This window comes from Marmota monax, unplaced genomic scaffold (genome assembly GCF_021218885.2).
Source record: "Marmota monax isolate L192 unplaced genomic scaffold, Marmota_monax_Labrador192_F-V1.1 WCK01_AAM20220418_F8-fsc00086, whole genome shotgun sequence".
In the NCBI taxonomy this organism is placed as follows: Eukaryota; Metazoa; Chordata; class Mammalia; order Rodentia; family Sciuridae; genus Marmota; species Marmota monax.
This window is the reverse complement of record NW_026693086.1, coordinates 5834228-5943935: the sequence shown is the minus strand read 5'-3', so window position 1 is coordinate 5943935 and position 109708 is coordinate 5834228. Positions and strand designations below refer to the sequence as shown.

Here is a 109708-nt window from a genome sequence, read left to right as displayed (position 1 = left end):
GACCTTAGCCAATCACACTGGCCAAGGAGGGTGGAGGTCTCTGCTGATTGGTCAGGTTGCAGACATGTGACCTCCGCCTCCAAAGCGTCTTGGGAGCCGCTCACTCGGATTCCAGGTGGGGGTTGCCATGATTCCCTAGAGCAGGGTGCAGCGTGGAGCCTCTGCATCCTCTGCCCTGGGCAGTACCTGCCCATACCTCCTCCCGCACAGCACTGTCTTCTGTTCACAGAGGTATCCATGGCAACCCTCCTTTCCTTCCTCGCCCCATTACACTTCTGAAAGAATAGCAGGACTTCCTGTGTGGAAGTCGGATTTGGGATTTGCAGCCCACTTCCAGGCCTGCTCCTTGTGTGAGGTTGTAGTCAGTTATCAGTCAACAAACATTCACTGAACACCTACTATGTGCCAGGGTCTCCATAGGTGATGGATCCAGGGATTACCATAACTGATTACCATTCCTGTCCTCAAGGAACTGACATTGTAGTGGAGAGTCTCACAACCAAGTTGTCATTCAGGGATCTAATCATTGCTTCCTCACCATCAGTGTCTCCATCTTCTGCGTTTGGGACAGTGGTCCTCACTGGTCTTCAACTCCTGCTTTTGGATCTGCTAGTAGATTCCAATCATCATCTCCTGGGAAAGGGCACTACTTATATTTTTATTCATGGTCTATCGACTGCTTATCATTATAACATAGTCTATCAAATTCCCCTTTCTCTATACTTTGTTTTAAAAACTGAGATATGATTTACATACCATAAAATTCACCTCTTTAAAGTGTTTAATTTGGTGTTTTTTTGTATTGCCATAGAGTTGTGCAACCATCACCACTATAAAATTTCAAGACATTTTAACAGCCTCTCCACCAAGAAACCATATCCATTAACAGTCTTTGCTCATGTCCCATTTTCCTTTGGCCACTGGCCACTGTTAAAGTCCTGATTCTACAGATTAGCTTATGCTCAATATTTCACATAAATAGGTTAGTACAATATGTGGCCCTTTGTGTCTGACTTCTTTCACTTGTCGCCAAAGTCATTCATGTTGTATCATGTATCAGTACATTTCTTTTTTTAAAAAAAATATTTATTTTTTAGGTGTAGATGGACACAACACAATGCCTTTATTTATTTATTTTTTTATGTTGTGCTGAGGATTGAATCCAGGTCCCGCCCGTGCTAGGTGAGCACTCTGCCACTGAGCCACAATCCCAGCCCTCAGTACATTTCTTTTAATGGCAGAATCTTTCGTTGTATAGATATACCACATTTTATTTATTCATCAGTTGTAGGAATGTATGTTGTTCCACATGATGCTATGAAAATTCATGTACATGATTTTTTTTTTTTGTCCTGGAGATTGAACTCAGGGGCACTCGACCGTTGAGCTACATCCCCAGCCCTATTTTGTATTTTATTTCGAGACAGGGTCTCACTGAGTTGCTTAGTGCCTTCCTTTTGCTGAGGCTGGCTTTGAACTTGCAATCCTTTTGCCTCAGCCTCCCGAGCTGCTGGGCTTATAGACATGTGCCACCACACTTGATAGCAAATACAGGTTTATTTCCTTCTCTCCAAAGTGGATGCCTTGGTTGGGGATGTAGCTCAATAGCAAAGTGCTTACCCAACATGTGCAAGGACCTGGGTTCAATATTTACTATTGCATTTAAAAAAATAGCCTTCCATTTTGGACGCCTTTTATTTCTTTTTCTGGCCCAGGGGTTTCCATCTCCACATACATACACACAAACCTGATTGGGCTCATCACAGTTTCCCAGAGAAGTACACAGTTACATACATACACACACGAGTACTCACGCACCAGCAGGAGGGGGCTCTATAGCAAGAGCCACTATTAAAGGTATTTATTTCTCATTTGACCCATCTGTTCTTTGGTCCCTTTTTCCTCCTTTTTTTTGGGGGGGGTACTGGGGATTTGGGGACTTAACCTGGGATGCTCTGTTACTGAGCTACATCCTCACTTGTTTTTATTTTTTTGAGACAGGGTCTCACTGAGGCTGGTATTAAACTTGTGATCCTCCTGCCTCAGTCTCCCAAGTTGCTGGGATTACAGGCATGTGCCACAACACTACCTTTTTTCTGCCTTCTTTTGAAATCAAGTATTATTTTTCCTCCTTTTCCCCTCTTTACCTCCCCCCGCCACTTCTTTCTTTCTTTCTGAGGATGTGGGTACCGGTATTGAAACTGTCACAGGAAAGCAGAGAGCTAAAACTCCAAACCTTGGTTCTTATGTTCCGACAAAAAAGAAATTTAGTCAGACACCCAAATCCATAAAGAGAACTTTATTATAAGTGAAATTGAGATGAAAGTAAAGTGAAAGCAAAGTGAGGCTCAAGCGGAGAGCACTCTGAGAGAGAGAGAGAGAGAGAGAGAGAGAGAGAGAGAGAGAGAGAGAGAGGACATCTCTCAGCAGAGAATGACAAGGGTTACAATGCTGCCTCCAAATTTATTACTGTTTGAAGTTTACCAGGAGAACTGGGGTCCTCTTCCAGCAACCTTCACCAATCAGGTGCCCAACTCCTCCTCCTTCACGTCAGATGATGGAGTTTTTGACCTTAATTGGTCCTCTCCAGAACTGTCATTGTGGCCATCCTATTTAGGGGGGCTTCATCTACAAGTCAATCCTGTTAATGTGGACACTGGGGCCAGTAGCTGGTCAGAGGTTATCCTAGCGTGTCACCACTGAAGGAATCCTCCTTCCCAGACAATAGAAACACTTACAGCCACAATCCCGAGTTTCATACCAACCTCAATGGACCTTGTCAAGATTTAGTCACATTAGTTCTTTTCTCTTGACATATTTTCCAAGTTAACTCCTTTGTTTTCATTTATTTTCTACAAATTAATGACCATCTTTTGCTTTCTTGTCCATCTTGAAAGTGTTTAAAGAAAAACCCTATAGCAATTTAAAGAACACTTGTGGCCTTGGCATGCATTTCATTGCTCACTGCTAATTATTACCTGACAAACGAGGGGTGCTTTACCACAGAGCTGCACCCTCAGTCATCTTTATGTTTTATTTTGAAACAGGGTCTTGCTAAATTTCCCAGTCTGGTCTCAAACCTGCAATCCTCCTGCCTCAGCCTTCTGAGTTGCTGGGATTACAAGTACACACCACCATGTCTGGCATTATCTGATGGCCATTTGTATATCTTCTTTTGGAGAAACGTCTATTCAGGTCTTTTGCCCATTTTAAAATCAGGATATTTGTTTTTGAGTTTTTTGAGATTTTTAAAAATTATATATATATATATATATATATATATATATATATATATATATATATATATATATATGATAGTTGTCTTATTCATTTATTTATATGTGATGCTGAGAATTGGACTCAGTGCCTTACTCATGCTAAGCAAGCACTCAGCCACTGAGCCACAACCCCAGCCCTTGAGATTCTTATATATTTTGGATATTAACACTTCATCAGATGTGTTGTTTGTAAATAGTTTTTCCCAACCTGTATGTTGTCTCTGCATTGTTTCTTTTGCCTAATAATACTTTGATTTCCAAATATTGTAAATCTAACTTTGTAGAGCACCAGATATTGGCATAATCTTTAGGACTTGTTAGGCAGGCCCAGAGCAGTGTTCAGTCTGGGGTTAATTATTCCCTCCCCAGTGCTGTGTGAATTCTGAACGTTAGCAGCCTGGCTGGTGGGAAAATGCCCTGGCCCTGGCCTTGTGTGAGTCCTGGGCACTGTTCCCTCTAATCCTTTCAGATGGTTCTTTCCCTGGCCTTGGGTAGTTTCCTCACACACATGTGCTGATTAATTCTCTGCTGAGTACTTGAGGGAACCCTCTGAAGGTCTCTGGGTCTCTCTGCAACTCTCTCTTCCCCACTATTCATCTCCAGCTCCAGCTGCTGTGGTCTCTCGGACCCTCAGCTCCATTTCCTCAGCTCAGAAAGTCCTCTGGGCTCCACCTCACTTCTCCCTCCTTGCTCTGCCACTGGGAACTCTTTTGAGAGAGTAAGCTGGCCAATCTTAGAAGGGCAAACCTTGCATGTTTCCTTTCTCTCTGGGATTTCATTGCCTTCGTTATTGTTTGTCATTGTCTGATGCACAGTTTGTAACACTGTTGTCTTCCTGTATTTTGTCTGTCTTTGCTATGTCTTTGTAATGGTGATGGCGGTTGTTTCCCGTGGGGGCCCTGTTCCTCCATCTTGCCAGAAGTGGGAGTCCTCCAGCAGTGGTTGAAAAGCTCCTCAGGTGATTCCAACAAGCAGCCAAGGTGAGAGCCACCTTTTTCTCCATCAAATAGAGTCTTTGATTATTTCTTTTGCTCCATTTCCCCTGTACTCTCTTTCTGGAAATTATGTTATACATTGAATGAATTGATCTTCCATCGCTTAACTCTTTTTTCCCATTTCTTTATCATTTTGCTCTACATCCCTAGAGGTGTCTAAAAATATTTCCTCCTGGGTTCAATCCCACCAGTGTGCATGCATGCATGCATGTGCATATGTATGCATGTGCACACACACACACACACACACACACAGACTCACTTCTGGAAACTTCCAGGGTAGTTTATTCAATTTTGTTTAGAAGAAACCTCTATCTGGTGGTCCATGGGCCCCATGTACCTTTTGTGGACAGAGATTTACATATATATTCAAGAAATTGTCAACAATTTGGTCACTTTTAACTAAAAATCCAGGTTTATAGCTTTTCCTAGAAGTTCAGGGAATAGAAACAGACGGACTGAGCAAAGCTACCCCTAGAGTCAGGCAGGTGGTCTCTTTTTACCTGCAACCTCCCATCTACTTCCCTTACCTGTGCCATGTGCTTGGCCACTTTATATATGTATTCATGATCCTTGGGTTTTTTTTTTTTTTGTTCAGGGAAGAAATATTGACTCTATACACAGGGATGGCCATGGAGTGGTTACGAGATTGTCCTTTAATTAATCATCTCATTTTCTCTCCCACTTCCCACTCCTCTCTGCAAATCCAGTGCCTTCTATTTGGAGCCTCTCACCTCCCTTAGCCTTCTCCTGGGTAGGTTCTATTTGGTTTTGTTTGTTTGTTGTTGTTGTTGTTCTGTTTTTTGGCAATGCTAGGGATGAACCCAGGCCTGATACGTGCTAGGCAAGAACTCTACTAGCATTGAGCCACATCCCAAGCCCCTCCTGGGTAGGTTCTATGCAAAGGTTCTACTGCTCTAGTTTCTTTCTCAGTATGATACCATTTATTTTCTGTCTTCTAGAAATTCATGTTAATGTATGAGCTGCTGATGTCCCCTCCACTCTTAGCACTGTTTTAAATTTATATTAATACATTTGTTTTTGTTTTTATTTCTCTGCAGTATTGAGGTGTTCTTTACCATTTAGGTACATCCCCAGCCCCTTTTATTTTATTTTGACACAGTATCTTGCTAAATTGGTGAGGTTGCCCTTGAACTCGAAATCCTTTTGTCTCAGCCTCCTGAGTCACTGGGGTTATAGGCAAATGTCACCATGCCCAGTTATTTTAATATTTGCTTGAGATTTGGACTTCTGAGAATTTGGACTTCTAGAATTAATATAAAACTCTACAACATGAATGTAAGTTTTCCTATAAAGTATATCTTACTATTTTATGCTTTTGAATTTTCTCTCATTATCTACCACAGAATGTTCTTTTCCCAAATTAAAACTAGAAACTTTGTAGGGAACAGTCTGAGACAAGTGTTTAATAAAGTATTAGCATTGTTTCCAGAGAAATCCAATAACTGGAGGAGGAAAAAAAGGAAGTTACTCCTAAATCATTTGCTAATATCAATTTTTTAAAGAAGTATTTTGCTTTACTTTAAATGTCCACGTTTGTTTTTATTTTACTTTATTTATGTATTTATTTATTTTGAGATGGGGGTCTCACTGTGTTTCTAAGGCTGGTTCAAACTTCTGAGCTCAAGGGATCCTTCTGTCTCAGTATCTCAAGTGCTTGGATTATAGGTATGTGCTACTGAACCCAGCTTCACATTTTTTTGTTTGTTTGTTTGGTTGGTTTGGTTCTGGGGATTGAACCCAGGGCACCTAACCACTGAGTCACATCCCCAGCCATTTGTATTTTTCATTTTGAGATAGAGCCTCATTAAATTGCTTAGGTCCTCACTAAGTTGCTGAGGCTGGCCTCAAATTTGAAATCGTCCTGCCTCCTGAGTTGTTGGAATTACAGGCATGCACCACCATGCCCAGAATACATTTATTTTTATTTTCTGGGGATACCGGGGATTTAACTCAGGAGCACTTGACCACTGAGCCACATTCCCAATCCTATCTTGTATTTTATTTAGAGACAGGGTCTCATTGAGTTGCTTAGAGCCTTGCTTTTTGCTGAGGCTGGCTTTGAACTCATGATCCTCCTGTCTCAGCCTCCAGAGCTGCTGGGATTTCGGGCGTGTGCCACTGCACCCATATCATATGTTTTTAGTTTTTATTTTATTTCCTTTTTTTGATACTGGGGATTGAACTCAGGGGCATTTCACCACTGAGCCACATCCCCAGCCCTATTTTGTGTTTTATTTAGAGACAGGGTCTCATTGAGTTCCTAAGCACCTTGCCGTTGGTGAGGCTGGCTTTGAACTCAGGATCCTCCTGTCTCAGCCTCCCAAGACCCTGGGATTACAGGCTTGTGCCACATGCCCGGCATGTTTATTTTTATTGATAGAATATTTTAATTGTTTATTATATTATCAAAGTTTATTTTAGATTTTTCCATTCCAAGGTTGATTTATATAGCAAATGATTAGTTTTATTGAAAGAATTGGTATTTTTTTTTAATTAATAAAGTGATGTGCTTTGTGATATATGGCAAAATGAACCCTCTATCATCTATCATCAATCTATATCTCCTTATGGCAGATACCCTTCATGGTTCATTACCTACCCTATGTTCATCATTTCCACCTCCTACTCTTCTTTCTTGCTAACACAGTGCTAATTTTGTTTGGGGTGAGCTCAGCCCTAAGGGGTAAATCACTGTTGGCCTGGGTTCCCTGTGACAAACCCATCTTTTAATGACAGCTATGTGGTTTCCCAAACTCCCTTGTAAATGTTAATGCCCATGTGACATGGTTATGACCAATGGTAAAGGGTCTGCTGAGAGGTTTCTAGAAGGCCATTTAGGGTTGGAAGGGTGGCTCAGCAATGCTTTGAAGCCCCAACACTCTTTCCAACCCGTTAGTCCCCCAATGCTAGTGTATCGGCTCCCTATCCCTTAAGACTGGATTTAAATCACCAGTGCCCTGCTACTTTAAGCCTAGAATGTTCCTGATGATATAAGAGCCACATTAGACTTTAGAAATAGTGTCTGTTTTCTAATAGTGCTGCCTCTGAAGAAGGCCTCCCTAGAAAATGGTGGTTTGATTAAGACTTAAAGGTAGGAAATAACCAAGACAAAGTGGAGGGAGGGAGATGACTGTTGTAAGAGGGGAACAGGATATGCAAAGGGGACTAGAAGGAAAGAAAAAAGTTTAGTATGACAGGAGTTTAGAGAAGGCCAAGCCTGAGCAAGGCAGGCAAGGATGAGCAGAGGAGGCAGAGAGCTTGTATGAGTTTCCTTTTGCTGTGATAACAAATACTACCAACTTAGTGGCTTAAACCGGCACCTGCTATCTCACACATTGTGTGAGAAACTCACATACATCAGGCATCAGCTCTTTGTCTGCTCTGGGTTTCACAAGGTACAAATCAAGAGACAAGACCCTATCTCAAAATTTAAAAAAAAAAAAAAAACAACGAAAAAATTAAAAGGGCTAAGGATGTTGCTCAGTGGTAGAGTGCCCCGGTGTTTAATCCCTAGGACCTCAAATGAAACAAAAGATGGTGATTGGTTCCGTGAGACCTCAACCTCACAGTTGATGGGACGTCACTGCTGAGTTTGAAACAGAAAAGTGCTTAGTTTAGTCTTTCATTCTCAAGATTCCTATAATGGAGTTAAATATGCTAGAGTTAGTATAAGGGGAAAACCCATATTATATCTCCCTGGTGCACTGGGAGTCCTAGTAGAAACTCCTGGAGCTTTAGGACTTTCTAATCAGACACCTTGTATCTGAGCAGTTGATAAGTCTTTTCATGTTTGGCTGCTTTGTTGTTAAAAGAAAACTGTTCATGAAATTATGGGAGTCAGAAACCCTTTTTAGCAATTGGGATGGTAGTGATGGGGATCAAACTGAAGACCTCATACATGCTAAATGAAGGCTCTACCACTGAGCTACATCCTCAGCCCTTATTTACTTACTACTTACTGGTACTGAGTATTAAACCCAGAGGTGATTTACTACTGAGCTACAATCTCAGCCCTTTTTTTTTTTTTCGATACCAGGGATTGAACTCAGGGGCACTCAACCACTGAACCACATCCCCAGCCCTATTTTGTATTTTATTTAGAGACAGAGTCTCATTGAGTTGCTAGGCACCTCGCTGTTACTGAGGCTGGCTTTGAACTCCCCATCTTCCTGCCTCAGCCTCCCAAGCACTGGGATTACAGGCATGCGCCACTGTGCCTGGCTAAATCCCCTTTTAATAATCATACTTCCTGTTGATTCTGTTTTTATAGGAAACCCTGACTAATATAGAAATCATACTGTGTTGCTTTACAATCATCAGTTTAGGAAGACAGCATGTACAAGCTGGAGGTACAGACTTGGAGATCAGCAGGGTCTGAGACAGCAATTGAAGTCACGGGTGAGATTGCCACCCAGCAAGGAGAGCCAGGGAGTGTGACCACTGAGAGAAAGAAGGGATGTCAGGCTTCTGTGGAGTCATAGGAGCTGAGGGAAAAGAAAGTTCCAAGGAATCACCATGTCTAATGCTGCCTGCAAGAGGCTTACAAGTGTCCTTTGATTAAAATATACAGGCATGATTTTGGCAAAAGCAGTTTCTGTAGAGTTCTGGAAAAGCCGGCAAGAAAATTGAGACTGTTAGGTTAGATAATTCTTTCCAGAATTGGCTATGAAGGAGATGAGAAGTCATGCTATATGTGAAAGAGAGAATTCATTGTTGGTTGGCTGTGTGTGTGTGTGCGTGTGTGTGTGTGTGCGTGCGTGTGTGTGTTTAAGTACCAGTGATTGAACACAGGGGTGCTTAACTACCGATCCACATCCCCAGCCCTTTTTGTATCTTTTCTTTTTTATTTATTTTTATTTATTTATTAATATTTATTTTTTAGGTGTAGATGGACACAACACAATGCCTTTATTTTTATGTGTTGCTGAGAATTGAACCCGGGTCCTGCCCATGCTAGGCGAGTGCTCTACCGCTGAGCCACAATCCCTGCCCTTTTCTTTTTTATTTTGAGACAGGGCCTCACTAAGTTGCTGAGGATGGCTTTGGCCTTGCCATCCTCCTGCTTCAGCCCTCTGAGCCGCTGAGATTACAGGCATGCATCACTGTAGTACCCGAATCATGGTTGGCTGTGTTTTAAGGTGCAAGAGATATCTGTTGGCTTGCTTTTTGAGACAGGGTACTTACTCTGTTGTTCAGGTTGGCCTCCAGCTCCTGGGCTCAAGTGATCCTCCTGCTTCAGCCTCCTGAGTAGCTGGGACTATAGGCATGTACCACCACACCCAGCACCTGGTGAAAGAGATTTGAAATTCATTTATATGAGGAAATTGGTTTTGTGTGAGTGTGTGTGGGTTTATAATATTATAAATAGATTAACTTATACTTACCTGGCAGCAGAAACACCACGATGATGCAGGTGGTTTTCCCAGGGCACGGCTTCTCCATTGCAATAAATAGATTAACTTGCCAAGCATGTCTCCACCATGAAACATCCAGAAGCACTTTATAAAATTAAGCAAACATCCTTTAAGATGAACAGCTGAGCTAGGTGTGTTGTGCATGCCTTTAATCTGAACTTCTTGGGAGGCTGAGGCAGAAGGATCACAAGATCAAACCCCATCTGGGCAACTTAGGGAGACCCTGTCTCAGAAATAAAAAGGACTGGGGGGTGTACCTAAGTGGTAGAATGCCCCTGGACTCAATTCCCAGTACAGGGGGAAAAGAAAAGCACATCCAAGCCACAAGAAAGTAAGGGACCTCCCCAGAAGGAGCACATGAAGAGGAAATAGAAAACCATAGCTGTGGGAGGTGCTGGGTGGTTGAGGCTCTTGGCAAAAAAGAGGCTTGGGGAATTTTTTTTTCAGTACCAGTACTGGGGATGGAACCCAGGAGCAGTTTACTTATGAGCCACATCCTCAATCCTTTTTATTTTGAGATGGATGTCACTAAATTGCCAAAGCTGGCCTCAAACTTGGATCCTTCTGCCTCAGCCTCCAGAGGCTACTGAGTTCCACTTCCCTGGGGAATTAAAAACTGAGATCCTGTTGGAAAGTTTAGACCTTTAAAGGATGACATCTGACTCCCAGCCCAGGGAGCACAAAAGAGCTTGTCTGTCTCACCCTGAGATCTGACAACAATAAAAAGTGTCCCCTGATATTTTATAACCAACAGTTTGTCCTCACTTAGATTTGAGGTTTAAATTTACACCATCTTCATGGTTTGGGAAACCCAAATACATTTAATAAATATTGTGGTCCAGGATTGGTAATACCCCTGAATTACCTGAGGCAAAAATCAAACACAAAACTTCTCTAGAAAGACTAATCCTTGTTAGTCAGCTTTCTGTAAATATAACAAAATGACTGAGACAACTTATAAAGAGAAAAGGTATATTTTGGCTCATAATTTTATTTATTTATCGAGATGGAGTCTCACTATGTTGTCTTAAACTCATGGGCTCGAGTGATCCTCCTACCTCATCCTCCCAAGTAGCTGGGACTTCAAGCATAAGCCACCATACCTGGCAACAGTTCGGGAGGGTTCAGTCCATGACAGGTTGGTTCCTTTGCTTTGGACCTGTGGTGAGGCAGCATCTCGCAATAGGAGTACATGGTGGAAGAAAAACCAGAGAGCAGAGAGAGACTGGATGGGCCAGGGTCCCAAAATCTCCCTCAGGGGCCTGGCTCCAATGCCTCCCCCTAGGCCCTACCTTTTAGACAAGATTGGGTGCATTCAGGGTAGAATGGTCATAGACAAGGCCCTACCTTTTAAAGGTTTCACCTTCCAATAGTACTACCCTGAGGACCAAGCCATTAATACATGGGGCCTTTGGAAGACATTGAAGATCCAAAGTATAGCATCCTCAAACCTGGTCATGTGAATTCCTACTGATAAAACTCTGATGAAGCTCAGATCACACCTCAAATTACAAAATGTAAGAAAAAAATCTGTGGTAAATGAGACAAAGCAGACACAACATCCAACAGGATTCACCTTGGCCTAGAACCCCAGACATTAGAGTTATTGGGTAAAGGACTGTACAGTAAGTAAGATTTAAATGCTTAAAGATGTAAAAGAGTGAACCAACATGAGAAAGATGGTGTTAAATATGGTGTTAAAAATGAGAGAGGTTTAAAAGAAAGAGAAAGGAGAAAAGGTAAAACGAATGCACCTATTAATCCATCCACTTATTCATCCTCCTTCAATTGAGGTTTCTGTTATGTCTTGGAACCCCATGCTCTGGGTCTGGGAATGGGAAGATGATTCTGGGGATAGCAAGTTGGACTCGGCCTCAGGAAGATCGTGTGTACCTGTCCACGTGTTCTTCTGTCCACCAGCCACAACTCTGCTCACTCAGCTATCCATTCTCCCTCCATCCACCCTTCCATTGGCTTAGCCACCTTTCATTTTATAGCATCCTCCAGTGTCACAGCTAAAAAAAATTGCAATAGAACATCTTGTTTTATTGCCTGTCTCTTGTTGTACAGAGAAAGAACACGAGGCCCTAAAATAAAAACAATAACAACAACAAAAACACTTTTCTTAACTCTCTAAAGTGATGGGAAATAAAGTCAAACTGAAAGCCAGACACCTTACCCTGGTTTCCTGTCTAGTGCATGCTGTCTCTCCTGAGCACTGGCAGGGGAGCTCCTAAGTTCTGAACCCCAGTGTCTCTCTTTGTTTTTCCCTTAGTAGACTGTTTACTCCTCGTGAGCAGAGTCCCCACAAACCATCTTGTCAGCTGATGACCATGACCATGACAACTGATATAGTTACCCAGCTCATGAGTGACAAGATTTCCATCTTGTATCAGTTTTTCCTTTTCTTTCTCTTTCTTTCTTTCTTTTTTAAAAAATATTCTATTTTTTAGTTGTAGTTGGACACAATACCTTTATTTCACTTATTTGTTTTTTTATGTGGTGCTGAGGATAGAACCCAGGGTCTCGCATGCGTGAAGCAAGCGCTCTACTGCTGAGCCACAACCCCAGCCCCTTCCTTCCTTCCTTCCTTCCTTTTCTTTTTCTCTTTCTTTCTTTTCTTTTCTATCTTTTAACACAGGGACACTTAACCATTGGGCTACATCCTCAACCCTTTTTATTTTATTTTTTAAATTTTGAGACAGCGTATTATAAGTTGCTGAGGCTGGCTTTGAACTTGTGATCCTCCTGCCTCAGCCTCCTGAGTTGCTGGGATTACAGGTGTGCGCCACCACTCCTGGCCCTTGTGTCAGTTTTGACCTGATTTCTACCTTGCATCAGTTTCAAGTCTGTGTCCCATCTCACCCCTACCTTCATCCCCCAACCTGATACTACGAGTTCCTTGAGGGAAGGGGCAGGTCTCATTCCTACAACACCTGGCTCAGAAGAAGGTGTTCAAGATGCAGGTGGATGAGGACACCTGGGGACAGAGGCTGTGGCACAGGGTTCTTGGTCCCTCTGCCTGGGGGCTGCTTGTTGCTGGACTGCTCCTTCAACTTCTAGCATGCGAGGGACTAGAGGGGAGTCTCCAAGTGCTCCTCAGCAGCCTGAGCAGGAAGTACAGAGTGGTTCCCTGGGCATGGCTGCACTTGAGAGGCTCCTAGCCACAATACAGTTTTCCCTGCATGGCTGTGCCAGCCTGTGATCTCAGTTACTTGGGAGGCTGAGGCAGGAGGATCACAGTTTGAGGCCAGCCACAGCAACTTGGCAATACTTTGTCTCAAAATTAAAAATAAAAAGGAATGGGGATGTAGTTCAGCGCCCAGCACATTCCCAGTACCACCATAAATAAATAAATAACAACATAGGATCACTGTCAACTCCATCCACCTCAGCATTCCAGGAGAAGTTCTGTTTGGTGCTAGAATCTGACACTTTTCCCACTTGCTGATCCATTAGATACTTTTCTTTTAACAAAGAGCAGAGTTTGGGGTCAATGCCTCTAACAGGAAACAATGTCTACTTGGAACTTAATAACTTCATTTACATTGTATTTCATATTTGACCTTCTATTTATGGCAAGTGATACTGGTTTTCCATTTATAGAAGTGATACAAAAAGAGATTCCTTTAAAAGTAAATTTATTAAGAGCCAACTTAAAGAAAAATGTAAAGCCAATGACAGTGCAGGTTGATAAGCTAATGTAGCAAAAATCCTAATAATCCTTACAGAAATTTGAGAAATTGAAAAACCAGGGAATAGAAACTTGCCACCCATAGCTCCTCTCCTAGTAGGGAGGTCAGTTAGTAGACCCAGAGGCATTTGGGGTACCGTTTCTATGGGGTCAGTCATAGGTAAGTCTGTCTCTCTGGACTATGCAGAAAGCTGAGAGGGACGATGGCCAGAGATTGCATTTTGGAAAGTCTCCTTTCCAAGTTTGACCAGATTGGGTTCTTCTTGGCCCAGGTTTTCCTCACCCTGGAATAAGATCAGAGAGCTGAGATGTGTCAGCCATAGGCAGATGGGCAGAGAAGCCTGTTCTTTGACTTTAAGTCCCAACTCCAGGCAAGAGAAGGGCCCTTCAGCTTGGGTCAGCAAGTTCCTTTGCCATTTGAGAGTCAAAGTCATAGTTCATATGTAATAAAAGGCTCCTTTGCTTGATCTCGTCTTCTGCGTTTTCCTGAGGACCTCATAGCAGTTAGGGATAGAATGGCTCGGGAGGGATAAGATTTGTGGCTCCAGGAGGCTGGATTCCTGTCATCTGTTGCCAACACAACTGTCTCTTGACATCTCACATCCGGGCCACAAGTCACCATCCATGGGACCCCTTTGCTTTCATAGGGCATCTTAGGCACACACTGTTATTAGGTGGAAGTGGCTGGGTTGACACTATTTCCTGTCTGTTACCTTGAGTTCTTACTCTGGAAATCAGTCTTGGAGCTTTCTGTCAGCAGCACTTCCGGTCCTCTGAACCACAGCTCAGAGTATTAAGCAGAGGCACCTATGGGTTCCCTGGAGCACAGACTCTGTCCACACTCAGGCTGCCCACGTCCAGGCTCAGGAGAATTGAAATACAGACAGAAGGCCTGAGAGAATATCTTCTCTGGGGCAGCCTCAGGACCAGCCCTGAGGCTGAAGCCTGGGATCTCATGGTCCCTTGGATATGGGGCCTTTTGTAGGGGTCTCTGGGAGGCCAGTCACACAGGCTCTGGGGATTCAGAACCCGACACTGGTCCGGCCTTCCCGCCTCCAGAATGCTGAAATCTGCTCCAGGGTGACCCGAGGCTGGAGTCCCCAGTCAGGCTCAGGGCTCCCTGGCCTCTGCCTCCAGGCCTTAGGGCTCCCCAACTGCATGCTGACCTCTGACCTCAGCTCAGGCTCAGCCCAACTCACCAGGCCCGTGGCATGGGGCCTCTCTTCCTGGGACTGGGGCCCCCAGAAGGTGCTTTGGGCTGGGACCTCAGGTGGGGTCTGGAGAACCAAGGAACTGGGAGCAGAGTGGGGGGCTAAAGGGGCAAGTGGGGCGCTTGCTTGGGCCTCCAAAGTGCCCCCAGGGGTGGGAGGGTCTGGGGCCCTGCACGACAGCAGGGGGACTGCTGCTCCATACCAGTCCTCAGAGCGCTCTCTGGCAGTGCCTGTAGGCTCAATCCACAGCTCCCCTCCGGGGCGCCAGACCAGGGTGGGTGCGTGGTGGGTCCCAGGGTCTGCGCGGAGAGAGCGGCGGAACAGGCGTTCGGCCAACACGGCTGTAGTCAGGATGAAGAAGGCGGCGAGGGAGGCCAGGGCCAGCATGATGGGGATGCAGGGGCCACAGGGCAGCGGAGGCCACAAGGCTGTCTCGGATGCACTGGGTGCCTCCATGTGCTCAGATGGCTGCCCACGAGTTGCAGGCATCTGGAGACCCAGAGGTGAGAAGAGGGAGCAAGTAAGGCCACGTCAGCACAATCAAGAGGTGGACAGGGGCACAGTGTCCAGGAAACAACAACGGACAAGGCAAAGGGGACTCGGGATCCAGCTCGCAGACAGAGGGACAAAGGGAACCCAAAGGGGACAAGAACAAGCCGGGGGGCCAGAGGACAGGCAGACCTCCTCCTGCAGGCCCTCCAGTCCCTTTCTGGAAGCCCCATTTCCTCCCAGACAAAAGCTCAGGGCCACAAGGGCTTCTTTCCTAGGCCCCTCGGGTCCTCTGGCCTAGAGAGGAAGTAGTAGGAGAGGAAATGAGAGAACCTCCCTCCCTCCCGGCCCCTTCCCCTGCATGGGCACCCCCTCTCTGGCTGTCGCTGCTGCGGCCACCTCAGTGCTCCTTTACTGAGTCACCTCCCACCTTGAAGGTGGTCTCATCTCAGGGCTCCACCATATTTGCTGCTGTGCCAGGTCTCTGGTGACACCTCTGCACCTGTCCCAGCCTCTCCAGCTGCGCTCTCTGGGGCCTGTCCCTACCTCCCTTGTTTGTCTCTGCCTGCTTTTCTCTCGACCCCAGGTCCTCCCTCTGGGGGGGCCTCCTGCACCCCTCATCTCACCTCCTCGGGTCAGCCCTGGGCTCCTCTTCCTCTCTTCAGAGCCGCTCTGCCTTTCGCATGCCTCCGGTTGGTGCTCAGCGGTTGTTGAAAGGCCTGAAGGCACAGAGAGGGCTGGCCTCACATAAGGGCGGAAGGGAGGCCACCACCTGTTGCTGGGCAACTGTGACCCAACTCCTCCAGCCCCGGTGGAGTGTTGCCAAGGCAACCTGAGGGGATGTGGTCACTGCGGCAAGAAGGCGTTTCCTGGTAAGGTGGGGCGGGAGTGGGCAGTGGCTCTGTTGAACTCAGTGTCACCTCAGAGCCAGCCCCCAGCCCCCAGAACGTTCACGCAGAGGCCAGGAAATAGGATGTGGAGATTCTGGCCATTCTACTCCCAGAGCACCATGGTGTATCCTCTGTTGGCCCCTGGGAGGCTGCCCCATCCCTGTCCTGCCCACTGGCCTCTACAAAACTGCTCCTGCCATCTGGCCCCCTACCCCCCTCATGCCTGTCTAGCCCATCTGCCTTCCCACTTTTAATTAACACAACTCTCCTTGTTTTCAGACCATTTAACCTCAATTTTGGTTGGAAAATATCTGTGAGGTGGGACTTGAGTAGTAACAGTGTCAGGACTCTGGGAAAGATTGAGAGCATAAAAATAGGCGTAGGCCTGTGTCTCGGGCCCCAGCCTTCTGCCATCTCTGCTCCTTTCTCCTGGTGCTAATGGTCAGAGCAGACTGCAGCACAGTGTGATGGAGTATAATGGGAGTGTGGAGTCCAGGAATCTTCCAGAGATTTCTGACTCACTCATCAACAGATGACAAAAGGCCTAAAAAAGGGAGGTGACATACCCAAAGTCACACAAGCCACATGCTTTTGTGTGGGTGTGTGGGGTGGGGGTGGTAGGGCTGGTGAGCTGGAGGGGGAGCACAGTTATAAATACCTGGTCTGACAAGCTCCTTGCACACAACACGGCTCATTAGGCAGCCATATTTTGTTTTGCAAAGTCACAACCAATTAATATGAAAGGCTACAAGAACAAGTTGATGTGTTAGTGTCCTTGCAAAGAAGGTGCAAGGGCAGCCTGGTTCAAGACAGTTCTGTTGGTGGCTTTGAGGAAGGGGACAGGAAGAGAACAGGGCACTGTGGGGGTGGGGGGAGTGGTGGAAGTGGAGGATCCCAGGACTCTGAGCCTTAGGACACCTGCAGAAACCTGATGGGATTAGACTTTGATGAGATTACCAGCCTTAAAATAAAACTTAGACTTAACACCACTGACCTGTACACTTGACATAGTTAAGACAGTTAAGTTTTATGTTTATATTTTAATCTAAATAAGCAAATAAATAAAACATAGAAATTAAGTGTGCTCTCTTTTAATTAATCTTTCTAACAACAACAAAAACAAAAAAGACAAGGGCTAGGGAAGTAGCTCAGTGGCAGAGTGCATGAGGCCCTGGATTTGATCCTTAGGACAGCGGGGTTGGAGGGGGGTGGGGAGACAAGACTTTAGATAAGTAAACATTAAAAATCAGGATGATTAGACATGGCAGGATTTTTCTGCTACTATCAAACTGGCTATTCTTTTTTTTTTCCTTGTTATAGGGATTGAACCCAGAGATGCTTTACCACTGAGCTACATCGCCAACCTATTTTATTTTTCATTTTGAGACAGGATCTTGCTAATTTGCTGAGGCTAGCCTTGAACTTGTGATCTTCCTGTCTCAGCCTTCTCGGGTCACTGGGATTACAGGCAGGCACCACTGTGCCTGGAAGCTGTTTTGATTCTTATTTTTTGTTGTTTAAAAAAAAAAAAAAACAATTTAGCATACCTGTAAGCCCAGTGACTAGGGAGATGGAGGCAGGAGGATCATAAATTCAAGGTCAGCTCAGCAACTTGGCAAGACCCTCAGCAACTTACTAATACCCGTATCAATATAGAAAATATTTTTTAAAAAGGACTAGGGATGTAGCTCAGTGGTAAAGCACCTCTGGTTTCACCCCCAACTTTGCCTCCCCACAAACAAAGCTTAAGAAATTTTAACTGATTTCTCAAAAAATGAAAAACAGAATTATTTTATCCACCTCTATATATGTACCCCAAAGAACTGAGAGCAGAGATGTGAATAGTTATTTCTGGACTCATGCTCATAGCAGCATCATTCACAATAGCCTTAAAGGGGAAGCCACCCCAAATGTTCATTGGCTGTTGAATGGTCTATATATACAATGGAATATTATTCAGCTTTTAAAAGGAATTCTAACATATGCTACAACACAGATGAACCTGGAACATGTTATGCTAAGTAAAATAAACTGGTTACAAAAGGATATATACTGTAGAATTCCATTTTGCCTAGAATGGTCAAAAATCAGACAGAAATTAGGATGCTTGTGGGGAGTTAGTGTTTAATAGGTACAGACTTTCAGTATGAAAAGATGAAAGAGGGACTGTGGTTGTAGCACAGTGGGGGAGCACTTGCCTAGCACTTGTGAGGCACTGGGTTTTATCCTCAGCACCATATAAAAAATAAATGAATAAATAAAGTATTTTTTAAAAAGATGAAAAAGTTCTGGAGATGGATAATGGTGATAGTTGTACTGCACTGTCAATGTACTTAATTCCTCTAAACTGTACACTTAGGGTTAAAATGGGGCTGGGGGTTTGGCTCAGTGATAGAGGCTTGACTAGCATGTGCAAGGCCATGGGTTTCATCCCCAGCACTGCAAAAAAATTTGAAAAAGTGGTAAGTTTTATGCTATATTTACTTTACCACAATATTTTAAACTTATATTTTATATGAAAAAAAATATATATATTATAATTTATTTATTTAGGGATTGAACCCTGGGGGACTTTACCACCGAGCTACATCCCCAGCTCATTTATTTATTTATTTATTTAGAGACAGGATCTTGCTAATTTTCTTAGGGCCTCATTAAATTGCTGAGGCTGGACTCAAAACTCGCAATCCTCCTGCCTTGGCCTATTGAGTCGCTGGGATTATAGTCTTATGCCACAGTGCCTATCTAAACTAATATTATAGAAAATTAAACTGTGAAGAAGGAAATTATTCCCCACAGTCTACTCTCTTGCAATAACCTTTTCTTTTTTATAGGTTTGTGCAGGATGGAGAATCAGAATCCAGGTGTCCTGGCCTCAGGCTCCTCCCACTCTACTATGCAAGAATTTCTGAAAAAAGGAATCAGGATGTTACTCAAGGAGTATGTGCAATAGAGAAGTCTCTGCATCAGAGGCCTAGAAAATAGGCACTTGGGGGTAACTCTGGACAAGTGGCTGCTCCTGGGGCCAGGTGTTCAGGAAGGAGCACAGAAAAATTTCTTAATTGACTGCAGAGCTGGTTTGTGATTTTCCATGTGCTTGCTATTTACTGACTTACTGAAGGTTTAAGTAGGAAGAGGCTCATTGTACCCCAAAACAGTGAAGCTCCTTAGAGTTCTGTGCTTGGTGCTCTTCACTCCCAGGTCTATGTGGAGGTTTTAAAATGTGGTTTGCAAATTCTTTCTCCCTGTTTTCCCCCCCCACCCCCAGTACCAGGGATTGAACCTAGAGGTGGTACCACTGAGCTCCATCTCCAGCCCTTTTTATTTTTTATTTTGAGACAAGTTCTCGCCAAGTTGCCCTGGCTGGCCTCTAACTTGAGCTCCTCATGCCTTGGCGTCTTGAATTACTGGAATCACTGATGTGCACCACAACAAATTCTTTAACACTCCTATCAACAAAGGCTGAAATTGGACATGGTGGTACACACCTATAGTCCCAGCTGCTCAGGAGGCTGAGGCGGCAGGAGGATCTTTTAAGACTAGGAGTTTGGGGCCAGATCCCATCTCAATTTAAAAAAAAAAAAAAGTTGAGTTTTTAAGTTCTCTCTTCTTGAATATGGGCTGACCTTAGTGGCTGATTTCTTTTCTTTTCTTCTCTCTCTCTCTCTTTCAGATGAGGAAATTTTGATTTGCAGCTCATAGTCCATTGTTGGCTGACTTCATTGCTCTGGGATGGAAGTGAGGCAGATCATGATGGAAGTTGTGAAGGAGGAAATCAGCTCAGGATATGGAAACAAGGAAGCAGGGAGCCTTCATGCTGATATCCAATGGACAGGATGCAGCAGAAGTGACACGGCATGACTTCTGAGACTAATTAAAATTTTAAAAAAAGGATAGAGCTGCAACCTGGTACTCCCACTCCACTCACCCTTGGAACTCAGCCACCATGTTGTGAGGAAGCCCAAGACATATATAGGTGCCTTGGCTAAAGTCCCAGATAAGGTCCCAATCAATAACCAACATCCACTACCAAACACGTAAATGGGCAAGTCTTCAGATGACTCTAGCCCCAGGATTTGAGCCACCTCAGCTGATATCAAGCAAAGCAGAGATGAGCTACCTGCCTGGAGCCCTGCCCAAAACACAGACTGAGGAAAAGAAATATTGCTATCTTAGGGAATTATGTTTTGGGGTGGTTTGTGACATAGAAATAGAAAACTGGCACACTTGACTTCAAGGGTTCTCACCAGGTGGGTTAAGGGCAGTAGTCCTGTATCACATGTGAGATCTTCTCAAGGGTTCACACTTAATTCCAATGTCCCCCCACCCTGTCTTGCTAGATTCTTACACCACTTTAGGGTATGAATTGGGTAGGCTGGGGAGAAATATAACAGCAACAACAGTGGAGTTGCAACAGAAATTTTGTAGAAGATTAAAAAATGCCCTCTCCATAATTGAGGTCCACTAGATCTGCTCAGTCTAATACAGTGGCCATCAGACATATGTGGTTCTTTTTATTTATTTATTTTTTAGTTTTCAGTGGACACAACATCTTTGTTTGTATGTGGTGCTGAGGATCGAACTCAGGCCACACGCATGCCAGGCGAGCGCGCTACCGCTTGAGCCACATCCCAGCCCCCATATGTGGTTCTTTAAATTAAAATTTATTAAAATAAAATAAAAATTGAGTTTCCTGGTCTCATCACACACACATATGTGGGTTTGTTGTTGTTGTTGTTTTGTTTTTTTTTGGTACTGGGTATACTGAGTATTGAACCAAGGGCAGTTTACCACTTTATATCTCCAGTCCTTTTTATTTTTTATTCTGAGACAGGGTTTCACTTAGTTGCTGAATCTGGTCTCAGACTTGCTATCCTCCTGTCTCAGCCTCCTAAGTCACTGGAATTACAGTTGTGTATCATCATGCCCAGCTTCAATGTTTACATCTCAAATGTTTAACAGGTACATGCAGCTAGTGGCCACCATCTGAGACAGCATAGGTACAGAATGTTTCCATCATTACAGAAAGTTCTATCAGGCAGTGAGGTTGGGTAGAATCTCACTATCCTGTCAACTGTGGACGCACACACCTATAATCTCAGAGACTCAGGAGGCTAAGGTAGGAGGATTGTAAGTCTGATGCCAGTTTCAGCAACTTAATGAGGACCTCAGTAACTTAGCAGGATGCTGTCTCAAAATAAGAAGGAACTGGAGATGTTGTTCAGTGGTAAAGTGCCCTGGGTTCAATCTCCAATAAATAGCCACCCCCCACCAAAAAAAGACTCATCTAAAACATCATGCCTTTAGAAGTTTTCCATGACTTCTCTAAAGATGGAAAAGCTACAAAGTTCTCTCTGTGATGGGCAGAAAGGCTACGGCAGGGAAGCCTTCCAGGAATAAGTGATGTTTGACTATTCACCCAGGATCTCCTAAGGAATGACTCCACTCTGGGCTTGATTCCAAGAAAAATCATCAGGAACCACCAGGATGAATTGGCCAGGTTTTCCAAAAAAATGCAGCAATGCCAAGTTCACTAGCAGATACATCATACTGGAAGTGAAGCTTTTTTTTAATATATATATTTTAGTTTTAAGTGGACACAATATCTTCATTTTACATTTATGTGGTGCTGAGGATTGAACTCAGTGCCTCAAGCATGCTAGGCAAGCACTCTACCACTGAACCACAACCCCAGCCCCTGGAAGTGAAGCTTGATACCTAATTTTCAGGAAGAGGAGCCAACATGGGTTGGAGCATGTGTGCAGATGAGTGTGCTCCCATCTCTGTGTGTGCACATGCTTATGCTTGTGTGTGCCTGGGGTATCAGAATCCCTGATGATGCCAACTGATTGGAGCTACAATTGGGGGTAACAGTGGTTATGCTCTGGAAAGAAGACTGGCTACTTTCAGATATAGATCCCTGCCTTAAGGACGCCCTACTTGCTGGGAAAAGCATACACTGTCAATCCTACATTGAGTTGAAAACATTTTACTTACAAATCAAATTATAAATCTAAGGTGGGTACAGGGGCACAGGCCTGTAATCCCAGCAACTCAGGAGGAGGCCTACAAGTTCAAGGTCAGCCTCAACAACTTAGCAAGGCCTTAAGCAACTTAGTGAGACTCTATCTCAAAAAATAAAAAGAGTTGGGGATGTAGCTCAGGGGTAAATCACCCCTGGGTTCAATCCCTGGTGCCCCCCCCCCCCCATGCTAGGCACTAGGATTCAACAGTGAACAGTGAACAGTCAGAGATGGTTCTGTGGAGTTTGGTTGGGGGAGACAAACAAGGAACCAAGCAATCATAATCTAGTATATTGAGCCCTAGAAACAACTACAGCCCAGGCCCCTACTGGTCTCAGCATATCTTAATTATTTGCCACTTCGGTGTATGTAGAATTTTTAGGAAAGCTTCCTTGACAAATCTATCTGACGTAAGCAGACAGAGGAAGGGAGGAAGCAGGCTCTTCCAACAGAGCAGCCTCTCTGGGGGGAACAGGTGTTTTGCAAACTTGGGGATCACAATTCTGGTCTCTGTCCTCTCTAATCAGAAGGTCCAGATGATCACAGGTCCAGTGATGTAGTCTTCAGAGGAACAGAGATTTGGGGGGTTGGGACCCCTTGAGGTTTGGCTTGCATTCAGCCTGCAGGGCTGGCTGACTGACCCTAGTAACCTCCCTTGCTTTGGCTTGGATCCTGCCTTCCCAGTCTGGCCACCCCACACCTTCATAGTCCTCTGCAGATAGATGTAAGCTGAAAACTGAAGCTCATGAACCCTATCAGGAGACAATAGGACCCGAGACCTGCCCCCCAAGAAAGAAGCAATCAATTGAGCTGAGTATGTGTAGGTACACCCTACTCACATGGCCACACTCTGTGCCATTGTCCCACTTGGAGAGTCACTGAGGGCTGCTGCAGATTGAAACTTTCAGTGGCCAGCATCTAGCCCACCCTTCTGCTGCAGAACTGTCCATGAGGTGTTCCCAGGAGCAAGAAGGCCCAAGGGACTACTGCATCCTTCCCAGACTCCTATGCACAAAGGGCCTGACCATACTCAGGCTCTTAGCCTGATTTTGGTGGAGACAGATGCTCTCAAGAAAAACCCTTTACAACTCTGTTAGTCAGCTTTTCATCGCTGTGACCAAAACATCTGGTAAGAACAATTTACAGGAGGAAAGATTTATTTTGGTTCGTGGTTTCGAGGATTCGGTCCATGGTTGTCTGACTCCGCGGCAGAGAGGCATTATGGCAGAAGGGCAGAAGAAAGCTGCTCGGCTCATGGCAGCCAGGAAGTGGGTAAGAAGAGGCTGGGGTGCATCCTCAGTGACCTACTTCTTCCAATGTGTCCCCCGCCCCCTAGTAGTCCATTCAGATATCAATGGATTAATCTGACAATGAAGTCAGAGCCCTCATAATCTGATCATTACCTAAATGCCTCACCTCTGAATCTTGCTGCACAGGGGACGATGCTTTCACCACAGAAGCTTTTGGAGGACATTTCAGATCCAAACCATATCAACAACCTACCTGGTCATCACTGCCCCCATTTCTCAGGAAGTTTTACTCTCTCCATAGACAATAGTCACCTAAGATCCAACTGGGAAACCTATGTAACCTGGCTCTCAAGGACTCGTTCATCTGAATTCTGTTCATTCCGATGCCAAGCAGATATCAAGTGGATCCTGAAGACATACATTATGCCACTGCTGGACCTTCTATATGCAGCAGGACTGGGGTGGTCGAATTTTTTGTTATTGATTCTCTTGGGCAATAACTCGCCATAAAATTCACCCTTCAAAAGTGAATTTGGGCTTTTACAACTCGGGCTGGGGTTGTGACTCAGTGGTAGAGTGTTTGCCTAGCATGTGGGAGGCACTGGGTTTGATTCTCAGTGTCGCGACCCCTTGCCCGCAAGGAAGACGCAACTCAGGAATCTTCTTTCAGCAGTTTATTCAGGCCCTTGATATTTCTTCTTCTTTCTCTTGGATGCCCCTCCCAGCCTTAATAAAGCATCCCAAGCCCCAATGCAAAGCTGCCGCGTGGAGCTTTCTCACAGGGTGGTGAAAAATCATGTGCCAACTTTCCCAGATAAGAAGTTGTTTGTCACAGACCACAGTGGAGCCAGCGTCATCTTGTAATGGCGACCATAGTCTGCAGAAACAGCAGAAGCGGCTCACCACAGTTCCCCCTTTTCTGTTTTCTTAAAACAATACAGGCGAGAGTAGAGGTCCTATCCCACTGTGCAGAAGTGGCTGCATAGTATGACTTAGTCCTAAGGAGGCGCCTTCCCCAGATCTGAAGCCATATCAGCCGACGCCTTTTTTCGTGGGGCGGGGCGTGGACGCGTCTAACCCGCATGCAATAGGACATGCTCTCCTTGAGGTCCACGTCAAGGATCACTCAAGTGCAGTGCCTTGCCTCGCATCCTGTATCGTGACGATGGTGGACGAAGGGGGATAGCTGAGGCTGAACTGTGGCTGCTTATAAGGACAAACAAGTTGACAGCACCCTGAAAGAAAGGCACAGACTTCAAGGCGATAGAAAAGTACTAGTGTGGAAACCCATCTGCGTGCAATGGCAGTAAGACCGGCAGAGTGCAAGGGCTTTCCAACACTAAGAGAATAACAAGGAAAGTCATGTCGATCCCAGTGCAATGTTATAATAACTTGGGGTGTAACGACCATGACAAAGGTTTACTGCTTAAGATGCGCAAGCCAGACTTGAGGCGAGTTGCCATTTTCTAAAGCTGCAAGAGCTTGTATGATCATAGCCTTTTCTTGTGCATGGCGAGTTTTAAGGCGACAGAGAAGCCACAAACAGAGTACAACACTGAAGCAACACATTGCACCAAAAATGCCTACTCCCACCCACTCTTTGAAGAAGGAAAAAGCAGAAGATATCCAATCGGTGAATTGACCCAAAGTCACTGGTTCGACACGGGTACTGTTCAAGACAGCTATCTGGGTTAGTTGAGACTGGATCATGTTTTCTGCTTCCATGGACCAGGTTCCGGATGGATACTCCCCGATGATGTGGGAGGCATTTCTGGAATCATAAAATCTGACAGAGGTTATGCATAAATGTGCACGTTGATCAATACAACCCAAATGTACTAGATCAGACAATTCCTCAACTTGAGCTTGAAGTAGATCTATCCTTTGATTAGCAGCCAGAATCCCAGATAAAATGTGTTGATTAATTCTACTTTGAGATTCAAGTATGGTGGATGTTTGTTGAATAACCTGATTAATAGTGGCAGCAGTTTGTACCTGGCTGGCCATGGCTACTCCAGCTGTAACTGCTGCAGCAGCAGATACCGCCACAGCTGTCACTATGGCTGCCGTAATTCCAAAATCTCTACGGGCTCTAATCAGTTCAACAATAGGAAATGACTCTGGATCTGAAGTAACCGGGATCGGGACAAAGGTTGGAAATTTCATAACCATTGCCGTAGTCCAGGAGCCATTCCAACACTCAGACAAATAACAGGTAATATTAGAACAATTAAGCATCCCCTGTGATGTAACATTAGCCAAAAGAAACAGGAACGGAGATTGGAGACGGACTGCTGCGGAGGGTAATGTAGCATTAGATAATTGTGAATTATTTGCAGAAATTTTAATTAAGCCTCCTACCTCGCTCCGAGTCTTGGGTACTGCCAGAAACATTAAACAGCCAACTTTGGACTCCTAATATTTCCCTGGGGAAACACAAGCGCGGACTAGACTAGCCCAATCTGAGGGAGTCATGCAAAATCTAGTAAGTCCCTCCACCTGAGTGAGAGTGAAAGCGGCATCTATGCCATAAGTGCGGACAGATTCTGCCAAGGTTTTAATTATCTTAAAGTCTAAAGGCTCATGATATCTTCCCCTGTTATTGTCCTGAAATACAGGGTATGCAAGTCCCATATCTGTATTAACTATCCTCCAAACTTGTGCATGAAAAGATCTCCCGGAACCTTGGCTCCCCCCCACATACGGAGGTGGGGCAATCGGCACCATATCTTCTTCTAGATATTCTACCTCCTCCTCCTCAGAGTTTTGTTGACCAATGTTAACTCCCTTCCCCTTCTTACAGTAGGCCTGTGTGCCCTGTGTCTCCTTTTTCTTCTTTTTCATTTTTATCTTATGTAGTTGTTGTAACAATATATCAAGGTCCTCAGAACTCTCTGAGTCGCTTGTGTTCTCAGGCGTTTTTAATTCGGTCAAGTCTGGGTAGAGCCTTCTCCTATTTTTATCTTCAGGCTCTTTTGCCTTCTCACTACTGTTACTTTTAATACTCTCTGCCACTTCACTACATGATCCTTCAGATTTTTCCTCATGCAGTTGCTCGAGAATAGCTTGACCCTCACTCACAGCTTCCTGGCATTTACCATCTGTAAGGCAACCACGGACCATTTTCCAAAGGGGTATCACCCCACCCTCTAATATGCCCTGCTCAGAAGCAAAGTCAAGATCTTTGCCTAATTTATCCCAACTAGGCACAGTAAGGCTGCCCGAAAATGCAAACCACGGTGCAGCGATATCTATCTTCTGTAAAAATCTCTGTAAAGTACTATGTTTCACTTCCAGTCCCTTGGAACGTAACAGGCCATCTAGGGCCAGGAGAAGCGGACTTGAAGATGCGGCACCCATGACACAACAACAAAGGAAGCACAAAAAACAGAAAGCGAAAGTACACAGTGCAGCTGCAATAAAATGTAAGGCTCTCTCTTTCATTACAGAGGAGCTGCCCCGCTTTGGTCGCGGATCCCACTTACTAGGGACTAACCCCGCTTTGATCGCGGATCCCACTTATTGGGACTAACCCCGCTTTGGTCGCGGATCCCACTTACCTGGGACTAACCGGTGCACCACCCCTGACTGTTGAAAGTTCTGGTTCCCGGGTTTCGGCACCACTTGTCGCGACCCCTTGCCCGCAAGGAAGACGCAACTCAGGAATCTTCTTTCAGCAGTTTATTCAGGCCCTTGATATTTCTTCTTCTTTCTCTCGGATGCCCCTCCCAGCCTTAATAAAGCATCCCAAGCCCCAATGCAAAGCTGCCGCGTGGAGCTTTCTCACAGGGTGGTGAAAAATCATGTGCCAACTTTCCCAGATAAGAAGTTGTTTGTCACAGACCACAGTGGAGCCAGCGTCATCTTGTAATGGCGACCATAGTCTGCAGAAACAGCAGAAGCGGCTCACCACATCTCAGCACCAAGAAAGCACTCTACCACTGAGCCACAACCCCAGCCCAAACATAAGGTTTTTAAGGCTCATTTATACTGTAGTATATACTAGTGCTTCATTCCTTTTTCCCATTTTCATTTCTTTTTATAGCTGCGTAGTATTCTAGTGTATGGTACACTGCATTTTGTTTATCCATTAATCCTTTGGTTGACATGGGAGTTGTTTCTGCTTTTTGACCATCATACGTCATACTGTTATGAAAATTTCTGTGCTAGTGTTTGTGTGGACATATGTTTTCAATTTGTCTCAGGCACATACCTAAGAGTAGAATTTGTGAGTCACATACATGGCAACTCTATTTTTAACTTTTGAGGAACTGTGGGTGGCCAAATTTACAATGGCTAAGTTTACCCACTTCTTCCTTTCTACTCAGAATGCACCCTTCTACAGCAATGATAGCTTCCACCCATCCTCCTCCACATGTTTTAAAAAAACACCAGAAACCTGATGATTATTACTAGACATAATGTGGAGGCCACCAGTCTCATGTGAGATGAAAATTGACAGCAGGCATGGGGTGGGGGAGTGGAGAACAATCCTTCCGTGAGACTTTGTCTGGCTCTCTGCCTGTCACACTTATGCCACCTTCTTGGCTGAAACCAAAACACCTCTTTTTGTGCAATGTTACTGTGACTAGAGTCCTATCTTATCTTTCAAGCCACCTCTATCCATGCATAACCAACATCCATCTCACACTCCTTACTGAGCTTTATGTGCTTGAGCCTTGCCAAGTTCACTTGGTGACAAAAGCAAAAGTCAAGCACGGTAGGAGACAGATTCAAAGGGAGAGATTCATGATTTGTGGTTCAAATCACAATATGAACAAAACCCAAGGTCTCCAAACAGAATATTGTTGAAAAGTTGCTTTGTGGTGTCTACCTATAATCCATCCCAGCAGCTCAGAAGGCTGAGGCAAATGGATCTCAAGTTCAAAGCCAGCCTCAGCAACTTAGTGAGGCCCTAAACAACTTAGTGAGATCCTGTTTTGAAAGCTAAAAAGGGGACTGGGGGCTGGTTAAGCACCTCTGGGTTCAATCCCTAGTATGGGGTGGGGGGGGGTTGCTTTTCACTTCAGAAGTTTAGCTTCAGCAGACAAAGTAGCATGTGGCCAACCCTGAGCCTGCTTCCTTCCAGACAGAATTCAGTGGTGCTCCAGCCCTTATGTTCCAGGTAGGAAGAAGCCCTGAGAGCAGGCCCAAGTTAAATGCAAGCAAGCAGTAAGTAGACAGCCAGACTTCATACTTACATACTGAGGCTTACAGGGAGTATGTGGTCTGTCGGGGTTAACCAACTATCCCATCTTGCCTAGCACGATTCTAGTGTTAGCACCAAACTCTCTATAATCTTGGGCAAACTGAAAAAGTTGGTAAATGACATCCAAAGTCACACAACTAGCAAGTGCTGAAGTACACACTAAACCCAGATCTGACCATCTCCAAAGTCCTCCCTCTGCTGAATCAATCACTTATCAAGCTGCCAATCATATGAAACATTCAAATCTACAACAAGAGAGTCCAGGTGCTTCCTGTTGTTCTTCCCTTTGCTCTTTCCCTCTCTGCAGTTGAGACTAACTCAGCTAAGAGTCCCTCACTCAGAGTCATCTTGCTGCCAGCAAGGAATAGAGCTGAGCTCAGCAGAGTTTTGTCACCACTCAAGGCCTGCCAGATCTGTCATCTATTTGGCTGTCAAGATGCCAAACTTGAGAGCTGATAAAAACAATGAGAATGTGAAAGAAAGTATCTCCTCTTTGGGGGAAATCTGGGGTGGGAAGAGTCTGGGGTTTGCAGCCAGTTTGCCCTGGGATTACATCTGAGCCTCTCTGCTCTATAGTTGTGAGACTCTTGGGAACCTGCTTAATTTGGGTCAAACTTTCTATTTTTCACTAATCCTCATATTAAATTAGATCATTTACATAAACCACCTCACAAAATAGGCACTCAACACTTACTTTTCTTGCACCATAAATCCAGAATTGCTTGTCATCTCTGAAAGACCATAAAAGGTTCTGTGCCTCCACTCTAGGGCACCCACATTCTTACCATTCAGGCTTGTTCTACATTTGGCCATCAATTCCTGAGGCTCGGAGCCTCCCTTTCTTCCACTCCATCTGCTTATCTTATTGATAATTATTTTTCCTGGAGTCCACACCCGGGAATCCATTTCTGACTCCCCACCTTCCCCAAACTCTATAATACTTTTTTTTTCTTCCAGTAGAATGTTAGGCAAACATCCAAGCACTGAGCCACATCCCCAGCTCTATTTTGGATTTTATTTAGGGTCTCACTGAGTTGCTTAGGGCCATGCTAAGTTGCTGAGACTGGGTTTGAATTTGCGATTCTCCTGCCTCAGCCTCCTGAACCACTGGAATTACAGGTGTGCACCACCGCAGCAGCTGCTTTAGTCATTTATTGCAGTGCCTCCCAAACTTTCAAAACTGCCAAAAGTTCACTAGGATGCCTGTATAAAAGGCAGATATTTGGACTGACAACTCTGAGGAACTAGAGGAGGTGGAGAACTGGATATTGTGTCAAGGGTACTAGGTTCTGTTTCTGGAATGAGAAAGTTAAATTTATATTCAATATGGATGTCAAGACTGTAGAAAATCATAAAAATTTCGTACATAGTCAGTACAAATTCTGCTATCAAAGGTTGAAATCCTTTCACTCTGCTCTTCTGGCATTGGTGGCCACACTTGCCCGGCCACAGGTAGGGTTGTGTTCCCCACTCTATGCTTGACTGTATGTGGACGTGCCTCTATTGTACTCTCAGTGCGCTGTGAAGAAGTGTTTCTGTTGGCTCTGAGAGGGCAACGTGGACTCCATTTCCATGTTCCAAGTGCACTCAGTAAGTGCTTTGGATCACGTTAAGTTCAGGCTGTCTTTGCCTGTTTAATAGTGTCCTGTGGTTAGTGGAGCCTTTTGTCACTATTCTTTCATAAAAAGAGTGGATATGAAAAAGTGATGATACTAGAGAAAAGATGGAGATCTCATAAACTAGGTACAATAGGAACAGAGTTCAGAAGCACCGTGGATGCTGAAATCAAGTGACTTTGGTTTCTGCTGGACACACACAGGACTTTAGTTTGTCTGCAGTGTATTCATTTGGGAAGGGAAATAACAATGTCACAGCATATATATAGAATTCTAGAAATACAGCATTAAGTTTATAGCTAAAACATGAGGGGTAATTAGGAATTTTATGATTTTTCTTATTTCTAAGGATAGAAGCACTCCTTATAGCATAAGGCTAAAATATTGTTCATCTTGTGACTCAGGTCACATAGAAACACTTCCTTCACACTAGCTGGGCACCAGGTAGTGTTTTAGAGCTTCACTCATGTTTATCATTTAATTCTCTCAACAATGGCCAGGTGTGGTGATGCATGGCAGAAATCCCAGTGACTCTTGAGGCCGAGGCAGGAGGATGGAAAATTCAAGGCCAGCCTCAGCAAATTCATGAAGTCCTAAGCAACTTATAAAGACTTTGTCTCAAAATAACAACAACAACAACAACAAAAAATGAAAAAGGCTGGAGATGTAGATCAGTGGTAAAGTGCCCCTGGGTTCAATTCCCAATACCAAATAAATAAATAAATAAAATAAAACAACCAGAAAGAAAAATTATCACAGCAAAGCTAAAATGCTTGTCATTTTTTTTTTAAGATGAGAAAACAGAAGCCCAAAGAAGTAAAATAGGGCTGGGGATGTGGTTCAAGCAGTAGCGTGCTCGCCTAGCATGCGTGCGGCCCGGGTTCGATCCTTAGCACCACATACAAACAAAGATGTTGTGTCCGCCGAAAACTAATAAATAAATAAATAAATATCAAAAAAAAAAAAAAGAAGTAAAATAACTTGGCCAAGGCACATAGTTTCTGGATTCTGGATTCTAACACAGTCTGGCTCAGAGTCTGTGCCTTAACCAGAACACATACCGCTTCTGTCTTAAGGCATGTGCATAATATATCACACATTATAGCCATGACTGGCTGTGGTTTGGATATAGGTTGAGTGTGTCCCTCAAAGTTTCTTATGCTTGAAGCTTGGTGCCCAGGAGAGTAATGTTGTGAGGTGGTGGAACTTTAAGGAGGTGGGGCCTAGAGGAAGTTGATTAGGTCATTTGGGGCATACCCTTAGGAACCCCAGTTAGTTCCCATGAGAGTGGATTGTAAAAAGAGTGAGGCTCCCACCCCAGAAAAACCCACAAGAAACAAAAAGTTAACGCATCCCTTGAATGTCCCTGGCTTTCTATCTCACCATGTGACTGCTCTCTTCCTCTCACACATCTTCCTATCACGATGTGATATAGACAAGAGGCCCTTCACCAGATGCTGACGGATAGACTCTTAGCCTCTAAAATTGTGAGCTAAATAAACATCTTTTCTTTTCTTTTTTTTTTAATTTTTTATTGTGGGTTGTTCAAAACATTACAAATTTCTTGACATATCATATTCCACACTTTGATTCAAGTGGGTTATGAACTCCCACCTAAACATCTTTTCTTTACAAATTATCTAGCTTCAGGTATTTTGTTTCAGCAACAGAGAACAGAATAATACAGACTACTTAAATTTTGTGTGATATATAAAGGAAACCAAATCAGCTCATATTTTTAGATAAATTCTCCCTGACACAAAGCAAGAATAAGTACATCCTAGTGGAAGGACTTCACCTCAGTCCCGCTTTGACAGCAGCTTATTTAGCATAGTTGAGCACTAGATGTGGCTGATTCTAATTAGGATATTATATTGTCACATAATATAAGTGAACAAAGGGGAAATAAACTCAAAGGAAAAATAGGAATTTCAGTTATCAAGCAATTCAGTAAGAGATGACGAGACTGTGAAAGCAAAATCACAGAGATTTGCCAGGTACCGTGAGTGCATCCCAGCGGCCTGAGAGCCTGGAGCAAGAGGATCATCAGTTCAAAGCCTCAGCAACTTAGCAAGGCCCTAAGCAACTCAGTGAGACCCTGTCTCTAAATAAAATACAAAAAGGGCTGGGGATGTGGCTCAGTGGCTAAGTGCCTCTGGTTCAATCTCTGGTACAAAAAAAAAAAAAAGAATCACAGAGGTTTTCTTTTAAAAAAAGCTATCATACAAATTGCATCTCAATTTTAAAAAGGAAATTAAAGACAGGTTGGTTCACAAATAATTTTAACTTAAGTTGTCTACACTAACTTACGTAAAATTATTTTGCAGTTCTCTATTATTTGATCTCTATCATCTGAAGTCAAACTAGACCACAAAATATAGCTAGTGGTGGATGAGCAAGAGAACTTTTTCTGAGGTACTATGATTTGTGAACTCTAAAGGGAGAGAAGAAACATTTACTCAGGCCACACTTGTTCCAGGGGTTTGACAAAAATTGGTTGGTCTTATTACCTCCAGTTTACAGATGAAGAAACTGAAGTGTAGTAGGTTACACAGTGGGGAAGGGCCACAGCCGAACTCTAAATCCATGTCTTTTCATGAGACATTCTGTTCATGATATTTTTTTTTCAATACAGAGGATTGAATCCAGAGACACTCTACCACTGAACTATATCCCAGTCCTTTTTATTTTTTGAGACAGGGTCTTGCTAAATTGCTCAGGTTGAGCCAACTGTAGTGGCCCATGCCTGTAATCCTAGTGGTTCCAGAGGCTGAGGCAGGAGGATTTCGAGTTCAAAGCCAGCCTTAGCAATTTAGCAGGACTCTGTCTCAAAAAATAAATAAATAAATAAATAAATAAAATAGAGGGAGCAAGGGGCCTTGGGGTGTGGCCCAGTGGTTAAGTGTACCTGGGTTCAATCCTTGGTATAAATAAATAAATAGCTCAGTTTGGCCTCAAACGTGCAATCCTCCTTCCTCAGCCTCTCTAGTTTCTGAGAGCCAAGTGTGCACCACCACAGCTGGTTCTGTCGTGAATTCTTGTTACCACATTGTTATAGTTTTTTTTTTTTTAAGATTTATTTATTTATTTTTTAGTTGTAGTTGGATCCAATATCTTTATTTTATTTGTTTATTTTTATGTGGTGCTGAGGATCAAACCCAGGGCCTCGCAGGTACTAGGCAAGTGCTCTACGCCGAGCCACAACCCCAGTCCCTGTCATAGGTTTTTGACTTTAAAAATGATTAATGATTTATACTTATTTACCTGGCCTTAGTCTGGTCTCTGGAATCACTCTAGTACTGCTATAGCCACCAAGATGCCCTAGGGGTGTCATAACCCAACAGTTTTGAACAAAGAGTCTTTTTATTTAGAGAACTTGCATTTGAAACTTCCTTTCTTTTTTAAGGAGAGATTGAACCCAGTGATGCTCTATCACTGCGTTACATTCCCAGCCATTTTTATTTTTCATTTTTGAGAGAGGGTCTCACTAAATTACCAGCTCAATATTACAGTCCTCCTGCCTGAGCCTCCTGAGCTCCTGGGATTACGGGTATGCACCACTGTGCCCATCTGAATCTTACCCTTTAAGAGAGGTAGAATTAATTTTTCCATCTCATTTTACAAATGCAGAAATATAGGCTCCGGAGAATAAAGTGACTTTTCTAGGTTCACATAGCTAAGAAGATTGATGACTTCTATCCAGAATTGTGACTTTATGTCCAGTATTTTTCCCAATACAGAAGAAAGAATTAAAAATAAGAAACAAACCCTGCAAGAAGATAGACATAGTTGTGGGGAAGAGCCAAGGAGGAAATTTAGTAGACATCTCGGTGAAGCCTAGGTCAAAGATCTGTCTTGTTTATTCATTCGACAATCATTTATATGGTATGCCTATTCAGTTTCGGGTGTGATGCTAGGGGTGGGGTATTCAGAGGTACATCAGACTTGGTCCCTGCCTTAGAATGAGTTCTTAGGGTTTTCCATGTAAACAGATAAATTATAGTGCAGGGTAATTAGAGCCATGATAGAATGTAGGAAGCACAGCAGGAGGCCAGGGGAAGGAAGGGAGGGGGTTGGGAAGAGATGAGAGATGAGAGCTGAGGCCTTTGTGAGACAAGGTGGGTGCGGGGTGGTGGTGGGATCCTCTGAACAGACCTGAGGTGGGTAGAGGAAAGGCTTTTAGATATCTGGAGTGAAGATGAACAACTGCAGGCTACAGTGGGTACTAGGCTGTGGGGCTTAGAAGACAGGGTTTAGGGGCATTTGCAACTTGGTGAAGTCTCTTCTGTTAGACTTCAGTTTATTCATTGGTGCAGTCAAGGAGGAACAGAAAAGCAATGTTCAAACTTATTTTCGTAAAACAGGCACAATAGTGATCACTTGTAATCCCAGCAACTGGCGGGGCTGAAGTAGGAGGATTGCAAGTTAGAAGGCAGCCCCCAGCACCTTATTGAGATCCTGTGTCAAAATAAAAAATAAAAAGAGTTGGGGTTGTAGCTCAGTTGTAAGGCGCTCCTGGGTTCAATCCCCAGTACTCAAGGAAAAAAAGATATTTTTGTGGTGAGACCCCCTTGTTCCAGTGAAACCCTGCACAGAAGCCCAGTATGTAAATGAGGTAGAGAACTGGTGGGTTACTAGGGGCACTGAGCAACATCTCCAGTCCTTTTTAAAAGACAGGGTCTCACTAAATTGCTGAGGCTGATCTTGAATGTGCAATCCTCGGGCCAGCATCACAACAACACATTTTCTTTGTTTGTTTTTCTAAACAGGATACAGGGCTGGGGATATAGTTCAGCTGGCATGTGTGAGGTTCTAGACTTAATGCCTAGCAACACACACACACACACACACACACACAGAGAAAAGAACGAAAGAAAAGGAAAAATTTAAAAAGGATAAATATCTTCCTTTGTTCAGAAAATATTTTGAAACTTTTTATTTATCCTACTGGGGATCAAACCCAGGGCCTTTTGTACATTGAGCATGTGCTCTCCCACTGAGCTACATCCTGTCTCTTTAAATTTTTTTTTTTTTTTTGCAACAGAGTCTCACTAAGTGCCCAGGCTGGCCTTGAACTAAGGATGCTACTGCCTCAGCTTCCTGAGTAACTGGGATTACAGGCATGTACCATTGTGCTCCACCAGATATTTTGAAACATTCTTTATGGGGTTGTTAAATAAAATTTGCAGACGACTATTGATTTGGACTGAGCTCCTGTACGAGGCCCAATAAACTAAATCAAAATGTAGAAACTCATGCTGAAGTTCCACATCACCAAGCCAAAACTAAGTTGTTTATCTGACCTTCCAAGAAATCAGAATAGACAAATATAGCTGAACTCCCAAAAAGAGCAGTTTCAGTCTGTTACATAGAAAGTAACTTCAAAATAACCAACCCATTTTTTTGTTCTCTCTTTCTGCTTCCTCAGTCCTTTTCTGTCTATAAAACCAACTTCCTCTGCTTAGCTCATTGAAACACTCAATATTTTACAAATGAAGGACTACCTGATTTTAGAATTGCAAATAAAAGCCAATTTTTAAAAAATCCAGTTAAGATCTTTATACTAAATTTATTATAATTATGTCTTTTGACAGGAGGAAGAGGCAGATCCCCACCTTCACCAAGACACTGAGAAGGCAAAGTTGCTTCACCTGAGAGACTGAGTAGCTTTCTGGGCAATTTGAGAGGGGAGAAAAGAGAGATCCAGTGAAATGAGGGAATATTCACATATTCTTGCTGTGGCCCCCAATTTCCACTCTTACCCTTACCCAAGTCCATTTTGTATCTTATCAAAATACAGAGTAGCTGGGCAAGGGGGCACATGCCTAAAATCCCAGTGACTCCAAAGAAGATCTCAAGTTCAAGGCCAGCCTCAGCAACTTAGTGAAATTCTGTCTCAATATGAAAAAATCAAAAGGGCTGGGGATGTAGCTCAGTAGTATAGAACCCCTGCGTTCAATCCCACGTACCACCAAAATAAAAAACAAATCCAGAGAGCAATTCTAACATATAAATATGTTCATGTACTCCCCTGCTCAAAACCATTCCCTTCTGTAACTTTCCTCACTTTCAGAATGCCAGTCAAACTCTTGACCTTGGTCTCCCAGGCCCTGTACCATCTGCCCACTGGTGGCTAGCCATGTGTCATCTCCTGTTGGTTTCCCTTGACTACCACCAGCCACCCTGCCTTCCCTGCTGTTTCCAAATTCATCACACACACACTTGCCACTCAGAGCTTTGGAACTTGGTGTTCCCTCTGCCTGGCCCACTGTTCACCCAAATACCTATATTTCTCTCCACCACTTTAATCTGGTCTCTTCCAAATGTTAAACAAGAAACCTCCCAACTTCAAGAGCAGCTTCCCCATCTCCTTTCATGTTCTCACTCTATTTATGTCATAATCCTCACTGCTCCCTGACATATTAAGTAGAAACTTTTTTGTCAATTTATCCAATTCTTCTCCCTCTGGAGTGAAAGCTCTTTGAGGTAGACTGTTGGCTCTCTTGCTCATCTACATAGATCTACAGCATCTAATAGAAGGGTCTCCAAAACAGAGTTCAACATGTGTCGAGTGAATCTCTTTGCCAAAAATGCAGAGGAGACAAGAGAATACCAGTTATTAGTTGCCCTGTAGAAGCAGAAAGTTTTGAAGGGCTTTGGATTTTCATTGCCTGTAGGCCTGGGGGTGGATGAGGTTTAAGACAATTTCATCTAGATTTTAGGGGATGGGTAAGTCCTGGTTGGCACATATATTAAATTAAGGCCTATTTATTGATGAAGTAGAAGCCTGGTGCTCCTGACTTCTGGCTCTTCAGATACTGCATCAGAGTGAAGTAGGTAGAAAGAACAAGAAATAGGAGACACAAAGGAAGGATAAGGAAATAAGATTTTAATCTAGTAGTTCTGCATACTTATCCAGACCTATCATCCCCTAAGCCAGTCTTTCTTTCAGGAATGTCACTCCCAAATTTCTAGGGAATTTGTAAATCTACCTTTGCACTGTTAATGAACTCCCAATAAATAGATTAAGTGTGTGTGTGTGGGGGGGTTATAGTTTGAGAAACCTATTATTTAGGAGACTTTCCAGTGCTACCTATTGATTGGATAAGAAAGACCATGCCAGCCTAAGGATCCTGACACTGATCAGACCACCAGAAACCATCTTGAAATCACCAGACTTACATCATTCCTCCATTACCTTGCCCTACCCACCCCCCTACCAAGTTTCCTTTAAAAGAGCCAGGACGGGGAGGAACAGGGTGGGATCATGAACTGAAATTGAATTCCATGCATTTATGAGTTTGTTGGGATGAATCCAACTACTAAGTATAACTATAAAGCTCTAATAAAAATATTATGTAGGGGAGGGGGGATAGTAGAGGATAGGAAGGGCAGCAGAATACAACAGACACTAGTATGGCAGTATGTAAATACGTGGATGTGTAACCGATGTGATTCTGCAATCTGTATACAGGGTAAAAATGGGAGTTCATAATCCACTTGAATTAAATGTATGAAATATGATATGTCAAGAGCTTTGTAATGTTTTGAACAACTAATAAAAAATAAATAAAAAAATATGTATATCTATAATGAACTAATTAATAATATACATACATATATATCTCTATATATTAAACATTTAAAAATCCTGCTTTCTCACTACTCCCACTTTGAAGTAATATATCCATGTATTGTGGCTCAGTGGCAGAGAGCTTGCCATGCAATTATGAAGCACTGGGTTCAATCCTCAGCACCACATAACAAAATAAATGAAATAAAGGTATTGTGTCCATTTGCAACTAAAATAATATATACTTAAAATTTAAAAAAAAGACTGTGTATGAGCCAGGCACAGTTGTGCACACCTGTAATCCTAGCGGCTTGGGAGACTGAGGTAAGAAAGAAGATTGAGAGTTCAAAGCCAGCCTCAGCAAAAGTGAGGTGCTAAGCAACTCAGTGAGACTCTGACTCTAAAAACAATACAAAATAGGGCTGGGGATGTGGCTCAGTGGTCGAGTGCCCCTGAATTCAATCCCTGATACCCCCCAAAAAAGAAAGAATGCATATGAATAAATATATATTTATTTATCTACAAAAAAAGGAAACAGTAAACCCCCCAAACCACATCTCTCATTCTCAAGATGGCCCACATTCTTCCTTAAGTGTGTATTCCTTGCTTTACTCCCAAAGCTGTCTCTCTGTAAGGTCACCTCCCATTCTCCCTTGAATGTGTTAATCTTCTTTATTTAATAAACCTCTATCTATGCCTCTAACAAGCACACACTGAAATTCTTTTCCATCATGTAAGCCAAGAACCCCCTACTCCTAAGTCAAGTTTCCCCATCTCTCTGGCAATTCCTTTGGACCCTTCTTTGGAGACATCTCTTCTCCCATGACAAGAGCAGACTCTGGAGGTACCCACAGTAGCTATACGGTGGCCTTCCTGTTTTCTGGAATGGACAGGGGCTGAGATCCCTTCACTGGAGGAACATTTTTTGCACTTAGAAAAGGAGCTGTGAAGACTTAGGGTCTGGGTCTGTCATGCTGGGAAACATGAGGGCATTCTCCTGAGGTGCTCACCTCACACCTCTCTGGGATGCCATTTGGACTTTCCTGAGTTTGCTTACAGACTGTGTGGTGTGCCCCTAATAAGGAGAGACAGAGGGCAGTTAGAGAGAGGAAAGAGCTACAGGGAGGACCTGGGAGAGACACAGAGGCAAGGATGAGAGACAGGGGAAAGGCGTGGAGAGAAGAAATATAAAGGAAAAAACCTAGCCAGGTGTGGTGGCACACCTGCAATCCCAGCTAAACTCCTAAGCAGGAGAATGACAAGTTCAAGGCCAGTCTGGGCAATTTAGGGAGACCCTGTCACAATATAAAATTATGGCAAAAAAGGGCTGGGTTTGTAGCTTCGTGATAGAACGCTTGCCTAGCATGGGTTTAATCCCCAGTGCTGAGGAAGGAAGGAAGGAAGGAAGGAAGGAAGGAAGGAAGGAAGGAAGGAAGGAAGGAAGGGAGGGAGGGAGGGAGGGAAATAAAACCCTCAAGAGCAGGAGATGCTGGTAAAGATCAGGACATAAAGGGTGTTGTGAGTGTACTATGTCATTAACATAGACCAAACATGTTTGTGTCTTTCCACAATGTCAGAATTTATTAAATAACAATAAATTCACAGGCCACACCACTTTTATCAGTGGCAGTTCACTGAACACTTGTGGGTCACCTGGTAGTCATAAATCAGACAATCACAGGTTCTTTTATTCCAATCTTAATTTCTAATATCTATAACATTTAAGTCACACAGTTTTGTATCACAATGACTAGACTACTCAACAAGAACAAACTAGAGGAGGAAAAGTTTACTGTGGATCATGGTTTTACACACACACACACACACACACACACACACACACTACAGAAAGGCTAAGAAAGGACTAAGGCAGCCACAGGGGTTCTGAAGGCTGAACTGAGAACAAAGGCATAGAGTAGATATGAATGCAAAGAGGTGGTAGGTGGTCAGATAAAATTACTAACCAGCCAAAGAACTTGTTCAGAGCATAGAGCTGTCAAAGCACAGGAACTTATTCTAGGCCAAGGTTTGGATGGAGGGGTGGATGGCAGTTTCAGTGTATGCTTGAGGTGGCAACTTGCAGTGGGACTTGTGTGGTTGTCAAGGGAAGGAGAAACCATACTCTGCTAAAGCCTGAGGACCAAGATTTGGAGGTTTGTTGATGTGGCAATTTTCCTGGGCCAGGCTTGTGACAAGTGACCAGGTGATGGGGGGTCAAAGTGCTGTCATGGTCTGGTGTGTTGGATAAGCTTTTGGGTCTGGTTTTTCTGATATGAGTGTCATAGGCCCATGTATCCACGTGCTTCTGATTAATTTGATGAATTCACAGGTGGACATTCTTATTAGCATGATTCATTTATTTATCAGTTTATGCCTTATGGTTGTGTCCAGCAGATGGTAGCTGTTTACTTGTACAAACAAGGTGTAGATTCATTCCACCTCAGCACTTAAACTCAAAATGTAAAGAAACTATATATAGCTTTACAAAATGAGTAACAAAGGTTTAGGCACAAAGGCAAATTGAAAGAGTAAGGGACAACAAAATAAAACAATTGGAATGAGGAAAAAGTTAAGATATCAGGATATGCTTATCTTCAACCTGGAGAAAAGGAGACAGGAAGAGACATGAAACAACTTTACTCCAGGAATCTCGCCATTAGGAGCCCCACCCTAATTCCGGCTCCTCGGGCAGGTCTTCCTTTGCTAAGTGGACAACTCCTCAGCCCCAGATGGTCAGCCTGTAAGGGATGGGTGAGGTGTGCTGAATGCCCACCCCTGTGATTAAGTACTGACACAAGCTGGGTGCAGTGGCACTAGCCTGGAATTCCAGCAACTTGGGAGGCTGAGGCAGGAGGATTGCAAGTTCAAGGCCAGCCTTGGCAACTCAGTGAGCCAGTTATTCAGCAACTTAGCCAGACGCTGTCAAAAAATAAAATAAAAAATGGGTTTGGGGTGTTCTTTATCAGAGGTAGGGTACTTGCCTAGCATGCATGAGGGCCTGGGTTTGAACTCTGGTAATAGGGGAAAAATCAAATACATAAATAAAGAGGGCTGTGGGTATATTCTAACCCCCTCCAACCCCTCACCCGGGCTCCATCCTTCTCTCCACTTGGAAGACCCTGCTGACTCTCAGGAGTCAGAGGATTAGCCCTAGAGGGGTCAGGCACTAGGGGTTGGTTCTGGGGATTTTAGGTCTAGAGAACTCAGTTCTATAACAGAAGGCCTAAAAAGAGAAGAAATCTGATATTGTTCTTGGGTCTATTTCAGGCCTAAAAAAGGTAGCAATTATCTTGTTTGGGCTATATAGCCTTGGTGTCCAGGAATGCTGAGAGTCCAAAGTGCAGAACTACCCACAGAGGAAGACCTGCATACCCTTGGTTCCTCAGGGTCCCATTTGCCCACTAGATTGACTGTGTCTTAGAGAGGGGTTCAAGGTCCACCTCCAGCCCCAAATGACCTTTCTCAGATAGATGGAGGATGAATAGATGAGTGAACAAGGAAAAAAGCAACTAATGGTAGCTCAGTGGTAGAGTGCTTGCCTTGCATGTGTGAGGCACTGGATTGGATCCTCAGTACCACATAAAAATAAATAAAGATACTTTGTGTTCATCTACAACTAAATAAATATTTTTTAAAAAAGCAACTAACTCAAAATATTAATCCATATGGTGGTCATATGGGTGTTCATTATGTAATTCCTTGAACTTTACCATGTTTGAATTTATTGTAATAAAATAACAGAAGGAAGAGAGAAAATTGTCAGGCAAATAGTATTCACTGTTCAGTATAAGGTACCGGGAGTGCATTTTCCTTTTGGGAGAATGTACATTTCAAATGCCCAGAGAGGGCAATGGTTATCCTGACAAAGGGCAGATTTCAGGTGAGAGCCTCTCAAACCTTTTGGGGAGAGAGAACCTTCCACAGAGCTCCTTAAATTACACCCCAGAGGTGACTAGCTACTTTGCAGTAACTCAAAGTTTCTGGCCTTTTGGTGACATTTCTGAAGTTTATCTTGCCCCTCAGAGATTTGGCACTTGGCCCAGAGTGGACCCCACCTTGCCACCTGTAACCCTTGGGGGAAGGGCAGGATAAGATGTTCCAGACCCTGCCCGACACCTGATCCTAAGAGGCTGATCATGTTTGTTCAGGAGGTGAGGTTCACACGATAAGGAGCAAGGGAAGGGCTTGGACCTGGTATAAATGGTCTGAAAGTTTCTGGGGGATTATTTTGCATCTGAAACCGCCAGGTGAGGGGTGACAGGATGCTTGGATCTGAGTTGGGAGTTTTTCAAATCTAAGCTGGATAAGAGGATGCCTGGATTGAGTGACGGGGGCATTTGAATGTCAGTTAAGTGGGGCACCTGAATCTGATCTACATGAGGTGCAAAGATGCCTGATTTCAACTGAAGGAATGGGGACACTTGTGATGCTCAGAGAAATGAAAACGGTCAGGTTTGTGTTATTGGAGAAAGGATTATGACAAGTAGACCAGGTACCTGGGATCTAACATCTTGAGCTCATCACAATTCTTTCTGTAATTTCTAAGTCTCTCTCAGTTTCACCAAAACTGCTCAGATGCTGGTACCAGCACAATCTCTTCTACTACCACTTCAGCCCAGGTGACAGAGGCACCTCTAAAATATTCCTTTCCTTCTGATTTGAGACCATGGTAAAGCTAGAGATTTAACCATGCCCCAGATGCTCCATAAACCAGGCTAATCTACTAACTGACCAAGTGCAGTTAGGCTTGCTCAGCTTCTTATTTGGTAAACTCACCCCTCTCTATGCTTTGGAGATGTACTCTACTTCCTCTTTAGAACACTGCTTTGTGCCAAGATGGAATGGGGCTTGACACAGCTTAAAATCTGGACAGAGTCAGAACTGATCTTTTGGTTTGGAAGGGAGAAAGAGGACTGGCTATAGGCAGACCAGGGAAACCCAGAAGGTACTGTTTGGAAGGAAGGAACAAGACCATAGATGAACAGTCCTCTTTAGGTTCAAGACTGAGCCGGCAAGATCTGAGTTGAAGTTCTGAAAAATCCAAGTCTAAACTGGAGACCAGGGATGCCTGGGTAAATGAAGTCCAATGGGAAAAGGATACAGCCTCATTTTTCCTTTCTTCCCACTCCAGCCCCAGAATGTTGACGATTGCTATCCTAGCCCTTCTTTGTGCCTCAGCCTCTGCCAATGCCAGTAAGTGTGACACCACAAGCCTGGGAATGGGATCATGGGAAGGCAGCCCCTGAACTGCTGTTGGCTCGGTGGTGGGCACAGAGTCGTGGGAGGAACAGGGGTGGTGGGGAGCAGCTGAGTTCCCTGGGGATTTCTCGCTCCAACTCCTCTCTTCTCTCCAGTTCAGGCTAGGTCCTCCTCCTACAATGGAGAGTATGGAGGTGGTGGAGGACAGCGGTTCTCCCATTCTGGCAACCAGCTGGATGGCCCCATCACTGCCCTTCGTGTCCGTGTCAGTCGATACTACATTGTAGGGTAAGATTCTTTGATTTTCTGTGGTTTGGGGACTCTCTAGGATCTTATCAAATTGGCAAGTTCTCATTAGCTTTGGATCACTTCTGTTTCAATCAATAAGTCAGAGGTAAAACATGATATGGTGAAAGTTGTTAGAGGACAGGGATTCTAGACCTGTCATAACTCCTTAATTCCCACAACACATGTGACCTTGGCAAATCATATAACCATGAAGTCTCAGGGGCCTGGAAGTTTTCTACCCCCCATCTGAGGGGGCTCCTTTGCAATATTCCTATCAGGCATCCTCCATCTTTGCTTTGTTTCCCTCCTGAGATAGCCACATTTCTTTCATAGAGTTGGAAAACTATGATATGCAGAGCCAAAATGTGTTTCCTTCTGATCCAGGTGATTTTCAAATGTTTGGAAATTATTTTGCCTGTTTCAAACGGGGGGTGGGGGGTGGGAGGTGGGGACACAGTAGAACCCTGGACTCCAAATTCAAGTTCTAACACTGTTGACTGGGTGATTCTGGGCAACTTCTTTTCTCTCTGAGGCTGTTTGTTGGCAAAATGAAGAGTTGAAATTCCCTGTGTGATCTTCTAGGGCTCATGTGGTTTACATTCCATGGGACTAAAAATGTCATGTCACCAGTTTGAAGGTCTCAGCATGTAGGCCCAGAGGTCCTGAGTTGTGATAACCTTATTCAATGACTCCCTTCCTTCTCCACTTGTCCCCAGTCTCCAGGTGCGCTATGGCAAGGTGTGGAGTGACTATGTGGGTGGCAAATCAGGAGACCTGGAGGAGATCTTTTTGCACCCTGGTGAATCAGTGATTCAGGTGTCTGGCAAATACAAGAACTATCTGAGGAAGCTGGTCTTTGTGACAGACAAGGGCCGCTACCTGCCTTTTGGGAAAGACACAGGCACAAGTTTCAATGCTGTCCCCTTGCACCCCAACACTGTCCTTCGATTCATCAGTGGCCGAGCTGGTTCTGTCATTGATGCCATCGGCCTGCACTGGGATGTCTACCCTTGCTGACTGCAGCAGCAGCTGAGCTCCAGCCTCCTCCCTGGGGCACAGGGCACTGCGGTGGGGCATGAGAACTTCCTTATAATAACCCCCATCCAATTGGCTTAATAAAAAACTAGTTACAACTATCATGTATGTGGGTGTCTATGGTTGGGATCTACCTCCTGATTTTGATAAGAACATGCCACTCACATTTCTGGCTGTCTGTTGGATACTAATCTGGAAAAGTAGGAGGATGAGGGAGGGAATTAAAAAATACTGGACTTTTCTTTATCATTTATCAAGAGGAGATATTTTTAGCTTGTGCCAACTCTTTTCAAGGATAGATCCTAAGAATGTTTACCCAAATAGGAGGTCTGAGGCTAGGCTAAGGCCTAGTTGTGGCTTACTGCCCAAACCTGAGATGTCCTGTTTTCCAGCTCTCCTCTCCCCTGGTCCTTCTCTTGAAAAAAAGTGCTTATCTGCTAGAAGAATGTCACCTTACTCTATTGAACCAAACCCAGTCAATGTATGTAGTAATCATAGATCATTATCCTTTGTCCTTTTCTAGAATCCACCTAACTCCTGAAGTTTAGCTTAAGTTTATGCTGAAGGACTCTACCCTATTACTTCACCCTAGTTCTTCTCACCATTACCCATAAGCCCTGACATCCTTGTTTACCTCTCTCAGAATTGGGACTCTTTCCTCAGGCAATAACCACCTCCCCAACAGTGTAGAAGCTTGTCAGCACCATGCTCAAAAAAGGTAATTCTAAAGAGGAAAGATTTTCATTGTGGGTTGCCATGAATATAAGGGTTGGTTAGAATTCAGGGGAAGCATCAGGGTAACTGGATGCTTTAAGAAAGGATATAAAGTTGCTATGGAAATAATTTTTAGGACTCTAGTTTCCAGTCTTAGAATACTAACAGTTTTTTGTTGGTAGCGGTGGGGAGTTACACATTGCTTCTGACAGATTTATTCATATCACAGGAAATGTCAGAGTCACATTTCTTCTCAATTAGAGTCCCATTTCTTTTCATCTAGACAAAGATAACAGTTTCACACATGTAATTTTATAAATATTCACATTCTAGAAATGAGCTCATGACTAGCCTGTTTTTATAATTCCTTGCTTTCCAATAATTAATGGAACAGAATATTATGCCTTCGTAATTATTTTTATTGAGATATAAACCAAAACATAAAATTCACCCCTTTAAAGTGTGTAATTCAGTAGTTTTTAAAAACTATTTTTTTATTTATTAATGGACCTTTATATTATTTATTTATATGTGGAGGATTGAACCCAGAGCCTCACACATACTAGGCAAACGCTCTACCACTGAGCCACAACCCCAGCCTTTTTTTTAGTATAGTCAAAAGATTATGTAATCATCACCACTCTTTAATTCTAGAATACTTTCATTACCCCAAAAAGAAATCCAGCCAGGCCTGGTGGCACATGCCTATAATCCCAGTAACTCAGGAGGTAGAAGCAGGAGGATCGCAAGTTTGAGGTCAGTCTCAGCAACTTGGTGAGACCCTGTGTCAAAATAAAACATAAAAAGGACTGGGGATGTGGCTCAGTAGCTGAATTCCCATTGGTTCAATCCCCAGTACCAAAATTAATAAATAAAGAGAAAAGAAAAAAGAAATCCAGTACTCATCTGTAGTCACACTCTATTCTGTTGTCCTTGGTTACCACTTATCTACTTTGTACAGATTTGCCTATTCTGGATTTTACACATACAGATGGAATAATACCATAATGTGGCTCTTTTCTCTTTATTTTGAGACAGGGTTTCACTAACTTGCCCAGACTGGCTTCAAACTTGTGAAAGCAGTTCAAGTTGCTGGAATTATAAGCAAGTGCCACAGTGTGCAGCTAGTCAAATGACTTTATTGATGCTGTTACAAACATATTTTCCAGAGGATGCTAAAGGAGCACAAAAAGGGCAACTAGTTTTTGCTGGGGGTGTCAGGAAAGACTTTGTGTAGGAAGGAGTGCGCATATGTGTATGTGTGGATGCAGGCAAGCAGGACTAGGGTCCACATGACACAGGAATAAGAAGATATGAAAATTACAGAGCTGTGGCTATAACTCAATGGTGGAACACACACTTAGCATAAACTCAGTCCTGGGTCCTGGATCCAATACCTGGAGGAAGAAAAAGAAAGAAAAGAAGACCACAAGTGATTCAATACATCTAAAATGCAAAGGATCACAAGACCTATGAAAAGGCAGGGCCTGTAAATGTCATGCTAAATAATTTAACCCTTATTTTATGGGCTATAGGGAGGCATTGATCCAACAGTTTACCCAGAAGACTAGTAGGACTTATATGAATGCATCATTTTTCTGTTGTAAGTGGCGAAAATAAACTGCAGGTGAGGGCTGGGGCTATAGCTCAGTGGTAGAACCCTTGCCTAGCACAGGTGAGGTACTGGGTTTGATCCTCAGCACCACATTAAAAAATAAATAAATAATAAAGGTTAAATTTTAAATAATAAAGGTGAACAGAATGAGATAAGAAAGTTAAGAAACCAAGTTTAGATAAAAAATGATGAATGTTTGAACAAAGGCAGTTACCGAGAGAAGAGGAAGAATTGGAGAGATAGGGGGTAGAAGGGAAGGTAGACACTGAACATTTGAGGGTGAGTGAAAGATACTTTCATCATTTTTAATGGATCTTAGGTTCATGAGTCATGCTGCACATGGTGATTCCCACATGTAATTCCAGCAAATTGAGAGGCTGAGGCAGGAGGATCATAAATTTGTGGCCAGCATCAGCAACTTCTCAAAATTTTTAAAATTTAAAGAAAGGGCTGAGGATGTAGTTTGGGCAACTGGGAAGAGAAGGGTATCATCCTCTGAGATGGGGAATAAAAAAAAGGAAAAACTAATTAGTTCTTAGACTTGTTGAATTCTGAAGTATCTGGTAAATCCTGGTTGAGATACAACATTATTACGCAAAGTAGCATCGAAGAATAAAGTTTTTGTTAACATTTTATTTTTGACAAATACTATTTATATTTAAGAGGTACAATAGGATGTTCTGACATGTTCATGATGTGAAATAATTATATTAGGCTAATTAACAAAATCCACCCTCATATATATATATATATATATATATATATATATATATATATATAATTTTTTTTTTGTATCAGGGATTAAATCCAGGAACACTTAACCATTGGGTCACATTCCAAGCCCTTTTTATATTTTTTATTTTTGTTTTTGTTTTTGAGACAAGGTCTCACCAATTTGCTTAGGGCCTCTGAGTTGCTGAGGCTGGCTTTGAACCTGTAATCTTCCTGACTCAGCCTTCTGGGTTGCTAGAATTATAGGTGTGCACCACTATGCCTGGCCATGTGCTAATTTTTTTGTGATTAAAAACACTTAAAATCTGCTTTTAGCAATTCTGAAATATACAATGCATTATATATATGTGTGTGTTGTGGATGGACACAATACCTTTATTTTGTTTATTTTTATTTTTATGTGGTGCCAGGGATTGAACCCAGTGCCTCTGCCTCATGTATGCTAGGTAAGAGCTCTACCACTGAGCCACAACCCTGACCCCTATACAATGCATTCTTACTAATTATAATTGCCATTTCCTGCAACAGATTACTAAAGCTTATTCTCCTGTCCAACAGAAACTTTGAATCCTTTGATCAATCTCTTCCCTTCCCCATCTACCACCCTCTGCCAGCCTCTGGTAACCATCATCCCACTTCCCACTTTTCAACACTTTTAGATTTCCCATATGAGTGAGACCATGCAGTATTTGTCTGGCTAATTTCATTTATCACAATGTCTTCCAGGTCCATCCATGTTATCTCAAATGACAGGATTTGGGAATAAATCTTTATTTATTTATTTATTTTTTATTAGTTACACATGACAGTACAATGATCTTGACAAATCATACATTTGAATCAAATGGGGTATAATTTCTCATTTTTCTGATTGTACAGGTTGCAGAATCACATTGGTCATACAGTCACCTATATACATACAGCAATAATAATCCCTATTTTATTCTACTGCCCTTCCTATCCCCAGGAATAAACCTTGATGCAGATTTTTTTCAATATTTTGTTGTCGATGGATCTTTATTTATATGCAGTGCTGAGAATCGAACCCAGTTCCTCATGCATGTTAGACTTTACCACTGAGCTCAACCCCAGCCCTGGAGCGGATTTTAAATGGAGCAACCTAAGTTCATGAGTCATGCACAGAGGTGATTCACATACGTAATCCCAGCAACTTGGAAGGCTGAGGCAGGAGGATCAAAAGTTGTAGCTCTCCTGGGTAAGATTCCCAGTACCAAAAGAAAAAATTAAAAAGCAGATTCATGAGTCATTAGCATAGAAACAATGACATTCAAGTGATGAATGTGAAAGAAATAACCTCAAGAAAACTATGGGTATATAAAATAAGAAAAAGGCTGAAGTCAGAGGATTGGGGAATACCAACATTTGATGCATGGTGCAAAGAAGTAGAATCAGTTAAAGAACTAGAGAATGGAGTGTTTTGGGAGGTAAAGAGAATACACTGGAAAGGAAGAGAGAAATTTCAATGAGTGGCTAATATCACGGACAAGTCAAGAAGAGACTTCAGTTTCCTCCCTTTGATGTTTGTTGATGTTTCAGCAACCATACAGTTATTAGTTATTTTGGCAAAAAAAAATTGCAGTGGATTGGGAGAAGCTGAAGCCAGGCTGCAGATAGTTAAGAAATGAATGGGAAGTGAGGATATGCTGGCAGCAAGAGTTGAATATTTTAAATTTGGCTATAGAATGCCAGAAGATTAACTAGTAAGTCATAGTTACAGGGGGATGCAAGGAAGGAGGTTTTGTTTTTTCTTAGGCAGGAAAGACATCAATGTTTATAAGATAAAGAGGAAGGAAAAATAGAAGAGGCTGAAGATTCTGGAAAAAGGAGAAAAATGATGGGATCAAGTCTTTAAAAAGATTGAAGAGGATAATTTATGAAGATAATGAAGCAGGAAACTTTGAGGGAAAAAAAGGGGGGAAATTATAATTAGTGGGATTACAGCTTGGTTTGTATACAAACTAAAACAAGGGAATTCATAGCTAACCTTTACTTGTTCAGTTAAATAAATAAGGCTACTTGCTATATCGGTCAGATTCTACCAGAGAAACAGGACCAGTAGGAGACATGCTTACATATGCATACAGGAATTTATTGTGTTCAATAAAATTACAGCCACAGGGGGTAGGGTATGCCTATAATCCCAGCTTCTGGGGAGGCTAAGGCGAGAGGATTGTAAAGTTCAAGGCCAGCTCAGGAATTTAGCAAGATCTTCAGCAACTTATTGAGACCCTGTCTCAAAATAAAAAACAAATAGGCCTCGGGATGTAGCTCAATGGTAAAGCACCCTTGGCTTCAATCCCCAGTACCTAAATAAATAAATAATAAAAATTATAGAAGTCCACTGTTTTGGACTAAGCCTTAACAGTCCACACTAAAAATTAAAATGAAGTAATCTGTGCTAAAGTTCTACACCCAAAATGAAGCCAGCCTTCCAAGAAATCAGGAGAGAAAAAACTTCAAATTTCCTAAATAGCCAGTTTCAATTGACATGATAAGGAAGTTTCTTGCAAAGGGTAATCTGAAGTAACTTTGTTAACAAATCAGTTATTTTCCTATGGTTTCATCTTCTTATCACCACTTTGAGAGGAAATTAACTTTGAAATGACCAATCCCTTCTTCATTCTGTTTCTGCTTTCTTTAGCCTGTCTATAAAACCAACCCCTTTCATTGAGCTCATGGGAATATTATTCTATGTATTAGCCTGATTCTAGTATTATGGAAAAATCAGACTGGTGAGAAACTCAGTGACACTCAGCGAACCTCAGTGGGCTCCCACTTGAAAATTCTGGGCCCTAAGCAGTGAGCTTACAGGGTTTTTATAGGGCGGTGTAGGAGATTGGGTTATAAGGGTGGTACTGGCTGCTAACAAGTGGGTTTGAAATTTGGGTTGCTCAAGTGGGAACAGCGGCTAGGGCAGGGCAGTAAGTAAATCTGGTTACAGAAGCAAAAATGGCGGTTATCTCTGTGTAGAGACTTCCACTTGGTTCTAGGCCCACCTCTGGTTTAACTGATAACTTCTCCTGTGGCCTACTGGGTCTGTTTTGGATATTTTTCCTGTTCATTCCCCCCTTTTGGTGCTTTTTCCAACTTGTGGATCAGCATCAACCTCAGGCCTGTTGGGAGAGTGAAACCCCTCATTTTCATCAGGTTCCTCCTGGCCAAGGGGCCTATATTGGGTTACCAATAATTACAGTTTGATTGACTCTAATCATGGATGAAAGCAGGTAAAGAGATTGAGGATACATGGACCAAATAAAAGTGCCAATAGGATTATGAGGAGGGAGCCAGTCACGTGGAGGAGCTATGAAGGTCAACTCCAGAAGTTATTCCAGTGGCTCCAGGAATCTGCTAATTCCTGTCATTTATGTGGGACTCAGTCCTATAGTTGCTGGGCCATATCCCTGATGATCTCCGATTGGTTTGCATAACAGCATTCTTCATTGAGGAAGAGACAGATTCCTCTCTTTTCAGCTGTTATTAAGTCTATTCCCCTCCGATTTTGCAAAACTGCCTCAGCCAGGTAGGGGTACTAATGATTTGGCCCACTTGTTCAGTATCATGTTAAGTCCTTAGATGGTTTGTAGTAAAAGGTGGTTGATGAAGTGATTCCTCCTATGCCTGTACCTATTCTGGCTATTATCCCCAATCCAATTAGCAGCAGTATGAACTGGATGGTTCTCTTTGATTGTAGACGAGCCGACAGAGGTTATGGGGAGGGTTTGGTTATTAAGTACTATGTTCATCTGAGGGATAAGGAAGGCCAAAGCGCAGGTCCTTGTCTAATTAGTGGGCAGGCATACATAAGCCATCTGTCTCACATATAATAAATAGGCCTTGTCGGGGGTGGCACCATGTTGTGTTTGTGGGCCATCCACCTGTTAATGCTTGGTCACGTTGGTCCCTAGTTAAATTGCCAATGAAGGCTCTGCCCCTTCATTGCTGTCATGCATTCAGGAGCCTGTTGAATCAGTATGACTGCCCCTAAATGGGCCTCATGGATAAATTTGGAGGGGGCTCTGTGGCTGTAAAATTTCCCAATAGTATTGGCGAGGCTAAGTAATGCAGGGTTTCCATGGATAAGCACAACCAGCAATACTTGGCCAGCTGAAGGTTGGTATCATTAAGAAGGGAGTGGGGCTGCACTTAGCAACAGGTCCAACTGGGAGTCCAAATTAAGAGGCGTGGGTGGTTTGTATGGAATAAGGGGGCTTTCTGGTGGAGTGGGGAATGGGTGCACAAGTCCGGGCCCACTCAAGAGACTGAAGGGATGATGAGGCCTGGGTTGAAGGTAACAAGTAGTTCCCCAAGTTCCACAGTAGCCATTCCATAAACATAAGTTGTCCCCTTATGTCTGCATGGTTGTCTGTGGAGAGGCAGGGTGTAAAATGAGTGCTGGGGTCAGTGCACTGGGAGCACGTGTAGCGTGTGGAAAGGGAGGTATGTATTTTATGATAACAAAGTAGGAAAGATAGGTAACAACATAAGCCCCTTTTCCCATTATCAGTTTGCTAGGGTTATAGTAACCCATAAAAGAGAGGTGGCAAAGTGTAATCCAGGAGCATTAATAGCTGAAAGGAATGGGGAGGGGAGTGTGTTCAGGCTACAGACAACCAGACAGCAGCACAACTTCCTGTTCTAAGGAGATAGCAGGAGGCTAGTCACAATCTCTGACCCATGCTCCAATCTTGGGGTTCAGTGACATCTAATCCAACATCAAGGCATATAGCAACAGTGCTTATTAGCAGCAAGGGATAGATGTTAACAGAGGGGGTTCATTTATATTTTGATAGGTGAATCCTCAAGCTTCTGCTGTGCACTGACCGACCAGCCTCTGGAGTATGGTCAGAGCAGGGCTGGAGTTCTATTTGCTGTGGATTCCTGGGTCATTCTCTGTGCTTAATTTGATGGGGGTAGTTGGGTCCCATACTGTTTGCCAATTGTTAAGGTCTGTTGGAATTGCATTCTTCATCCAGGAGTGATGGATCCAGGGAGTAACACCTGCAACCTTAACAGAAGTGGGAGTTGCCTATATTACCAGATGGGGACCAGTAGGCTGGAATGGCTCCTTTTTCCAATCCTTTACCCAAATCATGTCTCCTGTTTGGTGGGGATAAGCCCAGTTACCCATGGGGATGGGGGTCCTTTCTGAAACTTCTTGGAAGGTATGGTGTAGGATTTTTCCCAGGGCTTGGAGATGTCAAGACATTTCCAAGTTTCCAATCTGCTTGAGGTCTCCTCTAAGCCTGAGAGGGGGATCTGCCATAGAGAATCTCAAAGGGTGAGTGGTTAACCAGAGGGTTGTGGGGTACAGCATGCTCTTTGTAGGGCTAATGGTAATATTTCCATTCAGGGGGACTGAGTTTCCTGGCAGAGCGCAGATAAAGTGGTTTTTAAGATCCAATTCATGTGCTCTACTTTACCTGAACTTTAAGGTCTATATGCTGCTTGGAGTTTCCATTTTATTTTTAACATCTGAGCCAGGCCTTGGTCTATTTCTGCAATGAAGCCCAGTCTGTTATCTGATCCGATAGAGAGTGGAAGCCTGTATCTGGGAATAATTTCTCTCGAAAGGGCCTTTACTACTTCTGCCTTTTCTGTGCATCTAGGAAAAGCTTTAACCCACCCTGAATAAGTACAGACAAGGACCAGGAGGTATTGGTATTCCCAACAGGTCTTGACCTCTGTGAAATCTATCTGCACATCCTTGAAAAGCCTGGTTCCTATTGTTTGTACCCTGGGGCTTAATTTAGTATTAGTTTGTGCACATGTGCTACAATACTGGGGACAAAGAGTCTCTGGTCAGGCAGCTTCCACCAGCTACCTTCTTCCTTTATTCCTTTGCCCACTGTTCCTCTTCCTTAGTATAATTAGGGGTAGGAGGCAGCTCTGGGGCCCTCAAGAGCTTGGCGGTTCGATTCAGCTCTCTGAGGGAACTTAGTTTCTCTGCAGCCTCCTTTGTCCCACGGTCAGCCAGGTGATTTCCCCTGCTGACACAGTCTGAGCCCTTTTCGTGGCCCCTGCACCTGGGATGGCTCCCAGACTGCATCCAACATTTGGAGATTTTTCTTCCTTCTTCTTAATCTCTTTTCCTTCTGATGTCAGTAGCTTTCTTTCCTTGTAGATCACTACATTCACGTGCAGGGTGGCAAAGGCATTCTTTGAATCAGTATAGAGGTTCACTGTTACCCTTTTGCCCATCATAATGCCTGGGCCAATGCCCAAAGTTGAGCTAGCTATGTGTACCATCCTTGCAACAGGGCTTCAGCCTATGTGATGTCGTTAGCAGTAGTGACTGTGAACCCAGCTTTCCATTGTCCTCTCTGGACAAATCTGCTTCCATCTGGAAAGAGTTCAAGTTCCGAATCTGAGAGGGAGACATCCATTAAGTCTGGTCTGTTAGAGTCAACTCCATCCATCATTTCCTCACAGTTGTGATCTGGAGGCCCTTTGTCTGTTGGCAGGAAAGTAGCAGTGTGATGGCAAAACCAGACCTGGTTATGAAATGAAATTACAAAAACATTACAATAAGAAACCAATACCTGGGGAGGGGTCAGTTCTGTTCCCCTCTCTCCAGGAAGCCTAATTAATCATGGGCCCCTACCTTTTGGGTTGTAAATAACTGCCCTAGGAATCTGACTACTCCGTCTTGAAACGTAACAGATGCCTATGAAAAGAGCTGTTTTTCTTATCTGTTTCTGTAAGCATCCTTTATGTTAGAGACCCTGCATACGGTCTTCAGCTGCATAGATTAGGAACTGTTTTTTTTTTTTTTTTTTTTTAAAGAGGAAAGCCCCAGTGATAGGATGGGTCTAAGATGATGTCAAATAACCTATAAATATTGTGAAAAACTGTGGACCAGGGCTCAGAATTTGGAGTTTTGTTTTCCTCTGGGCCCGCCAGTGTAAAATAAAGTTTGGAGTTCTTCTCTCTGAGTGCTGCTTGCTGTTTCTGGTCATCTGTTTCCCTGCAACAGCAGGGTTTGAATTTCACATGGTTTCAAACCTGACTCATGGGTTTTCACATAGTAGTCCTTGATAATGAGCTACATTGGAACAGGTTAACCATGTGTGTCCTTGCCCATTCATTAGTGCCACAACAGAATGGGAAATCTCAACATTAATCCTATCCCAGGGTGTGCTTTTTGACTTCCTCGATTAAGGTTACCATACATAGCAGCCAAGGCCTGAAAACATGGTGGTCACCTTGAGGCAACTGGGTCCATGTGTTTTGACAGGTAGGCCACAGGCCGCTGCTATGGACCCATTGTTTGGGTAAGGACTCTGATTCAAACACTCTCTTTACCTCTTGGGAAGCCTTTTCTTGGTCCTGTCTCCAGTTCAGAGGGTCCTTTTCAGAACCTGCTGTGACTTCATAGAGTGATTTGGCCAGGCTAGAATATCTAGGTATCCAGATGTGGCAGAACCCTGCTGCTCCAAAGAATTCTTAGGCATCCTTTTCAGTCTTTGGTTGTGGAATGGAGCAGATGGCCTGTTTTCTTTCTGGACCTAGGGTGTGTCATCCTTCGGAAATGATGAACCCAAGGTACTGGATCTCTTGCTGGCACATTGGGCCCTTTTCCAAGAAACTCTGTAGCCTGCCTGGCAGGCTAACAATGCTTTTGTTCCTTCCCAGCATTTCTCAAAGTTGGGACTTGCCAGGAGAAGGTCATTCACATATTGGAACAAGGTACAGCCTGGGTTTTCTTTCAAAAAAGTTGACAGGTCTGCTACTAGGGTTTCTCACAACAGGGTGGGTGAGTTTTTGAATCTCTGAGGCAGTCTAGTCCAGGTCATTTGTGGTTTTTTTTCCCCTTTGGGGGTATTCCCACTGGAAAGTGAATAGAGGCTAGCTAGCCAGGGTCAGGTAGAGGCAGAAGAAAGTGTCTTTTAGGTCCAGACAGGTGAACCAGTTTGCTTATGGTGGCAGGAGGCTCAGAAGAGTATAGGGGTTGGGAACCACTGGGTGCAGCATGATAAAGGCATTGCTGATTGCCCTTAGGTCCTGGACAGGTCAGTAGTCACTTCTTCCTGCCTTCTTGACAGGCAGCAGTGGGGTGTTCCACGGCAACTGGCATTCAACCAGTATTCCTGCATCCTTAAGCCACTGCAAGTGGGCATGAATCCCCAGACATACTTCCCATGGCACTGGATATTGTCTCTGCCTAACAGGGAGAGCCCCAGGTTTGAGATCTACCATTATGGGTCCATGGTTGTGAGCCAAGCTGGGGGCCCTTTCTCAGCCCAGACATCAGGAAACTCCTCCAACAGGCAGGTGGGCTTCATCAGGTTCCCCCTCTCCTGGAGGTAAAGCTGCTATTCATCTTCTATAGGTACAATCCTGCCATGATAAGGATGTTTGGTTCCCTCAATGTAAGACTTGTGAGCCCTCCCTGGGTGAAGGTGATTTGGGCTCTGAGCTTTGTTAGTATGTCTCTTCCCAGCAGGAGAATTGGGCATTCTGGTAGGTACAAGAATTTGTGAGTCACCATGTGTCCTCCTAGCTGGCATATCCAGGATTCACACAACTGCTGGGTAATTTAGGTGCCGGTGGTACCGACTACTGTGCTGAGTAGGGCCACAGGTACAGTGACCATGGAGTGTTCAGTGACTGAATCAACCACGAAAGTCACTAACTGGCTACCCACCTTCATTTTGACTGTGGGTTCTCAGGGGCTCTGTAGTAAGGAGCCTGGTTTTCCCTAGTCTGCCTTGATTCTGGCCAGACCAATGAGGTTCTAGTTTCTGGTTTAGGTTGCCATTTTTGTCTTCTTCCCTGAGCAGTCTTGTTGGGTCCTTATATTGGTCCCTTATGATGAGGACATTCATTCTTTCAGTGGCCAGTCTCCTTGCAATAGGCTCAGTGGTCTTGTCAGAGCAGGGCTCTTCTATTGGGTCCCCCCTTTCATGGTGGGGCTGACTACCTGGTCAGATTTTGCTAGAGCTGCAGCCAATAAAGATACCTTGATTTTCATTTTCTTTTTGGCTTCCCATTTAGCCTCATGGTCTTGATTCACAAAGACCCTGTTTGCCTCTTCTATCAGCTCGGTGACATTCATTCCAGCGAGCCCTCAAGTTTCTGGAATTTCCAGTGAATGTCAGTGTAGGTTGGGCCACACAAACACTATGTTGACCATTCACTGGTTTTCTGATGTTTCTGAATCAAAAAGAGTGTACATTCAGAAGACCTCACGCAGTTTCTTGTAGAAGTAGCTGATGACTCCTTTGGTTTCTGGATAACTGCTGCGGTTTTGAACGTGTTATTGGCTTTTTAGCTCCTGCCAAGCCTGTAGGAGGGCACCACAGTACTGACTGAGGGCTCCTTGTCCATCCACTATAATGAAGTCCCAGGCAGGCCAAGCATCAGGGATGCCTCAGTTGCCCAAGCTTCTGCATCTAGGGTTCCTGCTGGGGCTTTCCCCTTGGAGCCAGCTGTGAACATCTGTCAAGATTCATTGTCACTCTTCCATGTTGAAATATGGAAGGATCTGGTGGCAATCATGCCAAGTAGCTTGGTAGTTCTGAAATATGGTCTCTGGGAGGCTGATCATGGCTTGGGGCTTCTCTGAATAGGATGGTGTGTAGGGTCTCCAGTTTAGGAGATCTGTGGTACTAAAAGATTGGTAATACAGGATAGAGCACCTGGGCTGGATAATGCTGTCTGTCCCATTTATCTGTGGTAGCCCCTGCATTTCCTGGAGTGGCATCTTGAGGGTCACAGTCAAAGGGGATGGTGCTTGGGATGAACAATGGCATTGCCTCATGGGCTGTGGACTTGGCCTCCAGGCCAGAGGAGAGCTTGGGGTGCTGTCTGGACTGGGAGGCTGCTGAAAAGGTTGAGGGGGACTCACTGAAGGCAGCAGGGTGTCTGGGAGATGCAGTGTTGGTTGCCTCGATGGTGGCAGCATGCTAGGAGCGTTTGGGGGGCAGCACAGCTGGCTCATCCTCTGGGTCCTCTTGCAAAACAAGCTTGATCAGCTCATGGTCTTTGGGATTCTTTACCTGGGCCACAAAAATTGCTTTGCCCGTACAACCAGAGATAAGAAAAATTGTGCTCTATATGTGTGATATGAATTTTAATGCATTCTGTTGTCATATATAACAAATTAAAATTAAAAAAAGAAAGTGTAGTATATATATACATAATGGAATATTACTCAGCATTAAAAGAGAATAAAATCATGGCATTTGCAGGTTAAAAAAAAAAAGCTGCTTTGTCCCTTTTTGTTAGCACATCAGACCCAAGGAGGCAGGCTTTGGGCTATCTGAAGCCAGGATACAGTGGAACTGATTTGGGTATCTGGGGATCCCTATTACAACCTGATAGACCGCCCTAACAGTACTTCTTCATAGGGCCATTCCAATTTGCACAGTGTGTGCAACTTTCCTGGAGACATTTGATCCCATAGTCTCCTGAGAATCCCTTCTTGAAATTTTTAAGTCTAAGGTTTCAAGGAACTTCCACCCATGGTAGTCAGGTAGTGCTCTCTATTTCCCACCCTATGTGTTCCCCTCTTTGAATTGGTGATACAAAGACAAACAAGGGAGGGTGCCCCTTCAAGAGAAGAGACCAACCAGATGTCTGCCTGGCTGCCTTCAAAAAGAACTTAGGTGCCTCTTAGAATCAATGGTGGGGTCAGCCTCATGACTCTGGATCCGGTTGCCCAGATGCCACCTTAAGCTACATGAGGGCCACCGTGGAACTGCAGAACAGACCCATTCAGACTCTGTAGCTTTCTGCCATGGAGCAACAAACTCAAATCTGAGATGCCAGCAAATCAGATCGCTCATCCACACATTCACACATCAAAGGTTATTGGATTTCCTCCCCACTTTGGGAGGTCCCTGACCTGTAGAGTTTCTTTTGGGGACTGATCAAGCTCCCCTTCCGCCCAGTGGGATGGGACCTGACTGGGGACTGACTTTTCTAGGGTCTTACTGGGTCCAGACGAGTTGCCAGGTGAGTTGGTAGATTTCTTCTTGGAGTTGCCGTTGGAGTCTGGTTGGGGCAAGGCTGCCTGGAGGGTTGGCACTCCAGGGTGAAGAAGGAACTAGAATACCTATGGGTGGTGCACCACCTAATGAGTCCCTTCCTACTCAGTGCAGTCCAGCCACTGGCTGTTGGCTCGAGGAATCAGAATGGTTGGAATCTTGCTGGTGCCTCAAGAAATGTGGAAAAATAGACTGACAAGAAACCAAGTGACACTTGAAGTAGGAGAACTTGGGTTTATTTATGCTAGCGGACACAGATGAGCTCACACTTGAAAATTCTGGGACCCAAACAGTGGGGTTACAGCACAGTGCAGGAGATCAGGTTACAAGGAGATAAGGCAGTGCAGGAGATCAGGTTACAAAGTGGTCCTGGCTTCTAATAGGTAGGTATGCAAGTAGGGGTTGTTCAAGCCAGAACAGCAGCTAGGATAGGGCAGGAAGCTTGTGGTGGGGAGCCTGGTTTCAGAAGCCGAAATGACCACTATCTCGGTGTGAGGACTTCCACTTCTCTTCTCCTGTGGCCCACTGGATCTGTTTTGGGTAATTTTCCTGTTCACTTTGAACTATATATATATATATATATATATATATATATATATATATATATATATATATATATATATATATATATTTTTTTTTTTTCCCCCAGAGCTGGGGATTGAACCCAGGGCTTTGTGTATGTGAGACAAGCACTCTAGCAACTAAGCTATATCCTCATCCCTAAACGGTATTTTTGATGGGATGGTCATCCCTGGATAAGCTTCCAGAAGAGATGGAAAACTACTTAAGACTGTTGAACCCCTAAGGATACATTTTGGGAGTAACAAGTAAAGATTTACATAAAGTTCACTTCGATGTGCCAACTTCTAAAATAAGGACATCGAGCTCATCTCCATTGAGCTGGTCTCCTCAGCTCAGACATGTGACACAAGGGGACATACAGTGGCCTTCGGATCAGCAAGAGATGAATACAATGTGACTGTCCAGAACACAGGGTGGTCCAGATCTGCAGACTGGATATTGCGGCACCCTTAACTCCCACAATTAACAAAACCACCCCCACCACACAGACGTGTGAAACAACTTCTGAGGCAATAAAATGTACAAAGTGAGGATCACTGCCATCGTTTACAGAATTGTCCTGTTTCCCTTTCTTACCTATAATCACCTCTCTGCCACTAAAATAGTGAAAATTGTATTCAGCACAAGGACATTTCTGGAGGAATCGATCAAGTGCCTTGGATCACTGTCTACTTGATTCGTAGCTGAGGAGGGAAAAAAATGAGAAGAAAATACTCACACAAATCTATGCCTGGAAACCTGAAAGCCTGAAGGTGGTGCCGGGCTCGGTTCCCAGTACCGGCATCAGCCACTGTCATCTATGCCTTTTGCATCCGGGTTCGCACCTGAGCGCATGCCCGAAGTTAACGGCTGCGCGGCCGATGTGCGTGCGCATGCGTCCTCCGCCAGGGGAAACTTTTACTTGCGGGACCCGCAGACCAGCTCTAGAAGGCGGATTAGTTACTAACCACAGGCAGAGGCTTCCGGCAGCGAGTAGCCGTGATTGGTGGATCCTGGGAGAGGGGCGGGTCATCGGGCAATTCGAATGGGAGAGGCGGGCCCGAAGGAGGGAGTGGAATGGTTGCTGGGTCCTCCTTGCTGCTGAGGCGACGCGAGATGGCGGCGGCTACCTCAGGTATACAGACCCGACAAGGTCTGGGGCTTTATGGGGTAATGCGTCAAAGTCTGGCTTGGGCTCCCTGGATTGCCAGGAAGAGTCCTTGATGGCGCAGGGACCGGGAGAGAGAGAAGGCGGGAGTGGGGGTTGCGAGCGTCAGGCCCTGGTCCTCTCTGCTTCCTGCTTACGGCTCGGGTCAGTAGACTCAGGTTGAGACCCGACCTAGACCTAACTGCTTGGGTTTGAACCTGGAGCATTTTTCCTTTTTTGAGCTTCAACTTCTTTGTCTGAAAAATAGGAACAACGACCCCATCCTTGGGGGTTACTTGAGTAATCAAGGGAAAAGTGGCTAACGCTCTGATCGTAAGGACAAGAAGGAAGGGGTTGGTCGTCTGAGGAGAACGTTTCTGTGCAGGACATGGTGTTTGGGTGCAGAGAGATCCCTGGAGATGCAGGCGAGCTGGTTGAGGTTCGCACCAGGCTGCAGCTAGTTGTGAGTTAACAGCACAAAATGAGCCGAGATCACAGAAAAGGGAATTAAAAGACTGTTTCCTTTCCCTCTAATCCTGGAAGTGAATGCGGTTTTTGTTTTGTTTTTTGGGGGGACCGGGGATTGAACTCGGAGGTACTTGACTGCAGAGCCACATGCTAGCCCTATTTTGTATTTATTTAGAGAGCTGTTCAGCGCCTCACTTTTGTTGAGGCTGGCTTTGATCTCGCGATCCTCCTGTCGCAGCCTCCCAAGCTGCTGGGATTACAGGCGTGCACCACCGCGCCCAGCGTGAATGCTGTTTTAGGGTTGAAAGACTGTATACAAGTATTTGTTTACATGTTCCTCTCCTCTCTTCTGATCCGTGATTATGGTGGATACTAGAGCAAATTATTTGAGCTTCTTACAGTTTGTCAGGGAAGCAAAGGTATTTAGGAGAGTGTCTAACACAGGTTGCTGTTGCTGTGCTCCAGGCACAGTTGTAAGCATTTTATGGTGATGAACCATTTAATGCTCACACAGTGTTACTGTTTTTGTCCTTGTTTCTGACATGAGGAAACTGCAGCATAAGTGGGTTAAATGACTTGCTCAGAGTTAACAAAACTAGTAAGTGTGGGTGGGGTCTGAATTCACACTCAGGCAATTTGATTCTAGGGTCTCTGCCTCTAACCATTATGCCCAAGTACCTGCTGTTCCTGTCTGGGCAATACTTCCCTTCACCCTTCTTAAACCTATTGTGTCTGATACTTAATAGATATTAAAATACTTGAATTGCTTTTTCCCTAGAGAGCTTTCAGTCTGTTTCAGTAGTAACATGAACAGATGTACTATGACAGATATGTATAAACTGCTACAGATAGTGTGGAATCTGTAATAAACCCTTGGGTATTCTGTTCTGGGAGGGCTTCATTAAAGAGTTTAGTTTTGGGGGGGAGGGCAGTACTGGGGATAGAATCCAGGGCCTTGAACATGCTAAGTAAGTGCTCTACCACTGAGCTACATTTACAGCCTTTTTTGTTTTATTGGTTTTATTTTTTAATTTGTTTTTGAGGCAGGGTCTAAGCTGCCCAGGCTGGCTTCAAACCTGTAATCCTTCTGCCTCAGCCTCCTAAATATAAGGGATTACAGGTGCCCCACTAAAGATGTGATGTGATATTTGAAGTGAGTGTCAAAGGTTGAATAGTAGTTTGCTAAGTATTTATAAGAAAAGAGCACCAAGTATTATTTGTAATGTAAAGAAGGCCAAAGACATTCTTTTGGCTCAGTCTCCTCATGCATAAAGGAGAGAAGAGTTAAGTTGATGAAACTTGGGAATTGTAGGAGAGGAGAAAATTAAAAGAAGTACTAGCATCAACCAATCTCAGAGTTGTTTTTATGATGAGAGAGATTCTTGTACTGTAAGCAGTTCTTAACATGTGCCTCGCCTTCACCCCTAGATTGTGAGCTCTGGGGCAGGGATAGCAGTGAGACATTTTAATGATGAAAATGTGAAATGAACAAGCCAGATCATCCAATCTTAATTTCTTCAGCAAGTGCTCCCGAGAACCTATTCTGTGCCAGGCATCAGGAATAGAAAGGAGAGCAGGGGAAAACCCGACAGCTACATAGCAAAGAATTATCTAGCCCATAATGCCAATGATGAGAGACCGTGGTCTAGAGAGAGGATAAATATTTAAGAATGGCCAAGGAGTGAACTAAGAGGTAGTAAGAAAACCAGAGGAGTGGATGGCATGGTGAGAGAATAGTGTGTCTCCAAAGAATATTGAATACTGCTGGGCAGTCAGATCGGATTGGGACTGAAGGTGTCTACTGTATCTTGTGGTAGAGAGGTATTGGTGACACTGCTGAATAATAAGGGCAGAAGCAAGTTGAAGGGGTTGAAGTGTGAGTAGCAAGAACATATAATAATTATAATAATGACAGCTAACTTTTATTGAGTACTTGACTGCTAGGCACTTTGCTAAACATGTACATTTTTACTTTGAATCAATCTTATGTGGATAGTTACTGTTATTATTTTTATAAAGAGAAACTGAACTTTGGGGTGGTTAAGTAACCTTTCCAAGATGACACAGCTAATAGGTAGAACTTGCCTCTGACTCAAAGTCCCACAGGGATACAAAGATGGAAGGGACTGAGAAGGGATTCACATATAGACTTTGAAGTTAGACTTTCATTTGAAGCTGTTACTTGCTAGCTGTTGAACATGGGCAAATATATTAACCTCTCTATTCTGAGGTTTCCTTATTTGGAAAATGGGAATGGGGGATGAATATAAAATAAGACAACTGAGCTTTTTTTAAAAATTATTATTATTTTAGTTGTAGATTGACACAACTCCTTCCTCCCTCCCTCCCCTCCCCTCCCTCCCTCCCTCTGAGGATCAAACCCAGTGCCTCAAATGTGGGAGGCAAGCACTCTACCACTGAACTATAGCCCCAGCCTCAAAAACTGGTTTGTTTTTTTTTTTTTTTTTTTTTAATCAAGTACCAGATGTTGTTTTAAGCACTGTCATGAATTACTTTCTCCCCTAACAACCCATGAATAGGTATTTTTAATTTATTCTCATTATATGATTAAGGAAATTGAGGCACAGAAATGAAAAATTGTCTCCCTAGGTTATTCAATTTGTTGAACCCAGGCCATTGTACCTTGAATAATGAATCTCCTGACTACATGCTAATCACTGTACTGGCATTTTGCAATTATTCCTTTAAATTCTCATAAAATCCTTACACCCCCCACCTCTGTTTTCTTGTTAGTTTTCTTAATGGTATTGGTGATTGAGCTCAGGAGTACTCTACCACTGAGCTATATCCCCAGCTGTTTTTATTTTGAGACAGAGTCTCACCAAGTTTCACCAGGCTATCCTCAAGTTTGTGATCTTCTTGTCTCAGTCTTCTGAGTAGCTGGGATTATAGGCATATGCCACTGCGCCTGACCAGAACTAGAATTTAAACACAGCTGTCTGACCAAAATCTATACTCTTCCTCATTGTAGACTTGACTTCTTCTTATATGGATCACTGAGCTTCCCTAAGTGTATCTTTTCTTTCTCTATTCTCTCAAAAAAATCACACAGGAGGCTATTGCACACATTTTTGACAAGACAGCAAAGCTCTTTGCACCTCAATTTTGTATCTGCACACATGCAATTGAAGGTTTTTACCTGTTGCCTCTCGACTTTCAGGATTGCCACAAGGAACAAACGAGGACTAGATAGCCAAGTGCTTTGTGAACCATGCAGTGGAAACAGAGTTACTGACCCCATTTGTCAGATGAAGAAACAGAAGGCTAGTTTTTCAAACAGGCCATCTACTTATGGGCATGCCTTACTTATGTATAAAATTTTTTCCAGGGGTAATGATGACTGCATACACCAACCATTCTTTTGCCTTCTTAGGGGCCTCTGGCTCTGGGCAACCAGCTGCTACCACCAGGAAGGAAGAGAAATTCAGAATTGACAAGAGCTTTCCATGGTAGTACATAAAAAGGAGGCAATATGGCATCCTTGTTAAAAACAGAATTTTGGGAGTGAAGAGATCTAGGTTTGAATTCTGCTACTAGCTATCAGCTTTACTATTCTATCCTCCAACATAAAATAGAGTAATACCCTCTTCAGATTTGTCACTGTGTTTTCTAATGATAAAAATAATTCATAATTGCTATTTTTTCCTCAAATAACTTAGATTTAATCATCAGAAGCAAGTGATGAAAAGCTTATGAGAGAGAAGAATTAATATCAGTACCTTTTTCAGACTAAACTAGGACAGAAGGGGACTAGGGGCTGCTCTTCAACCTGATTCCTTCCAAAGAAAGACATTCACAATGTTGTTTTGTTTTTTTTTTAAATGTCAGTGATACAGCATTACAGAAGTAAGTACCATTAAAAAAAAAATAAATAAACCCACATAATCATCCACCAGGAGAAAACCTCTATTAATAGTTTAGGGAGACATGTGAGTATATTATAACCTCAGATAAGAAATAGAGACCCAGATGGATGCAGTGTCACACGCCTGTAATCCTAGCAGCTGGAGAGGTTAAGGCAGGAGGATTTCAAGTTCAAGGCCAGCCTCAGCAACTTACTGAGACCTGTCTCAAAAGATAAAAAGGGCTGGGGATATAGCTCAACGATAATGTACCTCTGGGTTAAATCCTCAATACCATAAAAAAAAAAATTACAGAGAACTTAAAACTGTTTTTAGGTGGGCTCAGATGTCAAATTTGTTTGTTTCTTTTTTTCTTCTTCTTTTTAAATTTTCAATTACTGGAGGTACTGAGCTATATCCCCAGCCTGGATATTAAGTGTTTTATTCTTTAGAACAACCCTGTGAAGTACTAGTCTACTACACCTTGACAATTCAACATTAGCCCCAACAGCAAGAGTGCCTAGGAATTTCTTAAGAAATGTAAAATCTCAGGTTTGATCCCCAGCACCTCAGAAAAAAAGAAAAAGAAATGCAAAATCTCAGGCATCACCTTATGGACTGAAGCCAAATTTGAATTTTAACAAGGAAATATGGGTTATTTATATACACAGTATAGTTTGAGAAGCCTCTGCACCTCAGTGAACTTGTAGAGAGGGCAGGAACTGGGCCTGAGCTTGTGGGGGTGGGGGGCACCCACAGCACAACCAAGCATGGAAAGAGTTTTCCTCTAAGTGAGCTGTGGTCCCCAGCAAAGTTGGTCTCTGTTTCCTCTGTGTTACCACCATACTTTATGTTTATACCTTCTCTTCTCCAGGAGCTGGTCGCTGTCGGCTAAGCAAGATGGGGTCTGGCCGGCGCCCACCTCCAGCTCGAGTAAGGGTGGCTGTGCGGCTGCGGCCATTTGTGGATGGAACATCTGGAACAAGTGAATCCCCCTGTGTGCGAGGCATAGATAGCTGCTCTCTTGAGGTTGCCAACTGGAGGAACTACCAAGAGACTCTAAAATACCAGTAAGGTTCAGGCTACTCCTCCTTCCTCTCCTAGGCCTGATCATATCACTTTCCTAGTCAGTTTCTTAGATCTGTCTCCCCAGGATCCTGCTCCCTCCTCAGCACAGCTTTGTTCTCTAAACCTTTATTTGTTTATTCAGGAAATGTTCATGGATGCACATGCTAACAGGGAAAGACTCTGGGGGAAAGACTGGAGGGTGAATCTGACATATATTACTATTCATTCTTATAGGGGAAACTGGCACAAATGGAGGAAGAAATAGCAAAGGGGAGCAGGGGATCCTTGAGTAGGGTTTGGGGGATATGAGGATATGAGAATATAGGCCAACCAAGGTACAGCTGGGCAGTATCAGAGAGGATCACGCAGATTTGGGAAATGGAACTCATAAAGGCAACTACTTGAAAATTCCATTGGGGATTCAAAGTTCAAACTCCTTGGCCTGTAGGGGTGGTAAGCCTATAGGTCAAATCTGACAAGGAGTCTTTATGTAAAGTTTTATCACTTATTTACATATTGTCCTAGTTGCTTTGGACAACAGTCACAGAGTTAAGTAGTTGTCAAAGGAACCACATGGCCTGTTGAGAGCCACAGCCGAAGGGGCCCCAGCAAACTTCCAGCTGCCAGCAAACTTCCAGCTGCTGGCAGCTGGAAGTTTGCTGGGGCCCCTTCGGCTGTGGCTCTCAACAATGGCCCATAAAGTCTGAAATATTTATTGTCTGGCTCTTTACAGAAGTTTGCTGTCTCCTATTCTAGGCCCTTAATAATTTGGCTTAAGTTTCTTTACAGGCATATCCTGTCAATATGTACTAAATGTAAGTAGTCTAAGCCATAGCCTCTCTGCCAGGGCAAGTAAATGAGCTGCAGGTGTGTGTTCAGTCAATTCCTAAACAGCATCCTCTTAAGTACCCCTACAAATACTATTCTATATGTGCTGCCATATGAAACAGATGGGAAGCTGAGCCCTTTCACATCATGTCTTGTCTATGTGCTACTCTTTATACTTAAATTTATTTATTTATTTTTGTACCAGGGTTTAGACCCAAGAGTGTTCAACCACTGAGCCATATCCCCATCCCTTTAAAAATTTTTTTTTTTTTTTTTTTGGTGGTGGTGGTGGTGCTGGGGATTGAACTTAGAACCTCATGCATGCTAGGCTACTACTGAGCTACATACCCAGCTCCAATTTTTTAAAATTTTGGGACATGGTCTTACCAGATTGCTTACAGCCCTGTTAAGTTGCTGAGGCTGACTTTGAAACTGTGGTCTCCTGCCTTAGCTTCCCAAGCTGCTGGGATTACAAACCTGTGCCACTATGCCCGGCAAATTTCTTTCTCTTCTGGCAAAATCTTCCTTCAGTAGAATTAATTAACTCCCAGTATGATTTTTGTTTTCTGTTTCATAGCAAAGTATGGGTATTTGTCTATCCCACTAGATTGCAAAATCCCAAGAGTAGCAACATCAGATTTATTTCAGTTTTTCTAACCCAATACAAAGACTGGGAAACAGGAGCTCTTCAGTGGATGCTTTTAAGGTCTTTGAGCTAAAAAAAAAAAAAAAAAAAAGGGACAGATTTTCTTTTTAATCTAAAATCAGTATGCTCTGATTCTGGGTGTTATCAGAACACCCTGTTAAAACTTCTTTCTTCCTGCCTACAGATTTGATGCCTTCTATGGGGAGAAGAGCTCTCAGCAGGACATCTATGCAGGCTCAGTGCAGCCCATCCTGAGGCACTTGCTAGAAGGACAGAATGCCAGTGTGCTTGCCTATGGACCTACTGGGGCAGGTGAGGGAGCCAGAGGGGAACAGCTGTGGGACAGAAAGGGCTAAGGAAACAGGGAAACCTCTTAGCTTCCTCCACTCTTTCCCCAGGGAAGACTCACACAATGCTGGGTAGCCCAGAGCTACCTGGAGTGATTCCCCGGGCTCTCGTGGACCTCCTACAGATGACAAGGGAGGAAGGTGCTGAGGGCCGGCCATGGGCCCTCTCTGTTACTATGTCCTACTTAGAGATCTACCAGGAAAAGGTGAGGCTTGTCGCTGATTGGGGAGGGAAGAAACAAAGAGCCAAGACAGGGTTCTAGAATGTGAAGCTCTACTCTGGTCAGAGTAGCAGATTACATAACTTTGAGAATCCACCAGAGAAAAGGAGACTGGTCCCCAAGAAATAAGCAGCCTATGCATGGAGAATTGGCCCTACCTATTACTCCTCAGGTATTAGACCTCTTGGACCCTGCATCAGGAGACCTGGTGATCCGAGAAGACTGTAGAGGAAACATCCTGATTCCAGGCCTCACACAGAAACCCATCACTAGCTTTGCTGATTTTGAGCGGCACTTCCTGCCAGCCAGTAGAAATCGGACTGTAGGAGCCACCCGTCTCAACCAGCGTTCTTCCCGCAGTCATGCCGTGCTCCTGGTTAAGGTGAGAGCCATTGACAAAGGGGAGGCCCTGGGAAGCTCTGGAAGCCTGAGCTAAGCTTACTGCCCTTACTCTTCCCCTTCAGGTGGATCAGAGGGAACGTTTGGCCCCATTTCGGCAGCGGGAGGGAAAACTCTATCTGATTGATTTGGCTGGCTCAGAGGACAACCGGCGCACAGGCAACCAGGGTCTACGGCTCAAAGAGAGTGGAGCCATCAACACCTCCCTGTTTGTACTGGGCAAGGTGGTGGATGCGCTGAACCAGGGCCTTCCTCGTGTACCCTACCGGGACAGCAAGCTTACTCGCCTGTTGCAGGTCAGGCCCAGAAGGGACCAGGAAAGGAGGTTCTTAGGCCTGCTGGGGTTTGGGGGAATAGTAGTAAAGGAACGGGAAGGCTAAGATTCTGACCCATCTACTCTAATCCCCATCTGTCAGGACTCTCTGGGTGGCTCTGCCCACAGCATACTCATTGCCAACATTGCCCCTGAGAGACGCTTCTACCTAGATACAGTCTCTGCACTCAACTTTGCTGCTAGGTCCAAGGAGGTCATCAACCGGCCTTTCACCAATGAGAGCCTACAGCTTCATGGTGAGGACTAGAGGATGCAAGAGTGGAAAGGCCAGGTCTGGACAAGTAGGGAAGTTTGCTGAAGCCACACTTCACCCCTCTTACACCTTGCCCCAATCTTTTAGTCTTGGCACCTGTTAAGCCGTCTCAGAAAGAACTGCTAGGCCCATCAGAGGTGAAGCAAGCCCAAGGTTCTGAGGAAGAGGAGATTAGAAGCCCTGAGCCCACAGTAGCTCCAGTCTCTGCCTCCCAGAAACTCAGGTGAGAAGTGATGCCCTTGGATGTACCCCCATTCCTGCTGGGTCTCAGCTGCAGAATAGCAGTGGGTTTATCTTGTCAGATCCTTGAGCAAAGATAGCTGTGAACTTGTTCCTCTCCCAGTGAATTCACACAAAATCATACTCTGTTGAAATACTGAAGTGCTCAGATCAGTCTATTCTTGGCGCCACTGCCTTGGGAACTACAGAAGCCTCTTTCTTGGGCTTATGGCCCCCTCCCTTTCCATTTTCCAGTCCCTTTACATGACTGCAGCAAAACTTCAAATTTGGGGGCAACTGTTTGAAGGATGAGCAGTTTTACTTTTTGTTCAAGAATAATCAATGAGATTTTTCAGGTTCAGAGAATGAGAGCAAAGCAAAGGAGATAAGATGAAGACAGATGCCTGAGACTTCTCAGTCTGTGTGTTAGGGGCAAGCCTCTCCAGAACTCTCTAGGGAACTAGTTGCTATCTACCCTCCCCATTTCTGATTGTCCTATCTCATGCCCAATATATACCAATTCTGAGATCACTTCTGTTCAGTGGCCTTGGATTCTCTCTGACACTTAACCTTTCCTGATCCCAAGGAGCCACTTTGTCTCATTTTGACCCCTAGCCCAAATAGAGCCTCTCTATGTAAGTGCTAAGACTACTGAACAGAGGTGACCTAAGAATGCCAAGGATCACTGCACACCTCAGGGAGCAGTTATAGTTGAGGAAGATGCTACACACAAAAGGTGCTTGCTTATTCACAGTCCCATCTCTCAATCTTGTCTTTCCCAAGCTATATGTTAGCATTTCCCTCCCCTATGTGCATAGACTTAGAGAAACTTACACAAGTGTATTATATGAACAGGAAGGTTGTCTCCCAAATAGATACTCTGGTAAGGGGAGGCTCAGAGATGTAGCACATCATAGTCAGACCTGAGGTCTCACTTTTCAAAAGGGGTAAGTAAGATGGGAAAGTTAGCGTATGATGCCAGGTATGTAGTACAGAGAGTAAGCTGCTTGTTCTGTGAAAGCAAAGAAGGAAGAAATAACTTTTAGCGTTTGCCCCCATGTATTGTGATCCTCATCTTCTAAGGCATTTGCACATTAAGAACAGGATATAGTCTCTGTCCTTGATGAGCTAGTTCTTAGTGTAGTAAAGAAGATGAACAATCAATCTGAACATCATAGGAAAGGCAGCATCAGACTAACTTTGAAAGATAACTCAGGTCAGAAGTGACAGATGAGGAGTGATATTCCAGGCAGAAATGAGTGATAGACATCTCTGTGCTCAGCCAGGACTGAAGATAGGCCTTTCCTGCTTCCCACATGATAAAGGCTTGGCATTTGAGGTTTTTAGGGGCTCTTATAGCCCTGCTAAAGATGACTTCCGCCTGAGTCCTTGCTGTCACCTATTATGATCTCTTTACTTATTAGACAGCGCGCCTCCAGGGCAGGGCACTGTCATAGATCTCTAATACCTGGCACTCAAGTGTTCATTAAATGATTGTTCTTAACTGACATCTCTTCGAGGTTACTTTGCCTAATGAAAACATTATAGTCAGGCTGGATGACTTGTTCAGGATTGTCTAGCAACTAAACATCGGGGTTCTGGAATCACAGATACACCAAATTAAGCCACAAGAAGAATCTTGTTGCTGGAAAAAGTAATGAGAAAGGCGGGAGAATGGGGAATAACTTCTTTGACTGCTCAGCCCCCTGCAGAAGCTAAGCAGCATGGATCCAGCCATGCTGGAACGCCTCCTGAGCCTGGACCGCCTGCTGGGTTCCCACGGGACCCAAGGGACCCCTCTGCTGAATACCCCAAAGCGGGAGCGGATGGTGCTCATTAAGACAGTGGAGGAGAAGGACTTGGAGATTGAGGTAAGTTTTTAATGTGTGTGATAATAATAATGTGTGTGTGTGTGTGTTTTAATAATTATTTTCTAAGCCTTTATTTTTATGTGGTGCCTCACACATGCTAGGCAAGCATTCTACCACTGAGCCACAACCCTAGCCCTGGGCTAGGGTTTTTAATGGCCTTGAGAAGTGATCCCAGGATCTCCAGACAGGGCAGGACACTCAGGCTAGACTAGAGTCCAGTTTTCACTCTCAACTGAAAGTTCTTAGACTTCTGCTTGAATATCCTTAATATGATTGAACTTTGAAAAAAACAACTTTGATGAGATGTGAGGAGGTAAGAGGAAAATATTCCAAAGAGATTTTACATTGTATTTCCTAAAACCCAGCTCACATTAAGTGAGGACCCTATTTGAACAGTCTTCCCTTCAGTATTTACAGTCTTGTTCCACCTCTGGATCATTTGAAAGCCATTAATTATTTTAGGCCCAGTTGTCTCCTGGTAGCTTCTTCTTTTCGATTTCTGCCTCCTCTTCCTAATCTGCTGCTCTGGGGTGGGGTCTGGTTCATATCTTTTCCTGAACCTTTCCAATAGAGGCTTAAGATGAAGCAAAAAGAACTGGAGGCCAAGGTGCTGGCTCAGGAGGCCTCAGACGCAAAGGAGAAGGAGAACTGCTCTCTCACAATGCTCCGACCCCTTCCCCGTCGCACAGTCACAACAGCAAAACCCCTGAAAAAGGCTGTGGTGATGCCCCTACAACTCAGTAAGTTGGATCTAGGGGCCAGATAACTGCAATCCCATAAGGAAGGAGTAGCCACCATGTCATTCATGTCTTTCCAGCATATACTGGCCTCAGGGAGGGCTGGGGAGGATCTGAAGCAGTGCTGGGTGCTTTGCCTTCAGGTGTTTAGTACATTGGGTTGAGAGGTTAGTGTGATAATATAAGACTAACTGAGGTTACTTTCCAATACAGAAATAAGGTCATGTGGTAACCCAACAAATGGTTAACCAGGGTGGAAGAGAACTGGGCAATCAGATGGGAGAACCTGGTGGCTTCCAGCAGAGGGGGGGAAGTGGCCTCTGCCCTGATTCCAATTCACAATTCCTATTTTCAGTTCAGGAACAGGCAGCATCCCCAAGTGCTGAGATCCATGTCCTAAAGAAGAAAGGCCAGAAGAGAAAGGTGAGACTAGCTGGAGGTTTAGGATGCACATCAAATCTAACAGAGGTAAAGGGGAGTGAGCTGTAGGGGGCAGAGCACTGGCCTTGAAATTATACATCCTGGCTGATACCTTCCAGCTTGTTTACCCTGTGTGTGGTGATGGTACCTGTTAAGGCAGTTAAGAGTGAAATGCAACAATGTTGATGTCCCTATCATATTGGTTGACAGGTGGCAGGTTTTTTTCCTTCTGAATGGTTCCCTCCCTCATTCAGCTGCTGATTATGTGTAGCCTTGCTCCTGCCCTCTACATACTTAAGAGCCCACTTACAGGAATATGACCTAAGGTCGCAAGAAACTCAAACACACACAAGCTCCTGTGCCCAAAATGAAACACCACTAGAACTACCCACAAACAGAGAGGACTATGAGCAGGTGTTTATTTATGGCTTTCTCCCATGCATTCTTCCAGCAGTAAAGGAAAGATCATTCTTGCTTTGTGCTTTACATTCACTAATTTCATTGGATCACCAGAATTCTGAGAAAGGTGCTGGTATCACCATTCTTAAAAATTGACTAAAATAAGAAGTAGATTAGGGAAGGATTTTTGGTCAGACACTTGACTGGAGAGAAGAGGCTGGAGAGGGCGGGGAGGTAGCTGCTGCTAGGCTCCTAGTCTTGGCAGAGTCCAAAGCGCTTTGCTGCTGTTTCTGTCACTCACCTCCCCTTGCCTCATAGCTGGAGTCCTTGGATGCCTCAGAGACCCAGGAGAAGGCTGAGGACTGCTGGGAGCTACAGATCAGCCCAGAGCTGCTGGCCCATGGGCGCCAAAAAATACTTGATCTGCTGAACGAAGGCTCAGCTCGGGATCTGCGCAGCCTGCAGCGCATTGGCCAGAAGAAGGCCCAGCTCATCGTGGGCTGGAGGGAGCTCCATGGCCCCTTTACTCAGGTAACAACCCTGGGTGGGCAGCCGGGTTGGGGGTGGGGCAAGGTGGGCAGTGGCTCCCAGGCCTCTTTCGCCATCGCTATTGCCCTGCCAGGTGGAGGACCTGGAACGCGTGGAGGGCATCTCCGGGAAACAGATGGAGTCGTTCCTGAAGGTAATCTGGCATGCGTGGACACACACACACACACACACACACACACACACACACACACACGCGCGCGCGCGCGCGCGCTCTCCCTGGCCTCTGCTCTGCCCCTAGGCGCTAACGTTGCTGTCCCCTTCTTTCCTGTGTTGCAGGCGAACATCCTGGGCCTGGCCGCCGGCCAGCGCTGTGGTCCCTCCTGACAGCCAACTCCTCACGCTGCCTTTTATATATATATATATATATATATAATTTTAAGTCCTTGTATCACCGCGTGTTGTAAATACAGCTTTTCCTCCCGTGCTTCAGCCTGGTTTTTTGGGGGGAGGGGGGCTGAGGTATAATTGCCCTTGGGGTCGGACGGGAGCGGTGCCGGCAAACTTCTTTGGACGCCATCTTCAGGAAGCCACGAACCAGGACGGGCTTGTAAATAAACCGCTGGAATGAGGAGGGGAGTGGACGGTGGCCGAAAAGAAACAAAAAGCTTAAGCGAAAGCCGGAGGATGCCGACCGTTAGACGGGCGCGCGCCTAAGTTGGCTCCGCCCCATCCGTACCCCGGCGCGCGCTCCCCTGTTCTCCCGCTCAGCAACGACAGCGGTGCTGTGTGCGCGTGCGCGCGAAATAACGGCCGCTGGCGGAGGGAGGCGGGGGGGGGGTGGAATCGTTGAAGGGGGGTAAGAGAAGCCGCCCTGTCTCCCGCGCGCCCACCACCTGCACCATCGTCAGCCAATCAGCAGCCGTCTCAGGGGTCTCGCGCTTGGGGCGACTTGGGCTGCCGGGTGGCTCCCCCGTCCCTCCTCCCGCCAGAGTCCCTCCCGAGCCTCCCCCCTCCCGCTGGCCTCGCGCGCGCTCGCGCTCGCGCCCGCTCCAGCCTCTTGTGTGTCCTCGCGCCCCCCGCCCGCCCTCCCCGCGCGCAGTGTGCTCCGCTCCCCCCACCCTTCTCCTCCTCCCCCCTCCCGCCCGCCCCGCGCGCCTCCTCCCCAGGTTCCCCCTCCCCCACTGCCGCCTCCTCCTCCTCCCGCCCCAGGGTGAGCGCGAGCCACCTCCCTCCCTCCCTTCGCCATGGATCCCAGCAACTGGAGCAGCTTCATCTTCCAGGTAACAACCCCCTCCCCCCGCCCCCCCGCCCCCTTCCCACACCCCCTCCTGCCCGCCCTCCCTCCCGTCCCACCCCCCCTCCGCGCGCCCGGTGCGCGCGCAGCTGTCCCCCTCCCTCCCTCGCGCCCTCCCCCGCCCTCCCCGAGGCGCCGGCTGGGCGCGCGCGCGGCGGGGGCCGAGGCTGCTCCCTCGCTCCCCCCACCCCGCCCCGCCAGGCTCCAACCGCCGCCGCCGCCGCCGCCGCCGCCGCCGGGCCCCCGCCCCCGGCCCCGGCCCCCGGCCCCGCGGGGCCTCCCGCCCCCACCCAGGGGGCGTCGCCGCCGCCGTCGCCGCCGCGCTCCGCGGCCCGCAAGGCGCCCTCCTTCCCTCCCTCCCTCCCGCCGGCCGGGGTGCGCGGGCGGCGGGGCGGCCCGCGGGCCATGCGTTCGGCGCGGCCCAGCCCGGCCGGCCGGGGGCGGCGCCCCGAGCCCGGGCCCCGCGCGGCCCGCGCCCCCGGCCCCCGCTGAGCCCCGGGGGCCCCACCGTGGCCGAGGCCATGTTCCCCGTGTTCCCTTGCACGCTGCTGGCCCCCCCCTTCCCCGTGCTGGGCCTGGACTCCCGGGGGGTGGGCGGCCTCATGAACTCCTTCCCGCCACCTCAGGGTCACGCCCAGAACCCCCTGCAGGTCGGGGCTGAGCTCCAGTCCCGCTTCTTTGCCTCCCAGGGCTGCGCCCAGAGTCCATTCCAGGTGAGTAGGGGCCGGCCGTGGCGGGCCGGGAGGGCGCCGACTCGCGGCCGCGGCCCACACGGTCCTTGTCTCTGCAGGCCGCGCCGGCGCCCCCACCCACGCCCCAGGCCCCGGCGGCCGAGCCCCTCCAGGTGGACTTGCTCCCGGTCCTTGCCGCCGCCCAGGAATCCGCAGCGGCTGCTGCGGCCGCCGCGGCTGCCGCCGCCGCCGTGGTTACTGCACCCCCGGCCCCCGCCGCCGCCTCCACAGTGGACACAGCGGCCCTGAAGCAGCCCCCGGCGCCCCCTCCGCCACCCCCGCCTGTGTCGGCGCCCGCCGCCGAGGCCGCGCCCCCCGCCTCTGCCGCCACCATCGCCGCAGCGGCGGCCACCGCTGTCGTCTCCCCAACCTCGACGGTCGCCGTGGCCCCTGTTGCGTCTGCCTTGGAGAAGAAGACAAAGAGCAAGGGGCCCTACATCTGCGCCTTGTGCGCCAAAGAGTTCAAGAACGGCTACAATCTCCGGAGGCACGAAGCCATCCACACCGGAGCCAAGGCCGGCCGGGTCCCCTCGGGTGCTATGAAGATGCCCACCATGGTGCCCCTGAGCCTCCTGAGCGTGCCCCAGCTGAGCGGAGCCGGCGGGGGAGGGGGAGAAGCGGGTGCCGGCGGCGGCACGGCTGCAGTGGCCACCGGTGGCGTAGTGACCACGACCGCCTCGGGAAAGCGCATCCGGAAGAACCACGCCTGCGAGATGTGCGGCAAGGCCTTCCGCGACGTCTACCACCTGAACCGACACAAGCTGTCGCACTCGGACGAGAAGCCCTACCAGTGCCCGGTGTGCCAGCAGCGCTTCAAGCGCAAGGACCGCATGAGTTACCACGTGCGCTCACATGACGGCGCTGTGCACAAGCCCTACAACTGCTCCCACTGTGGCAAGAGCTTCTCCCGGTGTGCAGGGGCCACGGTCGCCCACTAGGCCGGTGGGGAGGGAGGGACGCCTACAGAGGTGGCCAGGCCTTGGCTGGCGGGGAGGGAAGCGGCTCCGAGGATGGGGAAGGGGAGCCACTCCCAGGGAGGAGGGAGGAAAGCCTCTCCTGGTTACCAGGGAGCAGGGGGTGGTACTTTGCAAAGGAGGTGGGTCTTTGGGTGGAAGGATAGCTTCGCGTGGGAGGAGGAGGAGGAAGCCGGGTTGGATGGGAGGGATTTCCTGCTTGTGTAGGACCATGAGTCTTTGGGAGAAAACGCAGGGACTTTTAAACAGCCTGCAATGGGCAGCTAGGCAAGACTTGAGGCAGCACCTCCCAATCTCAGGGCCTCGGCCCTAACCCCCGACCCGAACATATCCCCAGGCCGGATCACCTCAACAGTCACGTCAGACAAGTGCACTCCACAGAGCGGCCCTTCAAATGTGAGGTAGGAAGCCCGCCTCCTCCTGTCCTGGTTTTCATGATTTTGAGCCTCATTGTAGTTGTCTGAGTTCAGCCTCTCAGACCCCCTTTTTCTCTCTCTTCTTTTTGCCTTTTCACTCCATTTTCTCATTTCTTCCTCAAGGCCTCGTCATCACACTCCCATTTCCTACAGATCAAAGATCCCCAAGGCTCTGATCCCTTTAACCTCTTGCTCCCTTCTCCCTACTCCCCGAAACTTTAACTCTCCTGTGACACCCCCCACGCCCCTCCCCCCTCCCCAGAAATGTGAGGCAGCTTTTGCTACGAAGGATCGACTCCGGGCGCACACAGTACGACACGAGGAGAAGGTGCCATGTCATGTGTGTGGCAAGATGCTGAGCTCGGCTTATATTTCGGACCACATGAAGGTGCACAGCCAGGGCCCTCACCATGTCTGTGAGCTCTGCAACAAAGGTATATGCTCTGGGATGTCAAGAGGGCCAGGGAAAAAGGGGAGGCACAAAGCTGGTGGCTCTTCCACAGATGTGGGTTAAAGGTGCTGTAGCCAAGAGCTCGTGGCATCTAGAGCCCTTTGGGAGGCAAACCAAGCAGCATTGGGAACAACTGAACATTGCTAAATTCTGAGAAGCCATAGCTGGAAGAGACGATGTACCAGAAAGATTCAACCTCCTGGGTGTGTGGGGGAAGAATTGGAAGTGGGACATGGCTGCTTTGGGAAAGAATTAGTCAAGAGAGCCAGTCCCCATGGGTCAGAAGGCAAGGTTCAGCCATGTAGCCACAAGTTCTTGTCTCCAGCTCCTGGGCAAATGAAGTACACTGGCAGGGGTTTAACAAGCACACATCCTGGCCCAGTAGCAGAAAAAGTTTCTTTTAAATGCACTTAACTCAGTAACTGGGCTGAGACTGTGGGACACTGGAGGGAAGGGACACAGCCGTCTTTCCTGAGAGTCAACCCTTAAAGTAGCTAGGAATCAGTGTCCTATTGTCCCTGGAGAGATCTCCCAGCCATGAAGAAAGAATGAGCTTTGTGCTTTCCAAGACTGAGAAGTAGGCACCACTCAAATCAGGCCCCTGGTTCAGGGAGGGGCCTTGCCTGTGCCCCACCAGCCCCAGCAGAGTAGTTGGCCCCAGGCTACCAAGGATGTGGTGGGAGGAGGACAGGGCCATCTGAGAAGGGCGTCCCCAGCCTAGGAGAACAGCCCCGTCTCTGGGGTCTCCATCTGGCTGACCCCCCACCCCCCATCCCAATCCACCCCCCCATAGGCTTCACCACAGCAGCATACCTGCGCATCCACGCGGTGAAGGACCATGGGCTCCAGGCCCCGCGGGCTGACCGCATCCTGTGCAAGCTGTGCAGCGTGCACTGCAAGACCCCTGCCCAGCTGGCCGGCCACATGCAGACCCATCTGGGGGGGGCCGCCCCCCCTATCCCGGGAGATGCCCCCCAGCCACAGCCCACCTGCTGAGGGGGACCCCCGCACCCACCAGGCAAGGCGTGGGGCATGGCTGGGGGGGCGGGATGGGGTGTGTGGGACAAGAGGGCTCAAAGGGCCCTATAGGGGATCTCAGGAAGGCTAGGGATGCCAATCTATCACTCAGGTTAGGGAGACTCCAGGGCCAGGGAGGGCCCTTCAGGAGAACTGCTCTGTCTGGGTAAGGAGTCAGGCCAAAACCTCTGGGGACCAGATAGGAAGTGACCAACGGCTGTGTCCCAGGGGAAGTAGTCTGGAAAAACAGAGTCTGGGTTGAGGGGTATGGCTCTTGCCATTCAGGTCGCGCTGTGATCCTTGGTATTTCTCACTGTGCAGGTACTGGTGAGGTTTGTCCAATGGCGGCGGCGGCGGCGGCAGCAGCGGCGGCAGCAGCGGCGGCAGCAGCAGTGGCAGCCCCTCCCACAGCTGTGGGCTCCCTCTCTGGGCCCGAGGGGGTGCCAGTGAGCTCTCAGCCACTTCCCTCCCAGCCCTGGTGAGCTCCAAGTTGGTGGGGGGAGAAGGGAGAGCAGAGAAAAGCCCCTTGGTACAATCTCCTCTCCCCCTCTCTTCCCACCAACTCTCTTTACTCCCTCACCAACCAAGGAGCCTCCAGAAGGAAAGGAGGGAGAAATGTGTTCTTAGGGGAATTCACTAGATTTAACGATTTGTTTCTCCTGCTCCTCTCTTCTCCCTACCAGAGCTGACCCCTATACACACCTGTTCCCTTGGTTGTGTTGAAGTCCCCTGGACAGTGGGCAGGGGTGGCAGGGGACAGGAGCAGCCACTGCCCTCACCCCCTCTCCTCTCTGTAATCCCCTGCCCTGCCCTCCCAGGGATTTGTGAGCCTTTTCCCTCCGTGGTCCTTGCTCTCCTCCTTCCAGTCCTCTCCCTTCTGTCTGCTGCCCCTCCCTGGGGAGTTGGTGCTTTTTTTTTTCTTTCTTTCTTTTTTCTTTTGTTTTGTTTTCCAGGGGGAGGGAGGAGAGGAAGGAGGGGAGTCAAAGATTCTGTCCCAGAGAAGGAGAAAGTTGAGATTAGAGAAGGGGCAGAAGCAGGGAAGGCAGAAGTTCATTAGGTAGGGTTGTTGGGGGTTAGTCCCTAAACGTCATCCTACTTGAAAATCTGTGGGGGTGGGGAAAGTCAAAGGGGGCAAAAGAAGGAGCCACTAGCGCCAGAGGCAGAACAGGAGATGGAATCTGAGGGGCCCAGGGTAAATAAGGGGAACCAGGGACTAGAGGTGCTTCCTGGGGGCAGGGGGAATGCAACCAGTGTCTCCCCCTTCCCTCTTCCACCCCAGCTCCTGCCCTGGTCTTTTCTTTTCATCCCTCTTCCCCATGACAGAAGCTGTGGCCCTGGCCATGTCATCGTGTTCCTGTGTCCCCTGCATGTTCCTCACCCTCCACCCCCCTCCTTTTGCGCGGACCCTATTACAATAAATTTTAAATAAAACCTGGTTCTGGCTCTGGGTTCAATGAATTTCCTTCACTAAGCCCCTTGTCCTTACTTCCTAGGGGGTGGTTCTTGTGCCTGGTATCAGTCCCAACCTTGCTTTGCTGTATATAGCTCTGTGCTCTGGCTCCTCCTTCCCCAAGGACAGCCCTCGGGGTGGCAGCACAGATTTAGGGTGTGGCCAAAGCTCCAATGGATGTGGAGAGCAAGTTCTAGGGCTCCCAGGTTTCTGGGGAAATAATCTGGACAGGTCCAGAATAACCACTAAAGGTTTGAAGAGGCCCAGGTTAGGCATCCAAACAGCTATTGAACATAAACACTGCTCTCCCTTGGTTGTACTCATTGCCAGCTGCTCAGGACCCTGGACAAATACCTGCACACCCTTAACCCTGAAAAGCCATCATGGGTAATGTAGGTGCAGAAAGGTTGAGGGGGCCCTGGGGCCAGGAGCAGGAAGATTCAGAATAACTGCACTCCACCTGCAGGATCTCCGCATCATCCGCATCAGCGCCCTGCATTTGCGGTGGATCCTCAGTCCTAGCCCCTCCTGCTCCAAGCTGTCCCTGCAGGCTCTATTGGAATTCCCTTTCCTTGCCTAGCTCCGTCCTTTCCAAGAACCCTTTCCTGAGCCTTCCAATCTTCCAATATCCATTTTCTGCTGCTCCTTCCCTGGGGATAGGAAGATTTACTGTTCTGCAGTCTCCCTTCTCTTGAAACCCCACCCTGCTTTTCTGCAGCCTCCCCAAATTTTGCCCCATCTCCCTTGCCCTCTTTCTGCTGTAGGGGTGCCTCCACCCATTCCTGCCTGCCTCATTAGTCCCGTCTCTCCTCGCAGACCCCCGGTCTCTGCCAGGACCCCCGGTGACCGTTGGCGGGAGGGGCCGAGGACTTAGGAAGGGGGCGTCCCGCCGGGAGGCGCGCGTGGGAAGGGGCAGGGAGGGGTCGCGAGTGGTCCCTGGGTCTGTTGCCTTGGTAACGCAGGGCCTGGCACGCGAGGCTCCCTTGGGCTGGCCGGGAGGGGCCGGAGGCGTGCAAGGGGCGGGGGCGGGCGCGCGGCGGCAGTGGAGCGCAGGGGAGGGGACCAGAGAAGAGGGGACGAGCAAACGCGAGGAGAGAGGAGGGGAGACCCGCCGCCTCCCTCCTTCCTAAGCTGACTTGCTCCCTCCCGGGCTGCGGCTGCTGCAGCGGCGGCGGCGGCGGCGGCGGCGGCGGCAGCGGCGGTGGCGGCGGGAGCAGTCTGAAGGCCGGCGTCGAGGTGAGACTGGGACGGACTGAAGCTGCGGGTAGGAGTGGACCTACAGACGGCCTGATTGCACGGGAATGCGGGCGCCGGGCGAGCTGGAAGGTGGTGCTGGGTGCCCCGCGCCATGGGGAGGAGGAGGTGCCAGCCCGCGGAGGGCGAGAAAATCCCTAAGAGGGGCTCAAAAGCAACTCAGGAGATGCCCAGGTCCCCTAGGAAAAGGCAGGGGCGTCTGCGCCCCAAACGCGCAGCAAGAATACCGGCACCGCCTGGGCGTCCAGGGAGGAGAGAAGGATGCCGAGGGAGTGGAATGTGTGTGTGTCAGATCCCCTGCCCAATCTGCCTGTCGGAGTTTCCCGGTGGCGGCTGCACAGTTTGTTGATTTGGGGGTGCTGGGGTATCTGCTGGGATGTGAGAGACTGGATTCTGTTGGGCAGACCAAAGATGAGACCCTGAGGAGAGTCCTGTTTATAAAAGTAATTTTCTTCCACCGGTGCCCATGCAGGAAGCTTTGAGTAGAGCACTTCTCCCCCAGGGATGTCCCACCCCAAAACAAAGGAAACCCCAACTTTTCTTCTTCATCCCAGAGACAGCACAAGGCTGGCCTTGAGACAGGAGCCTGGCCCTCTTGGGTCTGCAGTGCTGACAGCCCCACTTCTCTCCTCACACCAAGCCTGTCTCCTCCTCTTGCAGGGTTTGCTACTGTCTGCTGTTCCCTCCTTCCCACAGGGGTTCTCTCCCCTCTCCCATCTCAAGATGGCAGCCAGCAGCTCTGAGATGAAGGGGGTCGAGGATTGTCCGGAGACCCAGGGAGAAGGGCCTGGCCATTCTGAAGCTGGAACTGGCCCTCTCCAGGCCCTAGCAGAGGTCCCAGACCAGCCAGAGGCCCCACAGCCAGGCCCAGACACCACTGCAGCCCCTGTGGACTCAGGGCCTGATGCTGGGCTGGCTCCAGAAACTACAGACACCCCAGCTGGGGCCCCAGAAACAGCTCAGGCCACAGACCTTAGCTTAAGCCCAGGAGGGGACTCAAAAGCCAACTCCATCCCTGAAGAGGCATGCAAAGAGCCAGCATCCAAACCAGAAATGAACAAAGAAGCCACTGCAGACCAGGGGTCTGAGCAGGAGTCTGGAGCCCCTCCCAAGCCAGCCTCAGAGCCTGCTTCCCAGCTAGACTCCCAGTCAGACCCTCAGCCAACTTCCCAGCCCACCCCCAAACCAGCCCTTCAAATAGAGCCCCCTACCCAGGAGGACCCCACCCCTGAGGTCCTGACAGAAAGTGTAGGGGAAAAGCAAGAGAATGGGGCAGTGATCCCTTTACAGGCTGGGGATGGGGAAGAGGGCCCAGCACCCCAGCCTCACTCTTCACCCTCAACAAAAACGCCCCCAGCCAATGGGGCTCCCCCCCGTGTGCTGCAGCAGCTGGTTGAGGAGGACAGAATAGGAAGGGCCCATAGTGGGCATCCAGGATCTCCCCGAGGTAGCCTAAGCCGCCACCCCAGCTCCCAGTTGGCAGGTCCTGGGGTGGAGGGAGGTGAAGGCACCCAGAAACCTCGTGACTACATCATCCTTGCCATCCTGTCCTGCTTCTGCCCCATGTGGCCTGTCAACATCGTGGCCTTCGCTTATGCCGTCATGGTGAGCCCCAGGATAAACCACACTTTCCCTACCCTTTCTGCATGGTTCCCACTGCCCCACTTATACAGCCTTTGCTGGTCCTGCCCAGGATCTAACTTTCTGAGCCACCACTGCCCTACCCCTTCGGTGGGAGGAATATGGAGACATATGTCACACAGCCTCACTGACCTGTGCCCTCTTCCCCCTTCCTCCCGTAACCTCATGGGGCTGGCCTCTGGACGACTCACCTGATCCCTGCTGGGCTGGCTTCTCCTGACCTGGGCCATGGTACCTCCACCCCACACCCTAACCCCAGTCCCGGAACAGTCTGCAGCAGGGGGACGTGGATGGGGCCCAGCGTCTGGGCCGTGTGGCCAAGCTCTTAAGCATCGTGGCGCTGGTGGGGGGGGTCCTCATCATCATCGCCTCCTGCGTCATCAACTTGGGCGGTGAGTGGGGGTCAGGGACACGCAGGGGAGGAGTGGAAGGGTTGGCAAGGGCAGCTTTACTAACCCCTGCCCCTGCTCTCTCCTGTCTGTCCTCCCTACTTCTCCTTTGTCTCTCCTTGTCTCCCCTTTCTCCCTGACCCTGTCTCTGTCTCTCCCTCCCTCTCCTCTCCCACAGTGTATAAGTGAGGGGCTCTGCCCTGCATTCCAAGACTTTTCTTCCTGTTGGGAGCTGCCTTGGGCCCATCCCTCCCTTGGGGGGAGCCCAACTGATGGCCCTGGCCCCCATCCCTAGGGACCAAGGGAGCCTGAGCGGCCTTGTTTACAGCTTCTCTCCTGTTCCTGCATCCTGCCAGGCTCCTCTGCCAACCGTAGGCCTCCCTCTTCCCTGCACTGTTTCCAACCTCCCTGCACTTCTGCCTGTGGATAGCCCCTCCAGCCTCTTGGCCTCCCTAACCCTGCACTTCTGGAAACCTTCCTACTTCTGGAAGCCTCCCTGAACATCTCCCAAACTCTCTGAGCTCTCAGCTTCCCTGCATCTCTTCCCACCTCCCTGCACTTCTCCCAGCCTTCTGAATTCTCTGAACCTCATCTTCGTCTTCCTTCTCCTGACTTTCATTGTCTTGGCATCTAACCCCATTCCTTTTCTCCATTCCTTTATCATCTTCCCTCCCCTTTTTACATCACCCACCCCCTTCCTCTTTCTGCCTCCTCATCTTCCCTTAGCATCCTTTCCTCCACCCTCCTGCCATCATTTATTCTGCAAGAGCTCCAGCACTTAGATCAGGCTGGGGGAAAGGGAGCAGTATTGGGAGGGGGCTACCTAGCCTGGGGCTCCGACTGTTCTCTGCTGGGACCACCCAGGCTCAGACCACCCCCTCACCGGGCGCCTTTTGGGTCGCAGAGCTGCAAGCCAGGCCCCATCTGGGGACTTGTGCAATGGTGGAAGCAATTCTGAACACAGCGAAGTAGGGAGAGGCGCGGTGGTAGAGGAGTCAGCCAGGGTTGACCGGCCCACCTGAGTCTTTTAACCTCAGCCCACGAGCTTCTTCCTTGAAGGTGTAAGGGCTCGGGCCACTTGCGTGCTTTGTAAGGAAAGAATTAAAAAAAAAAAAAAATAGGACCAAAGCTCTCAGCAGCCCAGAGCGAGGGAGGGGCGGGTGACTTCTATAATTGTTTTCCAAGAGGACGAGGGAGGTTGGTTGCACGCGACAGCCACTGAGGAGGCAGGGAGCCAGCTACGACGAGGTTCAGAGTTGGCGGGTTTTTTGTTTTCTTAAAAAAAAAAAAAAAAAAAAAGTCTGGGGGAAAAAACCCTAAAACTCCTTTAAGAAAAATATATCAAACTGATTCTCCCTTTTTGTATGCTGAATGCTGCATGAGTCTGAAACACCAATAAACGGAGACTGCATGAGACTCGCCTCCAGTCTCTGTTGGTCCCTGCGTTCGTCTGCCGGTCCAGAGCACTGCCTCCCGGCAGAACCCAAAAGATGGTATACGCATGCGCCGGCGTGGTGGCCATCTTTACTGTGGGCCAAAGCCTGTTATGCCAGAGGCCTACCTGCGCATGTGCAAACCTTCCCTTGCCTTCCTATCCCAAGTAGCTTTGACTAGAGCGGAGCCTCCCGCGCCATTTCTATGCGCCTGCGTACTGTGACTCTGCGCAGCCCGGGAGGCGGGTCTTAGCTCCAGGTGCGTACCGCGGCTGAGTCGACGCGGCCCCCAACTGCGAGGTCCGGCGAGAGGGTGCGGAGTCCACTTGTGGAGAGGAGTGATATGAAGGCGAGACTAGTGGCTCCGCCCCTCTCTGACTCGGAAATTGGATTCTGCGGGTCCTCGGGACCGTCAGAGTGCCGGATCTCGATCCTTGGGGTGGGACCCTACCTTGCAGGGGTCTGAGCGCCCCCTCCTGGGGATAGGCGCTCTGGCCACTTAGAATACTGTTGGAGCCTGATTGGTTGAAGAGAGATTTTCCTAAAACCCTGGGGATCCCAGTCACTTGGGGCGGGAGGACCTGGTTTGGTACTCCAGCGTTTCCTATATTGTTAGGCCCCTTCCCTAGTGGCTTATGTCCCTTGCCCGGGGTCATGGAGACATTGCGTCCACCACGGCGGCGCCTCTGTCTGAAGAAGGGGAAGTGACTTCCGGCCTCCAGGCTCTGGCCGTGGAGGATACCGGAGGTCCCTCTGTCTTGGCCAATAAGGCCGAGGAAGAGGGGGAAGGAGGACAGGAGGAGGCCGAGCATGCCGGGCCCGGGACTGAGGAGGCAACTGAAGTACCCAGCGCCGAGGGGGAGGAGCGTGTCGAGGGAGAATCCGAGGACTGGTGCGTGCCCTGCAGCGATGAGGAGGTGGAGCTGCCCGAGGACGGACAGCCCTGGATGCCCCCGCCCTCTGAAATCCAGCGGCTCTATGAGTTGCTGGCTGTCCAAGGTACCTTGGAGCTTCAAGCGGAGATCCTGCCCCGACGGCCCCCTACACCCGAAGCCCAGAGTGAAGAGGAGAGATCTGATGAGGAGCCGGAGGCCAAGGAAGAAGAAGAGGAAAAGTGAGAGCACAATCTTACACCTTGTCACTGGGACTGCTCTCCTGATGCCAGGAGAAAATAGGGAGGGGAAAAAAAAGTGGGACCCAGGAGCTTAGAAAGTGGAGGAAGGGAACAGGAAAGGAAGAGCCGCCGACAGGTTGGGGGAAAAACGTGTGGGTGTTTGGGAGGACTACTCTTACCCTTCATTCTTTGTCCACCTGTCCCAGACCTCACATGCCTACAGAATTTGACTTCGATGATGAGCCAATGACACCAAAGGACTCCTTGATTGACCGGAGACGCACCCCAGGTACAAGAGGGAAAAGTTTGGGGAGGAGGTGAAGGGCCTCTCCTCTCAGTTACATCAAAAATGACTCCCCTGAAGAGGCCTTTGCTGGGTGCCTCAATTGTCATACAACTTGTAGCTGCTCCAGTGAGCTTAGGTTAATCTCATTCTCTCTCTCTCTCTCTCTCTCTCTCTCTCTCTCTCTCTCTCTTTCTTGTAATGGGCATTCACTGAGTCACATCCCAGCCCTTTTTATTCTGATACAGGATCTCACCAACTTGCTTAGGGCCTCACCAAGTTTTTGAGTCTGACCTCAAACTTGTGAACCTCCTGCCTCAACCTCCTGAGTCCCTAGGACTACAGGCGTGCTCCACCATACCTGTCCTTGTCTTATTTTGATAGACTATTACAGATAGTTGTATTATGTTTCCCGTTCCTTTTATCCTCTCTTCAAAAGTCCAAGTCCTGTTCATTATTATCTAGCGCCACATCCCTGTACTACTGTGTAAATTACTTAATCTGACCCAATTTCCCACCTCCTTGACATTCTAGAATGTACTCTTGAGTCATTCTTTTTTTTTGGTGGGGGAGGGGGTAACAGGGATTGAACTCAGGGGCACTTGACCACTGAGCCACATCCCCAGCCCTATTTTGTATTTTATTTAGAGACAGTATTTCATTGAGTTGCTTAGCACCTCACTTTTGCTGAGGCTGGCTTTGAATTTGAGGTCCTCCTGTCTCAGCCTCCTGAGCCTCCTGGATTACACGCATGCACCACCTCGCCTGGCTCTTGAGTCATTCTTGATTTCTCTTTTTCTTACCTGAACATTCAAGCCAGCAGCAAGTACCACCAGCTCTGCTCCACAACGTTTCCAAGTCTATCTGCTAATGTCTGCCTTCAGCTCCATACCTTCATCCATGCCACTATCTCCCTTGCCACATAGTTACAGTAGCTCTTAACTTACCTCCCTGCTTCCAGTCTCAGCATCAGAGTGGTCCTTTTAAAACAGAATTCATGTCACTTTTCTGCTTAACATCTCCAGGGATTCCATTGCAAGGGTTGGGGGGAGAGCATCCGAGATTCCCCCTACCATCTCTGAACAAACTTTTCTTCCTGCCCCAAGGCCATCACGCTTGCTCATCACGTTAGTGGTGCCTTCTCTTAACTCAAGACTTTCATTGCTGTGCCCCTCTCCCCATTTATGGTCCAGTTTCCTTAGAATCCCCATGCTGAGGCCTGGAAACCTGGGTATTAAGGAAGCTCCCCAAGTGATGAGTAAGATCCACTCCCTCAATTTCTTCAACATTTCCTACCTTCCTCTTTAGGAAGTTCAGCCCGGAGCCAAAAAAGGGAGGCCCGCCTGGACAAGGTCCTCTCAGACATGAAGCGACACAAGAAGCTGGAGGAGCAGATTCTTCGTACTGGGAGGGACCTCTTCAGCTTGGACTCAGAGGACCCCAGCCCAGCCAGCCCCCCACTCCGGTCATCAGGGAGTAGTCTCTTCCCTCGACAGCGGAAATACTGACTGTTGTTTCTACTGCCTCTAGAATGCAGAGACTGTATCTGCTAGGGCCTGAGTCCTCTTTTCCTAACTTTCCTAACCCAGGATGCTGGGAAACTTGGGAAAAAGAACCCCAAGCTCCCAACACAGCACCTTGCAGTGTAATGCCAGATTCGTGGGACCCCAATAGACCTCCAGGAGCCGAATCCAATGCAATCACACAAGAGTCTTTATTGCAAGCTCGAGCCTGGACTTATAACCGTTTCCGGCGCAGTGGTCCCAGGGAGTGAGTTCAGTGAGATTTTATAGGTTTTGAGGGGATACTCTATGCTTCACAACATCACACAGCAAATCATTCCATATCGCTGAAAAATCAAACAACAGCTCTTAATATTGATTAGCACATTCACTGGCGGGAACAAGTTAGGTAGGGGTGATTGGTTAGTACTGGGGGGGGGTTCCTTTGAACTGATTGGTTTAGGCCACGAGGGGTGTACCTGCTAAACTACATGGTTTCCCAACATGTTATCAACCACCATAAACTACTGGTGGGGGGGTTCATCTGGCATCCCAGGTATTTTCCCTGACTCATGCTGACTGGAAGTCCTTAGGGGGTTGCTATGGGTCCTCACCTAGCTTAACTGAGTCAGGGACACCTGGCACCACAGATTTCTCCTGTTATTTGTACACAAACAACTCAGCAGGGTGGGTATGTGCCTAGGAGTGCTCTGTGGGTTTTTCCAAGGACAAGGGTCACGTCCCCTTCCTTAGGACAGGCTTTGAGGTAGAAGCTGCTGTTATTTATTTATTTTCAAAAATGGAGTCACATCAGTTTTTCAGCAGGAAAGAGGGTGTGTGTGTGTGTGTGTGTGTGTGTGTGTGTATGTGTGCCCGTGTGGGCGCGCATGCATGTGTGTATATTGGGTTGAATGTCTATTTGGAAACTTGGGTGAAATTTTCTGAATCTAAAATAAAATATGCAAACTTACCTTCTCTCGAGGGGGCTGCAGCTAGAGCCCAAACAGTTGGCCACACTTGAGCAGAAAGGTAGAATCTTATTCACCCAGATTGGACAATGAAAGCCACATGCGGTAGAGGAGAACTCAGTCACCATCTGCCCTCCTATCTCGGGCCTTCTGATCCTCCTAGTCTCATTCCAGTGCCGCCAGCTGGCTCTAAGGCAGAAATTCCTGTGTGGAATGAACTATGGTGCGACGAGCTGTAGCCAAAGTAGCTCCAAGGAGAAAATGAGCCCCTTGGCAGGGGCCCTTTAAACATCCAAGCCCCGCCCCTGCCCCACCTCCCTCGTCCAGCCCAGCCCAGCCCTGCCCTGCCCTACCCTCCGCAGCCGGGAAGTGCTCCCTGGACTGTGAGAGAGTTTCCTGATCTGAGGGTGCTGCTGCTAGCCTGGCTTGTAGATGTGAGTACATCACACTGGCCCCCAAACCAGTGGTGGGTATCTGTCCCTTCCAAGGCTCTCTTTGACCCTGTCCTGCTTTCTTGGGCCTTTTGCTGGGGTAGCTAAGACCTCCCTGAACCCGGGGAAGAAAGGAGCAAGGAGGCTGCTTTGGGAGGTTTTGTTTGTTGGAGTTTGCTGCGTTTTGGAGTATAGGTAGATTAGGGCCGCCACTCCCACTCTTCAAATCTCAGGCCTCTCTCTGACTTCAGTAAGAAGTCTCTCCCAAAGTAAGATGGGGACCTTACTAGACACAGTGGTATGTAGCTGTGGTCCCAGAGTTCAGGGCCAGCCTAGGCAACATAGTGAGACACCCCCCGCCCCGCCCCCCCACATACACACTCTCTTAAAAGGTAGGGACTGGGGCTGTACCTCTGGGGTAGAGCACTTGCCTAGCATGCACAAGGGCCTGGGTTTCTTCCACCCTCACCACCCCACCCCCACACACATGCAAATATGAGGGTCCATTCAGACTCTATCTTGGAGCTAGACTGGTTTGGCTGCCCTCATCCTTCACCCTGTAGGGACCTGGGTTCTGGCCTGTCCCTTCAAGTTCCTAGAATGTGATTTGTCCCCGTTGAAGGTTCCTTAACTCTGCCAAATGTTAGGCTTTCCTACTGCCTTTGCAGGGCTGTGCAAGTGGTGAGGCTTGGCCAATCACTAGACAGATCATGGGCAGAGTGATCTTTTTTTTTTAATATTTATCTTTTAGTTTTTTGGCAGACACAACATCCTTGTTTGTATGTGGTGCTGAGGATCAAACCTCTATCGAACCCGGGGCCTGAGGCTCGAACCCGGGCCGCACGCATGCCAGGCGAGCGCGCTACCGCTTGAGCCACATCCCCAGCCCCAGAGTGATCTTAAGGTGGGCTTGGTTTCCAAAAGGTGGAGTTGGTAAGAGAGGCTCTCTTCTCTTGAGGAGGAGGAAGTGAAAAATAGAAAGCTCAGTTGGACCCAGCAGCCTGTGATTCTGGGGATCTTGGAGCTGTTACTCTAGAGCAGAGGAGGGGGTGGTGGTGGCAGTTGACACATGTCCCCTGTGTACTCTGCTTGGGGGAAACCCCTGGGATATGGGGGAAAGATATGTCCTGTGGTGTGTGCCTGGTGCTTCTCCCTGGAAACTCCCACTTGTGAACAGCCTTTGGCACACAGAGCACCTGGCCTGCCCTGGGGTGGGGCTGTTTGGTTAGGACAGTTCTCTGTAACCTTGAGTGGATAGCCTAGAGACGACCTCAGGGCTCTAAGGAAACGGGGTGCTCAGGCCTTCTTGTTTGGTGTTGCTCTCTCAGGTTCTGAAGGAGCAGAAGTGGGCATTGATCCTGCCTGCACTCAAGAAAATGCTCACTTATGAACCCCCCCCCTCGCACTATTTCCTGGGAAGCACCCAGGCTCTTAAGTCCTCAATGTAGGATTCAAATCTTCATGCTTCTGCCTGGAAAACCAGAGTCCTCTGGTCACAATGCCCCAGATGGAATTCTGACTCCAGCCTTTGAGAGCTGTGTGATCCTGAGCAAGTTCCATAACTTCCAAGTTCTTAGGAAGGAAAAATGAGTTGATTAAAGGCACTTAACTTACTGCAAACCTAACCTGTACCAGGATTGAAGTTAAGAGCTATTATGTGAGGGTACTTTTCTCAAATACAAGTTGGGGATTCTGAAGGTGGGTTCAGGACAGGCTGTTTATTACCCAGCTGAAGGTGGGTTCAGGACAGGCTGTTTATTACAGGGTGGTGCAGCCTTATAATCCCAGTGACTCAGGAGGCTGAGGCAGGAGGATGGCAAGTTTGAAGCCAGCCTCAGCAACTTAGTGAGATTGTCTCAAAATAAAAAAGGGTTGGGGATGTTGGTCAGTGGTTAAGCATACCTGGGTTCAATCCCCACCCCACCCCACCCCCCCAAAAAAGAAAATATTGATCTAGCTTAGAGTCTGAATCCTGGTTTCTGGGTCACTTCTAGATTACAATCCTTATCTTCAGTGATTGGCTTTTATTGGCAGCATCCAGGAGATCAAAGGAGTAGGGTTTGGGGCTGGTAGAACTGCTCTGCCCCCCTTGAGGCCACTGAGCTACTCCACTTCCCCCAAAGTGGGTTAGATCTCAGGGAGGGTTTTCTTAAGAAGAAAAGCTTCCAAGACGTTGCCACCAAAAAATTTTAAAATGATTTGACTTCAGCCACACATTTTCAATTCCCATTAATAGTCCCCTAAAGCAGGAAATGGTTTTGGTAAACCGGGAAACCACCAAATGAAAAACAAGCTCTCTGCAATTTCGGAGTCATGTGACTCATAAAATAGAATGTTTAACTCAGAATCATGAAGGCAAACTCCATTGACCAAAAAAAAAAAAATTCCTGTTTAAACTGAACTTCACACACTTTTCTAAACCTAAGGTTGATGGAGATCGAGTGCCAGAGCTGGGGTGACCATCCTCACCTCCAACTTCAGGCCTACTTGGATAGAGACCCTAGGAGTGGGGACAAAGGGGCTGCTTAGAGCTGGGACAGGGGAAGGGCTGAAGGAGAATAAATGAAATTCCCTGCCCTCCAGGAGCATTCTGATTTGATCTCAGGTTCACTCTTGCTCCTAGCTGTTTGTTGAGCTTCTACTATGCATTCCAGACTTCCTTCTCTCTAATTAATGCTTGAAGCTTCAGGAAGCATCATTTATTCCCACTTCACAGTTGAGCAGAGCAAGGCTCAGGTGCTAGTAGGTGACCCAAGATCGTGCTGGTGATGCCAGAACCTGCCAGATTGACACTTTCCCCACTCATCCTCAGTCCTGACTATATATTAGAACCAGTGCTTGGACCCTTCCCCAGCCCAGAAATGGGTGGCTTTAGAAGATCTCCAGGTACCTCTCCTGTGCAGCCTGGGTTGGGTGTGGCTGCTATGCACCTGCTCTTCCCATACTTTGCAGTGTGCCCAAATCCTCGGAGAATCTTGTAAAAATGATGGTTGATTCTACAGTTAGGGGATGGGGACAAGATTCTGCATCACTATTAAGCTTTTAGTTGGTGCTCTGCCACTCGCTCACTGCACACCACATACACAACTTGGGCATCTGCTGTTTCCAATTTACTGCATCTACCAGGTGATTCTGAAGGCCCCTGATAAGTAGGGATTCAGGACTCTTTAATTTTGGCTGAAGCCTGGTATTATTTTAAAGATAGGAGCTTGGGATCACGAGCCCCTCTGTTTTATTTTGTCTTCACAGTGCTGGGGATTCAAGCCTAGGCCTTGCACATGCTAGGCAAGTGCTCTACTACTGAGCTACTCCCCAGCCCAGGAACCCCTTTTAAAAATAGAGGATGAACCCAACTTCAGCTGAAGACAGGACAGGCTGTTTAGTTCTCTGCCCCTCCATCCTGACATCCATTATCTGTGTTGTGTTAGGGGAACAGTGGTCTCTGAGACTTCAGGTGAATGTTGGCTGTTTCAGAAAACCTCATGACATTTGAGGCACTTGTGGTCAGACCAGGCTGGGCATGTTCTCCATACCCCCCACCCAGCCAACTAGGGGACAGGTCTCAAAGGGACTGAAGGGAGATGGGTGGGGGAGTAGATCTGGGGAGGTAGGACCAGGCCTGAAATCTAGACCTTCCAAAAGCCAACACCATCCTTCACCATTGACCTTTTTTTTTTTTTTTTGTATCAGGGATTGAACCTGGGGGTGCTTAACCACTGATCCATATCCCCAGGCCCTCCCCCATTTTATGTTTATTTTTTAGTTGTAGTTGGACACAATGACTTTATTTTATTCATTTATTTTTATGTGGTGCTGACGATTGAATCTAGGCCTCACTCGTGCTAGGCAAGCGCTCTACTGTTGAGCCACAACCCCAGCTCCCTCACCCCTTTTTAATTTTTTTATTTTGACTTAAGTTCTTGCTAAGTTGCTTAGGGCCTTGCTAAGTTGCTGAGGGTGGCCCTGAACTCATGATCCTCCTGCCTCAGGTTCTTGAGCCTTTGTGATTACAGGCATGCACCATTGCGCCCAACCTACCATTAACTTTTGAGGGCCCTGATATATTGGATATAAAATGCTCTAACGTGTTGTGCATGTCATCTGGTAAGCCACAAAAGTCTAAATCTGAGACTTGTCACAAATGTGATCGCAGGCATAGTATAATGTCAAGACCTGCTCTGAGAGAATTTGGCAAGCAGTCTAGGTGAAAGGCAGTTTTAGGGCAGGTGAGGTGGTCAGGGATAAGATGGGGGCCTGAGGGTACTGAAGCCCAGGCTTGTTCTCCCAGTGAGGCAGGAGCCCAGCATGATCAGCTATGAGGAGGACTCTCGCTGAGTCACTGAGCTGGGCGAGGCTCTGGCCCCCCTGACTGGGCCCAGCTGGAGTGGCAGATGGTGAAGAGGCCTCAGCCCTCGGGGAGGGGGAGATGGCCCAATAAGGAGCCAATCGAGGCTGCTTCCACAGCCTGCTTCCAGCCTATGTGGCCTTCTAGAGTTCAAATCTTCCCTGTGGGGCCTCAGAACCCTGCCGCACCTCCGTGCCTACAGCCGGAGCACTTCCTCTTGCCCCATCTGATTTCCTGGCCATGATTCCACCCTGCAGAGATCCTGGCAAAGCAGTCCCTGGGAAAGCTTCACCTGGCTGTCAGAAGCCCCTACTTTGCTATGCCTCTAGTCCTGCAGCTGGGGTGACACAAGACTTGTCACTTTCCTAGTCAGCAAACAAGTGTGGGTTAGGCCAGAATGCCAGGTGGAGAAGGGACCTGTGGTGCTGGGTAGGGAAATTGGGCCTTGGACACTGTCCCTCCACAGCAAAATACTCCGTGCTTAAGGAGAACCTGGAGCTGCTCTGAGCACTTTGTATATAAACTTAATCTCAGGATGCTGAAATAAGAGGCTATTATCTGTCCACTTTTTGTAGGCAAGGAAGCTGGTTCAGGGAGGTCAAAGGGACTCACATAAGGTCACCCATTGAATAAGGGATTAGAGCCACCATCCAGGGTCCAGGGTCCAGGCAGTGCTAGCTGGTGGATTCCTGCAAGGAGTCCTTCCAGGGTAGGGCCCAGATCATGTTGTAGAACAACTAGAAAATGGAAGCAAAGCCTAGCAGAACGAGCAAGAGAAAGCAAAGAAGGCTCGAATAAGAGCCCGTTGGAGAACAGGGCCAAGAGATTGAAAATGGAGCCCCTGGTTCTCCAAACACAGGAAAGAGAGCCCTGAAGTTGAAAAAACCACCTTCCTACAAGTTAGGGAAATTAACATCAAGTAAAAATGAGCCAGAGAAAGTATCAAAGTCATATTCCATACAAAATTACAAGATAAAAGAATGAGAAGCCCAGCACAGTGGCACATGCCTGTAATCCCAGCAGCTCAGGAGGCTGAGGCAGGAAGATCCCAAGTTTGAGGCCAGCCTTAGTAACTTAGTGAGACCCCATCTCAAAATAAAAAGCAAAAATGGGTTGGGGATTTGGGCTCAATGGTAAAGTGCCCCTGGGTTACATTTCCAGTACCAAAAAAGAAAAGATTAAGTAGCAGGGTAACCACCATGTGATGTGGAAAGCCACCAGCTGGGAGAAATGGGAGATAAGACCAGCAGGAAATGGATGAGGCAGGCAACAAGTTGTAACCCCAGGCAGTCTGAATTCATGTCCCACTGCACCTTTTGAGGAAGAAAGGACCAGAAATCCATCTAATGCTGATAGTATCACTAACTTGTTTTGTGGCCCTGAGTGACTCATTGACTCTATCTGGGTCTCAACTGCTTAAAGCCATACTGTTCATTATAGGATCAGCTAGCCTCATTTTTATATTTAATATTTTAAAAAATTTGAGGGGCTGGGCATGGTGGCACACACCTATAATCACAGGATTACAAGTTGGAGACCAGCCTCAGCAACTTAGCAAGGAAAGCCCTGTCTCAAAATAAAAAATGAAATTAAAAGGGCTGGGGATGTGGCTCATTGGTTAAGCACCCCTGGGTTCAAACCCCAGTATAAAAACAAAATGGCCGGGGAGTACCAGGGCTCTGATACATGCCAGACCCATGCTTTACCACTGAGCCACACCCTCAGCCCCTTTTATTTTTTGAGACAGGATCTGACTAAGTTGCTTAGGGTCTCCCTAATTTCCTGAGACTGGTCTCAAACTTGGGATCCTCCTGCCTCAATCTCCAGAGTCCTTGAGATTACAGGCATGCACTACTACACCCAGCAGATAAAATTAGCCACATTTCAAGTATTCAGTTGTCACATGTGATTAGTCCAAAGACAGAGCAGATTTAGAATAGTAGAAAGTTCTATTGATAATGCTGAGTTAAAGGATTTTTTAAAAATATTTATTTTTAGTTATAGGTGGACATAATATCTTTATTTTATTTTTGTATGTGGTGCTGAGGATTGAACCCAGTGCCTCACGCATGCTAGGCGAGCTCTCTACCTCTGAGCCACAACCCTTGCCCGAGTTAATGCATTGTAAATAGGAGCCAGGGAGCTGATATGCATGCAGCTGCTCAGGTGTAAGATAATATGAAGTGCCAGGGACTGGGGTGAGCAGAAAATTTTGTGTCTCATTGAAAGGGTACAGCTTGCCAATCATGCTGGTGCAAGTCTGTAATCCAGGAACTCGGGGAGGCTGAGGCAGGAGAATCACAAGTTCAAGGCCAGCCTCAACAAATTAGAGAGAGACCCTCAGTGACTTAGCATTTCCAAAAAAAACACAAAAAACAAAAAGACTGGGAACTGGGGATGTAGCTTAGTGGTAGAGCACCCTGGGTTCAGTTCCCAATACCACCAAAAGAAAGAACAGGGGTGTACTTGCTACTTGGCTCTTGCCAACTTTGCCACCTGGAAATGTGGATGTTGTGTTTCTGGTCTCAAAAGCATTAAGAAAAGCAGGAATTCAGAGCTTGTAAAATTTCATGATTTGGTTTGGGGCTTTTGTCTTATTTTGGTTTTATACTGGGGATTGAAACCAGGGGTGGTCTTCACCCCAGTCCTTTCTATTTTTTGAGATAGTATCTCACTGTGCTGCTGAGGCTGGCCTCAAACTGCAATCTGCCTGCCTCAGCCTCCTGAGTTATTGGGATTATGGGCATGTGCCACCATGCCCAGCTAAAATCAAGTAAAACTGTTCTCTCAGGTCTCTCTTCCAGTTTTGATTCTGTAATTTCTGGGCTTCTGCCTATTTGTCCTGTGAGAAACCACTCAAAACCATCTTACTTTCATTGTTCCCCAAATGGAAAACTGCCTGAGTGAATAAATGAAGAACCACTCCTTTTGGTGGTGACTTCAGAAATATGTGGTGGCTGAGGGTGCGGCTCAGCAGTAGAGTACTTACAAACAGGGCCCTGGATTCGACCCTGATATCAGAGAGCAAAGACTCGCCATTCCTGGGATCATCTCAGGAATGGCGAGTCTTTGCTCTGTGATATCAGGGTGGAATTCAGGGCCCTGTTGTATGTATGATTTCAGACACGTTGCTCAGAGTAACAAGCAGGAGCTTATTAGAAGGGATAGGAAAAGGTAAAAGGGGGCATGCTCTCAAGAGAGTGGGGGTCCTCTCAGGAGAATGACATACCCCTGCCGCCCACCAATTTTAATGGGGGCCCCAGGGAAGGCAGGATTGCACCAGATGTCCATACTTTGTATGGTCTTACCTTTAGAGGGGAGATTTTACATTTTAATGACCTGCTAAAGATCTAGAGGCAACTTTGAGTGAGCTATGCCCACACTGACCAGTTGTAATTGGAACCAGTTAGGGGGAATTATCCTTATCTCACTGAGTTCAGGGATCTGGTCTGTGTAAGGGTCACAAAAGTGTCCTTTCCCCAGGGTAACTGTGTTCAGCATTCTTCCTGCAGATCACAGGTATTTCGTGAGGAATGTAGCATTTCTTAAGCTAGGTGGGTAGTTTACTTTTTGAAAGAAAGCATGTGGGGTTAGCATGATAGACCCAGTTTATAGAATTATCCCCTAAACCTCATGTTCCCAAGGCTCACGTCTATTACCTACCCCCCAATATCCACGCCCCCCAAAAAAAAGCAAACAGAAGAAGGAAAAAAATCTGACTGTAATCTAAGGACAAGGCTTAGAGTTGCATAGTAAACTTGATTTCCTTTGCTGACTCATAAAAACATGTCCAGAGTCCAAGGGATGCCGGATGTAGGGATGGGCATTAGGTCATGTGTGTGATGTTCCTGAACAGGCCAGCCTCTGGATGAAACTACCCAGATATGGAGGCAGGTAGCCTGGGGTGGGTGGAATACAAAAATTATTTGCCCCCTTTTCCCTTCCCCGATCCCATAACAACAGGGTGACAACAGACCAGAAAGGGAACTAGAGGCAAACACTAGAATGACTGGCTGTTACCAATCTGGGTGATTCTATGGGAGCATCAATTCGGTCAGGGATCCCTTCCCTGGTGGATCACGTCTCACCTGTTCACCCCAGGATTGCTTAACGCTCAAGGAAGGGGAGGGGGCAGAAAAAGATCATGCAGATATTCTTTGGCCGCGGGCTAACACTTTATATTGCCTGGCCTTTGGGATCCCCTGAAATAAAAGCTGCCTGCCTCTGGAGGAGCCAGAGCGCCCTGCAGAGTGGCTGCTTCCCACTGTGTGCTGGGAGAGGCTACATCGCTGTCCCCATAGACGGATCTACACTTCCAGCTGGAGGTAGCTCTAACTCTGTGCACCTAGAGGGGAACCTTTTGATCTAACCTTTTGTGGATGGGCTCTGGTGTCCTGGGTGGGAAAAACAAAGGGGACGTGGGAGTGGGGACAGGAAATGGGAGACGTCATTTGAGCTTAAAAATGAAGGGCCACCCATAGGCCATCTTTAGACTGGGGCCTGCCTCATCCCAGGTCCCCTGTGCTTATCCTGTGTCTTCTTCCCATCTGTCATAGCCCTGTGCTTAGGAGTCACCATGGCAACTGAAGAATCCATCATCCGCATCCCCCCATACCACTACATCCATGTACTGGACCAGAACAGCAACGTGTCCCGGGTGGAGATCGGGCCAAAGACCTACATCCGGCAGGATAATGAAAGGTTGGTGTGGGGCCCTCAGGGCCAAGAAGGGCGCATTGGTCTCTGCCCTGTTCACAAACTTGGGTGGCAGGGAGCTTTCTCCTGTTTGCTGTCTCCTCTGGGAACGGGGACCTGAGTCTTCACACCCCTTCTCGCCTTCTAACAGGGTGCTGTTTGCCCCCGTGCGCATGGTAACAGTCCCCCCACGCCACTACTGCACAGTGACCAACCCTGTGTCCCGGGATGCCCAGGGCTCCGTGCTGTTTGATGTCACAGGGCAAGTACGGCTTCGCCACGCTGACCAAGAGATCCGGTTGGCCCAGGACCCCTTTCCCTTGTACCCAGGGGAAGTGCTGGAAAAGGTACTTGGCTTGCTTCCCCATCCCCCACTCTGCCTGTCCTAGGGCTCTGCACTGTCTTCTGAGGGGACAGTGGGAAGGGCTGGGAGGGACATTTGCTGGTTCTCACCAGGGCAGAATTGACTCACCATCCTTCTACTCGCCTTGCCAGCCCTCTGCTTCCTCCTCTGTGTCCCCAGCCTACCCTCCTCTCCTGTCTCCACTTTGGAGCCTTGGGGAGCTTCCCCTCCATCAAGTGGACGTGATGGAGCCCAACCCATCCTCTATCTCCTGAGGCTCTTCTCACCTCTCACTTCTCTCTCCTTTCCATCTAACTTCTTAGCTGGATATCCCAGCAACTCAGAAGATTGAGGCAGGAAGATCGCAAGTTCAAAGCCAGCCACAGCAATTTAGCAAGACCCTCAGCAACTTAATGAGACCCTGTCTCAAAATAAAAATAAAATATAAAAAGGACTGGGGATGTGGTTCAGTGGGAAAACTCCCCTGGGTTCAGTTCTCAGTACCAAAAGAAAAAAAAAAAGAGCCCGTTCCTCCATTAAGCCCCAGTTCAAAGGGCTTTCCCAAACTTCTCCTTCAAGTGAGTTTCTGCAGAACCACCCTCCCTGACATCTGCAGTCTGGGGAGAATAGTCCTGCCTTATCTCCCTGCTGGAACTGAAACTTCATGAAGACAGAGGCTGTGTCCTCAGTCACGATGACCAGAGTATCCTGTGTATGGGAGGTGAACAGGGAAAGGGAGACTCTAGCCAGTGTGTGGCCAGAGGGCAGAGTGGTTACTCCATCTTCCACAGCCCAGGGCCAGTTTAGTTGGAGTCAGGAGAGCAGGCAAGATTCCCTAGGATTCAAGTCTTGATTCCATTCTTTACTAGCTGTGTAACCTTGAATGTGTCTCCTAATGTCTGTGATCCTTTTTTTTTTCCTTTCCTCTCTCTCTCAGAACATTGTCAAATATCAAATGAATTCATGTTTGTGGAGACATTTCTACAAATTTTTAGAAGGTGCATCTACTTTTTTTGCCTTCTTATCTGAAGAAGATGTGATGATTGGAACACCAATAACTATCTTATAACCATGAGGCAAAACCATGCTTAAAACTTGCTTGTTAATGTTATAATGGTTTATATCTTCCCACCTTCATATAATCCCTAGAGAGCACCGGTGAACAACAAACTAGGAAATTTCATTGATTCAGCTTCCCAGATATTTCTAACACATCTCAAGCCTTCTACTTAATATCCCTCTTAGATTATTAGCTCTAAACAACTCCTGAGCTCATCAATGACAGTATCCTCCTACTTGATCTACTCCATCCTTTAGTTCTTCAGATCAGATGTCCTTGGGACCACCTCTACCTTGGGTATTCCACCTGGTTCTTATTTTGGGACATATAAAGATTGATGCCATAGGTTCTGACCTTCATACTATCAGGTTTAACCCTCAAGGTCATAGCACTGAGTGCCCCTGGCCTCTTCTTCCCCCACTAGGACATCACACCACTGCAAGTGGTCCTGCCCAACACTGCCCTGCATCTTAAGGCGCTGCTGGACTTTGAGGATAAGGATGGATACAAGATAGTAGCAGGAGACGAATGGCTATTTGAGGGACCGGGTGAGTTAACTCTCCATTGGGAGAGGTCAGGGTCTTTGGTTGGGGTCAGGGTCTTGCCTTCCCACCATCGCCCTGACCTCTTCTATCCTCAGCTTCTGTTCCATCTCCCCTTTCTCAGGCACGTACATCCCCCGGAAGGAGGTGGAGGTTGTGGAGATCATTCAGGCTACTGTCATCAGACAGAATCAGGCACTGAGGCTGAGGGCCCGCAAGGAGTGCTTGGACCGGGATGGCAAGGAGAGGGTGACAGGTGGGGACCCCAAGGGACACTGATGGTGGGTGGGCAGGAGGGACTTTGCTTGCAGGGGAGGCAGGAAAGCCACTTGTAGCCAGAGGGCAGTGCTTCCCTGGTTTCTCTTTATTTTTAAGGGCTGGGCTACAGCTCAGTCGGTAGAGTGCTTGCCTTGTGTGCTCAAGGCCCTGGGTTTGATTCCCAGCACCAGAAAAAAACACACCCTTTTTTCAGTAGAGCATCATAGCTATGCATAGTAACTGAGTTCATTTTTACAAAACTCTGGTGTTTCTGTATTTTTTTTTTAATGAGAGAGAAAAGAGAGAATTTTTAAATATTTATTTTTCAGTTTTCAGTGGACATAACGTCTTTATTTTTTATTTTTATGTGGTGCTGAGGATCGAACCCAGCGCCACGCGCATGCCAGGCGAGCACGTTACCACTTGAGCCACATCTCCAGCCCTCGGTATTTCTTGAGAACTGTGGAGGGCTGTCCAGCGCTGGCTCTGCCCCAGCCCTGATCCTGTGATCATAAGCACATGGGCGTGGCCTTTCCCTCTCCCACCCTTCACCATGAGCTGTGGGCAGTGGCCAGGTCTTATCTGATTCTGGATCAACAATGCAGAGGTTCAAATACAGTGAACAAATGCAGCCAAGTGCATTGCGGGATGTGGATCAAAATGCTTTACAAATTGTGGCTTATTGAGTCCTCCAACAATCTTGAGATGTTACTTTTCCATTTTACATATGGCAAGGCTGAGGCACAGAGGTCCGGTGACTTGCCCAGGATATGTGACCAGATGGGGCAAGGCTGAAGCTTGGGTGTCCTTGCTGCTCCAGGAAACAAAAGGATACCCACAACTCACCAGGGTACCAGGGATTGAACTCAGGGTTACTCAACCACTGAGCCACACCCCCAGCCATATTTTGTATTTTATTTAGAGACAGGGTCTCACTGAGTTGCTCAGTGTCTTGCTTTTGCTGAGGCTGGCTTTGAACTCCCGATCCTCCTATTTTAGCCTCCTGAGCTGCTGGGATTACAGGCGTGCACCTCCATGCCTGGCTAATAGAGGCACTTTTCCTGCCCATTTTAGGGGAGGGAAAAACTTAGTCTTTGGGGCATAGAGAAGGAATAGCAGAGTGTTCGCGTAGCAACTCCTTGAGCATTCTAGAAGTTTTTTTTTTTTTTTTCCTTTAATTCTGGAGGGAGAAAGGAATGAGTCCAAGGGCTCCTGTCAGGCCTTTGAACCTGGGGGCAGTGACTTCTCTTCACCTTTGAAGTCCTGTTGTCCTGTTATCTAAGCTGTGGAAAAGACATCTGGGGGAGGCTGCATAACTTCTGACCTTGACCTCCTGCCCTTGACCAGGAGAAGAATGGCTGGTCCGCTCTGTGGGTGCATATCTCCCAGCAGTGTTCGAGGAGGTTCTGGATTTGGTGGATGCTGTAATCCTTACGGAAAAGGTTTGTGGCCTGGGGATGAGAAAAGGGACCCTGGGCTAGGGAATGCTCCAAGTGGCAGAGAACAGCAGCAGACGATGTGACAGTGAAAGGAAGACATTACTAGGGTCACTATAAAACCCCCAGAGGTCACATCAACTGAGGACTATCTTGGCTATCTGGAAGGGTTAAAAAGTCACTCAGACCTGGGAGCAGAGTTAGTGGCCAGTGGTGTTCCCAGAATCCCCCAAGGAAGTGGTAGGAGGAAGTTGGAGGGAGACTTACTGAACACCCAGCGTCTCCTTCTGCAGACAGCCCTGCACCTCCGGGCTCGGCAGAACTTCCAGGACTTGCGTGGAGTGACCCGCCGCACTGGGGAGGAGTGGCTGGTGACAGTCCAGGACACAGCAGCTCACGTGCCCGATGTTCATGAGGAAGTACTAGGAGTCGTGCCCATCACCACACTGGGCCCCCAAAACTACTGTGTGGTCCTTGACCCCGTCGGACCAGATGGCAAGAACCAGCTGGGACAAAAGCGGGTCATCAAGGTGAGTTCCTCCTTTTCCCCAGAGCCTGTCCTATGAGGGTAAGTGCTCTTGAGTGACAGGAGGCTTCTGACTTCCACTCATTCCACAATCTAGAAACACCCTCGGTGCCTTTGCACACTTAGTTCTGTGTGCCTAGGACCCTTCCCATTTGAAACCCGGGCAGCCTCCAGGGAACCTCAGGGACGTGCTTCCTGTTCTGCATCCTGCCCCCCACGCCATGCCCGAAGACCCTGAAACCCTGTCTCTTCTGTGTTCTGGAACCTTGATCATCTTGTGTAAAACAAATCCCAGTTTACCCTTCTCCCCTGCTCCATGAACTTTATGTGGGGATTCCAGGGACCGCACACTTCCTCTAAAGGGCTGTGCAGGAGGTAGTTTCTGCCTATAGCACAGGGTTGCTATTGAAGCCCAAAGGTTCAGCTGCTGTCTTGTAAATGCAGCCCAGACAACGCGTAAACAGAGGAGGCCGCCATGTTCCCAGAATATTGCATTATTTTATTTATTTTTATTTATCTATTATTTTGGTATTGGGGATTGAACTCAGGGGCACTCTACCCCTGAACTGTTATCTCCAGCCCTTTTTAGTTGTTATTTTGAGACAAGATCTTGCTTAAATGGCCCCAGGCTAGCCTGAAATTTGTGATCCTCCTGCTTCAGCCTCCTGAATTGCTGAGATTACAGGCATGCACCACCATATCCAGCTTTGTAACTCTTGTGAATAGGTTAACTCTAAACAGTTTAACTTGGAGCTGGGTGAGGTCGTGGTGCATGCCTGTAATCCCAGCAGTTCTGAAAGCTGAAACAGAATTCCAAGTTTGAGATCAGCCTCACCAACTTAGCAAGACTTTGTCTTAAAATTAAAAAAAATATATGAAAAGGGGGCTGGAGTTGTGGCTCAGTGGTAGAGTGCTCACTTCGCACATGTGAAGCACTGGGTTTGATCCTCAGCACCACATAAACAAAACAAGTAAGTAAGAAGGGCTGGGCATGTGGCTCAGTGAAGAAGCACCCCAGGGTGCAATCCCTGCTATAAAAAAAAAAAAGTTTAACTTGTAATGATCCAGGTGTGACAGTTCACAGAATCTTTCAGAGACATGTTTGACTAAGTGAGATTCTATAGCCTTAAGAGCCTCACAGTCCAGATAGTGCATCACAGTATTATAATGTGGGGGTGGGGCATGCTTTGGGGCTCCTGTACTCAGCACAAGCCCAGGATAGCAAAGGGCTGGGGAGGTGCCACTGGAGGTACCTGTATCCCTGGGTGGCAACTGCTCCTAACCCTCTCCTCACCTGTCTCGCCACCAGGGAGAGAAGTCTTTTTTCCTGCAGCCAGGGGAGAGGTTGGAGCGAGGCATTCAAGATGTGTATGTGCTGTCGGAGCAGCAGGGGCTGCTGCTGAGGGCTCTGCAGTCCCTGGAGGAGGGGGAGAAGGAGGAGAAGGTCTCCCACCAGGCAGGGGACCGCTGGCTCATCCGAGGGCCCCTGGAGTATGTGCCATCTGCCAAGGTGGAGGTGGTGGAGGAGCGGCAGGCCATCCCTCTGGACGAGAATGAGGGCATCTATGTGCAGGACGTCAAGACTGGAAGGGTAACTGCTGAGGGATGGGCGGCTGTCACTGCTATGTGACCATGGTGGTGACTTCCTCTGAGCAAGCATCTGATGCTGCTGGAGAGAGGGGTGGTGGGCATGGGGGAGGGGACGCCACAATATCTATAATAGCATCTGCGTGGGCTGCTGGTGGACTCGAGGGCATTCCATGGAATATTTGCCATTTCCTTGTCTAAAATATCTTACTTCAAAACTGCAACTGAAGCCGGGCATGGTGGCACATGCCCGTAATCCCAGCAACTTGGGAGGCTGAGGCAGGAGAATCACAAGTTTGAGGGCAGCCTCAGTAACTTAGCAAGACTATAAGCAACTTAGTCAGACCCTGTCTCAAAAATTAAAAAGGGCTGGAGATGTGGCTTAGGGGTAAAGAGCTCCCTGGGTTCAATCTCTGGTAGCAAAAAAAAAAAAAAAACCCAAAACCTCAAACTGCGGGGATGAGCCTGGTACTGGGATGGGGATTCTGCCCCATTGCAAATCTGGTCCTATCTTGAACACCTCACTGGAGTGTGACCTGGGAGCAATAATACCCTCCTCCCCCATGCCCATATGCTAGTGAAAGATTTCCTTTTTGCTGCTTCACCTAAAACTTTCAACCTTGGTTTGACTGAGGACCACATCTCCAACCTCTTTTTCTAAGAATCCAACCTAGAAATGCACATTAGAATCTGAGGAGGTACTTCCTAGCATTGCATCTCTCTGTGATGCCCTCTAAGCATCCCAGGAATAATAATATTAAGCACTTGCTGTATGCCAAGTGTTGTTTGAACTGGACACATGAAGCAGTTAGATCCTTGACCCCACAAGGTGGCCACTGTCATGTCCATTTTACAGATGAAGAACCCAAAGCAAAGGCTCGAGTAGCTTGCCCAGATGAAGCTTTGCTGTATGGACCATGCTGACCTGCTGTGTTGCTCCACGGTGGATCGGCTCTGCTCAAGACGGCTCTAACCCTCACTGATAAGACCTCTGCTTGTCCCCACCTCTCAAGGTACGTGCTGTGATCGGAAGCACCTACATGCTGACACAGGATGAAGTTCTGTGGGAGAAGGAGCTGCCCCCTGGGGTGGAGGAGCTGTTGAACAAGAGGCATGACCCTCTGGCAGACAGGGGCAAGGAGGACACAGCTAAGACCCTTCAGCCCTCAGCTCCCCGGAACAAGACGCGTGTGGTCAGCTACCGCGTCCCTCACAACGCAGCCGTGCAGGTGTATGACTACAGAGAGAAGAGAGCCCGGTGAGCGGCTGGCCCCAGCCTGCGGGGTGGTAGGGGAGGCTCTCCCCCCACCTGACTTCTGGCTCTCCCTTCAGGGTGGTCTTTGGGCCAGAGCTGGTGTCCCTGGGTCCTGAGGAGCAGTTCACAGTGTTGTCCCTGTCGGCGGGGCGGCCCAAACGTCCCCATGCCCGCCGAGCCCTCTGTCTGCTGCTGGGACCTGACTTCTTTACAGATGTCATCACCATAGAAACAGCGGATCATGCCAGACTGCAGCTGCAGCTCGCCTACAACTGGTGAGGGCTGGGAGTCTTGGGTGAGGGTCTGCTGGGTGCAGTCCTGGGGAGCCCTGAGAAAGAGAGATGCCTCCTAATGAGGGCAGAATGCCTGACTCCATGCCTGGTGCAGAAGGAAGCCAGGCATTAGCAAATCCAGGGAAGTTGTGGGCTCACTCACATTCTGGGACTTGGGGAACCAGTAGCTGAACACAGGGAAACTCCCAACATGCGTTTAACACAACACAAGTGAAAGGTTATTAAAAGATCAATGGGATACAGCAGGCAGGAGTGGGCAGACCATGTGGCCAAAGCACCTGTTCTGAAACCACAGCCCAGCTCTGCTTCTCCCTAGCTATGGACCTGTGCAAACCACTTGGTGCTCTCCTCAGCTTACCTATGTGTAACAGCATCACCTACATCACAGGGCTGTTGACAGGGTGCTGAGAGAATTGGAACAGTCCCTGTATATGACAAGAGTTCCAATGGCAGCCCTTAGAATTAGGGTGAGATAAGTTACTTGCAGAACTAATGCTTACCAACTCCCAAGTGTGTGTTTCTCACTTCTTGGCTGAGAGTAGCCAGTACCATGTGAGGTGGATGGTTCTGGCATATTCCAGGGCACTGTAGCATAATCATTAAGAGACAGATTGCCTGGATTCAGAATTCCTTCCTGCCACACATTATATGATCTTGGGCGAGTGAGTTAACCTCTGTAAAATGGGGAGAATGTTTATCCCCGCTTACCAGGGTAGCTGAGAAGATTAAATGGAAACATGGTAAGTTCCTTGGGACCTTACTGGGTACAAGTTAGCATTATCTATTCTAAGGGGCCCTGCCCACTATAGGGGATGAGTGTTGAAATTCTACTCAGAGAAAGTCTTTTTTTTTTGGGGGGGGGGGCGGGCGGGGACTGAGCCACTTCTCCAGCCCTTTTAATTTTTTATTTGGACATTTAGACACAGGATCTTGCTGAGTTGCTTAGGGCCTTGCTAAGTTGCTGAGGCTGGCTTTGAATGTGTGATCCTCCTGTCTCAGCCTCCTGAGCCACTGAGATTACCGGCTTGTGTCACTGTGCCTGGTTAAGAAAACAGCTTTCTCTTCTGGGCCTCATTGTCCATAGGCACTTTGAATTGAGTGACCGGAATGATCCTCAGGAGGCAGCCAAGCTCTTCTCGGTGCCTGATTTTGTGGGGGATGCCTGTAAGGCCATCGCCTCCCGGGTGCGAGGAACTGTGGCCTCCGTCACCTTCGATGACTTCCATAAGAACTCGGCTCGCATCATTCGCACAGCCGTCTTTGGCTTTGAGACCTCAGAAGTCAAGGGCTCTGATGGCATGAGCCTGCCCAAGCCCCGGGACCAAGCCGTCTTCCCCCAAAATGGGCTTGTAGTCAGCAGTGTGGATGTGCAGTCGGTGGAGCCTGTGGACCAGAGGACCCGGGACGCCCTGCAACGCAGTGTCCAGCTGGCCATTGAGATCACCACCAACTCCCAGGAGGCAGCAGCCAAGTGAGTGACACCTGGGGCTCAGCTGCCTAGAATGCCTCTCCGGGGTCTGCATCTTATACTCCCAGGGCGTGAGTAGCATGGAGTCCATTATGTCCACCTGCTGCATCCTTGTCCTCCAGGACCTCTTTACACTGTGGATAACGTGACCCACTTAAAAATGTGACTAAGGTGTCACGTGTACTCCCTTAGCTTCCCACCTTGCTCCTGGCGCAGGGGGTATGGATTAGCAGTAGAGTGCTTGCCTAGCGTGCATGAGGCCCTGGGTTCCATCTGGCACCGCAAATGAATTCCTTTCTAAGGGCTTCCAAGTCTGGCCTCCCTGCATCCCAACTCCCAACCTGCCTCCCTAGGGGACGGAAATGTTCCAGCCTCACTGACTTCCTTCTTGTCTCCACATATGCAGCTTTTCCCCACCTTTTATTTGGGGGAGGTGTGCTGGGGACTGAACTCCCAGGCACTCGACCACTGAGCCACATCCCAGCCCTGTTTTGATTTTGTTTTGAGACAGGGTCTCCCTGAGTTGCTTAGCACCTCGCCAGTGCTGAGGCTGTTTTTTACTCGAGATCCTCCTGCCTCAGCCTCCTGAGCAGTTGAGATTACAGCCGTGTGCCACTGCGCCCAGCCCAACAGCCTTTTGCACAGCCTGTTCCACTGCCTAGAAAGCACTTCCTCCAGAGTATTTTCAAACCAGGCTCCTCCTCTTGATCTCAGTCTGAAGGTCGCCTCCTTTTCTTTCTCCCATGACTGCAGTAGCACCCTCTTTGCCTAGACACCCATTTTACCATCTCCAAGGTGCTTGTTTCTATCTGAAATCGCCCTTGCTTACTTGTTTTTACCACTGGAGGGGATATTGGGTGAAGCAGGGGCCCTGAGCATGCTGCCTTCCCCAGGTCTAGAGCCACCCTGGGGATGCGAACAGCGTGCACGCTATTTTGAGTGGAGGTGCGTGTCCAGTGCCTTCTGAGGTCAGGGTCTGTCCTGGCTCCCTAAGGCTTGGCAGTCTCTGCCCTTGGCAGTCCTATCCAGCTGTGGCCCCATGCCAGCATCTCAGCCTGTCTCTGATCTCATCCAGGCACGAGGCCCAGAGACTAGAACAAGAAGCCCGAGGCCGACTAGAGAGGCAGAAGATCTTGGACCAATCAGAAGCTGAAAAAGCTCGCAAAGAACTCCTGGAGCTTGAAGCTTTGAGGTGGGTGGAGAACCAGAGGAGGATGGTCTTGGGAAATGGTGGGTGGGGGCACCAGGGTGTGTTTGAGATGGAACAGCATGTTGCATGGCCTAAATCAAGGCCCCAAGTGGTCAGGGCCTTCTTTTGAGTTTTATGGGACTCTGCCTCCCCCTCCAGCATGGCGGTAGAGAGCACCGGGACTGCCAAGGCTGAAGCCGAGTCCCGTGCAGAGGCTGCGCGGATTGAGGGCGAAGGCTCCGTGCTGCAGGCCAAGCTGAAGGCACAGGCTTTGGCCATTGAGACGGTGAGTTGGGGACTGCTTGTGAAAGGGTGTGGCCTTGGAACCTGGAAGAGACCCATTCATTATGGTCCCTGAAGCCAAGCAGGATACCAAGCACCCTAATATAAAGCCCTCTTCAAGTACTTTGTGTTTTACAAAGACCTTTGCCCTATAGCAATGCATTTAATCCATTCCTTGAAAGTAAAGATTATTATACCCATTTTGCAGATGAGTACTCAAACACTGGCACCTTTGTGCCAAGTATGTGAAGCATGTGCTTTACATTCATGTTCTTATTTTGTGCTTGAAATCCCCTTGAGGTAGGTCTTATCTTTTTTGTGTGTCTGTGTGGTACCAGAGATTGAACCCAGCGGTGTTTTACCACTGAGCTACATCCCAGCCCTTTTTTATTTTCATACAGGATCTTGTTATGTGGCCCCAGTTGGCCTCAAACTGGCAATCCTCCTGTGTCAGCCTCCTAAGTAGCTGGGATCACAGGCATGAGCACCACTGCACTGATGCTCAGATTAAGGAGCGCCTGTGCGTCACTAGCTAAGCAGTGGCATAGCGAGGATTCACACCCTGCTGACTAAAAGATTAGAGCGGTGTTCCCTCTGCCTCAGTTCCTTCAGGCTCGCTGGCTAGGGTGACTTTCTGGACAGTTCCCAGGGACCACATGATCTTAAGCCAGCCACGTTTCTTCCCTTGCAGGAGGCTGAGCTCCAGCGGGTCCAGAAAGTACGAGAGCTGGAACTGGTCTATGCCCGGGCTCAGCTGGAGCTGGAAGTGAGCAAGGCCCAGCAACTGGCTGAGGTGGAGGCAAAGAAGTTCAAGCAGATGACAGAGGCCCTGGGCCCCAGCACCATCAGGGACCTGGCTGTGGCCGGGCCAGAGATGCAGGTGAGGGTTAGGGGAGGTTGGTGAGGCGTGTTTGTCTTGGGACCAGCCTTGGAACTAAGAAGGCAGAAGAGAAATGACATCTAGAATGTCAGGGAGAGGGAGTGAGCAGACGTCCTTTTATCATTTGTCACTTGAGCACAGTGTCATGTGTGTCAACATCAGGCTCTGTATTAGACTCAGCAGAGAGCTGGAACTCTTGGGGGAGACAGTGAATACCTGGGGTGTCAGTCTGTGACCGATGCTTCCAAGGAAGGCTGGCCGGGTGATGGGATGAAGGGGAGCTGACACTTCAAATCAGTTGGTTTCAGGAGGGTCACTTGGAAGTGCAAGAAGTGACCAACTTCTAACCCTGTCTTCTTTCCTTCCCCCTCCTCCTCTTCACCTCCAGGTCAAACTGCTCCAGTCCCTTGGTCTGAAATCCACCTTGATCACTGATGGCTCCTCTCCCATCAACCTCTTCAACACAGCCTTTGGGCTGCTGGGGCTAGGGTCTGATGGTCAGCCCCAGGCCCGAAAGGCAGCTAGTGGGCTCAGCCCCCAGGATGGTTTACATATTCAGGGTCCTCCCGCCCCTCAGACTGCTGGAGGCAACCAAATTGTGCCTTAGCTCTTACTCACTCACAACTGACCAATAAAATGGACATGTCTAGGCATTTAAATTCTTTCTTTATCTCAAACCTGGGCTACGAGGGAGCTTACTGGTGGAGGGAAGTGTACCCCTGACATCTGGAAGATAATTACTAGAGACTATGCACATCTGTAAAGTGGAGAGGAAACGGAGTCAGAGATGAGCCCAAAGTTGCCCTGATCACAATGGGATCCCCAAAGCCTTAGCAAGCTGTCTGTCCTTTAAGGAGTCAACTTTCCTAGATCCCAGGTCAGGAAGATGATGTCACCTGTGGGAGAACGCAGTCTGCCTGCCAAGCCCTCTGGGATGGCTGGGACTGGCAACCTCTCCGTCCATTCATGCCTCTAAGAACCCAGGGTGGCCTGGCAGTTCTGGAATCTACCCCCAGCCACCATGGAGCCCACCCCCCCAGCCTATTTAGGCAACTCCCCTTTGGCGCCACCTGCTGGTCATACCAGCAGTCCACAGCACCCATAGGTGTGCCAGGCCAGTACCAGCACCTGTATACTTTTCCCTTCTCAGATGGGGATGTTGCACTGAGGAAGAGGACTATGCCCAAGGGTTGTAGGAACTATTTTCTGGTCTGGGATAATCAGGAGCACCAAGGGTACCCTTTTCCCAACCTCCCCCACAACCAGTAAGGGCCCATTGTTTGGGAGGATCCAGGCACAGTCAGTCTAAGCACACCAGCTCTTTGTGGCAGGTCGAGCTGTAGGTGCCAAGCCCGCCCCATCTCCACTGAGGAAGTTAAAAGATCCTAGGGAGGGAGAGGAAAGCTTGGGCTGTGTGGCTAGAGTAAGGCTGCACAACCTCTCTATTCTCTCCCCATCTGTGCAGTGGGCCAGCACTGGAAAGGGTTGATGCAAATATAATGATGATTCTTTTCTAAGGTCTTATTCTTATTCTTATTTCCCCTCTGTGGGCTGACCTCCAAGTTGAATTGCGTTTGTAGGATCAGTGGCTCCACTCAAGTCTGAGCATGCTGAGACCAGGGACTACTTACTCGGCTCACAGCAAGGTGAAGCTGACTGTGGAATAGGCAAGT

General features: G+C 47.2%; 7 protein-coding genes and 2 long non-coding RNA genes across 19 annotated transcripts; 7 read left to right on the top strand and 2 right to left on the bottom strand.

Annotated features, from left to right (window-relative positions):
- Positions 1–3831: 3831 nt before the first annotated feature.
- LOC124099361 (uncharacterized) lies at positions 3832–20672 on the top strand. Of its 2 annotated transcripts, none has more exons than XR_006853930.2 (3): positions 3832–4258; positions 18830–18935; positions 19669–20671. It is a non-coding gene; the product is annotated as an uncharacterized LOC124099361 (long non-coding RNA). The 2 variants fall into 2 exon arrangements; XR_009227810.1 differs by lacking the exon at positions 3832–4258 and adding an exon at positions 15844–15977 and having other exon boundaries at positions 19669–20672.
- CUNH16orf54 (chromosome unknown C16orf54 homolog) lies at positions 13336–15870 on the bottom strand. The gene is made up of 2 exons (XM_046454381.2): positions 15732–15870; positions 13336–15105 (listed from the first exon to the last, which is right to left on the bottom strand). Exon 2 carries the CDS (start codon positions 15103–15105, stop codon positions 14428–14430), a length of 678 nt encoding a protein of 225 aa, XP_046310337.1. The 5' UTR covers positions 15732–15870; the 3' UTR covers positions 13336–14427.
- A 21334-nt stretch (positions 20673–42006) lies between the features above and the next one.
- Zg16 (zymogen granule protein 16) lies at positions 42007–44289 on the top strand. Its single transcript, XM_046454646.1, has 4 exons — positions 42007–42118; positions 42798–42859; positions 43021–43153; positions 43870–44289. The coding sequence occupies exons 1-4, from the start codon at positions 42078–42080 to the stop codon at positions 44168–44170; spliced, it is 537 nt and encodes a 178-aa protein (XP_046310602.1). The 5' UTR covers positions 42007–42077; the 3' UTR covers positions 44171–44289.
- A 3715-nt stretch (positions 44290–48004) lies between these two features.
- On the bottom strand, positions 48005–59703 carry LOC124099486 (uncharacterized). The gene is made up of 2 exons (XR_006853964.2): positions 59559–59703; positions 48005–53761 (listed from the first exon to the last, which is right to left on the bottom strand). It is a non-coding gene; the product is annotated as an uncharacterized LOC124099486 (long non-coding RNA).
- Positions 59704–59797: 94 nt separating this feature from the next.
- Kif22 (kinesin family member 22) lies at positions 59798–73012 on the top strand. Its single transcript, XM_046454622.2, has 14 exons — positions 59798–59954; positions 65172–65367; positions 67024–67151; positions 67238–67392; positions 67580–67789; positions 67872–68102; positions 68223–68376; positions 68481–68616; positions 70315–70483; positions 71055–71223; positions 71576–71643; positions 72358–72570; positions 72662–72721; positions 72865–73012. The coding sequence occupies exons 1-14, from the start codon at positions 59897–59899 to the stop codon at positions 72910–72912; spliced, it is 1995 nt and encodes a 664-aa protein (XP_046310578.1). The 5' UTR covers positions 59798–59896; the 3' UTR covers positions 72913–73012.
- Positions 73013–73708: 696 nt separating this feature from the next.
- Positions 73709–78846, top strand: Maz (MYC associated zinc finger protein). 5 transcript variants are annotated; one of them, XM_046454728.2, is made up of 7 exons: positions 73709–73808; positions 74449–74535; positions 74613–75463; positions 75865–75928; positions 76206–76377; positions 77188–77412; positions 77733–77870. In XM_046454728.2, the coding sequence occupies exons 1-6, from the start codon at positions 73773–73775 to the stop codon at positions 77388–77390; spliced, it is 1413 nt and encodes a 470-aa protein (XP_046310684.1). In that variant the 5' UTR covers positions 73709–73772; the 3' UTR covers positions 77391–77412; positions 77733–77870. The 5 variants fall into 5 exon arrangements, with proteins under 5 accessions (XP_046310684.1, XP_046310685.1, XP_046310686.1 ...); XM_046454729.2 differs by lacking the exon at positions 77188–77412 and having other exon boundaries at positions 73711–73808; positions 77733–78846; XM_046454726.2 differs by lacking the exon at positions 73709–73808 and having other exon boundaries at positions 74269–74535.
- Positions 78847–79982: 1136 nt separating this feature from the next.
- Prrt2 (proline rich transmembrane protein 2) lies at positions 79983–83674 on the top strand. Of its 3 annotated transcripts, XM_058582660.1 has the most exons (4): positions 79983–80097; positions 80776–81720; positions 82016–82148; positions 82324–83674. In XM_058582660.1, exons 2-4 carry the CDS (start codon positions 80839–80841, stop codon positions 82332–82334), a joined length of 1026 nt encoding a protein of 341 aa, XP_058438643.1. In that variant the 5' UTR covers positions 79983–80097; positions 80776–80838; the 3' UTR covers positions 82335–83674. The 3 variants fall into 3 exon arrangements, with proteins under 3 accessions (XP_058438643.1, XP_046310680.1, XP_046310679.1); XM_046454724.2 differs by having other exon boundaries at positions 82016–83674; XM_046454723.2 differs by having other exon boundaries at positions 80072–80187; positions 82016–83674.
- A 172-nt stretch (positions 83675–83846) lies between these two features.
- Positions 83847–86670, top strand: Pagr1 (PAXIP1 associated glutamate rich protein 1). The gene is made up of 3 exons (XM_046454725.2): positions 83847–84692; positions 84899–84981; positions 86284–86670. The coding sequence occupies exons 1-3, from the start codon at positions 84214–84216 to the stop codon at positions 86481–86483; spliced, it is 762 nt and encodes a 253-aa protein (XP_046310681.1). The 5' UTR covers positions 83847–84213; the 3' UTR covers positions 86484–86670.
- A 1086-nt stretch (positions 86671–87756) lies between these two features.
- On the top strand, positions 87757–108688 carry LOC124099557 (major vault protein). Of its 4 annotated transcripts, none has more exons than XM_046454718.2 (15): positions 87757–87879; positions 96778–96922; positions 97068–97263; positions 98744–98867; positions 98986–99117; positions 100467–100561; positions 100849–101085; positions 102391–102672; positions 103682–103926; positions 104001–104198; positions 105301–105687; positions 106760–106876; positions 107033–107159; positions 107847–108035; positions 108424–108688. In XM_046454718.2, the coding sequence occupies exons 2-15, from the start codon at positions 96798–96800 to the stop codon at positions 108640–108642; spliced, it is 2673 nt and encodes an 890-aa protein (XP_046310674.1). In that variant the 5' UTR covers positions 87757–87879; positions 96778–96797; the 3' UTR covers positions 108643–108688. The 4 variants fall into 4 exon arrangements, with proteins under 4 accessions (XP_046310674.1, XP_046310675.1, XP_046310677.1 ...); XM_046454719.2 differs by having other exon boundaries at positions 87795–87911; XM_046454721.2 differs by lacking the exon at positions 87757–87879 and adding an exon at positions 88628–88780.
- The last annotated feature ends 1020 nt before the right edge of the window (positions 108689–109708 follow it).

Coding starts and splice junctions, on each gene's coding strand:
- LOC124099557 (XM_046454718.2), top strand. CDS start 96,798: ATGGCAACTGAAGAATCCATCATCCGCATCCCCCCATACCACTACATC. Junction 101,086..102,390: donor GACAAAAGCGGGTCATCAAG/GTGAGTTCCTCC, acceptor TCTCGCCACCAG/GGAGAGAAGTCTTTTTTCCT. Junction 108,036..108,423: donor TGGCCGGGCCAGAGATGCAG/GTGAGGGTTAGG, acceptor CTTCACCTCCAG/GTCAAACTGCTCCAGTCCCT.
- CUNH16orf54 (XM_046454381.2), bottom strand. CDS start 15,105: ATGCCTGCAACTCGTGGGCAGCCATCTGAGCACATGGAGGCACCCAGT.
- Maz (XM_046454726.2), top strand. CDS start 74,344: ATGTTCCCCGTGTTCCCTTGCACGCTGCTGGCCCCCCCCTTCCCCGTG. Junction 75,464..75,864: donor TGTGGCAAGAGCTTCTCCCG/GTGTGCAGGGGC, acceptor ACATATCCCCAG/GCCGGATCACCTCAACAGTC. Junction 75,929..76,205: donor AGCGGCCCTTCAAATGTGAG/GTAGGAAGCCCG, acceptor CCCCCTCCCCAG/AAATGTGAGGCAGCTTTTGC.
- Prrt2 (XM_046454724.2), top strand. CDS start 80,839: ATGGCAGCCAGCAGCTCTGAGATGAAGGGGGTCGAGGATTGTCCGGAG. Junction 81,721..82,015: donor CCTTCGCTTATGCCGTCATG/GTGAGCCCCAGG, acceptor CCCTAACCCCAG/TCCCGGAACAGTCTGCAGCA.
- Kif22 (XM_046454622.2), top strand. CDS start 59,897: ATGGTTGCTGGGTCCTCCTTGCTGCTGAGGCGACGCGAGATGGCGGCG. Junction 68,377..68,480: donor TGAGAGCCTACAGCTTCATG/GTGAGGACTAGA, acceptor CCAATCTTTTAG/TCTTGGCACCTGTTAAGCCG. Junction 72,722..72,864: donor AGATGGAGTCGTTCCTGAAG/GTAATCTGGCAT, acceptor CCTGTGTTGCAG/GCGAACATCCTGGGCCTGGC.
- Pagr1 (XM_046454725.2), top strand. CDS start 84,214: ATGTCCCTTGCCCGGGGTCATGGAGACATTGCGTCCACCACGGCGGCG. Junction 84,693..84,898: donor AAGGAAGAAGAAGAGGAAAA/GTGAGAGCACAA, acceptor CACCTGTCCCAG/ACCTCACATGCCTACAGAAT. Junction 84,982..86,283: donor TGACCGGAGACGCACCCCAG/GTACAAGAGGGA, acceptor CTTCCTCTTTAG/GAAGTTCAGCCCGGAGCCAA.
- Zg16 (XM_046454646.1), top strand. CDS start 42,078: ATGGGGACACTTGTGATGCTCAGAGAAATGAAAACGGTCAG. Junction 42,119..42,797: donor AGAGAAATGAAAACGGTCAG/GTTTGTGTTATT, acceptor TTCCCACTCCAG/CCCCAGAATGTTGACGATTG. Junction 43,154..43,869: donor AGTCGATACTACATTGTAGG/GTAAGATTCTTT, acceptor ACTTGTCCCCAG/TCTCCAGGTGCGCTATGGCA.